Source organism: Pan troglodytes, chromosome X (assembly GCF_028858775.2).
Source record: "Pan troglodytes isolate AG18354 chromosome X, NHGRI_mPanTro3-v2.0_pri, whole genome shotgun sequence".
Taxonomy (NCBI): domain Eukaryota; kingdom Metazoa; phylum Chordata; class Mammalia; order Primates; family Hominidae; genus Pan; species Pan troglodytes.
Genome location: NC_072421.2, coordinates 71,731,756 through 71,875,934, shown reverse-complemented (window position 1 = coordinate 71,875,934; position 144,179 = coordinate 71,731,756). Strand labels below are relative to the sequence as shown.

At 39.6% G+C, this 144,179-nt stretch overlaps 1 long non-coding RNA gene across 2 annotated transcripts; it reads right to left on the bottom strand.

Moving 5' to 3' along the window:
* Window positions 1–60,693: 60,693 nt before the first annotated feature.
* LOC107971130 (uncharacterized) lies at window positions 60,694–123,240 on the bottom strand. Of its 2 annotated transcripts, XR_010154813.1 has the most exons (5): window positions 123,108–123,233; window positions 120,184–120,560; window positions 104,721–104,791; window positions 70,265–70,386; window positions 60,694–60,971 (listed from the first exon to the last, which is right to left on the bottom strand). It is a non-coding gene; the product is annotated as an uncharacterized LOC107971130 (long non-coding RNA). The 2 variants fall into 2 exon arrangements; XR_008542101.2 differs by lacking the exons at window positions 60,694–60,971; window positions 70,265–70,386; window positions 104,721–104,791 and having other exon boundaries at window positions 123,108–123,240.
* Window positions 123,241–144,179: the final 20,939 nt, after the last annotated feature.

The following is a 144,179-nucleotide window of genomic DNA, read 5'->3' as shown; positions in this document are numbered from 1 at the left end:
CAGTGGTACATGCCTATAGTCCCAGCTACTCAAAAGGCTGAAGCAGGAGGATAAAGTCCAGAGGTTCAAGGCTGTAGTGAGTTATAATCATGCCTGTGAATAGCCACTACACACTAGCCTGAGCAACATACTGAAACTCTGTCTCCAAAAAAGAGTCCAAATGTTGAAGTCCTAACCCTCAAAACCTGAATGTGACAATAATTAAAGTTAGGATTTTTGAAAAGGTAATTAAAATAAAATGAGAAGCATGTTAGTAGAAGCCTTGATTCCTTTGAAGTGACTATTGGTAGAAATATGAACATTAAAATGATTTTGGTGAAGGCTCAGAAAGAAAAGAGAAGAGCTGTAAAGACAGAAAGCTTCTGTCGTCTTATGGAATATATATATCATCATGAACATCATATGGTAAAAATATGAATGTTTAAGGTTCTTCTGGTGCGGTCTCAAACAGAAATGAGGAACATGTTATTGGAAACGGGAGGAAAGGTTATTCCTGTTATAAAGTAGCAAAGAACTTGGACAAATTGTGTTCTAGTGTTTGGTGGAAAGTAGAATTTGTAAGTGATGAATGGATATTTAGCTGAGGAGATTTCTAAGCCAAGTGTCAAAGACCTGACCTGGCTTCTTTTTGCTGCTTTATAGTAAAATGTGAGAGAAGAGAATTAATTTGAGGAATGAATTGTTAAGTAAAAAGGAACCAGACTTGAAGATTTGGGAGATTCTCATCCTATTCATATTGCAAAACTTAGAAAATGTGTTCTGGAGAGAACATCAAGGGTGTGGCTGGAAAACAATTTACTAAAGATATTACATGTGCAATTCATAGATCCAATGAACAGCTCAGCAGAATCCAGGAATAGACAGGCAGTTGTCTAGGAAATATATGTCAACGACTCTCATCTGATTTTGTACCCCCTTTGAATTGCACAGGAGGCCCAAAAGGGTTTTGAGAATTTTGTACCAGCAGAAATGCTGCTAGCTTGGACTGAAGGGGACAGAGATGGGATAAAATGAAGGAAGGCTGTTGGACTTCTGGAATTCTACAGAATGGGCCAATAGCGCTATCCAGCTGTAAACATGTCTTATCCTTCAAGAAAAGAGAAGAATAACCCAAAGGTAGATCAGAGGTCAGCAGGGCTGTTACTTCTCCCTTGGGCCCAGAGGCATAGGCCTAGGGAATGTGGCTGTATCCTCCAGATTTCATCTAGCCAGGCATCTGCCTGTGAGTGCCAGAGGGTGTGGGTCTGTTTTCTAGGGCTGAGGTGAGTAGGGCTGCTTTCCAGAGCTGAGAAGGCTTGGCCACCACCTGGGTGGGCTCAGAGGACAGAACACTGAGCCAAAGAAATTTATTCTTGAGCCTTAAAATCTAATGGAATTTTCCCTGTTCTGATTTGAATTTGCTTGCAATCCATGATCCTTTTTTTTCTCATTTTTTCTCCTTGAAATAGGAATTTCTATCCTAGGTCTGTTCTACTATTGTATTTTTAAAGCAGATAACCTGTCTGGTTTTACAGGTTTTCAGATGGAGAGGAATTTTGCCTCAGGTTGAATCATACCTCAAGTCACTCATATCTGATTTAGATGACATTTATATAAGATTTTGGTGCTGAAATGTGGGGTGCTGCTTTAAAAATATAGAAGTGCCTTTTGAATTGAGTAATATGTAGGTGCTGGTAGAGTTTTGAGGAACAGAGTGAAGACAGTGTGAAGGCACAGGGTGAAGATGGGCATCTCTAAACCTGAAAATTCTTCCCTGGTGGCCCCTCAGGAGGAACTAACTCTGCTGACAACTTGACTTCAGCCTTCTAGCCTCCATAACTGTGAGAAAATAAATTTCTGTTGTTCAAAGCTACCCAGTCTGTGGTACTTTGTTATGACAGCCCTCGCAAATTAATAAATGTCCTTTGGAAGATGATAGAGAACAATTGTTTGGAAAGCTGATTTTCAAAAAGGTAAAGAGAGAAGCATTTATTTTGACCTCCTATACAAACTGTACCTCAAGTTAAACAAAGCATCTGTACTTTTAAATTTTTTTTATGGATGGGGTCTCAGTGTGTTTCCCAGGCTGGAGCACAGTGACTGTTCACAGGTGTGATCATAGCATACTGCAGCCTTGAACTCCTGGTCTAAAGAAATTTTTTTGCCTTTGCATCCTGAGTAGCTTGGACTACAGGTGTCTGTCACCCTGCCTAGCTTATATTTTGTAAGAAACATAGAGCCAGGGGAACATGTTAAATGACATCATTGAAACTCAATCAGCAAAATCCAGACTCTGGAAAAGTCTAAACAATAATTGACTATATTTCTTCAACAAATAATTTGCAAAGAATAAAAAAAAATAAGAGAACGAGGGGGAACTTAGAGAGTTAAAGAGGCTTAAGAGATATATTAACAAAATGCAAAACAAGTACCTGTAAGGTGCTTTGGGTACAGCTTGTGTGCATGTCAAATCATGTCTTCTCTTAATCGAGTCACTGCTGTGGTGACCAGTTCTATGCAAGCATAATCTGACAAGGCCTTGCACTGGCCCAATGCAGTGTATATCTTGCTTCTTGCACAGGGGCTTCTCTGATGCCAAATCACTGGGCAAATTACAGACCAGTGGGCAGTCAGACATGTGCAAATAGGATGTGTGGCAGAATTAGGTTACATGGGATTATCTTGACTAATAAGGGAATGGGAGGTGTTGGCTAAATCCTTCCCTCTTATGTCCTTCAACTAGACAGTTCTGAGATATATTTCATAATGCAACTCAGAAGGTCCCCAAGATCATATACCTGTTATCAGTTGCATGGTAACTAAAATTTGGAATTATTCCTTGTACTGGCTTTCCTTCCTTTTTAAAATACTCCTATATACTTCATTTCTACTCTTGGGATCAGTTCCCAAATAAACTACCCCACAGAGCTTTTGTCTGTTTGGGGTAGTGTTTTAAAATATGGCTTTTATTATTATTTAAGTAGGTAAGACCAACAAATCAGGAAATCCCTGCCATTGAAAAGACTGTTATACTCACAGATCACAAGAAGAGGCATGCCACACCGTCAGGGTTCACCCAGGAAAGCACCAGTGTCAGTCAGGAGGCAGAGGGTGAGGGAAGAATGTGGGCGAGAGCCTTTATTGTGGTTTCTGAGGGAAGGAATAGGCAAGTTAAAGTAAGCAGGTTTAGAATTAGCTAGTTTGAATAATTTTAGCAGGCTCTACAGCTTAGGGGCTTTTCCTAGTTGTCTGATACCCGACCCGGGAGTGATTTGGGCAGGTAAATAGTGGTCCTGTGCCTGAGAAGCCAATAAAGGAGGTGATGGAGGATATGGACTCTGGAGTGGTTGGTTTGCATATGAAAGACACTTTCATAATCCAGTTGTTTACTGTCTCTAGAAATTGGCTAATCCTGGGAGGAGCAATCCCTCCAAGGTCAGCACTGCCTCAAGATGTCAAAGCATCAGAATATAGAAAATTAAAGACATGGTTAATACAATTGAATACAATTGGCCCTGTGATACTTTGATATCATATTAAAAACATATTGGGATGATGATAGAGACTATACATTAGGACATATGTTTTCCCAAACGGCATAGAAAACATTTTATAATGGGAATCAAAAGAAAGGAATGCAAGTAGAAGTATTAAATATAAGAGTCTTTATAGGCTGGACCATGATTAAGTTTCTCATTTATATGGCATTAACCAAAAAAAGTAGATCTGAAATTTCTGAGATCTCTAACAATATCTTGTTGGAGTTGTAAAGTGTGTTAAAGTTTATATATATGTATGATATATATATATATTTATATATACATACGTATGTGGATATATATCACATATACACATATAAATGTGTGTATGACAGATATAGATACACACACACATATATACGTATATATAAACAGTAATATCTTGGTGTATTTCTTGGGTCAAAGTGAAGAGTCAAACAGTTATGTTGCTGCAGGCAGGTTACGAACTGATAAGTTAGTAAAGTATATGTAGATATTAGTGGTATTTTTGTGTGACCAAGGGGAAAGGGTGATTGCTGTGGTAGTGATTGGAGAAGAAGGGCAGGATGTAAAGCTGGAGGTGGAGAAGGAGAGGGCACAGTAGAGTGAGTGGTCCCCTCTCTAGGGAGTCAAGGAGTTGACTGATACGTGACAGGTCCTTCTGGGGAAAATAATGATCTCCATTAATTTTTAGAGAGGTACAGATAGTAGTAACCTCTCCTAGATTTCGTATATATGTAACCTCCATGTACTTAAAAACACATTATATATGAGACTGCTATAGTTCGGAAGTTTGTCCCATCCTAATCGCATGGTGAAATTTGATCCTCAATGTTAGAGGTGAGGCTTAGTGGGTGGTGTGTGGGTTATCTCCCTTGGGTGTGAGTAAGTTCTTGTTCGATTATTTCCCACCAGAGCTCGTTGTTAAAAAGAGCCTGGTACCTTCCTTCTTGAGACAGGCAGGCTGGTTGGTTTCCTGTTTTAATATGGTCTGGAGAAAAAGGATAAAAACCTCTCACTCAAGATCTAGCTTATGTGACCCTCAACCAGTCAGTAACAAAAGACCCAAGAAATAATTATCGCAAGTTTCTGTTTCAGGGGGCTAGAGACTTCCCTGGAGTACCTGCATGTGCAGATATACTTAAATTCCAACCTATAGTTAACTCTTCCTCATTTTTAATGCTAAAAATCATGCCCAAGGGTGATTTAAAATGCTAATGCTACATACAATGTATGAAGAAGCATGTTGAGCCACTGCACAAACACTAGAAAAACCTCTCCTATACATGCCCTGATGTAACCCTTCCCTGTAGAAAGATCCTACAAAACTAACTCAGACACTTCCCTTGTGGAGCAGCCTATTTCTATTTGTAAATGAGGAATGCGTTGCGATCAGAACTCAAAAAGGATTAAAAGATGTTGGACTTGTAGATTCTAAATGAATGTATCAAATGAATCTCCTTGGAGGATGATGTTATACCTGTGATCCTGGTAAAAGGTGAAAGTAGTTAGGCTCTCATCTGCAAAGATTGTGTGCAATGGCAAAGCTGTTTAGGTACCCCATGGGTAGCCTGAAGAAGAGTATTGTGTTCCTTTGGAGATGAAGGCAAACTGTGGTGAGATGCTGTTGAAATAGGCACTGAACAGAACATATTAGCCAAATACGTAATAGCAAAATATTTATCAGTTGTTGATTGGATAGAGTCAGTAATTTTCGTAATACTGGGTATTTGGTATGGGGGCCTTAATGGATGAGACCACAGGTTGTAATAATCCATCCTGAGATGCCATCAGGTGTATTTTTGTATCTATGTATCTATGCCAAATAAATATATTTTTAATTTTCTTGTTAAGAACAAGAAAATTTGGCTATCAAATCAAGAAGCAGTGGAGATAATCACCTCTTTATTAATTAGGTTTTTTAAATTGTGGTAAAATATACATAATATAAAACTTACTATCTTAAAACCATTTTTAAGTTTCCAGTTCAGTAGTTGTAAGTACATTTTCATTGTGGTACAACCAATCTTTTGCAAAATTGAAACACTATACCCATTAAACAAGACTCCCATTTCTCCCTCCTTTCAGCCTCTAGAAACCACCCCTCTACTTTTTGTTTCTATGAATTTACTCTAGGTACCTCATATAACTGTATACAGTATTTATCTTTTTATTATTGATATATTTCACTTAGCCTAATGTCCTCAAGTTTCATCCATGTGTCAAAATTTTCTCCCTCTTTAAGGCTGAATAATATTCCATTGTATTTATATACAACATCTTGTTTATTTATTAATCAATTAATGTACACTGGGTTGCCACCATCTTTTGTGTATTGTGAATAATGCTGCTATGAACATGGGTGTGCAAATATCTGCTTGAGTCCCTGCCTTCACTTCCTTGGAATATATACTGAGAAGTGGAATTACTGGATCATATAGTAATTCTGTTTTTAATTTTTTTTTTTTTTTTGAGACAGAGTCTCCCTCTGTTGCCCAGGCTGGAGTACAATGGCATGATCATAGCTCACTGTAACCTCGAACTCCTGGGCTCAAGTGATCTCTGTCTCAGTCTCCTGAGTAGCTAGGACTACTGGTATGCGGCACCATGCCTGGCTAATTTTTTTTATTTTTATTATTTTTGTAGAGACAGGGTCTCACTATGTTGCCCAGACTTCTCTTGAATTCTTGGCCTCAAGTGATCCTTTCACCTCTGTCCCCCAAAGCACTTGGATTACAGGTGTGAGCTATTCCTGGTCAGGACCATTTGTTGATCAGGGCATCCAATGCTAAGATGACTGCCTGAGGTTTGGCTAAGTGTGTTGTTTCTTGGGCCCTATCCTAAGATGGGCTCCACCCAAGTTTGGCTCCACCCTGTTTTAACGAGGTCTTCCTTCATAGCCAGGCTGAGCTTGTGGGGTGCTGCTTCCATGACCCAAAGCATAATGAGCAGCTGGGTATGGAGGGTCACAGGCTCAAGGTCTATGAGATCTTCTATTTCCAAATGTGCCCAGTATGTAGGCAGGTATTTGTTGTTTTAATGGTGCATAGCACAAGGCCAAGAGGGGCAATATGTTGCATTAGAAGCCCTGGAGCAACTAATGGCCATCAGGAGTGATCCACAGACTCCAGAAGGCGTGAAAAAGTTGTCGTGAATGAGGTTTTTTGAAAGCACTAATAGGAGTGATGGTCAATTTTAATTTATAAGTAAAAAACATACTGGACTTATATGTACTTAGTGAGTGTGTCAGATGAATCTCCTTGAAAGAGGATGTCATTCATGTAATATCAGACCTTTATTCCTGGAGAAAGATACATGCCATCAGGGTCTTATCTCCAAAGATTGCATGTGATAAAAAAGCTATTATGGGCTGGGCGCGGTGGCTCACGCCTGTAATCCCAGCATTTTGGGAGGCCAAGACGGGTGGCTCATCTGAGGTCAGGGGTTCGAGACCAGCCTGGCCAACATGGTGAAGCCCCATCTCTACTAAAAATACAAAAATTAGCTGGGTGTGGTGGCACACACCTGTAATCCCGGCTACTCAGAGGCTGAGACATGAGAATCGCTTCAACGCAGGAAGCGGAGGTTGCAGTGAGCTGAGATCGCACCATCACATTCCAGCCTGGGCAACAGAGTGAGACCCTGTCTCAAAAAAAAAAAAAAAAAAAAAGCTATTGTGGTACCCCATCAGTAACCTAGAAAAGGTGTATTGTGTCCCTTTCGGAGGTGGAAGCAAACTGCAGCTGAGAGACTGTTGAAACAGGCATTAAACAGAACATATTAGCCAATCTATAAGAACAAAATATTTACTGATTGTTGACAGAATAGAATCATTAATATTAATAATTTCACATATTGGGCAGGGAGCCTTGATGATTGGGACCACATCATTAAGGTGGTAGTAAGCCATCTTGAGAACCCCTTTTTAAATTTATTTATTTCAGATTTAAGAGCAATCAAATGTCAAAATGGTCTGCTAAATGGAGAAGCATTGAGAATAATCACTTCTTTATTAGTTGGGTTTCATGTAATAAGTTTTAAGCTTTGCAGCCCTCATTTTAGCTTACATTGGGCCATATGAAGTCTTTTAACTGGGTGTTCATGGAATCCCATTCCATCAAGCCAGTTTTTAACAGCCAAAGATTTGCTTTGACTTTAATTCATTATTTGTTGTGTCAGAGCATTTAATTCCAATATGGTATATGTTACAGCATTGGGTACTATGACTATGAGAAATTTAGGCAAGGCAACAAATTAAGGCATATCTATTTTTCTCTATTATATTTAGTTACCATTTTAAGAATATAGGGGGCACAATGTTTAAATTTATTGAGGTGCCCAGGTATAATTTGAGCCCCAGTATTGATTAAATCCATAGATTTTTTTCAATTTTGGTGCATTCTACCAGTTGTTAAAGTTAAGTTATAATCTATGTTGTAGAGGCACAAAAACCAATCAGCACCCTTTTTAAACATTTTTTTTTAGACAGGGTCTCACTCTGTTACACAGGCTGGAGTGCAGTGGCATGATCCTAACTCACTGCAGCCTCAGACTCCTGGACTCAAGCAATCCTCCCGTGTCAGCCTCCCAAATAGCTGGGACTACAGGCACGGGCCACCACTCCCAGCTAATTTTTAAATTTTTTGTAGAGATGAGATCTTGCTTATGTTGCTCAGGCTGGCTTCAATCCTCCCACCTTGGCCTCCCAATGTGCCGGGATTATAGGTGTAAGCCACCATGCCTTGCCTAAACCTTTTTGTTATATAAATTTTGAATTTTTAATTGAATCAAGGTGTGGAATTTTGCTTTTAGTTACATATCATATATACACATATACACAATTTATCATACATTGATATCACAATATATGTATATATAATTTATTATGTATCTTTTATCCCCTTTTATTAGAGGTTTATTTATAAATCGATAAGTAATCTAGGGCTAGTATTTTGCTTGCTAGAGCTGATTTTCCTCAATTCTTAAAGTTGAAGTTCCTCTTTGTTTTTTTCCTTCAACTTGAAGCCACTGAAAGCAGCAGTATTTTTTCCTTATTGTGTTTTGTTTTGTTTTAGGTTTTTAGCCTCCTGACACTGTGGTTCATAGTTTCTGTATCTGGTTTATTAGAGGAATACAGGGAGGAGGAAGGGACCTGGTGTCTCCAGGTCCCTTTCCCTGGGACAACCTCCCACAACAGGACAATGAGCCTCCACCATTCTTTTAAGTAAAATCTTTAGAATGGCTTGTATTTCTAGGTGACTAAAAACATTCTCTTTTCTCTCTCTTTTTGGATGTTTGCCTAACAAGCTCCTGGTGGTTCCAAGTGGCTCCTGTTGTGACCAGTGGCCTCCATTTGTGGTTTTCATTGGTCCTGTTGTAGGTAGCTGCCTTGCTCTCCAAGGCATCCCAATCAACATCATCTGGATTTGGATCAGCCTCCACTAGTGCAACAGTGGCAGGATCACTTGGCAAGGCCCCAAGCCCTATTTCTTTAGTAGTTTGCTAACCTCCTCAGAGATCATGGGAGAGTTGGCAAAGAAATGTGCTGGCCTTTTAATTTGAATCATTAAGTTCTTTGTCATCACACACAATGGGGTTAAACCAATAGGGTAACACATAGGGTAAGGGGATCAAGAGTGACAGAAGGAAGAGAAGACAGAAACATATCGATTGTAGATCACAGTGCCACTGCTGCCAGTGAGATGCTGTCATCTCCCCAGTGAAGTAGGCACCCCTCTTGTCATACTGGAAAGTCTAGCCCCAGATACTGCCTCACCAATTCAGTGGGTAGTCAGAGTACATCTTCCTCTTGCCATCTGCTAAGGCTTACACTGGCCCAGTATCTTCCTGACAGCCCCTTAGCACAGGTTACTCCCTTTAACCTCTCAGTAATAAGCCATTCGAATCTGGGCAAGGCCTTCAGAATACAGTCAACTTAACTGTGACTAGTAGTTCCCATTCAGGAGAGTGATAGCGATCATGGTTGCCTCTCTTGCTGTACTAAGGCAGGTGATTGTTGGTTCTTGGGGAGAACTCCAACTTTCTAGGACGCACTCAATTTAGGGAGGGGAGTTTTGGTGGTACTTAATAAAGACAATAAGCAGTAGGATGCAGCAGCACAGACACACATCAGCAAGCCATGGAGCCTTCTCAAATGGTGTTAGCCAGGTGAGAGGGCCAGCTAACAGGCCAAAAGCAGTCTAAAGGCATTTTGTTGTATCCCTCATGGTCATGACCACTCTGCTTGATGCATCAATTGCTATATATACACACATATATATATATATATATATATATACACGTATATATATATACACGTATATATATATATATATACACGTATACATATATATATATATATACACACACACACACATATATATATATAAAATTTGGTCTTGGTGTCTCTCTCTGGAGAGTGGCCACAAATCCTTGCCCTGCGCTGACAAGACTCCAGGGGAGGTTGTCCTGGATGTTTACAATGTACCTTTTATGGGATACCTCTTTATCCTGGAGGACAGCCTAATGCCTAAGTGTCCAACCCACTTGACCATGATCAGGTGTCCTTCTGATAAGAAACATGTTTATACTGGAAGATGCCCTTGTGGCTCTTCTCTGATCTGTGTCCAGTTTATTCCTACCAAGATAGCCACTCTCTAGGAAAGCTCTAACTAGGAGGAGAATTAGATTCAGGTGTGATGGTCAGGTGAGACACAGAAGAGGCAGCACAAAAAAAAAGGATATATGAAATAAGAAGCAGTTTTTATTACTTACAGATATTTGAGAGAAGAGGGCAGCATGCCTCAGAGGGCCATTGGGAAATGGGGAGTTCTTCAAGATATGTATGTTCCAACAGTGGGTGAGGAGCAAGAGCAACTCAAGAGTAGATTTGATTTGCCAGAAGAAAGAATCAGTGAACTTGGAAATAGATTAATAGAGATTATGCAATCTGCAGAGCAGAGTGAAAAACATAAACAAAAATGAAAAGAAACTCAAAGAAAGATGGGCCACCATTAAGTGCACTAACGTATACATAATGGAACTACCAGAAAGAAGAAAATGAGCAGACAAACTATTTAATTTAAATAATGGCTGAAATCCTCCCAAATTTGATGAAAACATTCATCTACATATATCTAATAGGATCAACGAACCGCAAGGAAGATAAACACAGAGATCGACACCCATACAAATCAGAGTAGAATTGGTTTTGCTAGTTGAGCTCATTTTTGGTTCCAAATGAATTTTAGAATGCATTTTTATAATTCTTTGATAAATATCATTGGTAGTTTGATATGAATAGTATTGAATCTGTAAATTGCTTTATGCAGTATGAACATTTTAACAACATTGATTTTTTCCTATCTGTGAGCATGGAATGTTTTTCCATGTTTTTGTGTCTTTGATTTCCTTCAGTACTGTTTGGTAATTCTTGCAGAGATTTTTTGCCTCCCTTTTTAGCTGTCTTCCTAGGTATTTTATTTTTGTGGAGATTGTGAGCAGGATTGCATTCTAGATTTGGCTCTCAGCTTAGACATTATGGGTGTCTAAAGCACTACTGATTTTTGTACATTGATTTTGTATCCTGAAACTTTGCTGAAATTGCTTATCAGATCTGGGAGGCTTTGGGCAGAGACTATGGGGTTTTGCAGGTATGGTATCATATCATCTGTGAAGGGAGATAGTTTTACTTTCTCACTTCCCATTTGGATGCCTTTTATTTCTTTCTTTTGCCTGATCGCTCTGGCTAGGACTTCCAGTACTATGTTAAATAGGAGTGGTGAGAGTGGGCATCCTTATCTTGTTCTGGTTCTCAATGGGAATGCTTCCAGCTTTTGCCCATTTAGTATGATGTTGGCTGTGGGTTTATCATAGAGATGGCTCTTATTATTTTGAGGTATGTACTTTTGATGCATAGTTTGTTGAAGGTTTTTAACATGAAGCGATGTTGAATTTTATCAAAACGCTTTTCTGCATCTTTTGAGATGATCATGTGGTTTTTGTTGTTAGTTGTTTATGTGACAAATCACAATTATTGACTTGCATATGTTGAACCAATCTTGCATTGCAGGAATAGATTTGACTTGAGCATAGTGGATTAGCTTTTTGATGTGCTGCTGGATTTGGTTTGTTTGCATTTTGTTAATAGATTTTGCATCTGTGTTCATCAGGGGTATTGGTATGAATTTTTTTTTCACTGTGTCTCTGCCAACTTTTGGTATCAGAATGATACTAGTCTCGTGGAATATGTTAAGGAGGAGTCCCTTCTCCTCAATTTTTTGAAATATTTTCAGTAAGATCAGCACCAGCTCTTATTTATACATCTGGAAGAATTCAGCTGTGAATCAGTCTGGTCTAGGGCATCTTCTGGTTGGTAGACTTTTTATTTCTGATTCAATTTCAGAACTCATTATTTGTCTGGTCATGATTTCAATTTCTTCCTCGTTCAATGTTGGGATGTTGTATGTGTCTGAGAATTTATCCATTTCTTCTAGGTTTTCTAGTTTATATGTGGAGAGGTGTTGTAATAATCTCTGAGGGATTTTTGTATTTCTGTGGAGTCAGTGGTAATGTCCCATTTTTCATTTATCTTTATCATCTTTTTTTCTTTATTAGTTTAGCTAGTAGTCTACCAATCTTATTTAGTCTTTTAAAGAACCAAGGTTTAGTTCATTGATTTTTTGTGTGTGTGGTTTTTCTCATCTCTATTTCATTCAGCTCAGCTCTGATTTTGGTTATTCCATGTCTTCTTCTAGCTTTGGGATTGGTTTGTTTTTATTTTCCTAGTTCCTCTAGGTGTGATGTTAGGTTGTTATTTTGAGATCTTTCTAACCTTTTGATGTGGGTGTTTAGCACTATAAACTTTCCTCTTAACACTGCTTTAGCTGGGTCCCAGAGATTATGGTATGTTGTATCTTTGTTGTCATTAGCTTCAAAAATGTCTTGATTCCTGCCTTCATTTCATTGTTTACCCAAAAGTCATTCAGGAGCATACTGCTTAATTTCCATGTAATTGTATGGTTTGAAAGAACTTCTTGGTTTTGATTTCTATTTTTATTGCACTGTGGTCTAACAGTATGGTTGATATGATTTCGGCTTTTTAAAAAAATTTCTTAGCAATTGCCTTATGGCTGAGCAAGTGGTCAATTTTAGAGTATGTGCCATGTACAGATGAAAAGAATGTATATTCTAATTTTGTTGGGTGCAGTGTTCTGTAGATGTCTGTTAGGTCCATTTGATCAAGCATCAAATTTAGGTCTGGAATATCCTTGTTAGTATTGTCCCTTGATGATCTGTCCACTATTGTCAATGGGGTGTTGAAGTATCCCACTATTATTAAGTGGTTATCTAAGTCTCTTTGTAAGTCTCTAAGAACTTGTTTAATCAATCTGGATGCTGCAGTGTTGGGTGCATATATATTTAGTTACATCTTCTTGTTGAATTGAACTTTTTATAATTATGTAATGCCCTTCTTTGTCCTTTTTGATCATTGTTCATTTAATGTCAGTTTTGCCTGATATAAGAACAGCAACCTCTGCCCTTTTTTGTTTTCCATTTGCCTGATAGACCTTTCTCATCCCCTTACTTTCAGCCTATAAATATCCTTTTGTGTAAGATGGGTATCTTGAATACAGCATACAGTTGGGTCTTGCTTCTTTATCTAACTTTCCACTCTGTGCCTTTTAAGTGCGGATGTTTAACCCATTTATGTTCAAGGTCAATATTGATAATGTGTAGATTTGATCCTGTCGTTATGTTGTTAGCTGGCTGTTAGGTAGACTTGATTGTGTATTTGGTTTATAGTGTTGATGGTCTATGCACTTGAGTGTGTTTTGGTGGTGGTTAGTAATGGTCTTTTCTTTCTATGTTTAGCACTACATTAAGGACCTTTTGTAAGGCAGGCCTGTTGATCACAAATTCCCTTAGCGTTTGCTTGGCTGGGAAGGATTTTATTTCTCCTTTGCTTAAAAAGCTTAGTTTGGCTGGATATGAAATTCTTAGTTGGATTTCTTTTCTTTTCTTTTCTTTTTTTTTTTTTTTTTTGAGACGGAGTCTTGCTCTGTCGCCCAGGCTGGAGTGCAGTGGCCTGATCTTGGCTCACTGTAACCTCTGCCTCCTGGGTTCACGCCATTCTCCTGCCTCAGCCTCCCGAGTAGCTGGGACTACAGGCGCCTGCCACCACGCCCAGCTAATTTTTTTGTATTTTTTTAGTAGAGACGGGGTTTCACTGTGTTAGCCAGGCTGGTCTCGATCTCCTGACCTCATGATCTGCCCACCTCGGCCTCCCAAAGTGCTGGGATTACAGGCTTGAGCCACCACGCCCGGCCCAGATTTCTTTTCTTGAAGGATGCTCAATATAGGTCCCCAATCTCTTCTAGAATGTAGGATTTCTGCTGAAATGTTCACTGTTAGCCTGATGAGGTTCCCTTTTTAGGTGACCTGCCCCTTCTCTCTAGTTGCCTTTAATATTTATTCTTTGGCATTGACCTTGGTGAGTTTGATCACTATGTGTCTTGGGGATGGTTGTCTTGTATAGTATATTGCAGAGGCCACCTGAATTTCTTGAATTTGAATGTTGACCTCTCTAGCAAGGTTGGGAAACTTTTCATGGATGATATCCTCAAATATGTTTTCCCATTTGCTTGCTCTCTCTCCCTCTCTTTAAGAGATGCCAAAGAGTCATAGGTTTGGTCTCTATACATAATTCCATATTTCTTGGAGATTTTGTTCATTTTTTAAGTTTTTTTTTCTTATTTTTGCCTGACTCAGTTAATTTGAAGAACCGGTCTTTGAGCTCTGAGAGTCCTCAGCTTGATCTATTCTGCAGTTAATTCTCCCCATTGTGTCATGAAATTTTTGTAGTAAGTTTTTCAGCTCTATCAGGTCAGTACGGTTCATTTCATAAAATGTCTATTTTGTCTTTCATGTATTGAATTATTTTACTGTATTCCTTAGATTCCTTAGAATGGGTTTCAACTTTCTCCAAATTTTGATGGTCTTTATTGCCATCCAGATTCTGAATTTTATGTCTGTCATTTCAGCCATTTAAGCCTAGTTACGTACTATTGCTGGGAAACTAGTGCAGTCATTTGGTGGTAAGGAGACACTCTGGCTTTTAGAGTTTCAAAGGTTCTTGGGCTGGTTCTTCCTCATCTGTGAGGGCTTACGCTTCTATAAATGTGGGATAACTTGGGTATAGTCAGTTGACGACATTTTTATATGTTTTCAGAGAGTCAAGGCTTTGTTCAGGGTCTTTATTTGTGACTGAATTTTTCACCTTGATTTTGCAGGGCGGATATATTAGGAAAGAATTTTTGGTGTTGAAGTTTGGGCTGCGACCTTGTAGATGGTGCTTAAGTGTGATGGGTAGTAGGTAGGCTCTTGCTCAGCCACACAGCTCCCCTGTATTCCTTCACAGTTGCAGCCATGCTTCTTCTAAGTGCTCTGAGAGTGTTGGCTCCTATCCCACTTCATTGCTGGCTTCAGATCTCACCTTGGCACCATCAGGCTGCACACCACAGCCACGGGGCATGCTCAGGCTTTCTGTTTCCTTTCCATTTGGGAGCAGCAGTGGTGGGGCCTTGACAATGACAATGGCAGAAAAATGTTCACTTGTTTCTTGAGGTGCCAACCCAGAGAAATGCAGACTCACTGCTGACTGGATCAATCAGCCAGGTGTGGGGCAGCTGTGTTGCAGGTCCAAGCCAGGGGGCCATGCCTGGTGATGAACACAGTGGGTGTGTGGCTTGAGTGGAAGACAGACTGGCTTCTTCTTCATAGGGCAGCTATATTGTGGTGTAGGTATGAGTAGAACCCTCAGGGTCTTGACACCTTACCCAATCCAAGGGCAGCAAGGGCAGTACCACTGCTGTGGCAGTAGCAGAGGGGCTTTCAGTTGCCTCTGGGAGTTGCACCCCAGAGAAATGCAGAGCCACTGCCAATGGAAATGTTCAGCCAAGGGTGGAGTGGTTGCATTGCAGTCCCTTGCTGGGGGACCCTCCTGGTGAAAAGTAGGTGGTGGGGGCTCACAGGGAAGAGAAATTTGACCCCTCGCCATATGGCAGCTGCAGCATACTGGAGGTGCCAGTGAAGTGAACAGGTCCTTTGTTTCTTTCCCAGCTTGAGGACAGGAAGGGCGGTACTGCTGTAGCTGCAATGGCAGAAGGGCTGTGGGTTGACTCTGGGATTTTCTCCTCAAAGAAACAGACAGCCACCACCAGCAAGTGTTCAGGCAGGGGCAGGGCAGCTTTACTGGGGGCCCAGGTCAAGACACCCTGACCAGTGAGGAATGGCAGGGGCAGGGACTCATATGGAAAGCAGCCTGATTACCTTTCCACAAGGCAATTGTGCTGTGCTGGAGGCCCATGATCATTCTTAAGCTCTTTACTTCCTGTTGTGCCTGAGGGCAGTAGGGGTAAGAGCTGCAAAGCAGCAAAAATGGCAGGCCTGTCCTTTACCTCTAGGAGCTCAATCCCAGGGAAATGCTGGGATAGAGTTCAGGTGGGGCCAGGGTGGCTGTGCTGGGGTCCCAGATTGGGAGATCCTGACCAGTGACAAGTAGCAGAGGCAGGGGCCCATGTGGAAAACCATATGGCTTCTTTTCTGTAAGGAAGCTATGTTGTGCTGGAGGCCTGCAATAGTCTTTAAGCATTTTGCTCTCTGCCAAGCCTAAGGGCAGTAGGGGTGGGAGCTGCAATGTGGCAAAAATGAGGGGCCTGTCTTTTACCTCTGGGAGCTCTGTCCCAGGGAAATGCAGAGCTGCTACTAGCCCAAGAGCTCAGGCAGGGATGGGGTGGCTGGGCTGGCTTCCCATGCCAGCAAGCGTTGTTCTGATGAGATGTAGTGGAGGTAAACCTGTGGTCTGTTTGCTCTTCAGAACCTTGGATGTGGCACGTATCATTAGATTTTGTGAGAGAGCCTGGCCTCCTTTACAACTAATATTTGTACATTGGCCTTTAATCCTGCAATCTTGCTAAATTCATTAATTTTAATAGAAATTTTTGTATATTCTTTGGGAATATTTTACATAAATAGTCATGTCATCTGTGAATAGAGACAGTATTTTTCCTTCCTTTCCAATCTGTATGGTTTTTTTCACTGTAAGTCTTGCTTATTTTATGTATTTATTTATTTATTTTTGAGACAGAGTCTTTTCTTTTCTTTTCTTTTCTTTTTTTTTTGAGACAGAGTCTCGCTCTGTCATCCAGGCTGGAGTGCAGTGGCACCATCTCGACTCACTGCAAGCTCCACCTCCCAGGTTCATGCCATTCTCCTGCCTCAGCCTCCCAAGTATGAAAGCTACAGCCAAAGCTTTCTTTACTTGGTAGAGCCCTGGAGGCCATAATTACCCCACAGAGCTTCAGACTGCTGTTTTACTATGGACAGATTTTCTCCATTTATGAGGTTTTTAGGTGACTGAAATTTTCTCTGATTGGCACAAAAGTATACTTTTTTAGTCAGAAAGGGCTGTCTAGGAAAGACATAGCATATATATATATATATATTTTTTTTCCTCTGTATGTGTTTCTACCTATTGTGTGTGAATATGTATCTAATGTGCTTATGTGTGTGTATTTAGAATATAGTGTGTATGGCTATGACAGAAAAATTTTTAACTAAGTTGCATTTAGTGTTGCTTTCCTGGGACTCTGGGAGTGATGTCAATAATTTTTTCTAGGAAGTGATTAAATAGGCCTCAAGAATTATTTTTCTCAAATTTTCTTTTTATTTTTGGTTTGAGACAGAGTCTTACTCTGTCACCCAGGTTGGAGTGCAGTGGCGCAATCATGGCTCGCTGTCGCCTTGACATCTAGGCTCAGGTGATCCTCTCATCTCAGCCCCCCAAGTAGCTGGGACTACAGGTGTGTGCTACCACACTTGGCTAACTTTTGTATTTTTTTTTTTTTTGAGATGGGGTCTAGCTCTGTCACCCAGGCTGGAGTGCAGTGGCGCAATCTCGGCTCACTGCAACCTCTGCCTCCCAGGTTCAAGTGATTCTCCTGCCTCAGCCTCCTGAGTAGCTAGGATTACAGGTGCCCGCCACCACGCCTGGCTAAGTTTTGTATTTTTAGTAGAGACGGGGTTTCACCATGTTAGTCAGGATGGTCTTGATCTCCTGACCCCGTGATCCTCCCGCCTTGGCCTCCCAAAGTGCTGGGATTACAGGCGTGAGCCACTGCACCTGGCCCAAGACAGAGTCTTGCTCTGTGGCCAGGCTGTGGTGCAGTGGCGTGATCTCAGCTCACTGCAGCCCCCGGCTCCCCGGTTCAAGTGATTCTCCTGCCACAGCCTCCCAAGTAGCTGGGATTACAGGCAGGTGCCACCACGCCCAGCTAATTTTTGTATTTTTAGTAGAGACAGGGTTTCACCATGTTGGGGAGGGTGGTCGCGATCTCCTGACCTTGTGATCCGCCCACCTCAGCCTCCCAAAGTGCTGGGATTACAGGCATGAGCCACCGCGCCCGGCCTGGCCCTTGGCATTTTTACTTACAACTGTTCCCATTCACCACCCCATCCCCCAACACTCAGTATCACAGCATGGTAAACTGGCAGTTTTGCTGTCCCCAGAGTCACCTGACTTAATTTGGATCTCTACAAAAATGCTTCTCACCTAACTAATTGTCAAAAACAATTAGTTGGTGGCAAACAATTAGGTAAATTCAACATTGTGGCTCTTTATTGCTGCAAGAAACAAGATAAAAAATTCAGCGGACAACCTGAGAAATGGGAAAATAATAAAAAGCTTAAGGGGGTGGCAGGCAAGATGGCTGAATAATGACAGCTGTGGTCTGAAGATCCCAGCGAGCTCATCACAGAAGGAAGGTGATTTCTGCATTTCCAACTGAGGTACCCAGCTTATCTCATCGGGATTGGTTAGACAGTGGGTGCAGCTCACGAAGGGCCAGCTGAGCAGGGTGGAGTGTTGCCTCACCCAGGAAACGCAAAGGGTCAAGGAACTCCCTTCCCTAGCCAAGGGAAGCTGTGAGGGACTGTGCCATGAAAAATGGTGCAGTCCAGCCCAGATACTATGCTATTCCCACGCTCTTTGCAACCCACAGATCAGGAGATTCCCTCAGGTGCCTATGCTACCAGGGCCCTGGGCTTCAAGCACAAAATTTGGTGGCTGTTTGGGCAGACACCGAGATAGCTGCAGTTTCTTTTCATACCCCAGTGGCGCCTGGAACACCAGCGAGACAGAACTGTTGACTCCCCCTAGAAAGGGGGCTGAAGCCAGGGAGCCAAGTGATGTAGCTCAGTGGATCCCACCCCAGCTTCGTGGGGGTAGAGGCGTCTGCTGATACTGAGGCTTGGTTAGGCAGTTTTCTGCTGTCAGTGTAAACAAAGCTGCCAGGAAGTTTGAACTGGGCAGAGCCCACCACAGCTCGGCAAAAACTGTAGCCAGACTGCCTCTCTAGATTCCTCCTCTCTGAGCAGGGCATCTCTGAAAGAAAGGCAGCAGCCCCAGTCAGGGGTTTATAGAAAAAACTCCCAGCTCCCTGGGACAGAGCACCAGGGGAAAGGGGCATCTGTGGGTGCAGCTTCAGCAGACTTAAACGTTCCCACCTACCAGCTCTGAAAATAGCAGAAAATCTCCCAGCACAGTGCTCGAGCTCTGCTAAGGGAAAGATGGCCTCCTCAAGTGGGTCCCTGACCCCTGTGCCTCCTGACTAGGAGACACCTCCCAGCAGGGGTTAACAGACACCTCATACAAGAGAGCTCCAGCTGGCATCTGGCAGGTGCCCCTCTGGGATGAAGCTTCCAAAGGAAGAAACAGGCAGCAATCTTTGTGGTTCTGCAGCTTCCACTGGTGATACCCAGGCAAATAGGGTCTGGAGTGGACCTCCAGCAAACTGCAGCAGACCTGCCGCTGAGTGGCATGACTGTTAGAAGGAAAACTAACAAACAGAAAGGAATAGCATCAACATCAACAAAAAGGACTTCCATACAAAAACCCCATCCGAAGGTCACCAACATCAAAGACCAAAGGTAGATAAATCCATGATGATGAGGAAAAACCAGTGCAAAAGGCTGAAAATTCCAAAAACCAGAACACCTCTTCTCCTCCAAAGGATCACAACTCCTCGCCAGCAAGGGAACAAAACTGGATGGAGAATGAGTTTAACAAACTGACAGAAGTAGGCTTCAGAACGTGGGTAATAAACTCCTCTAAGCTAAAGGAGCATGTCCTAACACAATGCAATTAAACTAAGAACCTTGAGAAAAGGTTAGAGGAATTGCTAACTAGAATAACCAGTTTAGAGAAGAACATAAATGACCTGATGGAGCTAAAAAAACACAGCACGAAAACTTCATGAAGCATACACAGGTGTCAATAGATGAATTGATTGTAGAGTTTCTGCAGACAGATTCTGCTTCAAGCAGTAGAAAGGATATCAGAGATTGAAGGTCAACTTAGTGAAATAAAGTGAGAAGACAAGATTAGAGAAAAAAAGAATGAAAAGGCACGAACAAAGCCTCCAAGAAATATGGGACTATGTGAAAAGCCCAAATCTATGATTGATTGGGGTCCCTAAAAGTGACGTGGAGAATGGAACCAATTTGGAAAACACTCTTCAGGATATTATCCAGGAGAATTCCCCCAACCTAGCAAGACAGACCAACATTCAAATTGGGGAAATACACAGGACACCACAAAGATACTCTTCGAGAAGGGCAACTCCAAGACACATAATTGTCAGATTCAGCAAGGTTGAAATGAAGGAAAAAATGTTAAGGGCAGCCAGAGAGAAAGTTTGACTTACCCACAAAGGGAAGCCCATCAGAGTAACAGCAAATCTCTCTGCAGAAACTCTACAAGCTAGGAGAGAGTGGGGGCCAATATTCAACATTCTGTAAAAAAAGAATTTTCAACTCAGAATTTCATATCCAGCCAAACTAAGCTTCATAAGTGAAGAAATAAAATCATTTAGAGAAGCAAATTCTGAGATTTTGTCACCACCAGGACTGCCTTACAAGAACTCCTGAAAAAAGCACTACACATAAAAAGGAACAACAGGTACCAGCCACTGCAAAAACATACCAAATTCTAAAGGCCATCGACACTATGAAGAAACTGCGTCAACTAATGTGCAAAATAACCAGCTAGCATCATAATGAGAGGATCAAATTCACACACAATAATAACCTTAAATATAAACGGGCTAAATACCCCAATTAAAAGACACAGACTGGCAAATTGGATAAACAGTCAAGACCCATCGGTGTGCTGTATTCAGGAGACCCATTTCGTGCAAAGATGCACATAGGCTCAAAATAAAGGGATGGAGGAATATTTACCAAGCAAATGGAAAGCAAAAAAAAAAAAAAAAAAAAAAAGGCAGGGGTTGCAATCCCAGTCCCTGATAAAAAAGACTTTAAGCCAACAAAGATCAAAAGAGACAAAAAAGGGCATTACATAATGGTAAAGGGATCAATGCAGCAGGAAGAGGTAACTCCTAAATATATATGCACTCAATACAGGAGCACCCAGATTCATAAAGCAAATTCCTAGAGACCTACAAAGAGACTTAGATTCCCACACAATAGTGAGAGACTTTCACACCCCACTGTCAATATTAGACAGATCAACGAGACAGAAAATTAACAAGAATATTCAGGACTTGAACTCAGCTCTGGACCAAGCAGAACTGATAGACATCTACAGAACCCTCAACCAAAAATCAACAGAATATACATTTTTCTCAGCACCACATGGCACTTATTCTAAAATTGACCACATAACTGGAAGTAAAACACTCCTCAGCAAATACAAAAGAATGCAAATCATAAAAGTCTGTCAGACCACAGTGCAATCAAATTAGAACTCAGGATTAAGAAACTCACTCAAAACCACAAAACTACATGGAAACTGAACAAACTGCTCCTGAATGACTACTGGGTGAGTAATGAAATTAAGGCAGAAAAATAAAGATATTCTTTGAAACCAATGAGAACAAAGACACAACGTACCAGAATCTCTGGGACACAGCTAAAGCAGTGTTAAGAGGGAAATTTATAGCGATAAATGCCAACAAGAGAAAGCAGGAAAGATCTAAAATTGACACCCTAAAATTACAATTTAAAAAACTGGGGAAGCAAGAGCAAACAAATTCAACAGCTACCAGAAGACAAGAAATAACTAAAATCAGAGCAGAACTGAAGGAGATAGAGACAGGAAAAAACTTCAAAAAAATCAGTGAATCTAGGAGCTGGTGTTTTGAAAAGATCAACAAAATAAATAGACTGCTAGCCAAACTAATAAACAAGATAAGAGAGAAGAATCAAATAGATGCAATAAAAAGTGATAAAATGATATCACTGCTGATCCCACAGGAATACAAGTTACTATCAGATAATACTATAAACACCTCTATGCAAATAAACTAGAAAATCCAGTAGAAATGGATAAATTCCTGGACACATGCACCCTCCCAAGTCTAAACCAGGAAGAAGTCGAATCCTTGAATAGACCAATAACAAGTTTTGAAATTCAGGCAGTAATAGCCTACCAACCATAAAAAGTCCAGGAACAGACGGATTCACAGCCGAATTCTACCAGAGGTACAAAGAGAAGCTGGTGCCATTCCTTCTGAAACTATTCCAAACAATAGAAAAAGAGAGACTCCTCCCTAACTCATTTTATGAGGCCAGCATCTTCCCGATACCAAAACCTGGCAGAGACACAACAAAAAAAGAAAATTTCAGGCCAATATCCCTGATGAACATCAATGCGAAAATCCTCAATAAAATACTGGCAAACCGAATACAGCAGCACATCAAAAAGCTTATCTACCATGATCAAGTCAGCTTTATCCCTGGGATGCAAGTCTGGTTCAACATAGGCAAATCAATAAGCATAATGCATCACATAAACAGAAGCAATGACAAAGACCACATGATTACCTCAATAGATGCAGAAAAGGCCTTCAACAAAATTCAACACCCCTTCATGCTAAAAACTCTCAATAAATTAGGTATTGGTGGACCCTATCTCAAAATAATAAGAGCTATTTATGACAAACCAACAGCCAATATCTTACTGAATGAGCAAAAACTGGAAGCATACCCTTTGAAAACCAGCACAAGAAAAGGATGCCCTCTCTCACAACTCCAATTCAACATAGTACTGGAAGTTCTGGCCAGGGAAATAAGGCAAGAGAAAGAAATAAATGATATTCAAATAGGAAGAAAGGACGTCACATTGTCTCTGCAGATGACATGACTGTATATTTAGAAAACCCCATTGTATCAGCCCGAAATCTCCTTAAGCTGATAAGCAACTTCAGCGAAGTCTCAGGATACATAATCAATGTGCAAAAATCACAATCATTCCTACAAACCAATAACAGACAAGCAGAGAGCCAAATCATGAGTGAACTCCCATTCACAGTTGCTACAAAAAGAATAACATACCTAGGAATACAACTTACCAGGGAGGTGAAGGACATCTTCAAAGAGAACTACAAACCACTGCTCAAGGAAATAAGAGAGGACACAAATAAATGGAAAAACATTCCATGCTCCTGGATAAGAAGAATCAATATTGTGAAAATGGCCATACTGACCAAAGTAATTTATAGATTCAATGTTATCCCCATCAAGCTACCATGTACTTTCTTCACAGAATTAGAAAAAATTACTTTAAATTTCATATGGCAGCAGAAAAGAGCCCATATAGCCAAGACAATCCTAAAAAAAAAGAATAAAGCTGGAGACATCACACTTCCTGACTTTAAACTATACTGCAAGTCTACAGTAACCAAAACAGCGTGGTACTGGTACCAAAACAGAGATATAGACCAATGGAACAGAAAAGAGGCCTCAGAAATAACCACACATCTACAACCATCTGATCTTTGACAAACTTGACAAAAACAAGCAATGGGGAAAGGATTCCATATTTCATAAATGGTGTTGGGAAAGCTGGCTAGCCATATGCAGAAAACTGAAACTGGACCCTTTCCTTACACCTTATACAAAAATTAACTCAATATGGATTAAAGACTGAAACGGAAGACCTAAAACCCTAAAATCCCTAGAAGAAAACCTAGGCAATACCATTCAGGACATAGGCATGGGCAAAGACTTCAGGACTAAAGCAACAAAAGCCAAAATTGACAAATAGGATCTAATTAAACTAAAGAGCTTCTGCACAGCAAAAGAAACTATCATCAGAGTGAACAGGCAACCCACAGAATGGGAGAAAATTTTTGCAATCTATCCATCTGACAAAGGGCTAATATCCAGGATCTACAAAGAACTTAAACAAATTTACAAGAAAAAAAGGAACAAGCCCATCAAAAAGTGGGCAAAGGATATGAACAGGCACTTCTCAAAAGAAGACATTTACACAGCCAACAAACATGAAAAAAAGCTCATCATCACTTGTCATTAGGGAAATGCAAATCAAAACCACAATGAGATACCTTCTCACGCCAGTTAGAATGGCGATCATTAAAAAGTCAGGAAACAACAGATGCTGGAGAGGCTGTGGAGAAATAGGAACACTTTTACACTGTTGGTGGGAGTGTAAATTAGTTCAACCATTATGGAAGATAGTGTGGTGATTCCTCAAGGATCTAGAATTAGAAATACCATTTGACCAAGCAATCCCATTACTGAGTATATACCCAAAGGATTGTAAGTCATTCTACTGTAAAGACACATGCACACATATGTTCATTGTGGCACTATTCACAATAGCAAAGACTTGGAGCCAACCCAAATGCCCATCAATGATAGACTGGATAAAAAAATTGTTGCACATATCCACCATGGAATACTATGCAGCCATAAAAAAGGATGAATTCATGTCCTTTGCAGGGACATGGATGAGGCTAGAAACCATCATTCTTAGCAAACTAACAAGAACAGAAAACCAAACACTGCATGTTCTCACTCATAAATGGGAGTTGAACAATGAGAACACATGGACACAGGGAGTGGAACATCACACACTGGGGCCTGTTGGGGAGGTGGGGCACTAGAGGTGGGATAGCATTAAGAGAAATACCTAATGTAGATGACAAGTTGATAAGTGCAGCAAACCACCATGGCACATGTATACCTATGTAACAAACCTGCACATTCTGCACATGCACCCCAGAACTTACAGTATTAAAAAAAAGAAGAAGAACAGAAACCAAAATAGATCCATCCTTGTATGGTTAATTAACATACAGACAAAGGTGCCAAAGCAATCCAATGGGAAAAGAAAGTCTTTTTAACAAATGGTGTTGAACAACTAGACATCAGTATGGAAAATAACAATGTTGTCTCCTACCTTATACCATAGACAGAAGTTAATTTGAGATGGCGATGTGGTTTGGATTTGTGTCTCCACCCAAATATCATGTCAAATTGTAATCCCCAATGTTGCGGGAGGGGCCTGCTGGGAGGTAATTGGATCATGGAAGCACATTTCCCACTAGCTGTTCTCATGATAGTGAGTTCTCACGAGATCTGATTGTTTAAAAGTGGGTAGCACCTCCCACTTCACTCTCTTCCTCGTGCTCCAGCCATGTAAGATGTGCTTGCTTCCCCTTCTACCATGACTGAAAATTTCCTGAGGCATGCCCAGGGATGCTTCCTGTATAGCCTGTGGAACCATGAACCAATTAAAAATAAAAAAAAAAAACCCAAAAAAACAAACAAACAAAAAAAGAAGATGGCCGAATAGGAACAGCTCCAGTCTACAGCTCCCAGCATGAGCGATGCAGAAGATGGGTGATTTCTGCATTTCCAACTAAGGTACCAGGTTCATCTCACTGTGGCTTGTCAGACACTGGGTGCAGGAAAGTGGGTGCAGTGCCCCGAGCATGAGCCGAAGCAGGGCGAGGCATTGCCTCACCCACGAAGTGCAAGGGGTCAGGGAATTCCCTTTCCTAGCCAAGCAAAGCTGTGACAGACAGCACCTGGAAAATCGGGTCACTCCCACCCTAATACAGTGCTTTTCCAATGGTCTTAGGAAACGGAACACCAGGAGATTATATCCTACACCTGGCTCAGAGGGTCCCATGCCCACAGAGCCTCGCTCATTCCTAGCACAGCAGTCTGAGATCGAACTGCAAGGCAGCAGTGAGGCTGGGGGAGGGGCACCCACCATTGCTGAGGCTTGAGTAGGTAAACAAAGTGGCTGGGAAGCTCGAACTGGGTGGAGCCCACCACAGCTCAAGGAGGCCTGCCTGCCTCTGTAGACTCCACCTCTGGGGGCAGGGCATAGCTGAACAAAAGGCAGCAGAAACGTCTGAAGACTTAAAATGTCCCTGTCTGACAGCTATGAAGAGAGTGGTGGTTCTCCCAGCACAGAGTTTGAAATCTGAAAATGGACAGACTGCCTCCTCACGTAGGTCCCTGAGCCCGGAGTAGCCTAACTGGGAGGCACCCCCCCAGTAGGGGCAGACTGACACCTCACAAGGCCAGGTACCCCTCTGAGATGAAACTTCCAGAGGAATGATCAGGCAGCAACATTTCCTGTTCAGCAATATTTGCTGTTCTGCATCCTCTGCTGCTGATATCCAGGCAAACAGGGTCTGGAGTGGACCTCCAGCAAACTCCAACAGACCTGCAGCTGAGTGTCCTGACTGTTAGAAGGAAAACTAACAAACAGAAAGGACATGCACACCAAAACCCCATCTGTACGTCACCATCATCAAAGACCAAAGGTAGATAAAACCACAAAGATGGGGAAAAAACAGAGCAGAAAAACTGAAAATTCTAAAAATCAGAGCACCTCTCCTCCTCGAAAGGAATGCACCTCCTCACCAGCAGTGGAACAAAGCTGGAGGGAGAATGACCTTGACGAATAGAGAGAAGAAGGCTTCAGAAAATCAAACTTCTCTGAGATACAGGAGGAGGTTCGAACCCATCGCGAAGATAAAAACCTTGAAAAAAGATTAGATGAATGGCTAACTAGAATAACCAGTGTAGAGAAGTCCTTAAAGGACCTGATGGAGCTGAAAACCATGGCACGAGAACTACGTGACGAATGCACAAGCTTCAGTAACCGATTTCATCAACTGGAAGAAAGGGTATCAGGGATTGAAGATCAAATGAATGAAATGAAATGAGAAATTTACAGAAAAAAGAATAAAAAGAAATGAAGAAAGCCTCCAAGAAATATAGGACTATGTGAAAAGACCAAATCTACGTCTGATTGGTGTACCTGAAAGTGACGGGGACAATGGAACCAAGTTGGAAAACACTCTGCAGGATATTATCCAGGAGAACTTCCCCAGCCTAAGAAGGCAGGCCAACATTCAAATTCAGGAAATAGAGAGAATGCCACAAAGATACTCCTCAAGAAGAGCAACTCCAAGACACATAATTCTCAGACTCACCAAAGTTGAAATGAAGGAAAAAGTCTTAGGGCAACCAGAGAGAACGGTCGGGTTACCCACAAAGGGAAGCCCATCAGACTAACAGTGGATCTCTCGGCAGAAACTCTACAAGCCAGAGGAGAGTGGAGGTCAATATTCAACATTCTTAAAGAAAAGAATTTTCAACCCAAATTTCACGTCCAGCCAAACTAAGCTTCATAAGTGAAGGAGAAATAAAATCCTTTACAGACAAGCAAATGCTGAGAGATTTTGTCACCACCAGGCCAGCCCTAAAAGAGCTCCTGAAGGAAGCACTAAACATGGAAAGGAACAACCGGTACCAGCCACTGCAAAAACAAGCCAAATTGTAAAGACCATCGAGGCTAGGAAGAAACTGCATCAACTAACGAGCAAAATAACCAGTTAACATCATAATGACAGTATCCAATTCACACATAATAATATTAACCTTAAATGAAAATGGGCTAAATGCTCCCAATTAAAAGGCACAGACTGGCAAATTGGATAAACAGTCAAGACCCATCAGTGTGCTGTATTCAGAAAACCCATCTCAAGTGCAGAGACACACATAGGCTCAAAATAAAGGGATGGAGGAAAATCTACCAAGCAAATGGAAAACAAAAAAAGGCAGGGGTTGCAATCCTAGTCTCTGATAAAACAGACTTTAAATCAACAAAGATCAAAAGAGACAAAGAAGGCCATTACATAATGGTAAAGGGATCAATTCAACAAGAAGAGCTAACTATCCTAAATATATATGCACCCAATACCGGAGCACCCAGATTCATGAAGCAAGTCCTTAGAGACCTACAAAGAGACTTAGACTCCCACACAATAATAATGGGAAACTTTAACAGCCCACTGTCAACATTAGACAGATCAACGAGACAGAAAGTTAAAAAGGATATCCAGGAATTGAACTCAGCTCTGCACCAAGCGGACCTAATAGATATCTACAGAACTCTCCACCCCAAATCAACAGAATATACATTCTTCTCAGCACCACATCACACATTCCTAAATCGACCAAATAATTGGAAGTAAAGCACTCCTCAGCAAATGTAAAACAACAGAAATTATAACAAACTGTCTCTCAGACCACAGTGCAATCAAATTAGAACTCAGGATTAAGAAACTTACTCAAACCCGTTCAACTACATGGAAACTGAACAACCTGCTCCTGAATGACTACTGGGTACACAACTAAATGAAGGCAGAAATAAAGATGTTCTTTGAAGCCAAGGAGAACAAAGACACAACATACCAGAATCTCTGGGACACATTGAAAGCAGTGTGTAGAGGGAAATTTATAGCACTAAATGCCCACGAGAGAAGGCAGGAAAGATCTAAAATTGACACCCTAACATCACAATTAAAAGAACTAGAGAAGCAAGAGCAAACACATTCAAAAGCTAGCAGAAGGCAAGAAATAACTAAGATCAGAGCAGAACTGAAGGAGATAGAGACACAAAAAACCCTTCAAAAAATCAATGAATCCAGGACCTGGTTTTTTGAAAAGATCAACAAAATGGATAGACCACTAGTAAAAGTAATAAAGAAGAAAAGAAAAGAGAGAAGAATCAAATAGATGCAATAAAAAATGATAAAGGGGATATCACCACCGATCCCACAGAAATACAAACTGCCATCAGAGAATACTATAAACACCTCTACACAAATAAACTAGAAAATCTAGAAGAAATGGATAAATTCCTCAACACATATACCCTCCCAAGACTAAACCAGGAAGAAGTTGAATCTCTGAATACACCAATAACAGGCTCTGAAATTGAGGCAATAATTAATAGCTTACCAACCAAAAAAAGTCCAGGACCAGATGGATTCACAGCCGAATTCTACCAGAGGTACAAGGCGGAGCTTGTACCATTCCCTCTGAAATTATTCCAATCAATAGAAAAAGAGGGAATCCTCCTTAACTCATTTTATGAGGCCAGCATCATCCTGATGCCAAAGCCTGGCAGAGACACAACAAAAAAAGAGAATTTTAGACCAATATCCCTGATGAACATCGATGCAAAAATCCTCAATAAAATATTGGCAAACCGAATCCAGCAGCACATCAAAAAGCTTATCCACCATAATCAAGTGGGCTTCATCCCTGGGATGCAAGGCTGGTTCAACATACACAAATCAGTAAACGTAATCCAGCATATAAACAGAACCAACGACAAAAACCGTATGATTATCTCAATAGATGCAGAAAAGGCCTTTGACAAAATTCAACAACGCTTCATGCTAAAAACTCTCAATAAATTAGGTATTGATGGGATGTATCTCAAAATAATAAGAGCTATTTATGACAAACCCACAGGAAATATCATACTGAATGGGCAAAAACTGGAAGCATTCCCTTTGAAAACTGGCACAAGATAGGGATGCCCTCTCTCACCACTCCTATTCAACATAGTGTTGGAAGTTCTGGCCAGGGCAATCAGGCAGGAGAAAGAAATAAAGGGTATTCTATTAGGAAAAGAGGAAGTCAAATTGTTCCTGTTTGCAGATGACATGATTGTATATCTAGAAAACCCCATTGTCTCAGCCCAAAATCTCCTCAAGCTGATAAGCATCTTCAGCAAAGTCTCAGGATACAAAATCAATGTGCAAAAATCACAAGCATTCTTGTACACCAATAACAGAGACAGAGCCAAATCATGAGTGAACTCCCATTCACAATTGCTTCAAAGAGAATAAAATACCTAGGAATCCAACTTACAAGGGATGTGAAGGACCTCTTCAAGGAGAACTACAAACCACTGCTCAGCAAAAGAAAAGAGGATACAAACAAATGGAAGAACATTTCATGCAAATGGATGGGAAGAATCAATATCCTGAAAATGGCCATACTGCCCAAGGTAATTTATAGATTCAATGCCATCCCCATCAAGCTACCAATTACTTTCTTCACAGAATTGGAAAAAACTACTTTAAAGTTCATATGGAACCAAAAAAGGGCCCACATTGCCAAGTCAATCCTAAGCCAAAAGAACAAAGCTGGAGGCATCACGCTACCTGACTTCAAACTATACTACAAGGCCACAGTAACCAAAACAGCATGGTACTGGTACCAAAACAGAGATATAGACCAATGGAACAGAATGGAGCCCTCAGAAATAATACCACACATCTACAACCATCTGATCTTTGATAAACCTGACAAAAAACAAGCAATGGGGAAAGGATTCCCTATTTAATAAATGGTGCTGGGAAAACTGGCTAGCCATATGTAGAAAGCTGAAACTGTATCCCTTCCTTACACCTTATACAAAAATTAATTCAAGATGGATTAAAGACTTAAATGTTAGACCTAAAGCCATAAAAACCCTAGAAGAAATCCTAGGAAATACCATTCAGGACATAGGCATGGGCAATGACTTCATGTCTAAAACACCAGAAGCAATGGCAACAAAAGCCAAAATTGACAGATGGGATCTAATTAAACTAAAGAGCTTCTGCACAGCAAAAGAAACTACCATCAGAGTGAACAGGCAACCTACAGAATGGGAGAAAATTTTTGCAATCTACTCATCTGACAAAGGGCTAATATCCAGAATCTACAAAGAACTCAAACCAATTTACAAGAAAAAAACAACCCCATCAAAAAGTGGCAAAGGATATGAACAGACACTTCTCTAAAGAAGACTTTTATGCAGCCAACAGACATATGAAAAAATGCTCATCATCACTGGCCATCAGAGAAATGCAAATCAAAACCACAATGGGATACCATCTCACACCAGTTAGAATGGCAATCATTAAAAAGTCAGGAAACAACAGGTGCTGGAGAGGATGTGGAGAAATAGGAACACTTTTACACTGTTGGTGGGACTGTAAACTAGTTCAACCATTGTGGAAGACAGTGTGGCGATTCCTCAGGGATCTAGAACTAGAAATACCATTTGACCCAGCAATCCCATTACTGGGTATGTACCCAAAGGATTATAAATCATGCTGCTATAAAGGCACATGCACACGTATGTTTATTGTGGCACTATTCACAATAGCAAAGACTTGGAACCAACCCAAATGTCCATCAGTGATAGACTGGATTAAGAAAATGTGGCATATATACACCATGGAATACTATGCAGCCATAAAAAAGGATGAGTTCATGTCCTTTGTAGGGACATGGATGAAGCTGGAAACCATTACTCTCAGCAAACTATCACAAGGACAAAAAAACAAACACCGCATGTTCTCACTCATAGGTGGGAATTGAACAATGAGAACATGGACACAGGAAGGGGAACATCACACACTGGGGCCTGTTGTGGGGTGGGGGGAGGGGGAGAGATAGCATTAGGAGATATACCTAATGTAAATGACGAGTTAATGGGTGCAGCACACCAACATGGCACATGTATACATATGTAACAAACCTGCATGTTGTGCACATGTACCCTAGAACTTAAAGTATAACAATAAAGAAAAAAAACCCACCGGCACTCCATTTCCAGATAATTGAAAAGACATAGGGCCTTGCTCTGGATTAGGCGTTGGCTTGATGGTATGTTATAACTTGTTTGATATTCTATATGATCACTAAAATGTTCTCCATATCAGCAATAAGGCTGTTTGGCTTTCTCAATATATATGTGTTTAGTGAAGTAACACTTTTAATTTTTTTCAAGAACTTTTCCTTTGCTTCCACAACTTTGCTATTTGGTGCAAGAGGCCTAGACTTCAGCCACTCAGCCTGCCATGTGCCTTCCTCACTAAGTTTAATCATTTTGAGGTTTTGATATAAGGTGAAGAAAGTGCAAGTCTTCCTACCACTTAAACAACTAGAGGCCATTTCAGGATTACTGTGTCTCCTATATTCAGTATGTTTCTGTCTCAGGCCATAGGGAGGCCCTAGGTGGAGAAAGAAGATGAGGTAACAACTCATCAGAAAAGCAGTCAGAACAAACACATTTGCTGATTAAGTTCATGATTTTACCCAAGTGAGATTCATAGTTCAATATCATAATAAAAATGGTAATAAGAATTCTGAAGAACGTTCACTTACTGTACCTAACAATGATAAAGAAAAGTGGAAAATTAACAAAATGTGGTATAGAGACACAAAGTCAACACAATGCTGCTGGAAAAAAATGGCACCAACTGACTTGCTGGATGGAGGGTTGCCACATGGGTGGGTTTAAAAAAAAAAACCCACCATGATATCTGAGAAACATAATAAAGCCACATGCAATAAAAGTAAAAATTTTTAATATTTGGTGTGTAGGCATTAAAATTCCTTGGGTAATTTAATTCTAAATATTTTATTTTTTGTTAGATATTGTAAATGGGATTGTTTTCTTGATTTGTGTCAGATAGCTTGCTGTTTCATTATAGAAATATTACTAATTTGTTTTTGTTGCATTTGTCTCCTCCAGTGATATTTAATTCCTTTTGTAGACTTGTTTTTGGTGAAATTCTTAAGAGTTTTCTGTACATATGATCATGTCATGTGTAAAAAAATAAATAAATAAATAAATAATAACTCTTTCCAAGTTAAATGCTTTTTATTTCCTTGCCTTATTGCTGTGGTGAAAACTTCCAGTACTATGTTGAATGCAAGTGATGAGATTGGGCATTTGTGATGTGTTTTTTATTTGAGGAAAAGCTTTTATGTTTTCCCCTCTGAATAACATGTTAGCTCTAGGTTTTAAAATCATGGGATTTATTGCACTAGTGGCCTAGATTTCAGCCACTCAGCCTTCAACATTCCTTCCTCACTAAGTTCAATCATTGTTAGAGGCCATTTCAGGGTTACTGTTTGTCCTATTTTCAGTGTCCTATTTTCAGGGAATAGGGAGACCCAATTCTTTGCCTAAATGTTTGAGTTGTTACCATGAAAAAATTATAAATATTCTCAAATGCTTTTATGATATTGACTGAGATGATCATATAGTTTTAATCTTTTGTTCTCTTAGTGTAATGCATAACATTAATTTCCATATATACAATCATTTTTGCATCACTGGGATGAATACCGCTTGATTGTGAAAAATAAAATGTTTAATGCAGTGTTGAATTCAGGTTGCTAGTTTGTTGTAGAGCATTTGTGTGTCTATGTTCATCATAGATATTGGCCTCTGCTTGTCATAATTTTTTAATTTTTCTTTTTCATTAATTATCTCAAAATTATAATTGCATATATTTATTGAATTTAGTGTGATGTTTTCGTATGTATTTAGGTTGCATATTAATCCAATCACATGCAGTTATCATTTCTTAGTGGTGAAAACATTGAAAAGTGTCTATTCTAACTCTTTTGAAATATACAGTATTTTACATTTAACCATAGTCATGATAGTGTGTGAAAGAACAGAATAATTTACTAGTCTTCTCTTATTGTCACTTTGTACCTAATGGCCAAATCAAAGGCCCCTCCCCTGTCTATTGTAACCACATTTCTACTCTCTGACCTTAGGATATCAAATTTTTATTTTCTTAGTATCCATATGAGTAAGATAATACAGCATTAGTCATTCAGTATCTAGCTTATTACAGTTAAAATGCTGTCTTCAAAATTTATTCATGTTATTGCAAATTACAGGATTCCTCCTTGGTCACTTTTCAGCAGCAGCCTGCTCTTCTTTTTCAATCTCTTCAGGATCTCTGTAGAAGTAGAGATCAGGCATGACCTCCCACGGGTGTTCACGGGAAATGGTGCCATGCATGCACAGAACTTCCCGAGCCAGCATCCACCACATCAAACCCACTGAGTGAGCTCCCTTGTTGTTGCATGGGATGGCAATGTCCACGTATCGCAGAGGAGAATCTGTGTTACACAGAGCAATGGTAAGTAGGTTAACATAAGATGCCTCCGTGAGAGGCTGGTGGTCAGCCCTGGGGTCAGTAACCACAAGCCATGGCTCCCGGAAGGCTGCCTGGATCTGGTTAGTGAAGGTTCCAGGAGTGAAGCAGCCAGCAATTTTTGCCAATTTTTTAAAATTCATATTACTTTTTTCTTGCTATTGAATTACATTGGTTATATCTTCTTAACTCTTTGTCACATATACTGTTTGCAAATATTTTCTCCAATACTGTAAATTGACTCCTCACTCTTTTATTTTATTTTATTTTATTTTATTTATTATTATTATTATACTTTAAGTTTTAGGGTACATGTGCACAATGTGCAGGTTAGTTACATATGTATACCTGTGCCATGCTGGTGTGCTGCGCCCATTAACTCGTCATTTAGCATTAGGTATATCTCCCAATGCTATCCCTCCCCCCTCCCCCCACCCCACAACAGTCCCCAGAGTGTGATGTTCCCCTTCCTATGTCCATGTGTTCTCATTGTTCAATTCCCACCTATGAGTGAGAACATGCGGTGTTTGGTTTTTTGTCCTTGCGATAGTTTACTGAGAATGATGATTTCCAATTTCATCCATGTCCCTACAAAGGACATGAACTCATCCTTTTTTATGGCTGCATAGTATTCCATGGTGTATATATGCCACATTTTCTTAATCCAGTCTATCATTGTTGGACATTTGGGTTGGTTCCAAGTCTTTGCTATTGTGAATAGTGCCGCAATAAACATACATGTGCATGTATCTTTATAGCAGCATGATTTATAGTCCTTTGGGTATATACCCAGTAATGGGATGGCTGGGTCAAATGGTATTTCTAGTTCTAGATCCCTGAGGAATTGCCACACTGACTTCCACAAAGGCCGAGAAGCGATGACTCCTCACTCTTTTAATACTCTTTCACTGTACAAAAGCTTTAAACTTTGATATACTCTCATTTGGTTATTTTTCCTTTTATTCCCTGAAAAGTTCAGGTCTCATTTCTAAATCCTTGCCCAGCAAAATATCATGAATCATTTCCCCCATTTTCTTCAAGAAGTTTCATAGTTTCCAATTTTACATTTAATTCTTTATTCAATTGGGAGTTAGTTTTTGTGTATTTTTAGATGTAGACTTCTAATCTAATTCTTTTGCATGTAATTATCAAATTTTCCCAGTACCATTTACACGGTAAATGTTTTATTTTCCCTGAAGTGTGCTCCTGGCAACTTTGTGAAGAATCAGTTATGTTTAGGAGCTTTAGTTTATTTCCTTTCTACTCTGTTCCAGTTGTGTCTGTGTCTGTCTTATGCCAGACAATGCTGTTCTGGTTACTATAATTTTGTAGTCTATATTAAAGCCAGATACTTCAATTACCCTGGATCTCCTCATTTTCTTTAATATTTTTTCATTTAAGATTTTTGTTGCTCCATACAATTTCAGAATTATTTTCTTCTGTTTATAGACAAAACTAACATAACATCAGAAATTTAATAGGGATGCACAGATCAATAGATTGCTTTGAGTAGTATATATATTTTAAGATATAAATTATTCTAACACATAAATATAAAATATATTTCTACTCATTTGTGTCGTCAATTTCTTCATTCAATGCTTTTATTACAAAATGAATTATTTTTTAAAGAGTTTTCATTACAGAAATCTTTGGCTTGTTCAGATCTCTTCCTTGGTACTTTTGTAAGCTATTGTCAATGAGACTCATTTCTTGTTCTCTTTTTGAAATTACCCACTGGTGGGATATAGAAATGCTACAGGTTTTTGTATGGCTGTTGTGTATTATGCAATTTTACTGAATTTCTTTATCACTTCCAAAAGGTTTTAAGGGGAGAGTGTATTTTCTTTCTTTCTTTCTTTTTTTTTTTTTTTTTTGAGACAGAGTCTTGCTCTGTCGCCCAGGCTGGAGTGCAGTGGCACGATCTCGGCTCACTGCAAGCTCCGCCTCCCAGGTTCATGCCATTCTCCTGCCTCAGCCTCCTGAGTAGCTGGGACTACAGGCGCCCGCCACCACCCCCAGCTAATTTATTTTTTTGTTTTTCTTTTAGTAGAGACGGGGTTTCACCGTGCTAGCCAGGATGGTCTCGATCTCCTGACCTCATGATCCACCCGCCTTGGCCTCCCAAAGTGCTGGGATTACAGGCGTGAACCACCGCGCCCAGCCAGGAGAGTGTATTTTCTACACATAAGTTCAGGTCATCTCCACACAGGCCCAGTTTGCCTCCCTCTTTTCCGATCTGAATGCCTTTAATTTCCTTCTCTTGCCTAACTGTACTGGCTAGAACATCCCGAACTAGGTTGAATGAGGTGCTGAGAGTGGGCATAATTGGCTTCTTTACCTCCGAAGAAAATATTTCATGTTTTCTTCATTGATTATGATGTTAGTTGTGGGTATTTCATTTACTGCCTATATGGTATAAAGATACATTCCTTCTATGCCTAATTGGTTGACAGCTTTTATTATATCAAATTCTATAAAACCGTTTTATTTTTAAATCTATTGAGATGATCAAATGGCGGTGTCCCTCCTCCTTTATAAGACTATTTAAAACATCCTTGCCTCAGAGGGACAAATCCCATTTGAACATGGCAAATAATCCTCTTAATATAAAGTGGAATTAGGTTTGACAGAAATTACCAGTGAAGCACTGTGGGCATATATTTGATAGGAGATTTTTATTATGGATACAATTTACTTGTTATTGGTCTCTTCAGATATTCTTTCTCATGACTGGATTTGCGTACGTTGTATGAGTACAAATTTTTTCATTTATTCTACGCTGCTCTTTATTATATGCTTCCTTCTGTAAAATTTGGACTGTTTGTTCTTCCCATTATATTAATAGTTGCTTCAGGTGTAACATAAGGTTATTTTTTAATTACTTTTCTGGTATCACAAATATTGGTGTTTTGTGTTTCATTTTTCATTTGTCAAAATATTTTTTAACTTCCATTTGGATTTAATGATTCACCCATTCATTATTCAAAAGCATATTGTTTAATTTCTATGTGTTTGTGAACATTCTAATGTTCATTCTACTGATAGTTCCTAGGTTCATGCAATGTGCTTAAAAATGTGGTATAATTTCTGTATTATTAAATTTAAAACTAGTCTTGATTCGTAACATAAGGCCTACGCAAAGATCCATCTTCTGCAGAGAAGAATGTAGATTGTGCCGCTGTTAGACGAAGTATTCTGTATACGTCAGTTTGCTTTATTTGGCATAAAGTGTAGTGTAAGCCAGATGTAGTGTAAGTCAGATCCAGATGATCTGCCCATTGCTGAAACTTCAGTACTTAAGTCCCCTATTATTATTGTATGGCAATCTATCTGTCCACTCAGAAGTTATTACATTTGTTTTATATGATTGGGCACTTCTGTTTTGGGTATATATGTATTTACAATTACTATAACCTCTTGCTGAATTAACCCCTTTTACCATTATGTAATAAACTTATTTCCCAAATTTTATGGTTTCTGGCTTCATGTATAGTTTGATGGAATAAGTTTAGCTACTGATACTCGTTTGCTTTCGATTTCTATACAATAGTTTTTCATCCCATTACTTTCAGTCCATGTGTCCTTACAAGTGAAGTGAGTGTCTTATAGGCAGTATTTTATAATATCCATTCTGCTACTCTATTTTTAATGAAGAATTTATTCCATTTAGATTCAAAATATTGTTAATATTTAAAGAAATGTTTGTAAATTGCTTTCTTGTTTATTACTAGATCCTTCCTTCATTTTTTTATTCTCCCACTATCTTGTAATTATTTTTTAATCTTGTGGTGTTGTAAAATGTCTTACTTTTTATTTTTTGTGTATCTACTATAGATATTTGGTGGTTCCATGAGACAACAAAAACACCTGATAAGCTATTTTAATAACAATTTTGATGGAAAAATAAGCGGTAACATTTTCACACTAATCTCTGAATTTTGAATATTCACCTGGATACATAAAAGTTGTACATTTTAGAGGGTACATGTGGTATTTTGATACATGAATACAGTCAGTAGTAATTGAACTAGGGTAGTTGAAACATGCACCACCCCAAACATTAGTCTCTTTTTATGTTAGGAACATTATAATTCCTCTATTATTTCAGCAACCTTAAACAATAACATGAAATACTGTTTACTGTTGTCACCTTACTGTACTATCAAATATTAGGACTTATTTATTCTACTTGTTTTTGTACTCATTAGTCAAAATTGTTGTCTTCCCCCCTTGAATAGAAGATCATTCAGTAACCAGCAATCAACTCTGCGCACCAAGCAGATCAACTATTTTATATTTTAACATATACATGAGAACACGCAGTGTTTTTTTTTTGTGCTTGGCTTCTTTCACTTACCATAATGACCGCCAATTCCAGTCATATTACTGAAAGTGATATGATTTTGTTCCTTTTAATTAACAATTTTCAATAGTGCATATATATAATATTGCCATTTTCCATGCATCCCTTGATGAACTTTCAGGTTAATTCAAAAGCTATTGTGAATAGAGCTGCAATAAGGAGATGGATGAAAATATCCCCCTAATATACTGATACCTTTCATTGTGATAAATACTGAGTAGTGGAATTGACACAGTATAGTGGTTACATCATTTGTTTTATAAGACAACACAATACTGTTTTCAAGAATGGCTATACAAATTTACATTCTCAGAAACAGTACATGAGCATAACCAATTGTATGCATGCTCAACACCATCTGTTGTCTTTTAGATATTTGTTTTAATTGCACAACATTCCATTGTGGCTTGAAATTGCACTTCCATGATGATTAGTGACAATGAAAAATTTTACATATACCTGTTGGCAACTTATGCCTTCTTTTAATCTATCCTTTAAAATCGGATTATTTGCTTGCCTTCTGATGATATGAATATATATTCTCATCGCTGTAAAAAACATAGTTATCAGGTTTTTTTCCCATTATAATTTTGGTTTCACTATTTTGTTACCTCTATTGTGCAAAAGCATTTTAGCTAGATGTATGAACTTATGTCTGTTTTTGCTTTTGTTGCCTCTGCTTTTCAGAGCTTACCAAAATATCTTTGCCTAGACAAATATCCAGAAGCATTTATACAAAGATTTTATCTACCACTTTTTACAGTTTCAGACATAAGCACTTAACCCATATTAATTTTATTTTTACATATGGTAAGATTCATTCTTCTGCATATGATTACCAAGTTTTCCTGGCAACTTTCATTGAAAGCACTATCCTTTCCACAACGTATATTTATGGTGATTTTTAAAAATGAATTTTTTGTAAATGTCTGTATTTATCACTGGGTTCTTGATTTCATCCCACTGATCTACGTGTATATCATGCCAATATCATCACATTGTGTTTACAATGACATTGTAGTATCTTTTGAAGTAGTATGATGTCTTCATCTTTGCTTTTTCCTCAGGATTACTTTTGATACTCAGTATCTCCTGTGGTCTCATGAATTTTATGAATTCTTTTTCTATTTCTATGAGGAATATCATTGATTTTTGATACAAGATGAATGAATCTGCAGACTGCTTTAGGCAGTAATGATATTTTAATTATGAATAATTTCCCATTTCATTGTGTCCTATTCAGTTTCCATTATCAATGTTTTCCTTTTTGTTGCGGGAAGTCAGGGACCCCAAATGGAGGGACCTGCTGAAGCCATGGCAGAAGAACATAAATTGTAAAGATTTCATGGACATTTGTTTGTTCCCAAATTAATACTTTTATAATTTCTTACGCCTGTCTTTACTGCAATCTCTAAATATAAATTGTGAAGATTTCATGGACATTTATCACTTCCCCAATCAATACTCTTATAATTTCCTATGCCTGTCTTTAATCTCTTAATCCTGTTGTCTTCGTAAGCTGAGGATGTATGTTGCCTCAGGACCCTGTGATGATTGCGTTAACTGCACACATTGTTTGTAAAGCACGTGTGTTTGAACAACATGAAATCTGGGCACCTTGAAAAAAAGGACAGGATAACAGCGATGTTCGGGGAACAAGGGAGATAACCATTAGGTTTGACTGCCTGGGAGCCAGGTGGGACAGAGTCATATTTCTCTTATTGCTGAAAATGGGTAAGAGAAATATCGCTGAATTCTCTCCCCAGTAAGGAATATTAATAATTAACAGCCCTGGGAAAAGAATGCATTCCCAGGGGGAGGCCTCTAAAATGGCCGCTCTGGGGGTGTCTGCCTTATGCAGTTGTAGATGGGGATGAAACACGCCCTGGTCTCCTGCAGCACCCCCAGGCTTGCTAGGATTAGGAAATTCCAGCCTGGCGAATTCTAGTCAGACTGGTTCTCTGCTCTTGAACTCTGTTTCCTGTTAAGATGTTTATCAATGACAATGCATGCACAGTGGGACATGAAACTTCATCAGCAATTCTAGTTTCACCCTGGCCTTGTGACCTTGCCCTGCCCATTTGCCTTGTGATATTTTATTGCCTTTGAAGCATGTGATCTCTGTGATCCACACCCTATTCGTACACTCTCTCCCCTTTGAAAATCGCTAATGAAAACTTGGCTGGTTTTGTGGCTCGGGGCATCACAGAACCTGCTGACATGTGATGTCTTCCCCAGACACCCAGCTTTAAAATTTCTCTCTTTTGTACTCTTACCCTTTATTTCTCAGACCGGCCAACACTTAGGAAAAATAGAAAAGAACCTACATTGAAATATTGGGGGCCGGTTCCCTCGATACCTTGTAGGGATGTTTCATGACTTCAAAAGTTTGACTATTTGATTTTTTTGTAGAGATTCCAAATGAGATTGCTTTCTTGAGTTCTTTTTCAGATTTTTCACTGTTGGCAAATGTAAATGCTAAAAATTTCTGTATTGCTCCTTAGAATCCTGCAGCAATATTATTTAACTTCTCTTCATTTGGATGCCCATTATTTCTTTCACTTGCCTAATAGCTCTGGATAGAATGTTATATGGAATAAAAGTGGTGAAAGTGGGCATCCTATCCTGTTCCAGATATTAGAGGAAGGAATTTCAATTGTTCATTATATTAGCTGTAGACTTGTTATATATAGATTTATGCTTGTTTTTATTTTAGATTTATCTACCCCTAACTAGTTCACTTGTTTATAAAAATCACATATGCTTAAATATTATTGGGACATGATAGTTGTATATATGTATATATATATGAGACACATGATATTGCAATACAAATGTGTCATGTGCAACAATCAAAACAAGGTAATGGAGATATACATTCCCTCGAGCATTTATCATTTCTCTGTGTTAGGAACAATCAACTTCTACTCTTGTAATTACTTTCAAATATACAATAATTATTTACTATAGCTGTCCTATTGTTCTCCTGCAAAACAGATCTTATTCCTACTTTCAAACGGCATTTTGTACTCCTTAACCATACCCTCCTTATTTCCTTTTCCTAACACATCAACCCATTACTGATAACCGTCATTCCACCCTCTAAATCCATAGGCTCTTTGTACCTACCACAAATGGTGAGAATACACAGTCTTTCCATGCCTGGCTTATTTTACTTATTATGTCCTACTGTTCCATACATGTAGTTGCAAGTGACAGGATGTCATTCTTAAGTATGACTGAATATTCATTCTATTGTGTATACATACCACACTTTCTTTATCCATTCATCAACTGATGGACACACAGGGTGATTCTATATCCTAGTGATTGTAAATACTGCCATAAACATATCAGTGCAGCTATCTCTTCAATATATTTACATCCCTTCTTTTGGATGTAGCCCATGGAAGAAATGCTGAATAGTATGGTAGTTTTATCAACTAATTGTTTTAGAAAACCGTGAATATTGGCTGGGCGTGGTGGCTCACACCTGTAATCCCGGCACTTTGGGAGGCCAAGGCGGGTGGATCACCTGAGGTCAGGAGTTGGAGACCAGCCTGGCCAACATGGTGAAACTCTGCCTCTACTAAAAATACAAAAATTAGCTAGGTGTGGTGGCATATGCCTGTAATCCCAGCTACTTGGGAGGCTGGGGCAGGAAAATTGCTTGAATCTGGAAGGCAAAAGTTGCAGTGAACCGAGATCATGCCACTGCACTCCAGCCTGGAATACAGAGCAAGACTCCCCCAACAGTGTTATCAGAGATCCCTTTTGCCTTCTTGCTTGACAGCATTATTTGTCCTTTTGATAACAGCTATTTGAACTGCAGTGAGAGAATCTCACATTGTGGTTTTGACTTGTGGTTTTTTTTCAGTTACTTCTTGGTCATGTTTGTGTATTCTTTGGAGAAATGGTTACTCTATTTGCCCATTTACAAAATCATATGGTTCCTTTTCTTCTGATGATTTGACATTGCTGCCACGTATTTTCAAAGTAGTTCAACCATGTTGGTGCAAAGGACATAATTTCATTCTTTTTTATGATGTTGCAGTGTACCATGGTGTACATGTATGTTTTCTTCATACGGTCAGCCATCAGTGGGTGTTAAGCTTCACTTCATATCTTCACTATTATGAAGAGTGCTCCAATTGACATGCACATTCATGTGTCTTTATGGTCCTAAAATCTATACTCCTTTTGGTATAAAACCAATAATGGGATTCCTGCATCAAATGGTATTTCTGTTTGATGTTCTTGTTCTTGTTATTGGCAAAATCACCAAGCTGCTATCCACAATGGATGAAATAATTTACAATTCAACGAGCAATCCATAAGCATTCCCTTTTATCTGTAGATTCGACAACGTACTATTTTTGACTTTTTAGTAACAGCCATTCTGGTTGGTGTAAGACAGAATTGCATTGTGGTTTTAATTAGCATTTCTCTATAGATTAGTGATGTTCAGCATTTTGTCATATGACTCCTAGCTGTATGCATGTCTTCCTTTGAAAAAATGTCTATGTACTTTTTCATATTTTCAATGTGGTTTTCTCCCCATGAATTTAAGTAGCTTATAAATTCTGGATATTAGAACTTTGTCAGATGCATAATTTGCAGATATTTCTCCCATTCTGTACATTGTGTTCACCATTGATAGATTCTCTTGCTGTGCAGAATCTCTATAGTTTAACTAGGTTCTATTTGTCAATTTTTGTTTTTGCTGTAATTGCATTTGGAGTCTTCGTCATAAATATTTTTCAGAACCTATGTTCAGCATGGTATTTCCTAAGTTATATTTTAGCATTTTTATGGTATTATATTTTACATTTAAGCCCTTAATCTATATTGAGTCATTATATGTAATGTAAGGAAGCGGTCCAGTGTCAACCTTGAATATATACCTAGTCAGTTATGCCAGCACCATTTATTGAACAGGAAGTCCTGTCTTCATTGCTTGTTTTGTCAACTTTGTTGAGAAGCAGATGACTGTTGTTGTACAGCTTTGTGTTCTATATTCTGCTCCATTGGCCTCCATGTCTACTTTTATACCGGTACCATGCTGTTATGGTTACTGTAATCTTGTAGAATACTTTCAAATTCAGGTAATGTTATGCTTCCAAGTTTGTTTTTTGTCTAGAATTGCCTTGGCTATTAGGACTTTTTCACTCCATATGAATTTTTAAAGGTTGTATTAATTCTGCAAAGAATGTCATTGGTAGTTTGAATAGCAATTAATGTATAAATTGCTTTGGGGATTATGGCCATTTTAACAATGTCATTTCTTCCTATTTGTGTCATCTATGATTTCCTTCAGTAGTGTTTTATAATTCTCCTTATAGTGATCTTTCACCTTCCTGGTTAAATGTGTTCCTGGGTGATTTATGCTTTTTGTGGCTATTGTGAATGGGTTTGCCTTCCTGATTCAATTCTGAGCTTTGATGTTGGTGCTGTATAGAAATGCTAAGTTACAGACTGACTTTTTATACTGAAACTTTGTTGAAGTTTTGTATCTAATCTAGGAGCTTTGGGGCTTTGAGGTTTTCTATGTATAAAATCATGTTGTCTGCAGAGATAGTTTTACTTCTTTTCCTATTTGGATGCCTTTTCTATTAACTGATTGCTCTAGCTAGAACTTCCAGTAGTATGTTGAATAGGTGTGGTGACACTGAGCATCCTTGACTTGCTCTGGTCATAAAAGGAATGCTTCCAACTTTTGCCAGTTGATTATGAGGTTGGCTGTGAGTTTGTAACAGATGGGTCATTATTTTGAGATATGTTTCTTCAATGCCTAATTTGTTGAGGGTTCATAACATGAAGTAATGTTAAATAAATAGTTTCTGCATCTATAGAGATGAACATGGTTTTAGCTCTGCTTATGTGATAAATCACATTTTTTTCGTAAGTTCTGTATGTTGTACCAACCTTGCATCCCACAAATATAGCCTCCTTAATCATGGGGAATTTGCTTTCTGATATGCAAGTGGATTAGGTTTGCTGGTATTTTCTTGAGAATTTTTCCTTTTAAGTTCATCAAGGATATTTGTCTCAAGTTTGTGTTGTGTCTCTGCCAAGTTTTGGTATCAGGATCATGCTGGCTTCATAAAATGATTAAGGGAGGAGTCCTTCCTCCTTGATATTTTGGAATAGCTTAACTAGGAATTTCACCAGCTCTTTCTTACATATCTGGTTGTATTCAGCCATAAATCCATCAGGTCCAGGTAGGGTTGGTAGGGTTTTTATTACTGATTCAATTTCAAAACTGGTTAGTTATTTCTTGTCTGCTGCTAGCTTTGGAATTAGTTTACTCGTTTTCTAATTCCTCTGTTTGTTATATTAGCTTGTTAAATTGAGATATTGAACTTGTCCATTTCTGCTTTAACTTCATTATTTATGCCAACATAATTAGGGATCAAGTTGCTTAATTTCCATGTAATTGTATAGTGTTGAGTAATCTTCGTGTTGATTTCTATTTTTATTGTGCTCTGGTCCAAAGATCTGTTTAGTATGATTTTGCTGTTATTTGAATTTGGTGAGGATTGTTTTATGGCCCACTGTGTAGTCAACTATAGAGTATGTGCCGTGTGCAGATGAGAAGAATGTGTACTTGGTGGTTTTGGGTGGACATTAATATGGATGTCTGATAGGTCCATTTGGTCAAGTGTCAAGTACAGGACTAAAATATCTCTTAGCTTTCAGCCTCAGTGATCTAATAGTGTCAATGGGGTAGTGAAGTTTCCCACTCTTATTGTCTGCTTATCTAAGTCTCTTCATAGGTCTGTAGGAACTTCTTTTATGAACGCGCATGATCCTGTGTTCAGTGCATATATAGTTAGCTCTTGTTGAGTTGAACTCTTCATGATTATATCTTTCTCTGTCCTTATTGACAATTGCTGTTTTAAAGTCTATTTTCTATGAAGTTAGAATAGCAATCTGTCCCTCCTCCTTTTTTCTGTTTGCTTGGTAGAATTTTCTCCATCCCTTTACCTTGAGTCAATGGGTGCCATTACTTCTGAAATGGGTTTCAGGAAGACAGCATACAGTTCGGTCTTTTTTATCCAACTTGCCTCTTTTTATCATTTATTAGGACAGTAGTCTATTTAATTTCAAACTTAACACTGATATGTTTATATTTGATTCTGTATTACTATTAGCTGGTTGCTGGTTAATTGTGCATTTGGTTTATAGTGTCAGTGGTCTGTGTACTTAAATGTGTTTTTTTGGTGGCCAATAATGGTCATTCCTTTCCATATTGAGCACTCAGTTAAGGACCTCTGATAAGGCAGGTCTGGTGGTAATGAAATGCCTTGGCACTTCCTTGCCTGTAAAGGATCTTATTTCTCCTTCACCTATAAAGCTTAATTTGGCTGAATATGAAATTACTGGTTGGAATCACTTCATATTAAAAATGCCGAATATAGGTATCCATATCTTCTGGCTTCTAGGGATTCTGCTGAAAGGTATGCCGTTAGCCTGATGGGCTTCCCTTTGTAGTTTACCCGGCCCTTCTCTATAGTTGTTTTGGACATTTTCTTTCATTTCAATCTGATAACTGTCTGGGGGACAGTATTTTGCAGTGTTCTCAGAATTTCCTGAATTTGAATTTTGGCCTCTCTAGCAAGGTTGCAGAAAAACTGATGGACAATAAACTAAAAAGTTGCTTGCTTTCTTTGCCTCTTTCAGGAATGTCAGTGACTCATAGGTTTGAATGCCATATTTCATAGAGATTTTGTTTAGTTTTTAAATTTTTTAAAATATTTGTCTGACAGCTAATTCAACTAAATAGTCTTAGAGCTGAGATTCTCCTTAGCTTCATCTATGCTGTTAATACTCCCAATTACATTATGTAATTATGTAGTGTGCTTTTCAGCTCTACCAGATTTTAAAATGGCCATTTCAGTTTTCAACATCTGTATTGTTTTATTGTGTTCCTTAAATTCCTTAGATTAGGTTTCAACTTTCTCCTGAATCTCAATGATCTTCATTCATACCCATATTCTTTACCCTGTGTCATTTAACCCATCTCAGCCTGGTTAAGAACCTCTCCCAGAAAGCTAGTGTGGCCCTTTGGAAGTTAGAAGACACTATGGCTTTTCAAACTGCCAGAGTTCTTGCAATACTTCTTTCTCATGTATGTGGACTAATATTCTTTCCATCTTTGAAGATGCTGTGCTTTGTATGACGTTTTTCTTTAATCTTCTTCAATGCCCTTGGGTTTTGATTGAGGTGTTAAGTGGGTTCAGTTGACTGGCTTCATTTCTGGAAGATTTTAGGGGGCCAAGGCTCACCTCAGGATTCCTGGGCTGCATGCTCTAACTCTGGGGAAGCAGGGTCAAGAAAGGACACTGTGTTCTCTGGTCCCTCAAGGTTAGAAACATGCCGAACTGGAGGGGCTGATGTGTTCCTGTTACGCTGCCCACAGTATTCAAATAGGGGGTGGCAGCCATACTATTTCATTGGGTTGGTGGCAGTGGGATCCAGGCTCACTTGCTCGTGCCAATAGCCTCAACAGCATGGAAGAGTGTACATGTGTCAGATGGGGAGGGACACTGGAAGAGTAGGGTTTAACATCGTCCATGCTAGAACTCATGCCACTGGCTGCAAATATGAGGCCCTAGAGGAGGCTAGTTGCTGCCACCCATGTGCACATTTGCACTTGGGGCAGAATGGTAGGTGTGGAGTTGCTGGTGCCCATTCGCACCAGTAACAACAAACAAGGGGTGAGGTTACCGTTGTTCATGCACACGATTGCACGAGTGATGGCCCAGCAGGAGCGGGATTACAAACACCTATAAATACATTTGTGCTGGCAGCACTCACTCAACCTGTGGAGCCTGGTCTGTTGGAGCTCTCTGATAGGCCAAGTTTAGTTTCAATACATGGATTTCTGGTTTGTAGATGTTACATTGGTGTATGTATATGTATGCAAGTCACATTCGGTTTTGGTTAGTGTTACGTTGTCATATAATTTTAAGTCAGGTAATGTGATGACTCCAGCTTTGTTCTTTTGGCTCAGGATTACTGTGTCTATTCTTTGTCTTGTTCCTATTTCTGTGAAAAAATAACACTGGCATTTTGAAACTATAGATTGCTATATGTAGTATGGGTTTTTAACAATATAACTTCTCCCACTAAATGAACATGCAGTATCTTTTCATTTACTAGTGTCCTCTTCAATTTCTATCAATGACTCATAGTTTTCCTTGTAGATACATTTTACTTGATTGGTTAAGTTTCTTCCTATGTATTTTATTTGTATCTATTGGGATATTTATAATTCTCCCTTTCTAATATGAATGCCCTTATTTGTTTCTCTTTTATACTTGCCCTGACTAGAACTCCCAGTAACATGGTGAACTAAAGTGCTGAACATGGGCATTTTTAATGTCTTCCAAATCTAGCAGTATGCTTGTCAGTTTTCCTTGCTCACAAGGACAGTGTAAGTTCAACTGCCAGTCTGTTGAGATATCTTAACTCTATACCCAATTTTGAGATAATTTTTAATAAAATATTTAATTTATAAAATACTTTTTGGACATCCATTACAACATTATGGTTGTTGACTTTGTTATACGACATAAAACTAATTGATTTGCATAGCTTGAACAATCCATGCATTCCTAAGATTAATCCACCTTGATAAGTATGAATTATATTTTTAGTGTGTTGTTGAATACAGTTTACTAGCATTTTCTTCTGGATTGTTCCATCTGTGTGAATCAGACATATTTGCCTTCTGGGGTTTATTGTTGTTTGGGGGTTTTTAGACCTTTTCCTTTAGTTATCGGGGAAACACTGGCCTTGTAGAATGAAACTGAAAGTGTTTGCTCCTTTTCCATTCTTTCAAATTTTGCTTAGTTGGTCCTCTCTTCCATTCTTCTTTCCTCCCTGTATTCCATTAATTAATTTTTTTCTGATAGTATATTTTAATTCCTTGCTTTTATTTTCTGAGATTTTTGCATGGTTGTTGTCATGCGGCTTGCAAAAAACATCATATAACCAATAATTTTAAATTAATGACAAGGTATCTGTAGTCACAAGGAATGACAAGCAAAGAGAAAACCAAAGAACTCCACACTTAATCTCCACCCTACATGCTATGATCTTATCTTTGTTATATTTATCTATCTCTAATATTTTTGTAGTTATAATTTTAATAGAATTACCTTTTAGTCTTCCTGCTAAAAATATGTTTATATACCACAATCACAGTATTATTCTATATTTATGTACCTCCTTTTTCTATGAGTTGTAAACATTCAGATGTTTTCTTTTTGCTCATTAATGTCCTTTCAGACTGAATTACTCTTTCTAGCATTTCATTTAAGACAAGTCTGATGTTGACAAAAATTCCTCAGCTGTTGTGTGTCTGGTAAAGTATTTATTTTTCAAGTTTGAAGAATATTTTGCTGAATTTGATATTCTGATTTGGCAGGTTATTTCCTTCAGCACTAAATATGTCATCATACTCCCTCCTAGCCTGTAAACTCTTCACTACCGGATGTATCAGAGCTCATTTATACATTATTTGCTTGTTTTCTTGCAGCTTTTAGGACCATTTAAATTTTTCTCTACCTCTGAACATTTGATTGTTACATTCCTTGGCAAAGCCTTATTTTGGTTGAATCTGCTTGTTTTTGTTTTTTACTGTCTTCTACCTGGGTAATCACATCTGGATATACACATACATAGCTCACTGCAACCTCTGCCTCCCTGGTTCAAGCAATTTTCGTGCCTCAGCCTCCCAAGTAGCTGGGACTACAGGCGTGAGCTACCACGCCCAGCTAACTTTTGTATTTTTAGTAGAGACGTGGGTTTCACCATGTTGGGCAGGCTCGTCTCGAACTCCCGACCTCAGGTGATCCACCCACCTCGGCCTCCCAAAGCGCTGGGATTACAGGCGTGAGCCACCATGCCCGGCCTACTTCTCTAAACTTTCAACTCCAAACTCTCCCTCTTTAAGAATGGTAACTCTGAGGTTTGTGCTTTCAAGATTATTTTCTTCACCTTGTAGGCATGCTTCATACTTTTTTGTTCTTTTTGCTTCTTTCTGCACTCACTGTGCATTTTCATATAGCCTGTCTTTAATAATACTGATTCTTGTTCTGCTGGATCAGTGCTGCTGTTGAGACCTTCTGGTGCATTTGTCCATTCAGTCATTATTTCTCAGTTCCAGTATTTCAGTTTGGTTATCTATTGTTTCAGTATTTGTTACATTTCTTTAATAAATTACTGAATTGCTTTCCTGCATTATCATGGTGTTTGCTATTTTCCCAAAACGTTTCTCCTGAATTCTTACCCTGACATCACACACATCACCATCTCATTAGGGTCGGTCAGTGGCTACTTGCTTTGTATATTTTATATCATAGTTCCTAGCTATTTTGAGTTTCCTGTATGAGAGGCAACATAACTACATCGCTCCAAAACTAGATCCCATAGTCCTTTTGGAGATGTCATGTCTCCTGGATGGTCTTATGCTTGTGGAAGTTCTCCAGTGTCCAGGCATTTAAGAGTTAGGTATTTATTCCAATCTTTGTAGTCTGCTACTTCGTAGCTGCCCTTCTTCACAGGGCGTCCCAAAAATTAAATGTGATTGTGTTGTTTTATCTAAGAATGTGGTCACTGCAACCATTTCATCACTAGAGGGCGCCCAAGGACCAGGAACACAGCCAGGCTTAAAGCCTGGCACACACACAGCACTGGTGGACTTGGGGAATACCAGGGTAGAACTGCCTGGGTTACTAGGCAAATTATCCCACTGTCTTCTATTTCGTTCCCCCAGTTGGAATAAGCCTCTGTGTACTCAGGTGACAAGAGTTGAGGAAGGGTTACTAAAGTCCCCTACTATTACTGTATTGCAGTTTCTCTCGCTTTAGGTCGCTTACAGTTTGCTTTATATATTTTGGTGTTCTGCTGCAGGATGCATACATATTTACGATTTTTATACCCTCTTCCTGAATTGACCCTTCATAAGTATTTACTACATAATACTTTTTTGTCTCTATTCACACCTTTTCACCTAATAAATATTAAGTGAAAATTTTGTTATCTGATACAAATACAGCTGCTATTTATTGGTTTCCATTTGAAAACTTTTTGCATCCCTTCACTTTTAGTCAATGTGTATATGTAAGTTAATTTTTTACATGCAGCATATAGTTGGGACTGACTATTGTTATTATTTTGAGACAGAATTTCGCTCGTTGCCCAGGCTGAAGTGCAATGGCGTGATCTTGGCTCACTGCAACCTCCGCCTCCCGGGTTCAAGCGGTTCTCCTGTCTCAGCCTCCCGAGTAGCTGAGATTACATGCGCATGCCACCAAGCCCGGCTAATTTTTTTGTATTATTTTTAGTAGAGACGCGGTTTCATCATATTGGTCAGGCTAGTCTCCTGACCTCAGGTGATCCGCCCGCCTAGGCCTCCCAAAGTGCTGGGATTACAGGCGTAAGCCACCGCACCCAGCCGATTTTTTAAAATATCCACTGAGCCACTCTCTGTTCTTTTTAGGGGGATCCTAGATAATACCTATCAATATTATTATTGATAGGTAAGAAATCACTATTGACATTTTGATTGGTACTTTTTTGTCGTTTTCCAAATTATTTCTTCCTTCTCCCATTGTGGTTAAGTGACTTTCTTTGGTAGTATCTCATAGATAAAAGTATTTTTAAACCGATAATAATTTTCATCATAAGGAATATAAACAGCCAATCAATTTTATGCTTTAATTCAATTCCCCCACATTTTGACTTTCTCATGTCTATTTTTATATTGGCTATATTTTATGATGCTGCTATAGTTACTTTTCATAGACTTTCATCTTACTCCTCGTATTATGGATATAAGAGGCTTACACAAAACAAGCGTATTAATTTATTCTGCATTTGCCTATGTATTTGCATTGGCCACTGAGTTTTGTAATGTCAAACTTTTTCTCTTTGGACGTTAGCATAATTTTCTTCAGGATAAAGAACTTAGCATTTCTTGAATGACGAGTCTAGTGATGAATTCTCACCATGTTTCCTTTTCTTTTTGTAAACGATGTTATCTCTCAATCTTTCAAGGAAATCTTTTGTGGGTACAGTATTGTTGGTTAACTTTTTTCCTTTAGCACTTTATGTCACTTCACTCCCTCCTGGTATGTACAATTTCTGATCAGAAGTCTGTTAACAAACAAATTGGAAGTATATAATGTTATTTGCTTTTCTCTTGCTGTTTTCAGTGTCCTTTCTCTTTGTAGTATGTTTTTGAGATGATTATATATATATATATATATATACACACACACACACACACACACACCTTGGGGTATTCTTAATTAAACTGAATCTATTTGGTCTTTAACGTTGTTGTACCTGAAAAGTACTTTCCTCTACATTTGGAATGTATTGTTATTTCATTGAATAAGCTTTACTGCCCTTGCTATTCCAAAACTACCACTTGAACACCAATGATTATTTAATTTGCTGTTTGGACGTTATTCTCTATATCCTGTAGATATTCTCTAGGCCTTTTCTATTTCTTTAATCTCTACAGATTCTCCAATACCCTATCTTTAAGATCACTATTTTTTTATGCTTGATTCATTCTGCTGACATCCTCTAATAATTATTTCAGTTGAAACAATTATTTCTCATTTGCAATATTTGTTTGGTGTATTATTTCAATCTCTTCAAGTTTCTAATACATTCTTGGATTCCTTTTCTGCATTATCTTGGGTTTTGCTACATTTCCTTAAAATTGCATTTATGAATTCTTGATTCTAGAGTTCAAACATTACCATCTCATTAGGGTTGGCAACTGGCTCCATGCTTTCTCTGTTCAGGGTAGTCATGGTTATTGGCTTGCTGCTGTTTCTTGTAGACGTATGCCTACAGTTTCACATTGAACAATTATATATTTATTCCAGTCTCAGCTGTCTAGCTTCTTTTGGTCTTCCTAGAGTATATTTTCTTAGATATTATTTGTAGTTCCCTGTCAAGACTACTTAATCTGTGAGTGCTGCCTGTTTTAGATTTGACTCAGCTCTCACAAACATTTGGAGCATTGCCCATCCCATATAGGGGTCCCAAAGTCAATCCTCTGGCTGTGCAGGAAGGTTGGATAGGCATTTGTGCAAAGAACTATGAACTCTGCCTATGACATTATAGTGCTGCTGAACAGCCACTCTGACTTGGCATCTATGTTGTCTGACGTAAAGAAAATTTTCAGGCTGGAGTTGTGAATCTCAACTGGCCCAATTGTCTTTCACTGCCATCATGGGATTTTCTTTCTACAAGCACACACAATACTTCCCATGTTTTAAGCTATTAACAGCTTTTCAACAAGAGAAGCCAAGATGGTGAATAAGCTGTGTGCCAAAATCTCACATTTATCCCATGTTGAACTGGTGAATGTCGATAAAATTTTCCACACATGATGGCAGGCACATAGGAGTCTCATAAATACAGAAGAAGCCTTTAATCATCTGCTCCAAGTTTTTCACTTCTCTGTAGTCTGAGGAAATGTCTCAGCCTCAGATTTCAGTTCTGGGATATAACTTGTGATAATATTCGTGCTGGATATATTACTGAGGTTCTATGGGGGTGAGTAAAACCAGAGTGTTTTTACTCTGAGATTTTGGTGACCCATTATGTTCCTGATGTCACACCTTACATATATTTATATCACATATGGCTAAACAAATTGTTGTAATTATTAATAGTTTTGTAGATGGACATCATGGCAGGTGCCCATAATACCGTCTAATCAGAAGGCTGAGGAGGGAAAATTGCTTGAGCCCAGAAGTTTCAGACCAGCCTGAGCAACATAGCAACAGCCATCTCATTAAAAAAGTTTTGTGTATTAACCTTAACAATAAAGATATACATTATTTGTACACCACCATTACAGTATACCAGTACTGTGAATTTGAGTTACTTACCTTTTACCAGTTTTATACATTCATGTTTTTGTGTTATGCATGAGCTGCTTCTTTCAATTTGAAGAATTCCCTATAACATTTCACTTGTTTTAATGAATAATGAGAGAAAAAAGGTTAAGTCTTCAATATCTGTGGATCCGTTAATATTTTCAGTTTATTTTCCAGATATATTAAAATTCTGTATAGTTCCATCCAAATATTGGAATTTAGGAATCATCCCAGATAATTTTCCCTGTCCTTTATTTCTCTGTTCCACCCTTCCTTTGGTAAGTGTTCACATTATTTATCATTTTTCTTTCTCTTGCTTATAAGCTGTTACTCTCCTGTATTAAAACCATTCTTCTAGTTGCTTTACATATTTACATATTATGTTAAAATAAAGACTCACAAAATGCTGCAAATATAGTACCGTTTACACATACCACTCAATTTTCCCCAGTGGTGATATTTTCCATTAACATTGTACAATATCACAACCAGCACATTGTCATTGGTGAAATGTGCACATTTACATGACATTTTATCACATGTATACATTTTTGTAACCACTGCATGAATCAGAATGCAGAACTCATCCATCATTAAAAACGTATCCCTTCCACCAGTCTTATAATCACATACAACCCTAACTTCTACCATCCCTAACAAACAGATGAATACGAACAATGTTCTCTAAACTATTTAACTTCATCACATTAAGATACTAAAAATAAGCATTATGTTACAACTTGAAATGGGTTTTTCCTTCAGAATTGAGAATCATCTAAGGCTTATTTGTATAGTAGTAGTTTATTCCTTTTAATTTTTGAGTTGTATTACACAATACGGAAATAACAGACTTATTTAACTGTTTACCTGGTGAATAACATGTGAGTTGTTTCCAGGTTCTGACTATTACAAATAAAATTTCTGTGAACAGTCAAGTGCAGGTTTGGTCTACACATAAATTTTCATTTCTATGAAATAGGCCATGACAGCAATTGCTAAGCCTAACTAACTGTATGTGTGTGTTTAGCTTTAAAAGAAATTGCCAAATTATTTTCCAATGTGGTATACAGTTTTATATTCCCATCAGCAATAAAGATTCAATTTTTTCTGCATGCTTCTCAGCCTTTGGAATCATTATGTTTTAACTATTTCAGCTACTGAAATAAATCTGCTGTAGGCCGGGTGTGGTGGCTCACACCTCTTAATTCCAGCACTTTGGGAGGCTGAGGCAGGTGGGTCACCTGAGGTGAGGAGTTTAAGCCCAGCTTGGCCAACATGGAGAAACCCCGTCTCTACTAAAAATCCAAAAAAAAAAAAAAAAAATTAGCTGGGCGTGGTGGCAGGGGCCTGTAATCCCAGCTACTTGGGAGGCTGAGGCAGGAGAATCGCTGGAACCCGGGAGGTGGAGGTTGCAGTGAGCTGAGATCGTGCCACTGCACTCGAGCCTCGGTGACAGAGGCAGACTCCGCCTCAAAGAAAAATAAATCTTCTGTAATATCTCATCATAGTATTAATTTCCATCATGTCCTTATTGACATTTCCCTATCCTCAGGGGAATGTTCTTTCATGACTTTTGCCCATTTTCTAATTTAAAGCTTTGGATTTTTAATACTATCTTTTGAGAATTATGTAAATATTCTAGCCATAAGTCCAATGTTGGATATGAGATTTGAAAACAAAGGGCCGGGCATGGTGGCTCACACCTATAATCCCAGTATTTTGGGAGGCAGAGGCAAGCAGATTACCTGAGGTCGGGAATTCGAGACCAGCCTGACCAACATGGAGAAACCTCATCTCTACTAGAAATAACAAAAAAATTAGGCGGGCGTAGTGGCACATGCCTGTAATCCCATCTATTTGGGAGGTTGAGGCAGGAGAATCGCTTGAACCCGGGAGGCAGAGGTTGTGGTGAGCTGAGATCGTGCCATTGCACTCCAGCCTGGGAAACAAGAGCAAAATTCTGTCTCAAAAAAAATAAAACAAACATTTTCCATGAATATAGTTTGTATTTTCATACTATTTATGGTTATTATGAAAAAGTAAAAGCATTAAACTTTGATGTCCTTCCCTTTTTCAATTTATTATTTCCATTAATGAACTATCCTTTTGATGCTTTTTTTTTTTTTTTTTTTTGTGAGAGGGAGCCTAGCTCTGTTGCCCAGGCTGGAGTGCAGTGGCCCGATCTTGGCTCACTGCAACCTCCGCCTCCCGGGATCAAGAGATTGTCCTGCCTCAGCCTAGAGGGATTGGGATTACAGGCATGCGCACCACACCCGCCTAATTTTTTTGTATTTTTAATAGAGATGGGGTTTCACCATATTGGCCAGGCTGGTCTCGAACTCCCGACCTTGTGATCCGCCCACCTCAGCCTACCAAAGTGCTGGGATTACAGGCGTGAGCCACCGCACCTGGCGATGCTTAAATCTTCTAATCCACAAATATGAGATGTCTTTCCACATATTTAGATATTCCTCAACTCCTCTGACAAATATTTTGTGTTATTCACAGTTCATGCTGAATTTCACTTTATCCCACAGTATTTTGCCTTAATAATATTGTAAATAAAAATGTTTCGATGATGTCACTTTTGACTTCTTTAATAATATATAGAAATGCAACTGATTTTTGGATTGTAATCTTAAATCACAAAAACTTGCTGAGATGATCTTGTTATTGGAATCCAAATTTATTGGATCCACTGGGGTTGTGTATGTATAAAACCATGTCATCTGCAAAAGGTTTTGCTGCTTCGTATTTAAAAAATTTTATTTCCTTCCATATGCAATGCAATTAATGTCACAGATACTTCCAGTACACTGTTGAACAGAACTGGCAAGAATGTTTTATCCTGTCCTTGCTCCTCATCTTACAGAGAAAGCATTCTTTAAATACTAAGCGTAACATTAGTTTTGAGGGTTTTGGGTTTTTTGTTTTGTTTTGTTTTGCTTTTTAGAGACAGGGTCTCACTCTGTTGTTCAGTCAGGAGTACAGTGGCATCATCATAGCTCATTGTAAACATGAACCTCAGCTTCCCAAGTAGCTAGGCGTACAGGCATGTGTCATCACATCTGGATTTTTTTTTTTTTTTTAAGATACAGAGTATCCTTATATTGCCTAGGCTGATCTCAGACTTCTGGCCTCAAGTAATCCTGCTTTGGCTTCCCCAAATGCTGGGATTACAGCCACGGCACCAGGTTCTAGTTGTGAATTCTTAAAATATGCCCTTTACTAGGTTGTGGTTTACTTCTTAGTTTACCAAATACTTTTTCCACCTTCCATTTTTTTTTTTTCTCTCTTTTTTTTTTTAAACATAGTCTTGCTGTGTCAGCCAGGTCCAAGTGCAGTGGCACAATCTCCGCTCACTGCAACCTCCACCTCCTGGGTTCAAGTGATTCTACTGCCTCAGACTCCAGAGTAGCTGGGATTACAGGCACCTGACACCATGCACAGGTAATTTTAGTATTTTTAGTAGAGATGGGGTTTCACCATGTTGGCCAGGCTGGTCTCGAACTCCTGACCTCAAGTGATCCGCCCACCTCAGCCTCCCCCAGTGCTAGGATTACATGCGTGAGTCACTGAGCCCAGCCCATGGCTATTACAAAGTCAAAAACAAACAAACAAACAAAAAAACAGATTCTGGTGAGGTTACAGAGAAAAAGGAATGCTTATACACTGTTGGTAGGAGTATTAGGATTACAGGCGTGAGCCTCCACTTCCAGCCGTCCACAATCTATTGAGATGACCATGTTGTTTTCTTCCTTCAGTCTGTTGCACTAATCATTTCCAGCTGATGAAATAACGTTGCATTCCAGGGATACACTGTACTAAGTACTGGTGTACATTCCTATTTATATGTTACTGTATTTGGTTTGCCAAAATTTACTAGGAAATTTCGCAGATCCACTCATAAGCGATATTATCAGAGTTTTCCCTGTGTATGATGTTTCACTTTGGTATCTAGATAACAATAGCATCATAGAACCAGTAAAAAATATTACATGCTCTTCCAAGTTTTTAAGACATTTTTATCGAATTGGTAATTTTCATGTGTTTGGTATAATATACAAAAGAATACATTTGAACTGGGGATTTACATGTGTGTCAGGGGCAGGAGTGAGAGTTTTTAAATTACCAATTTATTGTCTTCACTTTGTTCTTGAATGAGTTGTGGTAGTCAGTGTCTTTCTAGGAATTTGTCTACTTCCACAAAGATATTTGTCAAAATATTAATCCCTTGTATGGAATAAGGTCATTAGGAACATCACGTTTTACATTTCTCATTTTAGTAAAGAAGCTTTATTTTATGAATAAGTCAACGAAGTGCTGTGTTTCTCAATTATTTTTAATTCTCTATTTCCACACTAAACTTTATATCCTTTCTGCTTTGATTTTAATTTGTTCTTTTTTTACTGTATTTTCTAAAGTTGGAAAGTTAGGTTAGTAATTTGAAGTACTTCTCATTTCATTACAATGTTCATAGCTATTAATTTCACTGTAAGCATTGCTTTCACACATCTCACAGAATTTGATATGTTGTTTCTGTATTTTCATTCACCTCAAAGTATTTTCTGATTTCCTTATAAATTCTCCTTTGACTTGTTGGTTACGTAACTTTTTTTTTTTTTTTTTTTTTTGACAGTCTTTGTCGCCCAGGCTGCAGTGCAGTGGTGTGATCTCGGCTCACTGCCACCTCTGCCTCCTAGGCTCTTGTGCCTCAGCCACCCGAGTAGCTGGGACTACAGGCGCACACCACCACATCTGGCTAATTTTCTGTATTTTTAGTAGAGACAGGGTTTCACCATGTTGGCCAGGCTGGTCTCCAACTCCTGACTTCAAGTGATCCACCCTCCCCGGCCTCCCAAAGTGCTGGGATTACAGGTGTGAGCCACCACACTCAGCATAACTTTTTAAATTTGCACAAATATGTATAGTTCCTATCTGTTATTTCTAATTTCATTAAATTTTAGTCATAGAACATATTTTGTATAATTTCAATATTTTTAACCTTCATTTGGTTTGTTTTGTATGATGTTAGTGCAGACATTCCAGTTTTTTTGTGGTTGCTACTTGGATATTTCTATTTCCATCCTATTTCTTTCAACACTTTTGTATTTTATAAACTGCCTACAACAGACACCTTATAGTTTGATTGTTTTTTAAATATCCACTTGGTCAATCAGACTGGTTTGGATTGCTTGATCCATCAGTACAGCTGGATTTAAATTTTCCATTATACATTTTAAAATTCTATGTCTATCTTCTTTTACAGAATTCCTCCTATACTACTTTTTATAAGTTAATATTTTCTAAAATAATGTATTATCTTTAATGATTTTTCCCTCTATTATATGAAAATCCTTTTTAGTGGTTGCAGTAGGGCTTTTTTTTATAATTGACAAGTAATAATTGTATATAATTCCAGGGAACTATGATGTTTTTGTATGTATACATAGTGTAATAACTAAATCAAGCACATTAACATATCCATAACTTCACCTACTTTTGTTGTGACAACTTTAATATCTACTTGTAACAATTTTAAAATATACATTCAGTGACAATGGTCACCATGCTGTGAAATATGTCTAAAACTTATTCCTCCTAACAGAAAATTGGTACTCTTTGACCAACATCTTGCCTTTGCCCATCTCTCCAACACCCACATCCTGGAAACCATAACATCCAACTTTCTACTTGTATGAGTTAGCCTTTCTTAGATTCCACATACAAATATAATGTAGTATTTGCCTCTCTGTGCCTGTCTTACAACACTTAGCATAGTATACTACAGATTCATCCATGTTGTCACAAATGACAATTTTCCTTCTTTTCCAAGGATAAAAAATATTCCAATATGTATATACAACACATCTATGTCCATTCATCTGTTATGAAAACTTAAGTCTTTTCCATTTATTAGCTTTGTAAATAATTTCAAAATAAGGGAGTGCAAGATCTCTTCAACATACTGCTTCAATTCCTTTGGATATATACCTAAGTAGAGATTGCTAGATCATATAGTAATTGTACTTTTAGTTTCTTAAGGAACCACCATATAGTTTCCTAAATTGGCTATACTAATTTATATTCCCACTAACAGAATGTTGGGGCTTCCTTTTATCCACATCCTTGCCAGCACCTGTCTTTCATCCTTTTAATAATAGCCATTCTAAAAGGTGTAAGGTAATATCTTGCAGTTTTGATTTGCAACTCACTAATGATTAGAGATGTTGAGCATTTTTTTCATGTATCAATCAATTGGCCACTCATGTCTTCCTCTGAAAAATTTAAGTTGAGGTCCTTTTCCCCCTTTTAAAGACAGTTGTTTTCTTGCTATTGGGCTTGGGTTTCTTAATACATTTTGGATATTAGCCCCTTATCAGATATATGATTTGAAAATGGTTTCTCAAAACCCGTGTCTTCACTCTGTTAACCGTACCCTTTGCAGTGCAGATGCTTTTTAGTTTGATGCAACTCAAGTTGTCTGTTGCGGGAAGTCAGGGACCCCAAACGGAGGGACTGGCTGAAGCCATGGCGGAAGAACGTGGATCGTGAAGATTTCATGGACATTTATTAGTTCCCCAAATTAATACTTTTATAATTTCTTATGCCTGTCTTTACTGCAATCTCTAAACATAAATTGTGAAGATTTCATGGACACTTATCACTTCCCCAATCAATACCCTTGTGATTTCCTATGCCTGTCTTTAATCTCTTAATCCTGTCATCTCATAAGCCGAGGAGGACGTATGTCGCCTCAGGACCCTGTGATAATTGTGTTAAGTGCACAAATTGTAGAGCATGTGTGTTTAAACAATATGAAATCTGGGCACCTTGAAAAAAGAACAGGATAACAGCAATGTTCAGGGAATAAGAGAGATAACCTTAAACTCTGACCGCCAGTGAGCCAGGCAGAACAGAGCCATATTTCTCTTCTTTCAAAAGCAAATGGGAGAAATATCGCTGAATTCTTTTTCTCAGCAAGGAACATCCCTGAGAAAGAGAATGTGCCCCTGAGGGTGGGCCTCTAAAATGGCCCCCTTGGGTGTAGCTGTCTTCTATGGTCGAGACTGTAGGGATGAAATAAGCCCCAGTCTCCCATAGCGCTCCCAGGCTTATTAGGATGAGGAAATTCCCGCCTAATAAATTTTGGTCAGACAGGTTGCTCTCAAACCCTGTCTCCTGATAAGATGTTATCAATGACGATGGTGCCCAAAACTTCATTAGCAATTTTAATTTCAACCCAGTCCTGTGGTCCTGTGATCTCGCCCTGCCTCCATTTGCCTTGTGATATTCTATTACCTTGTGAAGCACGTGATCTCTGTGACCCACATCCTATTCGTATACTCCCTCCCCTTTGAAAATCCCTAATAAAAACTTACTGGTTTTACGGCTCAGGGGGCATCACAGAACCTACCGACATGTGATGTCTCCCCAGGACGCCCAGCTTTAAAATTTCTCTCTTTTGTACTCTGTCCCTTTATTTCTCAACCCGGCCAATGCTTAGGGAAAACAGAAAAGAACCTATGTGACTATCAGGGCAGGTTCCCTGATAGTTGTCTGGCTGTTTTTGCTGCCCATGCTTTTAAGGATGTATCCAAGAAATCATTGCCCAGAACAACATCATAGAGCTTTTCCCCTATATTTTCTACTAGTAGTTTTACAGTTTCAAAGGCAACATTTCAGGCTTTAATCCATTTTGAGTTGATTTTTCTATATGCTATGAGAAAATGGTTCAATTTCACATATAGATATACAGATATCTCAAAACAATTTATTTATTTATCCTCTCCCCATTCTGTGTGCCACTTTTGTCAAAAATCAATTGGATGGAAATGTATGAGTTATGTCTGGGCTTTCCTGTTCCACTGGTCAGTGAATCTGCTTTTATGCTGGTACCACAGTTTTTTGATAATGGATTACAAAATCAGGTAGAGTGATGCCTCCAGCTGTGTCCTTGTTGCTCAAGATTACTTTGATTATTTAATGTCTTTTGTAGTTCCATACAAGTTTTAGAATTTTTTTTGTATTTCTGTAAAAAAAATAAAAATAAAAAGGACATTGAAATATTGATTACACAGAATCTGTATGTTTCTTTTGGCAGTATAAAAATTATAACAATATAAATTTCCCAATCCATGTACAAAGAAAAATTTCTATTTTTGTAATCTTCAATTTGTTTCATCAATGTTTTCACTATACAGATCTTTAACCTACTTGGTTAAATTCATTCATAAGTTTGTTTACTTAGTAAATAGTGTAAATGTGATTAGTTTCCTGATTACTTTTTTGGATAGATTGTTGTTTGTTAGTGTATAGAAATGCTACAGACTTAATTGTCAATTTTGTACGTAGCACTTTATGGAATTCATTTTATTAGTTCTATAGTTTTTTTTTTTTTTTTAATGGAGTCTTTAAGGTTTTCTAGCTATAAGATAAGATAATCAGGAGAGACAAGTTTTTTCTTCTTTTCCTACTTAGATGTCTTTTATTTCTCTTGCCTAAATGCTCTTGCTATGACTTCCAGTACAACACTGAACAGAAGGAAAAAAAATGGCATCCATGTCTTGTTCCTGATCTTAGAGAAAAAGCCTTCAACTCTTCGGTGTTAAGATTTCAGCTCTGGGCCGGTCATATAGGGCCTTTAATGTGTTGAGACATCTTCCTTTTATACCTAACTTGTTCAGGTTTTTATCATGCAAAGATGTTAAGTATTGGGCCGGGGACTGTGGCTCATGCCTGTAATCCCAGCACTTTGGGAGGTCGAGGAGGGTGGATCACCTGAGGTTAGGGGTTCAAGACCAACCTAGCCAACATGGTGAAACCCTGTCTCAACTAAAAATACAAAAGTTAGCTAGGCATGGTGGCAGGTGCCTGTAATCCCAGCTGCTCGGGAGGCTGAGGCAGGAGAACCTGGGAGGCAGAGGTTGCAGTGAGCCAAGATACCAAGATAGTGCCACCGCACTCCAACCTGGGTGACAGAGCAAGACTCTGTCTCCAAAAAAAAAAAAAAAAAAAAAAGGTTGTTAAATATTGTCAATTCTTTTTCTGGAAGTATTGAGACATGTAGTTTTTGATGTTCACTTTAATGTGATCTATCAAATTTATTGATTTATGTATGTTTAACCATCCTTAAATGCAAAAGGTTATCTCCCCATGTGATCATGGGAAAATGATCTTTTAAATTTGTTGTTGAATTCAGTTTGCTGGTATTTTGTTGGGGGTTTCTGCATCTATGTTCATCAGGGATATTGGCCTGTAATTTTGTATTCTTTTAGTGTCTTCATCTGACTTTGCTATCAGGTTAACGTTGGCCTCATAAAGTGTGATTGGAACTTATTCCCTCCTCTTCAACTTTTATAAAGAGTATGAAAAGGATTGATATTAGCTTTTCTTTAACTCTTTTCCCATTTAGGAAAAAAAAAGGGCAGCTCGCTGCCAGGACTTAAATATTTTACATAAACATGCGCTTTGAGGCTGACACAAATCTGACTGATTTTCAATGTGAAAATAAAATACAAAAACTGTTCTTGGAGTTATTTCTAAACAGAACATCACAATCATCGGAATTGTCTATTTCTGAAGAAAATCAATGCATCTTTGGACAATAACTGTTCAAGAATATTAACATCATACACAGGAATACTATGTTTTCTAGAATTTGACATTTTCAGTGATTGAGAGTTACTATACTTTGTAAATGGAAATACCACTACTAAAGACAGAATGCTATAAATAGAAAAATGTGTTTTGCTTCCAAAGTCAATATACTAGAGCAATATGAAAATAATGAAAGCAAGATATTTTGTAGCAAAGTTATCTCAGGGTAAATGCTACAGCCACAAGGGCCACCAGCGAGTTTGGGGCAAACAGGAAAAGGGTTAAACATCTGGTAGAATTCAGAAGGGAATCTGTAAGTTCCTGGTTTTATGAGAAACTTTTAATTATTGATTCAGCCTTCTTACTCACTATTGGACTGTCTTTTTACTTATTTTATTGTTCATTGCTTAATTTTTTTAGTTTATCAAAATATCCCCTCAGTTTTGTTGGTATTTTCTATTATTTTTCTAGTCTCATTTATACTATAATCTTTGTTACGTTCTTCTTTTAGTTCTCTTAGGTATACCATTAAATTGTTTGAGCTATTTCTTCTTTGTACTTCTAGACATTTATTGCTAAAATTTCCCTCTAGGAATTGCTTTTCTTGCATATTATAAGTTTTGGTATTTTGTGTTTCCATTTTTGTTTTTCTGAAAATAACTTTTAATTTCTTCCTTGAACCACTGATTGATATATTATTTAATTTCCATGTGCTTGTGAATATTCTAAAATTCTTCCTATAACTGATTTCTAGTTTCATACCATTATGGTCAGAAAAGATATTCAATATTACTTCAATCTTTTAAAATTTCTTAAGACTTCTTTTGTGACCTAACATATGACTCTGGAGAATATTCTGTGTGCACTTTTGAAAAACGTGTATTCCACTGGTGTTGAACAGAAGACTGCATCAATGTCTTTTAGGTCCATATGGGCAACTTTGGTTTTCAATTGTGGTTTAAGTCTGATGTCTCATTGATGTTCTGTCTGAATGATCTCACCATTGCTTAAAGAGGTGTGCTGAAGTCCCCTCAATTATTGTATTACATTTTATATTTTCCTTCAAAGCTTTTAATATTGGCTTTATATATTTAGGTGCTGTAATGTTGAGTGCATATACATTTATGACTTTTATACCCCATGGATGAACAGACCACTTTATCATTATATAATGACCCTGTCTCTGCTTAAAAATTTTTACTTTAATTCTATTTCATCTGATGTAAATATTAAAAGATCTGCCTCTGCTCTCTGTTAGTTTCCATTTACATGGCATATCTGTCCATCCTTTCACTTTCAATTTATATGTATCCTTAAAAATGAACTGTCTTGTAGGCAACATATAGATGAGACTTTTCAAAATCCATTCATCCACTTTATGTACTTTGATTAGAGAATTTAATCTATTTACATTCAAAGCACTTATTGACAGGTAAAGAATTTCTGCTGTCATTTTGCAATTTGTTTTCTGGTTGATTACAAATTCTTAGCTTTTCTCTTCCTTTCTTGCTTTTTTTTATGTGATTCAATGTTTTCCTTTTTATATTTTGCATATCTACTTTCTTTTTATATTTTGCATATCTACTAAGGGTTTTTTGCAAACGTTGTGGTTACCATGAACCTTACAGTCTCTTACACTTATGAGACTATTTTAAATTAATACAACTAAAATTAGATCAATTACTCAAATGCTATGCTTTTACTTTCAACCCCACATTGTGTTCCTGATGACACAATTTATATCATTTTATAATTTGTATAATTTAAATTATTGTTGCTACAAGTTGTTTTGTCTTAACTTTTATGATAAATACATAATTTGTTTTCACACCACCGTTACAGTATTAGCATATTCTCAGTTTGACTGTGTACTTTTTCTGTTTTGAGATGGAGTCTTGCTCTGTCACCCAGGCTGGAGTGCAGTGGTGCCATCTCGGCTCAGTGCAACCTCCACCTCCCAGGTTCAAGCGATTCTCCTGCCTCAGCCTCCAGAGTAGCTGGCATTACAGGCACATACCAACACGCCTGGCTAATTTTTGTATTTTTAGTAAAGACGATGTTGTGCCATGTTGGCCAGGCTGGTCTCGAACTCCTGACCTCAGGTGATGTGCCTGCCTCGGCCTCCCAAACTGCTAGGATTACAGGCGTGAGCCACCGCACCCAGCCAACTATGTACTTACTTTTATCAGCGAGTTTTATACTCACGTTTTCATGTTTCTAATTAGCACTCTTTTACTACAGCTTGAAGGACTCCCTTTAGCAATTCTTCCCGTGCAGGTCTAGTGGTGGTAAACTCCCACATCTTTTGTTTGAGAACTTTATATTTCTCCTTAATTTTTGAAACACAGGATAGTTGGAGATAGTATTCCTGGATGGCAGTGTTTTCCTTTCAGCTTTTTGTATATATCACGACTGCCTTCTGGCGTGAAAGTTTTCTGGTGAAGTCTGCTGACAGTCTTCCGTGGATCATTTTGTATGTAAGAAGAGACTATTCCCTTGCTGCTCTGAAGATTGTCTTTTACCTTTATTTAATTACAATATGGTTTGGTGTGAGTCTCCTTGGATTCATCATACCTGATGTTCGAGATTCTTAGATCTAAATTTCTATTTCCTTGCCAGAATTATGAGGTTTTCTGACATTATTTCTTCAAATATGTTTTCTGTCCTTTTCCCTCTATCTTCTCCATCTGGTAATGTATAAATTATTCCCCTTTGAGGATGTCTCAAAAGTCTCTTAAACTATCTTCAATCTTTTTTTCTCCTCACATTACATGATTTCCAATGGCCTATCTACAAGTTTGATAGTCCTTTCTTCTGCTTCATCGATTCTTCTGTTGGACACATTAAATTTTTGAGTCCAGTTATTGTGTTCAACTTTATACTTTTTGTTATCTTTTATTTCTTTATGAAAATTCTCAGTTTGTTCATGCATTGCTCCCATGACCTCAGTGAGACTCTTTATGGTTGCTCTTTTTAATTTCCTGTCAGGTTAATCACATATCTTCATTTCATTAGGGTTGGTTTCTGAAGACTTATCTTCTTTTATTTAGAGTGTTTCTGTGTTTCATTTTTCTTGACTCAATGTGTTGATTTCTGTGAATTAGATAAGATAACCTCCTCTACCAGTCTTGTTAAACTGGCCTTCGGTAGGAGATGTTTCTCTCCAAATAACCCAGTGAAAGATCTAGATGCCTCTTTGTTCTTCTATAACCCACTTTTACTGGCCTCCAGAGGTGAGGATGAACTAAGTCATAATTTTGCCTTGAGACAGGTACTGGTCCCTCATAATGCAGCTGGAAGGGTTAGTGTTATATGTGTGTTCCAGTTCCTTCTTTCCTTTGAAGAAACTGAGAGACAAAGTTTACATCATACTGATTTTGCACCACACCAAGTAGAGAATTTGTGGTAGATGCCTGTAATCTCTTTGAGACTACTCAATCTGAAACTGAGGAGATAACTTCTGAATGTTTCCAAGTTTGAAAATCACCTATTCTTGCTGGACGTGGTGGCTCATGCCTGTAATCCCAGCACTTTGGGAGGCTGAGGCGGGCGGATCACCTGAGGTCGGGAGTTCGAGACCAGCCTGACCAACATGGAGAAACCCCATCTCTAGTGAAAATACAAAATTAGACGGGCATGGTGGTGCATGCTTGTAATCTCAGGTATTCAGGAGGCTGAGGCAGGAGAATCACTTGAACGCAGGAGGTGAAGGTTGCAGAGAGCCGAGATTGCGCCACTGCACTCCAGCCTGGGCAACAGTAGTGAAACTCCATCAAAAAAAGAAAAGAAAAGAAAAAAAGAAAAGAAAAGGGGGGGAGGGGAGGGGAGAGGAGAGGAGAGAAAACTACCTATTCTCAGTGGTACAGGAGACTCAGGAATGAAGAGCTCTTTCAACTCCAGAGCTGGGTGATACAGGAGCCAGTACCTTGAATGAGGGATGTAAAATATGGGGCAGTCAGTATGTGTACAAATTACTCCCAGGGAAAGTCTGCAGAAACGAATTCATCACCAGAGCAGGCCAAGTAGGAAAGCATGGGAAGTACCCAATCTCACAATAAAGCACAGTGAAGTCACACAACCTCCTGCCAGTAAGGATTTGGAAGCCTGGACTTATTGCTGGAGCAATCTGAAGAAGAAATTGCAAAGAACATTCATCTCCCTTTAAGGCTTCCTGAAGTCTCACAAACTCACTTCACACAGAATCTCCAGGCCAATATGTTGTTGGAACAAGACTGGTACATAGGAAGGCAGGTGAAGTACAGTTCCTCGCATATAGCATAAGAGAGGTCTGTCTCCCAGTCTCCTTCCAGGGAGAGATTACAAGGTTATACATATCTGGAGAAAGCTGGGAAAAGGCATGGTGGGTTTTGACCCTTCCATTTTTGCTCACTGAGGCCTCAAATCTCTTTCAAGGGAAACTATAGACCTGGATTAATCACTAGAGCAATCCAGGGAAGATGTAGGGAGTGCCATCCCTCCCATTAACACTTGAGGAGGTTTATGCTTCATTTGCTACACGGGCTCCTAGGTGCAGGCATGATAGAAGACACAAACACAAGAAGCTGCTAGAAATGTGCAGCCAAACTGTTTCCAGTGAGAAGCTAGAGGGTATACTGATCCCAGGAGATACAGCTGTTGGAAGTGCTCCTGCAGTTCAACCCCCCACCCATTCTACTGTTCTTCAAGGAAATACTCTAGTGCCAAGTCCTTGTGCTCCTCATATAATGGGATTTAAGGGCCAAGCCTTCTGGTAGAGAATGTAAGAACTGGGACACTATATGTGTGCTATCAACCCGTCACCCCTCAGGAAGAGGGTGGGAGTTAAGGATTCTTTCCAAATTATACCAGCCTGTGCTCAAGGTGAGGTTTAACCATCAGTATACCTCAGTTTATCCTTCCCATTTTGTTGTAGATATTTTCTCAGTCATCCAGTGTGTGAGCATCCTTCAACTACATTTTGGCTTTCTCTTGGATAGAATTGATCCACATGCATGTACTTACTTGGTGTATCCATGAAAGGAGGGACAAAACAGGTACCTCCAATTCTTTTTTTTTTTAATTATACTTTAAGTTCTAGGATACATGTGCACAATGTGCAGGTTTGTTACATATGTATACATGTGCCATGTTGGTGTGCTGCACCCACTAACTCGTCATTTACATTAGGTATACCTCTTAATGCTATCCCTCGCCTAGCCCCCCACCCCACGACAGACCCGTGTGTGATGTTCCCCACCCTGTGTCCAAGTGTTCTCATTGTTCAATTCCCACCTATGAGTGAGAACATGCGGTGTTTGATTTTTTTGTCCTTGCAATAGTTTGCTGAGAATGATGGTTTCCGGCTTCATCCATGTCCCTACAAAGGACATGAACTCACCCTTTTTTATGGCCGCATAGTATTCCATGGTGTATATGAGGCAGCTCCAATTCTGTCACTGACATCTCTCTAGGACTTTTCTTACACATCCTAAAGGACTCGACTTCATATTTACACTAACATGAGTATAATATAGAAATATTACCTCTATATGGGCTGGGCGCAGTGGCTCACGCCTGTAATCCCAGCACTTTGGGAGGCCAAGGCGGGTGGATTGCTTGAGGTCAGAAGTTCGAGATCAGCCTGGCCAAAAGGTGAAACCCCATTTCTACTAAAAATACAAAAATTAGCTGGGCCTGGTGGTGCGTGCCTGTAATTTCAGCTACTCAGGAGGCTGAGACAGGAGAATCGCTTGAACCCAGGAGGTGGAGATTGCAGTGAGCTGAGATCACACCACTGCTCCCCAGCCTGGGCAACAGAGCAAGACTCCCTCTCAAAAAAAAAAAAAAAAAAAGAAAGGAAAAATCATTATACCTCTATATATATCTATAACTTCTCCTCCCTTTTCAGCCATTATTATAATACAATAAAATCCTCAAAATTATATAGTTATATAATTTTATATAATCAGGTCAGAGAAGAATGGTAAGAAAATTTTTTTTTAGCATTTTATTATCCTTCTTATTATTTCTGGTTCTTTTATATTACCCCTGTGGATCTGAGTTACCATCAAGAATTATTTCCTGGCCAGGTGTGGTGGCTCACGCCTGTAATCCCAGCACTTTGGGAGGCCCAGGCAGGCAGATCACCTGAGGTTGGGAGTTTGAGACCAGCCTGACCAACATGGAGAAAACCTGTCTCTACTAAAAATACAAAAAATTCGCCGGGTGTGGTGGCTCATGCCTGTAATCCCAGCTACTTGGGTGGCTGAGGCAGGAGAATCGCTTGAACCTGAGAGGTGGAGGTTGTGGTGAGCCGAGATTGTGCCATTGCACTCCAGCCTGGGCAATAAGAGCGAAACTCTGTCTCCAAAAAAAAAAGATTCATTTCCTTATTACAACAGTTTTGTTCTCAACCACATACTTTGTGATATTATTAAATAGATCTCATTTCTATATGTTGTAAGCTCACAAATACAAATATGGAAATACTGCACACAATACACATATATGAATATTTATAAGTATACAGTGTATAGGCATATATGCCAGCTAATACATAAAAAATATGCATTTATACTAGCCTCTATAATTATTACATAATTATGACTGGTACTCTGATTTTTCATAGGAATTTCAATTACAGTTTGGGGTCAGTATTCTTCATTCTCAAAAACTAGCTTTTCTTACAAGGTGGGTCTGCTAAGAACACATTCCCAGTTTTTGTTTATCTAGCAATGTCTTTACTTTGATTTAAGAATGTCAGTCGTGCTTCAGGTAAAATTTTGAATTTACTTCTTCTACACTATTAATATGTCATACACCTCCACTGTGGCCTTAATTATTACTGTATTATTAGAGTTTCCTTGTATATCAGCCATTATTCTCTTCATGCTTTCAAGATGTTTTTTTACTTTCATAATTTTACTTTGATGTGTCTAAGGGGGAATATATTTGCAATTATTATACTTCAAATTCTTTACACTTCTTGGATTTTTTTTTCATAATATAGAAAATTTTCAGGTATTATTTCTTTAAATATTTTTTCTTTCAGCTTGTTGTCCTTATGTTCTGGCACTACCACTGCACATATGTTGGTATTCTCAATGGCTTCTGGCATTTCTCTGAAACTGCATTTTACTTACTTCTTTATTCTGTATTTTTTAAACTGGGTGATTTCTATCATCTATCTTCAAATTCAATGATTGTTTATTCTACCAGTTAAAATCTAGTATTAAACCTCTCTAATGAATTGTAATTTTTGTTATTATACTTTACAACTCCAGATTTCCATATGGTTCTTTTCTATAATTCTTACCTATTTATTTATATTCTCTAGTTGCAAAATTATTGTAATTATATCATTGCCTCCTGAGGTATGGTGTCCTCTAGTTCTTTTAAGATATTTATAATGGCCAATTTGAAATATTTGTCTGCTTAGTAACACATCTTAGGCCTTCAAAGTTGAGATGTTTTGCCAGTCTTCTTCCCCATAAGGTCACGTTTTCTTACTTCTCTTTATCTCTCAATTATTTTTGTTGTTGAAAATTAAACATTGTCAGTAATATATGGTACCAATACTGGCTACCATCACTCCAGGACAAGGTGTTACTATTTACTGTCTTATTTTTACTAATTGGCTGTAATATTTTAGTGAAGTCTATTTCTCCTACAAGACCAGTCTGACCAACATGGAGAAACCCTGTCTCTACTAAAAATACAAAATTAGCCAGGCGTGGTAGCGCATACCTATAATCCCAGCTACTCGGGAGGCTGAGGCAGGAGAATCACTTGAACTGGGGAGGCAGAGGTTGCAGTGAGCCAAGGTCATGCCATTGCATTCCAGCCTGGGCAACAAGAGCGAACTCCATCTCAAAAAAAAAAGGGTAGGAATATGAGTCCCTCATGGTACTAAACAAATAAGGGAGAAGGGAGGTCTTGTGCTTACAGTATTTTGCTAAGGCCTGACTAGTAAATCTAGCAGGGGTACTAGAGTTGCAAAGTAACCAAGGTAAAGAATGAGCAAGGAAAAGGGTAATCAATGAATGCCAAATCCACGGGGAATATATCTTAAAATGTCTCACTACCTTATCATGAAACCATTCTGTATCTAGACTGTAACAGTGTGAATAGTCTGGTTGGGATAGTGTACTACAGTTTTACAAGGCTGTGGAAACACCATAGATGACAGAAGGCTAAAAATACATGACAACCAAATGTAATACCTGCTTCTAGACTGGATCCAGTATTGAAGAGGTTAAAAATGCTATTAAGAAAACATTTTTATAAAACATGGAAGGTAGTTTAGACAAAAGTATGATATCAGTGTAAATTTATGAGGTTGACAAATGTACTGTGGTTATAAGGTTATAAGTAAGGGTGCTTAGGAAGCACCCACAGAAAGTATATTTCAAAATAGCTAAAAGATGTAGAATGTTACCAATACAAAGAAATGATAAATGTTTGAGGTGACAGATAAACCAATTACATATGGTATGTATGTATCAAAATATCACATGTGCCCCATAAATATGGGTAAGTATTATGTATCAATTTAAAAAACTGTCTCTAAACATCTTGCCAAAAGCCCTCTAGGGGGCCAAAACCACCCCTGGTTGAGGACAACTGGACTAAATGCATCAGACATTCAATCCTACCTGAGTTCTATGAGGGTAAAGAAAAGGGATGACATGAAGAAAACCTTGAATTTTGCTGAATTTGCTAGAAAACAAATAAAAGCATCTGAATGATTGAAACAGGAAAAAAAAAACACAAATCTCATAAAATCACTATACCCTTCTACCTATTCCCTAGAGATGAAAGGAAGAATACTGACAAGACTATCTGTTTCTTATAATATAAATAACTAGTATATACATGCTAAGCAGAATATTCTCTACAATATAGGAATAAAAGTAATAGATCTGGAGTTAGGAGGCATGAGTTCTCACTAAATAGCTTCATTTCATTGGGCTTCAGCTTAATGATCTGTAAAATGGAGGTGTCATGGGAAGGCAGTAGAGAGGGCTGTAAATAGATTTCTGAATTTTTTTAATTCAACAAATGTCAATGACTTATATTCTAGGTACAATAGTCATTATTATATAAATGATGAAAAGACAGATCTCCTCCTGCAAGGAGATTACAGTCTATTAAAATGACAGACAAAATTAAAAAACAACTACAATAATATATATAAGCATTATAATAGAAGCATGTACAAAGAGCAGCAGAACCCTAGAAACGTAACCCAAATCTGCTTAAGGAAATCAGGAAAACCTTTACAAGGAAGTGGCATTTGAGCTAGAACTTGAAAGATGAATAAGAATTTTGTGAGAACACAAGAAGGGGGAAGATATTCCAGTTAGAAAGGCAACTGCACAGAGATTTGCTGCTTTTTCAAAAAGAATAGCATATTTAAGGAACTACAAGCACTGCAGTGGTGCTAGAAGATAAATGGAAAAGAGGTGAAAAGAGATCAAGCGGAATATCTAGACTAAATTATTGAAGCTTGTATGCCATGAAAACTGTTTTACTACTATAGATGATAATTCAAAATATATGTGGTAGACAGATCACCCTTGCAGTAGTGTAGAGAACAAGATTGGAGGGGAACAAGCCAAGAGACCAATCAAGTGACTATTGCTATAGTCCACATTAAGGTAGTGAAGGCCTACAAAAGGACAATGGTTATATGGACAGGAATAAAGAATACTGAGGAAAGAGAATAGGCAGAACTTAAGTCTGAATGTTGGAGGGATTATAACCAATGTTTACTGAGAATTTTGCTAAGTACCTTTTTGTTGGTAATACTTCATTTAATCCTTATAATACTCCTAATAGGGATGGAAAGCAGTCCAACATGCTAAAAGCTAATTTGCCAAAGAATAAGTTTGCCACATTTACCAAATATTTGTTTTTGGGAATATTTATCCTGGATATATTTAATAAATGTATCCTGGTTAACTCAAAAAAGAAAGAAGAAAGGACACTGGCTGTAAATAACTACTGTGGTTACACCAGTCCAAACTTCCGGACTATCCCATAAGTCAAAAATAATAATAAGTGAGAAAAACAAGTTGCAGAATAAGTAAAATATAGATAGCATTTTTAAGAAACTTTAATAACATGGAGAATGCCACCTTTTTATTAGTATATAGCTATACAGTAAAAGTATTTTAAAAATGCATGGTAAGGATATATGACTTCAGAATAGAACTTCATGGTGGTATGAGATGGAAAGGTACAAAGCTTCAATTGTATCTATGATGTATTAATTTCTTAAAATCTGAAACAAATATAGTAAGGTATAAGATTTGTTAAAGCAGGGTAGCGGTAATAAGTGTTCAGTATGTCATTCTATGTATTTTCTGTTTGAAATATTTCATTTAAAAAACTCCTTTAAAAACTTTAGATGCTAAGCTTGCTATTTTACACAGAATAAAGTCCAAGTTATCAAGGAAGGTACTCTAGGTTCTGTACACTCTAGACTCAAACTGCTTTTCCTATTGCATCACCTACTGCTCTCCACCTAACATAACCCATATGTCACAGATAAAGTCAATATACCATTCTAGGCCGGGTGCTGTGGGGTCGCGCCAGTAATCCTAGCACTTTGGGGGGCCAAGGCGTGTGGATCACTTGAGACTTGGAGTTCGAGACCAGCCTGGCCAACATGAAGAAATCCATCTCTACTAAAAATTTAAAAATTAGCTGGGGCTGGTGGTGGCACATGCCTGTAACCCCAGCTACTTGGGAGGCTCAGGCACCAGAACTGCTTGAACCAGTAGGCAGAGGTTACAGTGAGCCGAGATTGCACCGATGGACTCCAGCAAGACTCTGTCTCAAAAAAATAAAAATACGGTTCTAAATATGCCAAAAGCCTGAAAAATAAAATTATTTTGCTCTTATTTCCTCTCAGAATATTCTTTTTCCCAATCTGTATCAGGAAAAACTTACACTAATTCTTGAAAGCCACACACAAATTTGACCACCTCTCTGAAACCACCTTTGAAAACCAAATTCAGATCAGCCTTTCTCTGTGTTCCACACTATGTACTTTATTCCTTTACTATTACAACATGTCGCACTGTCAATTTCTTGTTCACTGAAGATAAGGGTTTATTACTGTTGTTGATCTTACCAAAGAACCAGATTTTGGCTTTTTAAAGTTTCTCTATTATCTGTTTTCCACATCATTGATTCCTATTCTATTGTTTCCTTACTTGTACTTACTCTAGGTTTACTTTGCTGTTCTTGTTCTAGCTTCCTAAGGTAGAAACTTGGGTTACTTTTAGACTTTTCTTCCTTTATAATAAAAGCATTTAAACTATAATTTGCCCTCCAAGCACTGCTTTAGCTACATTCCATGAATTTTGACGTTATATTATCATTACCATTCGATTAAAAATGTCTTCTAATTGTGATTTCCCTTTGACTCATGATCATTTAAACTTGTGTTGTCTAATTTCCAAATATTTGGATCATTCCTAGATATTTTAATAATTTCTATTTTAATTTTACTTCCATTGTGGTGACAGAACATATATAAATTTCAATCATTTTAAATTTACCAGCTGGGCATGGTGGCTCACATCTGTAATCCCAGCACTTTGGGAGGCTCAAGTGGGAGGATCACCTGAGGTCTGGAGTTTGAGACCAGCCTGGCCAACATGGTGAAACCCTGTCTCTACTAAAAATACAAAAATTAGCCAGGCGTGGTAGCATGCACCTGTAATACCAGCTACTCGGGAGACTGAGGCATGCAGAATAGCTTGAACCCAGGAAGCGGAGGTTGCAGTAAGCCAAGATCGCGCCATTGCACTCCAGCCTGGGTGACAGAGCAAGTGAGACTGTCTCAAGAAATAAATAAATTTATCAAGACACACACAAAAAATTTATCAAGGCATATTTCATGGTCCACCATTTGGTCTATGTTGAATATATGATGTACAATTGATAAGAATATCTTCTTCACAATTCGGGGAAGTAGTGTTCAATACTTATCAATTATATTGAGGTGGTTTGTAGTATTCCTCAGATCATCTATGTCTTTACTAATTTTGTTTTTTTGCTAGAAATTCTATCAATTGGTCAGAGTAGGGTGGTAAAAATCTTCAGCACTAATTGTAAAAGTATCTTTTACCTCTTAATTTTGTCGATTTTTGCTATATATACTTTTTTTTTTTTTTTTTTTGAGATAGAGTTTCACCATTTTGCCCAGGCTGAAGTGAAGTGGGGCAATCTCAGCTCACTGCAACCTCCGTCCCCCAGGTTCAGGCGATTCTCCTGCCTCGGCCTCCCAAGTAGCTAGGATTATAGGCGCCCACCACCACACTCAGCTAACTTTTGTATTTTTAGTAGAGACCGGGTTTCGCCATGTTGGCCAGGCTGGTCTCGAACTCCTGACCTCAGGTGATCCACCCCCACCCCTCAGCCTCCCAAAGTGCTGGGATTTCAGGCGTGAGACACCGCGCCCAGCCACTTTATATATTTTTAATAAAAATATAAATTTTTATAATCATATATAAATTTATGATTGCTACCGCTTTCTGATGAATTGATACTTTTAACATTATGAAAAATCCCTCTTTATTTCTGATAATACTCTGTCTTATGGTCTATTTTGTATGTATTAATAGCACTACCCCACCCCCAGGTTATCTGTACCTTCAAGGGTTTCTTTTTTTTTTTTTTTTTTTTTGGGACGGATTTTCACTCTTTTGCCAAGGCTGGAGTAAAGTGGCGCAATCTTGGCTCACTGCAGCCTCTGCCCCTCGGGTTCAAGCAATTCTCCTGCTTCAGCCTCCCAATTAGCTAGGATTACAGGCACCCGCCACCATGCCTGGCGATTTTTTCTATTTTTAGTAGAGATGGGGTTTTGCCATGTTGGCAAGGCTGGTCTCTAACTCCTGACCTCAGGTGATCCACCCACCTCAGCCTCCCAAAGTGCTAGCATTTCAGGCGTGAGCTACCGTGCCCAGCCTGTACTTTTATATTTTAAGTAAATTTCATGTTGATAGCATATAAATGGGTCTTGCTTTTTAATCCATTCTGATAATCTCTGACTTTTAATTGAAGTGTTTAGCCCATTAACAATATAGTTGCTTAAGACTCCCATTTACTTATTTTCTATTTGCTTTCTCTGTTTTTTTGAACCTCTGTTCCCCTTCTTCATATCACACTGCAAACAGGGATGTGTTATTCAAATAACAATTTCAGTGCCTACCCACATTAGGGTTTTTACTGAGGCTACACTCAGTAAAAATGCAGAATAAATTAATTAGTAAAACCAGATAAATATAAGATGTAAATGAAAACTTAAGGGGCAATTTCATTCAACATATACTGACAACACTATATATTAACTTGAAAAATAGAATAATTTATATTCAGCTCTGGAATACACTTAAATGTTATGATTGGTGGTGCCAGAAATTTACAATATTTCATATATAATAACAAACAGAAAGGTACCAACTCCATATAACTACAAAGCTCTTTTTCTCTTTTATTTTTTTCAATTTTCCTTACTCTATTTCAGGGATTAGTATCATCAGCTCTCAAAATTATGACAAGCACTAATCTAAGAAACACTTCATACCCTTTTTCTCTTTGAACCTGCTCTTTTCTGGTTCATACCTTTCCTAGGATGGAAGACAGTTTTGCTTTGAAGCATTTGCCTTTTTAAAAAATATTCTTTTCTTATTTAATTAATGATCAGGTTTTGATTTTTTTAACCTAAGACTTACTACCTAAAATAAAAAATCAAATAATACAAAAAAGGCCAGGCATGATGGCTCACACCTGTAATCCCAGCACTTTGGCAGGCTAAAGCTGGCAGATTGCTTCAGCCCAGGAGTCCCTGAGACCAGCCTGGGAAACATGGCAAAACCCTGTCTCTACAAAAAAAAAAAACACAAAATTAGCCAGATGTGGTAGCAAGTGCCGGTAATCTCAGCTACTTGGGAGGCTGAGGTGGTAAGATTTCTTGAGCCTGGGAGGTCGAGGCTGCAGTGAGCTGATTATGCCACTGCACTCCAACCTGCGTGACAGAGCAAGACCTTGTCTCAAAAAAAAAAAAAAACAAAACACAATACAGAAAAGTATAAATAAAAAAGCAATGAATTACCCAAACTGCCATCATCCTAAAAAGCTTAACATTTATTGGACATTTTTTGGCATATAATTTAGCAAGAAAAATGTGAATGTATTAAAAACACAGTTAGAAATAATTTCATTAACCTGGGAACCTGGGATTATACCACAAAGTGGCTACTGGGAAGAGGAGAACTGACTGGAAAGGAGCACAAGGAAATTTTCAGGAGTAAAGAAAATGTGACCTATTTTGTCAAATGGAACACCTATGATGCATTTTAATGTATGTAAATTATACCTCAATATTTTAAAATGGGGTTATTTTAATGCCATTTATTATATAATTTATTTCAAATTACTCCATTTAATTTTACTTGCTATAAAGACAGGAAAATGAGAGCAAAATGACAGTGAAGGAGTTACTAATGTTCAGATAAATGTTATTTCACAAGAAATATAACTACCTAAAAAAGAACCACTGAAAAAACTTTTTAATAAAAAATAGGGTAAAACATTTTGTATTTATTTATGTATATAAATGAATATATATTTACATATAAAAAAATTAATAAAATAAAAATAATTGAATAAAATATAAATATATTTATATGCATAAATTATATATATTATACACATATAATATATATATAAAATGTTTTACCACATAGTAACTTTAGAGTAAGTATTGGCACCATACCATGATAAGATTAGCGCTCAATAATTATTCCTACACCTTTCAGAAAAACATTTTATTATGCAATCTTAACTCCCTCAGTTGCTCTTCTAGTTCAATACTTACATGGATTCAATGAATAGCACCAGCCCACTGTCACATTTCTTCTATTCCAGTGTTATTTTTGTTTACTTCTTGGTTAACTATAATTGATTGTTAAATACCTTGATCAAGAAGGGTTTATAGATGTTAATCCCAATAGTTATTTTATATTTGATAACATCTGCCAGTCTCCTTAATATTTGCAGGACAACTTGTCTGGTTATAAAAAAAATTGTGATGTGCTCCAGTCGTCATGGTGAACTTAAGTGCTATAGAAAACCTCACCCAAAGCAACAGAAAGTAGAAATGCTGAATAAAACAAAACAAAACAATAAAAATACATAAGAAATACCAAAAGGATGAGAAGAAATTCCTCAGGTACCAGAAACAGGGCAGAACTCAAAGCCACTGTTGTAAAGTCTGAGTAACAAATGTGGCCTCAAAGCATGAAGAGGTGCTTAAAGCAGGAGCTCCCTGATGAGGCCAAAGCACTACCTATCCAAAAAAGAAAGTGAGAATTCACAGTTCCCACAAGCAATATATAAAAGTAACCTTTCCCCATCACTGCCAACAGTAGTTGTATCCAGTTAATTTTATCCCAATAAAGTAGATGAGAAAGGATCTTGTACTAACACTACAAATTTGCATTTACTTCAGTATCATTTTTATGTCTTTTATTGATTGGATAAGCACTGCCATTGAATTAACTATTCATTTATTTTACCCATTAATCTACGATTTTTCTTACTAATTCCTTGAAATGGCATAAATAGCAAGCCTTTATCTTTTTTTGGAACAGGGTTTTACTCTGTCACCCAGGCTGGAAATGGCGTGATCTCAGCTCACAGCAACCTCCACCTCCTGGGCTCAAGGGATCCTCCTGCCTCAGCCTCCTGAGTAGCTGGGACTACAGACGCACACTACCATGCCCAGCTAATTTTTGTATTTTTGGTCGAGATTGGGTTTCGCCATGTTACCCAGGCTAGTCTCAAACTCCTAAGCTCAAGTGATTGTCTCAGCCTCCTGTGAGCCACCATGCCCAGCCAAGCCTTTATTTACCTTTTATACACAAAGCAAGTTAGGTATCTTTCGAATTGTTTGTGGCATATTTTATCATAAAACTTTTTATCTTTAAACTTTATATATTTAAGTCTAATTTTGTTTTTAAAAATTCAGTATTTTATTTAGAAGCTGTAATTTTCAAAACTGAAAAAAGTTAATTTTCAGAAATATTAAAATGTTCTAAGTCTTCACAGTTTTAGCACTCGCCCACATCATCTATTACTAAAAAATTGATGCAATGGCCGGGAACGGTGGCTCCCACCTGTAATCCCAGCACTTTGGGAGGCCGAGGTGGGTGGATCACCTGAGGTCGGAAGTTTGAGACCAGCCTGACCAACATGGAGAAACCTCGTCTCTACTAAAAATACAAAATTAGCCAGGTGTGGTGGCACATGCCTGTAATCCCTGCTACTCAGGAGGCTGAGGCAGGAGAATCACTTGAGCCCAGGAGGCGGAGGCTGCAGTGAGCCGAGATGCGCCATTGCACTCCAGCCTGGGCAGTAAGAGCGAAACTCTGTCTCAAAAAAAAAAAAAAAAAAAAAAAGATGCAAGTCTTAACACAGCCTGAACAAATTTATTATCAGCAATCCCTTGGAATCAATAATTTAAAAATGATTTATGTTTAAAAAACAATCATTTTTTAAATTATTTTTCCAAGTTTTCTTTCCTACATGGGTTAATTTCCTACAGACCAAAGACCTCTTGGGCAGACAAAGCAGATTTCTGAACAAAGAATACTACCATGGATGAAGACCATTTCATAATGACAAAGAAGTTAAGATAGACTTAACAGTGTTAAAAGTCTATGCAGAGCTTCAAAATAAATTAAGCAAGAATTAATAGAATTTCAAGGAAAAACAGACTAATTCACAATTAGATTGAAAGACTTCAATATATGGATAGAAAAATCACTAAGGATATAAAAGACTTGAAAACTCAAATGACTTACTTGACCTAGCTGATATTTTATAACTCTTCAGTCAACAATGGCAGAACACACATTTTTTAAAGAACACACTGAACATTTACCAAGACATACCACATTCTGGGTCATAAAACAATCTTGAACCAATTTTTTAAAAATGTAATTCATACAAAGTATATTCTTTGACCATATGAGAATTAAAATAGGTAACAGTCACAGAAACATCTCTGAAATATCCGTAAATATACATAAACTAAATAGCACATTCCAGGACCAAAAAGAAATCAAGAGGGAAATCAGAAAGTATATTGAACAGAATCAAAATGAAAATGTCAGAATATGTGGGGTGACACCAAAAAACGTATGTAGAAAAAAAACAGCACAAAATGCCAATTTGAAAAAGAAAAACCTCAATTCAGTGACTTGGAGTTAAGAAACTAGAAAAAGAACAAATTAAACAAAAAGCAAGCAGAAAATAAGAAAATAATAAACACCAAACCAAAAATCGATGAAATAACTTCCTTAGTAATCTTTTCTTATCCACCTTTCATCTTTTAATTCCTTAAGATACAAACTACCAAAGAATATAGAGGCCGGGTGCGGTGGCTCACACCTGTAATCCCAGCACTTTGGGAGGCCGAGGCAGGTAGATCATTTGAGGTCAGGAGTTCAAGACCAGCCTGGTCAACATAGCAAAACTCTGTCTCTACTAAAAATACAAAAATTAGCTGGGTGGTAATGGTGCGCACTTGTAATCCCAGGTACTCGGGAGGCTGAGGTAGGAGAATCATTTGAGCCTGGGAGGTGGAGGGTGCCAGTAAGCCGAGATCGCTCCAGGTGGAGGGTGCTGGTGAGCCGAGATCGTGCCACTGCACTCCAGTCTGAGCGAGAGAGTGAGATCCTGTCTCCAAAAAAAAAAAAAAAAAAAGATACAAACTACCAAAGCTCGTTCAAAAAATATATAACCTGGCTGGGCGCAGTGGCTCAGACCTATAATCCCAACACTTTGGGAAGCTGAGGCAGGCTGATCACCTGAAGTTAGGAGTTTAAGACCAGCCTGGCCAACATGGTGAAACACTGTGGCTACTAAAAATACAAAAATTAGCCGGGTGTGCTGGTGCGCACCTATAGTCCCAGGTACTTTGGGAGGCTGAGACTCAAGAATCACTTGAACCCCGGAGGTGGAGGTTGCAGTTAGCCGCGATCACACCATTGCACAGTGCACTCCAGCCTGGGCAACAGAGTGAGACTGTCTCAAAAAAAAAAAAAAAAAAAATCGGGCATGGTGGCAGGCACCTGCAATCCCAGCTACTTGGGAGGCTGAGGCAGGAGAATCGCTTGAACCCAGGAGGCGGAAGTTGCAGTGAGCCGAGATGGCGCCATTGCACTCCAGCCTGGGGGACAAGAACGAGACTTCATCTCAAAAAACAAAACAAAACAACACAACAACAACAACAAATATATCTACATATAACCTGAATATTCATATATCCATTAATGACATAGAATTAGTAATTTTAAAACTTCCATAAGGAAAACAACAGACCAAGCTGTTTCACTGATATATTCACAAGTGAATTCTACCAAAACATTCAAGGATTAAAAAATATGGATTCTAGGCCGGATGCAGTGGCTCACACCTGTAATCCCAGCACTTTGGGAGGTCGAGGTGGGCGGATGATCTGAGGTCAGGAGTTCCAGACCAGCCTGGCCAACATGGTGAAACCCCATCTCTACTAAACATACAAAAAAAATTAGCTGGATGTGGTGGCACACACCAGCAATCCCAGCTACTTGGGAGACTGAGGCAGGGAGAATCACTTGAAACGAGGCGGCAGAGGTTGCGTGAGCCGAGATCACGCCACTGCACTCCAGCTTGGGCAACAAAGCAAGACTCCGTCTCAAAAAAATAAAATAAAATAAAATATGGATTCTAAAAAAATCATTACAGAAAACTGAAGAGGTATTACTTACTGTCCTACTCATTTTAATGTGGCCATAAACACCGTGATACTAAAACCTCATAAAGACATTATAAGAAAAGGAAATCACATTCCAATCTTCCTCATGAAGATAAATGCAACAATCCATGGGTGGTTTTTTTTTTTTTTTCAACTTTTATTTTGGTTTCAAGGTATACATGTGCAGTTTTGTTACATGGGTAAATTCTGTGTCACTGGGGTTTGGTGTACAAATTATTTAACCACCCAGGTAGTGAGCATAGTACCCAATAGGTAGTTTTTTGATCTTCACCCTCCATCCACCACCCTCTCTTGAGTAGGCCCTGGTGTCTATTGTTCACATTAGACATTTATGTGAACATGTGTACTCATGTTTAGTTCTCATGAATAAGGGAGAACATGGGGTATTTGCTTTTCCGTTCCTGCATTAATATGCTTAGGATAAAGGTCTCCAGCTATATCCATGTTGCTGCAAAGGACATGGTTTCATTTTTTATGGCTGTATAGTATTCCATGATATAAATATACCACATTTTATCTAGCCAACCATTTGGGTACCTAAGTTGACTCAAATGCAACAATTCTTAACAAAATATTAGGAAATCTAATCCAACAATATGCAAATTGGGTAAATTATATCATGAGAAAGTAGGGTTTATCATAAAACGTAGGCCTGTTTCATAACTCAAAATTCAATCAATGCAGTTCAATATATTACATTTAAAATATATATATTATCACCTCGATGGACATAAAAATAGCATCTGACTAAACTGAAAACCCATTCAAGGCTTTAAAACTCTCCTAAAAGTAAGAATGAAAAAGAACTTACTTAATCTAACAAAAGAAACCTATAAGACAACAATAACAAAAACCTATAACTAACGTCATTCTTAATGGAGAAAGACTTAATGCTTTACTTTCTCCAGAAGATGGGAATAAGACATAGATTCCCATTCTCACCACTCCTTTTGTGTGTGTGGGGGGGGGGAGTTGTTTGTTTTTCTTTGAGACGGGGTCTCTGTTGCCCAGGCTGGAGTGCAGTGGCACAATCATGGCTCACTGCAGCCTTGACTTCCCAGACTCAAGTAATCCTCCCACCTCAGCCTCCCTGGCAGCTGGGACTACAGGCGCATGCCACCATGCCTGGCTACTATATATTTTTTTTTTGTAGAGACAGGGTTTCGCCATGTTGCCCAGGGTAGTCTTGAACTCCTGGACTCAAGCGATCCACCCGCCCTGGCCTCCCAAAGCGCTGGGATTACTTGCATGAGCCACTGTGCCAGCTTTCTCACCACTTCTAGTCAATGCTGTACTAGGAGTTCTAGGCAGTAAATAAGGAAAAAAAAATTAAAGACAATGAGATTGGAGAAGAAATAAAATTGTCCTTATTTGCATATGAAATGATCCTATTTGTAGTTCTATTATGGAATCCTTATTCTTAACCTAAGAATTTCACAGTAAAACTACTATAACAAAGTTTAAGGAAGTAATCGGATACAAGATTAAAATCAACTATATATCTATATACTAGCAATAAACTGAAATTAAGAGAACTCTATTCTGAATAGCATCAAAAAGTAAAATACTTAAGAATAAATTTAACAAAAGAAGAGAAAGATTTATACATTAAAAACTGCAAAATATTGCATGGAGAAATTGAAGTAGATATATAAATGGATGAAAATATATGAAAATCCTTGTTCATGGATTTGACAATGCAATATATAATTATGAAGGCACGTCTCATCATGTTGATCTATAAATTCAATACAATCCCTATCAAAATCCCAGAAGGCTTTTTTGTAGAAAATTGCAAGCTCATTTTAAATGCAAAGAATGTGGATCACCTGAAATAATTTTGAAAAACAACAAAGTAGGAGATCTGTCACTACCCAACTTTAAAACTTACTTTAAAACTAATCAACAGAGTATAAAACTTATGAAAAATGAGACACAGAAAATAACTGATGTAATGGACTTCACGAAAATTAAAAATTTTAGCACTTCAAATGACACCATTAAGAAAATAAAAAGACAAGCTACAGACTGAGAAAAAATATGTAAATCATATTTCTGATAAAACACTTGAGTACAAAATACATATAAAGAACTCTTACAATGCAATAAGAAAATAACTTTAAATGGAGAAAAGATTTAAATGGATATTTCATCAAAGACATACAAATGACCAATAAGCAAATGAAAAGATGCTCAATCTCATACAGTTTAAGAAAATGCAAAACAAAATCATAATGAGATACTACTTCACACCAATTAGAATGGCTATAATCAGGTAATAACAAGTGATGATGTGGAGAAATGTTAACTCATACATTGCTGGTGAAAATGTAAAATAGTATATCCACATTGGAAATCAGTTTGGTAGTTTCTTTAAAAGCTGAATAAATACTTGCTGTACAACCCAGCTATTCTATTCCAAAGAATCTACAGAATAGAAAAGAAAATATACTGGGACATTTACATTAATGTTCACAGCAATGTTTATTCATCATAATAGCCCCCCCCCCCCACCAAAAAAAGGAAACAATCCAACTTTCAGTCAAGTGCTGCATGGAGAAACAAAATGTGACATTAGTAAAACTGAACAACATTCAGCTCTAAAAAGGAATGAAATACTTATTAATGCTACCACATGACTAAATCTCAGAAACATTTTAATAAATGAAGGAGGTCAGATTCAACGGAATAAATATCGTACGATTTCATTTACATGAAACGTCTAGAAAGGGTAAACTTACAGACAGAGGATATCACGGTAGCCTGGGATGGGAGCAGAAGTGACTTGAGGAAACTTTTGGAAATAATGAAATGTTCTAAAACTGGATTATGATGACAACTTCAAGCTATAAGTTTACTAAAACTAGGTGAATTGTATACTTACAATAGATAATTTTATGGTATGATATTATACCTTAATAACACTTAAAGGAAGAACCAAATTGATTTTTAATGAAAACATACAACATTCACAATAAAAAATATCCACTGAAGATCTCAATAACAGAATGCACCCAGGAACATGAAACAGAATTTGAAGACAGATCAACAGAAATTACCCAATCTGAAAAATAGAATTAAAAAATAGATTGAGCCGGGCGCGGTGGCTCAAGCCTGTAATCCCAGCACTTTGGGAGGCTGAGGCGGGCGGATCACGAGGTCAGGAGATCAAGACCATCCTGGCTAACATGGTGAAACCCCATCTCTACTAAAAATACAAAAAAATTAGCTGGGCGTGGTGGCAGGCGCCTGTACTCCCAGCTACTTGGGAGGCTGAGGCAGGAGAATGGCGTGAACCTGAGAGGCGGAGCTTGCAGTAAGCCGAGATCACGCCACTGCACTCCAGCCTGGGCGACAGAGCAAGACTCCGTCTCAAAAAAAAAAATAATAAAATAAATAAATAAAAAAAAATAGATTGAAACAGAACAAACAGCACCTCAGGACCTATGGAACAATATCACAATATCTAATATACATGTCATCATAGTCTCAGAATGAGAAAAAAAAATCATGCAGAAAAAAAGTTTGTAGAACAGCCAAAAACTTCCCAATCTGATAAAAGATAAATCTACATATTAAACAACTTCAGCAAAACCAAACAATATAAACTGAAAAGACACACCCAGAAATACTATAAACTGTTGAAAATCAAAGACAAAGGAAAAAATTTGAAAGCAGCTATTAAAAAAACAGCACATTACATATGAGGAAGCAATGATTCAAACGACGGCAAATTTTTTATCAGAAACCATGAAGGACAGTAGCAGAAAAATAACTTTAAAGAGCAACAAGAAAAAAATCCCATCAATTAACAATTCTATATCCAGTGATTGAAAATGTCTTTCAGGAATGAAGGTGAAATGAACACATTCCTAGATGAAGGGAAATTAAGACAATTCACCTCAAGCAGAGTGCTGATTAAATGATAAAGGGAGTTCTTTAGTCTGAAGGGAAATGATACCCAGGGAAAGCTTAGATCTTTAAAAATGAGAGAACAAAGAACTGGTTTAAAAAAAAAAAAAGACTTTTCCAGGAAAGCCAGGCATTCAGTGTGGCCCAAGTACAATTTACCTACCAGTTCTTTCAAAAAACAATGCTAAGGGAGACATAAAATGGTGCAGCTCCCAAGACTGTGTGGTAGATAGAGCTCCCTCTCCCCTCTCCCCTCTCCCCTCCCCCCTCCCCCCTCTCCCCTCTCCCCTCTCCCCTCTTTCCACGGTCTCCCTCTGATGCCGAGCCGAAGCTGGACGGTACTGCTGCCATCTCAGCTCACTGCAACCTCCCTGCCCGATTCTCCTGCCTCAGCCTGCCGAGTGCCTGCGATTGCAGGCGCGCGCCGCCACGCCTGACTGGTTTTCGTATTTTTTTGGTGGAGACGGGGTTTCGATGTGTCGGCTGGGCTGGTCTCCAGCTCCTAACCGCCAGTGATCCGCCAGCCTCGGCCTCCCGAGGTGCCGGGATTGCAGACGGAGTCTCGTTAACTCAGTGCTCAATGGCGCCCAGGCTGGAGTGCAGTGGCGTGATCTCGGCTCGCTACAACCACCTCCCAGCCGCCTGCCTTGGCCTCCCTAAGTGCCGAGATTGCAGCCTCTGCCTGGCAGCCACCCCGTCTGGGAAGTGAGGAGCGTCTCCGCCTGACCGCCCATCGTCTGGGATGTGAGGAGCCCCTCTGCCTGGCTGCCCAGTCTGGAAAGTGAGGAGCGTCTCTGCCCGGCCGCCATCCCATCTAGGAAGTGAGGAGCACCTCTTCCCGGCCGCCATCACATCTGGGAAGTGAGGAGCGTCTCTGCCCGGCCGCCCATCGTCTGAGATGTGGGGAGCACCTCTGCCCTGCCGCCCCGTCCGGGATGTGAGGAGCGTCTCTGCCCGGCCGCCCTGACTGAGAAGTGAGGAGACCCTCTGCCTGGCAACCGCCCCGTCTGAGAAGTGAGGAGCCCCTCCGCCCGGCAGCCACCCCGTCTGAGAAGTGAGGAGCGTCCTCCCTCCTCGTCCGGGAGGGAGGTGGGGGGGTCAGCCCCCCGCCCAGCCAGCCGCCCCGTCCGGGAGGCGAGGGGTGCCTCTGCCTGGCTGCCCCTACTGGGAAGTGAGGAGCCCCTCTGCCCGGCCAGCCGCCCCGTCCGGGAGGGAGGTGGGGGGGTCAGCCCCCCGCCTGGCCAGCCGCCCCATCCGGGAGGGAGGTGGGGGGGTCAGCCCCCCGCCCGGCCAGCCGCCCCGTCCGGGAGGGAGGTGGGGGGATCAGCCCCCCGCCCGGCCAGCTGCCCTGTCCAGGAGGTGGGGGGCGCCTCTGCCCGGCTGCCCCTACTGGGAAGTGAGGAGCCCCTCTGCCCGGCCAGCCGCTCTGTCTGGGAGGGAGGTGGGGGGGGTCAGCCCCCCGCCCGGCCAGCCGCCCCATCCGGGAGGGAGGTGGGGGGGTTAGCCCCCCGCCTGGCCAGCCGCCCCGTCCAGGAGGTGAGGGGCGCCTCTGCCTGGCCGCCCCTACTGGGAAGTGAGGAGCCCCTCTGCCCGGCCAGCCGCTCTGTCCGGGAGGGAGGTGGGGGGATCAGCCCCCCACCTGGCCAGCCGCCCCATCCGGGAGGGAGGTGGGGGGATCAGCCCCCCGCCCGGCCAGCCGCCCTGTCCGGGAGGTGAGGGGCACCTCTGCCTGGCCGCCCCTACCGGGAAGTGAGGAGCCCCTCTGCCCGGCCAGCCGCCCCGTCCGGGAGGGAGGTGGGGGGGTCAGCCCCCCGCCGGGCCAGCCGCCCCGTCGGGGAAGTGAGGGGCGCCTCTGCCCGGCCGCCCCTACTGGGAAGTGAGGAGCCCCTCTGCCCGGCCAGCCGCCCTGTCTGGGAGGGAGGTGGGGGGTCAGCCCCCCGCCCGGCCAGCCGCCCCATCCGGGAGGGAGGGGGGGGGGTCAGCCCCCCGCCCGGCCAGCCGCCCCGTCCGGGAGGTGAGGGGCGCTTCTGCCTGGCCGCCCCTACTGGGAAGTGAGGAGCTCCTCTGCCTGGCCACCACCCCATCTGGGAGGTGTACTCAACAGCTCATTGAGAACGGGCCATGAAGACAATGGCGGTTTTGTGGAATAGAAAGGGGGGAAAGGTGGGGAAAAGATTGAGAAATCGGATGGTTGCCGTGTCTGTGTAGAAAGAGGTAGACATGGGAGACTTTTCATTTTGTTCTGTACTAAGAAAAATTCTTCTGCCTTGGGATCCTGTTGATCTGTGACCTTACCCCCAACCCTGTGCTCTCTGAAACATGTGCTGTATCCACTCAGGGTTGAATGGATTAAGGGCGGTGCAAGATGTGCTTTGTTAAACAGATGCTTGAAGGCAGCATGTTCGTTAAGAGTCATCACCACTCCCTAATCTCAAGTACCCAGGGACACAAACACTGCGGAAGGCCGCAGGGTCCTCTGCCTAGGAAAACCAGAGAACTTTGTTCACTTGTTTATCTGCTGACCTTCCCTCCACTATTGTCCTGTGACCCTGCCAAATCCCCCTCTGCGAGAAACACCCAAGAATGATCAATAAAAAAGAAAATAAAAAATAAAAAAAAATAAAAAAAAAGAAGTGGTAAATTACTGAGTAAATATAAGACTATTTTTCTCCTCTTAAGTTCTTTAAAATATGTATGACTCCTGAAAGCAGAAACACAATGCAAATGTAAAACACATGGCAACTACTTAAAGAATCAGTGAGGGAGTATAAAGAGCTTTATATGGATGTAAGGCTTCTATGTTTTACCTGAAGTGGTAAAACACTGAATCTACATAAACTGTTAGATGATTGTTAGATATGTATTTATGAGACAATTAGAATGTATAAAAGATAATTAAGACCGGGCACGGTGGCTCATGCCTATAATCCCAGCACTTTGGGAGGCCGAGGCAGGCAGATTACCTGAGGTCAGGAGTTCGAGACTACCCTGGCCAACATAGCAAAACCCTGCCTCTACTGAAAATACAAAAATTAGCTGGGCGTGGTGGCATGCACCTGTAGTTAGTCTCAGCTACTCATGAGCCTGAGGCAGAAGAAGTGCTTGAACCCAGGAGGCGGGGGTTGCAGTGAGCTGAGATCGTGCCATTTGCACTCCAGCCTGAGCAACAGAGAGAGACTCTGTCTCAAAATAAATAAATAAATAAATAAAGATAATTAAAATGGAATATTAAAGCCTGGGCGCGGTGGCTCACGCCTGTAATCCCAGCACTTCGGGAGGCCAAGGCAGGTGGATCACCTGAGGTCAGGAGTTCAATACAAGCCTGACCAACATGGTGAAACCCCGTCTCTACTGAAAATAAAAATAATGAGCCAGGCATAGTGGCGGGCACCTGTAACCCCAGCTACTTGGGAGTCTGAGGCAGGAGAATCGCTTGAACCCGGGAGGCGGAGGTTGCAGTGAGCTGGGATCACACCACTGCATTCCAGCCTGGGCGACAAGAGTGAAACTCCATCTCAAAAAAATAATAATAAATAAAATAAAATACTAAAAAAATGTTCAAATGATACAGAAGAAAAAATAAGAAACAGAAATAAACAAAAATAACAAAGACAACAAATCTCAAATATATAGGGCACTAGAAACAACATCACTACCTCACTTAGAAAAGGCTTGACAAAAGCAAAGTTATGATTTTCTTGACCCTATCAGAGAACTGAAGTTACCGGAAAAAAAAATACAGAAATCTAAAAAAATGGTAGGTGCCTGCAGGGGAAAACAGAATCTGAGCATTTGATTACTGGGACAAATGCCATGAAAATCAATATAAAAGCAGGTAGAAAGATTTAACTAGAAATTACAATAAATTGCTAAAGGCCAAGTGTGGGCTGGCCTGAGAATAGGAATCCCCTCAGGTTTCAAATATGGGGGTGGGGTTGCAGCCACCTGCAGCTGTTATCAATAGGTAGCCACAGGAAAGATCAGAGATCACAGAGAAAGACCCCTTTGGTACTATCTGGGGGAAAGGAGTAGCAGCTATGGCTGAAAATCTGCCCCAATCTACCTTTCTTAAAAAAAAAAAAAAGTTTCACTCTTGTTGCCCAGGCTGGAGTGCAATGGCGCGATCTCGGCTCACTGCAACCTCCACCTCCCGGGTTCAAGTGATTCTCCTGCCTCAGCCTTCTGAGTAGCTGGGATTACAGGCATGCACCACCACACCCAGCTAATTTTGTATTTTAAGTAGAGACAGGGTTTCTCCATGTTGGTCAGGCTGGTCTCAAACTCCTGACCTCAGGTGATCCGCCCGCCTCGGCCTCCCAAAGTGATGGGATTACAGGCGTGAACCACCACGCCCCACCAAAAAAAGTTCTTCATTTACAGAAAAGATCATGAAGCATTGGAAGGGAATATAAAGCAGACCAAAATTCCCCAGAGGCCCGTCTCCTATCTCGCCTAAGAAGCAAAAACCTTAGAGCAATTTGCAGGGACACCCTGGAGTGGAAGCAACAGGGGCTGGGTAAGGAAGTAAGGAACACATAAAGCTTTAGCCATAGGGGAGGAATGGGAACAAATACTAGGCATTGACTCTGGAAAAGAAAGACTTATGACAGCCACACCCACGAGACCCAGATTCACAGTGCCTACTTAAGACTGAGTTTAAATTAGAACATTAGAGAACATGCCTCTTTTTCGCCCCAACCACAGACTAAACATCAAATAAAATTAAAGTAATGCACAGGGGAAAGCTGAAAACCACAGGCCTTCTCTAGAGAAGAGTGAAAAGGTGAAAACCCACGCCAAACAAGGACACAAAAACAAGGTATCATTATAGGGTTTGAAGTTTCTGATACACAGAGAGTAACCATGGTAACAACAAAACTTCAATCCCAGACCAACTCCTGACTAATTTCACAAAAACCTCCACGCTAATAGCCTAGATGAAGGAAAGGTGTGCTTATCGCAAAGAAAATACATATATATACCTCAGTATCTACTACTTTATATGTTTGACTCTCAACATTATAATGTATACAAAAACAAAGAAAAAAATACCATCTGAAAAGAATGCAATCTTGAAAACCAGACTCAAATATGAGATGCCAAAACTAACAGAAAATGAAAAGTAACTGTAATACCTTGTGTCCTTCTTACTCCCATTTGTTAGTTCTAGGTTTCTGGAGATGCTCTAAAAACGTCTATGTAGACAATCTTATAATCTACAAATAAAGATTTATTTTTTCCCTTCCAGTCTATATTTCCTTTTCTTGTATTAGGAGTGGTGAGAGAGGACATCTTTGCATTGTTCCCGATCTGAGCAGTATGTCCAGTCTCTCACCATTAATAAGTGGAGTCTGTAAGACTAAATGCAAAAGAAGCTATACATAAGCATTATACTCCAGTTGATAGAGTTGTTTCCAGTAAGGGTAAAAATCAACAATTCTGAAACAGTTATACCTGTATAATGGGATAGTACAATTATGTAAATGAATGGTAAATGTTAGGAGCCAGGCTCTTTCCTATTGGAGTGAGAGAGTGAGGACAGACAAACAAGGAGATATGACTAGAATTAACCATGTGGTAATGGATTAGTTAGAAATACCAGTATGAACTCACATTTAACTTAAAAAAATCGATAGTTACATATAAAAATGTGTATAAATATGTAGCTATATATGGGTTAGTATACATATCTATCTATACTTCCTCTGAGAAGAGTTGGCTGTAGAATACAAACCTATAGGCTGGGTGCGGTGGCTCACACCTGTAATCCCAGCACTTTGGAAGGCTGAGGTGGGTGGATCACCTCAGGTCAGCAGTTCAAGACCAGCCTGGCCAACATGATGAAACCCCATCTCTACTAAAAATACAAAAAAATTAGCCAGGCGTGGTGGTGGGCGCCTGTAATACTTAGCTACTCAGAAGGCAGGAGAATTGCTTGAATCCAGAAGACAGAGGTTGCAGTGAGCCGATATCCACCACTGCACTCCAGCCTGGGCAACAAGAGCAAAAACTCCATCTAAAAAAAAAAAAAAAAAAACCTACATAATAAATTGTTCTGTTTTCATACTAGCAATGAATGATCCAAAAATGAAATTAAGAAATCAATTCCATACAAAATAGCACCAAAAAGACTAAATCTTTAGGAATAATTCAACAAAACACCTGCAAGATTTGTATAAAGAAAGCTACACAATGTTGTTGAAGAAAATTTTAAAAGACCAAAATAAATGGGGAGATATTTCATGTTTAAGATGCGTTATTGGCTGGGCGCAGTGGCTCACGTCTGTAATCCCAGCACTTTGGGAGGCCGAGGCGGGTGGATCATGAGGTCAGGAGTTCAAGACCAGCCTGGCCAACATGGTAAAACCCTGTCTCCACTAAACGTACAAAAAAATGAGCTGGGTGCAGTGATGGGCACCAGTAATCCCAGCTACTCGGGAGGCTGAAGCAGGAGAATTGCTTGAATCCGGGAGGTGGGATTTGCAGTGAGTCAAGATCGTGCCACTGTACTCCAGCCTGGGTAACAGAGCAAGAATCCATCTCAGAAGAAAAAAAAAAAAAAAAAAAAAAAAGATGCGTTATTATAGCTAAGAGGGTAATTCTCCCAAAACTAATCTATATAGATTCATTACATTCCCTATCAAAATAACAGCAGGCTTTTTTCAGAAATTAACAAGTTTATTCTAAAATTCACATAAAAATGCAAAAGACCCTGAACAGACAAAAGTACAAATTTGGACAACTTCTATTGCCAGATTTAAAAATTATGCAAAAGATTTAAATACACATTTCACCAAAGAAGAATGGCTAATAAGAACATGAAATATTTCCTACTCCATTAGTCATTAAGGAAATGCAATAAAACCACAATGAGATAATTTTACTTTCACAAAAATGGTTTTAATAAAAGAAAGACAGTAATAAATGTAGACAAATATGTAGAAAATCACTAACCCTCATATATTGCTGATAGGAATGTAATGTAGTACAGTCACTTTGGAAAAGAGTTTGCCAGATTCTTAAAAAGTCAAATTACCATATTATCCAAAAAATCCTACATAAGAGAAATGAAAGCATGTCCGCTTAAATATTTCCACATGAATGTCAACAGACGCATAATTGATAATTGCCAAAACACAGAAACTACTTAAATTCCCATCAAGTGTTTAATGGAGAAAGAAAATGAGACATATTGACACAATTGAATATTATTTACAAATAAACTAAATGAAAGGCTGATACATATAATAATATAGACAAACCTCAAAATAATTAACCCATGTAAAAGAACTGAGACATAAAATACTATATGTTATATGATTCTAATTGTATGGAAGGTCCAGAAAGGGCAAATCAACATAGATGAAAGTAGATTAGTGTTTGCCTGGGGGTGAGGATGGGAACAAAGGTTAACTGTAAAGTGGTATGAAAAATGTTACTGGGGTGGTAAAAACATTACAAAACTGGAATAATGGTGTTAGTTGCAGAACTCACTAAATTTACTAAAAATAATTTAATTGTACCCTTAAAATGAGTAAATTATATAAGTTTTGCCCAAATAAAGTTTTTTTTTTAAATTGTAATGGTCTAAACACCACCAGTAAAAGGATGAACACTGTCACATGGAATAAAACACAAGCCAACCCACCTATCTATTTAGCCTACTTACCAACCTAAAAACCCAACCACCCACCTACTTACTGTGAAATACATACATACACAAACTATAAAGGCATACAATGATTAAAAGCACAAGGGTGGAGAAAGATACAGCATAAAACACTAACCAAAGAAATAGGTTGAAAATATTTATTAATATGAAACAAAATAGACATCAGAACAGGAAGGATTATCAAAGGATAAAGAGAAACCTCATGAAAAGACAGTTATTTCCCCAAGAACACATAATAATCTTACAGGTATACGCACCTAATCAAAGGTTTTCAAAATGAATAAGACAATAAATGAGATATGAAAAAACAAGTAGGCATATCTAAAATTAGTTTGAGATTTGAACACTGCTCTGTAAGAAATTAATAAAACAAGTAAAAAATCAGAAATGATATGGAAGGCCTGAACATTACTATCAAACAACTTCATATAATGATAGAACACTTTAAGCAACAACAGAATACATATTCTTCTCAATTATATGTAGCATTCACAAAGACAGATCATGTTTTGGCTTATTAAATAAACCTCAATTAATTATTTAAACATAGAAAAAAATACAAGGTGCATCCTGAGATCATACAAATTAGAAATGAAAAAAAAAATCTGGAAAATTCCCTCAAACAATTGGATATGAAACAAGAAACTTTCAAATAACACATAGGTAACAAACAAAGTCTCATGAGAAATTAAAACATGGATTGAACTAAAGAACAATATAAATACAATATATCAAAACATAGAGGATGCAGACAAAGCAGTGTTAACAGGGAAGTTTATAGCATTCAATATATACATTAAAAAATAATATCTAAAGTCAGTAACCAAAGTTTGTGTCAAAGGAACCAGAGAAAGAAGAGCAAAGTAAATATAAAGCAAGATGAAGAAAGGGAATAATAAACATTGAGAGCAGGAATCCAAAACAAAAAACGAAAAAACAGAAACATACAAAAGAAAGAAATCAATAAAACCAAAAGCTGAGGCTGGGTACGGTGGCTCATGCCTGTAATCCCAGCACTTTGGGAGGCCAAGGCAGGTGGATCACCTGAGGTCAGGAGTTCGAGACCAGCCTGGCCAACATGGCGAAACCCCATCTCTACTAAAAATACAAAAATTAGCCGGGTGTGGTGGCGGGCTCCTGTAATCCCAGCTACTCCGGAGGCTGAGGCAGAAGAATCGCTTGAACCCAGGAGGTGGAGGTTGCAGTGAGCCGAGATCATGCCATCGCACTCCAGCCTGGGCGACAAGAGCAAGGCTCTGTCTCAAAAAAAAAAAAAAAAAAAAAGCTGATTATTTGACAACACTGACAAAACTGAACAACCTCTAGCCAGGCTCACAGAAATAGAGAAGATATAAATCATAAGTACCATAAAATGATGCCAAAGACATTAAGAGGATAATGAAGGAATACAATTCTATGCCTATGAATTTGCTAAGTTACATGAAATGGAATGATTATGCGAAAGACACAGACTACCAAAATTTGCCAAGAAAACCTGAATAGCTCTATTTCTAGTAAATAAGTTAAATTGAAAGTTATAAACCTCCTAAAGATAAAAACTGTAGGCCTACATGGTTTCAATGGTGGATTCTACCAAACAATCAAGGAAGAAACAATATCAATTCTACACAATTAGTTCATTAAATAGAAGGGGAGAAAACATATTCCAATTACGAGGCTAGCATTACCCTCATCACAAAAGCAGAGAAAAACATTACAACAAATGAGAATTACAAATAAACCCAGACATTTACGTTAAAGTGGCTTTTGACAAAGGTACCAAGAACGTACAATGGAGAAAGGACAGCCTCTTCAGTAAATGGTGTTGGGAAAGTTGTATATCCACATATAGAAGAATCAAATCAGACCTTTGTCTCATACCATATACAGAAAAGAACTCAAAATGAATTAAAGACATTAGACCAGAAACTGTAAAACTACTAGAATAAAACATAGGGAAAATGCTCCACAACATTGGTCTGTGCAAAGATTTCATAAATATGACCTCCAAAAGCACAGACAACTAAAACAAAAATTTTAATTTAAAATGGGATTGCATCAAACTAAAAAGTTAACTACACAGCAAAGGAAACAATTAATTGAGTAAAGCAACAACCCACAAACTGGGATAAAATATTTGCAAATCACATATGAAATAATGAGCTAATATTCAAAATATATGGAACTCCAACAATTCAATAGCAAGAAAACCAAGAACCCAATTTAAAAATGGGCAAGGGACCTAAACAAACATTTCTCAAAAGAAAACATACAAATGGTCAATGGACATATGAAAAACTGTTCATTATCACTTGCAAATTAAAACCACAATGAAGTATCACCTCATACCTGTTAGCATGGCTATTACCAAAAACAAAAAAGATGTTAAGTGTTGGTGAGGTTGTGTACAAAAGGGAATCCTTGTGCAGTTGGTGAAGAATGTCAATTAATATAGCCATTATGGAAAACAGTACAGGTTCCTCAAAAAACTAAAAATAAATTTACAGATAATTCAGCAATCTCCCTTTTGGGTACATATCCAAAGGAATTGAAATCAGTATGTCAAAGAGATATCTGCACTCTTGTGTTCATTACACCATTATTTGCAATAGCTAAGATATAGGAGCAACTTACATGTCCATCATCAGATAAATGAATAAAGAAAATATGATATACGTACATAACAGAATACTATTCAGCCTTAAAAAAGAAGGAAATCCTGTTATTTGTGACAACATGGATAAACCTGGAGGACATCATGTGAGTGAAAAAAGCCAGGCACCAAAAGACAAATACCACAAGATCTCACTTATATGTAGAATCTAAGAAAGTCAAACTCATAGACATAGAGTAGAATAGTGGTTACCAGTGACTGGAAAAGTGAGGTGGACGGGGAAAGGGGAGATGTTGATCTACTGCACACAATGGTGAGTATAATAAATAATAATGTACTGCATTTTTCATAATTGCTAATAGATTAGATTTTAATTGTTTTCACCATTAAAAAACTGGTAAGTATGTGAGGTAATGGATTTAATTAGGCTGATTCAATCATTCCATAATATAAACATATATCAAAATATCACACTGTGCCCCAAATATATAATATACACAGTGTTTAAAAAAATTTAAATAGGAAACTACAAGTCAATCTAATGGGCATAAATAGAAACTTGTCAACAAAATATTTACAAATCAAATCCAGCAATATAAAAAAATGATAGGCCGGGCATGGTGGCTCATGCCTGTAATCCCAGCACTTTGGGAGGCCAAGGCGGGTGGATCACGAGGTCAGGAGATCGAGACCATCCTGGCTGACACGGTGAAACCCCATCTCACTAAAAATACAAAAAATAATTAGCCGGGCATGGTGGCGGGCACCTGTAGTCCCAGCTACTCGGGAGGCTGAGGCAGGAGAATGGCGTGAACCCAGGAGGCGGAGCTTGCAGTGAGCGAGATAGTGCCACTGCACTCCAGCCTGGGTGACAGAGCAAGATTCCGTCTCAAAAAAAAAAAAAAAAAAAAGATAATACATCACAATCAGCTGGGTTTCATACAAGGAATGCAAAGTTGGTTCAACATTTAAAAAAAATCAATAAATAAAATTCAGTATCAATAATTTAATGAAGACCGCACAATCATGTCAATACAGGAAAACGCATTTGGCAAATTCAACATATTTTCAAAATAAAAACTCCCAGAAAACTAAAAATAGAATGGAGGTGCTTAACCTAATAAAGGGCATCTATGAAAGACCTACAGGTAACATGCAGAGTGGAAAACTACTAGTAAAGTATGCCCTCCCACTCTGCCCTATTCAACATTGCATTAGAAGGCCTATAAAGCCAGAAAAACAATTATAGGGCACATACATTGCAAAGGAAGAAATAAAAAAAGACTCTTACTTGCAGAAAACAATTGTGTGTCTGGAAAATATCAAATAATCTATATTTTAAAAAACCTTTTAGGCTGGGCACGGTGGTTCACGCCTGTAATCCAGCACTTTGGGAGGCCGGGGGGGGGGGGGGGGGGGCGGATCACAAGGTCAGGAGTTCAAGACCAGCCTGGCCAACATAGTGAGACTCCGTCTCTACTAAAAATACAAAAAAATAGCTGGGCGTGGTGGCGGGTGCCTGTACTCCCAGCTACTTGGGAGGCTGAGGCCGGAGAATCGCTTGAACTTGGGAGGCGGAGGATGCAGTGAGCAGAGATCGTGCCACTGCACTCCAGCCTGGGCGACAGCGCGAGACTCCATCTCAAAAAACAAAAACAAAAAAAAACAAAAAACCTTTTAGAACAAAAATGGTGAGTTGAACAAGGTTGCAGAACACAAGGCCAATAAACAAAAATCAATCATGTTCACATAACAGCAGCTATAAATAACTGGAATTTGAAATGAAAAAAATACAAACAACACAATTTTAATCACAGCACCCCCAAAATGAAGTTCTTACATCATTTGTTAAATCTAACAAAATATGTCAGGATTTATAGGCTGAAAACTACAAAACATTGATGAAATAAATGAAAAAAGATCTGGATAAATAGGAAATACTAGGTTCATGAATCAGGAGACTCAGTGAGGTACAAATGCTCTCCAATTTCATCTAATAGATTCAATAACATATCAACCAAAATTTCAGCAACGTCTTCTTGTAGCTATTGCCAAATTTATTCAAAAATTTAAGTTAAAAAGCAAAGAAATTAGCGAAAACAATCATGAAAAAAAGGTTGAAAGTTCATACTACCTCATTTATAGACTTAAAATAAATACTTAGTAATACCATGTGGTATTGGAGAAACAATAAATACAAATATCAATGGAAAAGAATAAGCAGTCCAGAAAAATACCATGCAAATCTAGTTATTTTCAACACAAATGCAAAAACCATACAATATAGGAAAGATAAGCTCTTTTTGAGACCAAGTCTCGCTCTGTCGCCCAGGCTGGAGTGCAGTGGCACCATCTCGACTTACTTCAACCTCCGCTTCCCGAGTTCAAGCGATTCTCCTGCCTCAGACTCCCGAGTAGCTGGGACTACAGGCGCCTGCCACCACACTTGGCTGATTTTTGTATTTTTAGTAGAGACGGGGTTTCACCATATTGGCCAAGCTGGTCTCGAACTCCTGACTTTGTGATCCGCCGGCCTCGGCCTCCCAAAGTGCTGGGATTGCAGGCGTGAGCTACTGTGCATGGCCTGCAATCTCTTTAACAAAAGGTGCTGAAACAACTAGAGGACCACATACCAAAAAAAGTGACAACATATTACCTCGCTCATTCAAATATTAATTAAAATGGATCATGGACCTAAAGGTAAAAAGATAAACTATATGACATCTACAAGGAATAATGTGAAAACACTTGAGCATTTTTAGAAACTGTAATAAAGGTACAATATTAATGCTAACTGATAAACTTTTTACAGGAACTTAGGCAGTTATAAAACCACTTTAAATGTATAGTAAAGTAGAACAAACAAGTAAATATAGATAACAGGACTCAGTTTTCTTACTATTAGAGAAAGAAGTTTTGTTGTTGTTGTTGTTGTTGTTTTGAGACTAAGTCTTGCTCTGTCACCCAGGCTGGAGTGCAATGGTGCGATCTCTGCTCACTGCAACCTCCGCCTCCTGGGTACAAGCGATTCTCCTGCCTCAGCCTCTCAAGTAGCTGGGATTACAGGTGCGCACCACTATGCCTGGCTAATTTTTTGTATTTTTAGTAGAGACGAGGTTTCACCACGTTGGCCAGGCTGGTCTCGATCTCCTGACCTCATGATCTGCCCACCTCGGCCTCCCAAAGCGCTGGGATTACAGGTGTGAGCCACAGCACCCAGACTGTTTTGTTTTTTTTTTTTTTTGGAGACAGAGTCTTGCTCAGTTGCCCAGGCTGGAGTGCAGTGGTGCAATCTTGGCTCACTGCAACTTCCACCTCCTGTGTTCAAGTGATTTTCTTGCGTCGTGGCGCATGCCTGTAATCCCAGCTACTCGGGACACTGAAGCAGGAGAATCGCTTGAACCCAGGAGGCAGAGGTTGCAGTGAGCCGAGATTGCACCACTGCACTCCAGCCTGGGCAACGGAGCAAGATTCTGTCTCAAAAAAAAAAAAAACAAAAAAAATTAGCTGGGTGTGGTGATGGGCACCTGTAATCCCAGCTACTTGGGAGGCTGAGGCAGAAGAGTCACTTGAACCCGGGAGGTGGAGGTTGCAGTGAGCCGAGAACATGCCACTGCACTCCAGCCTGGGCAACAGAGCAAGACTTGGTCTCAAAAAATAAATATATAAATAAAATAAGCAAGTATGAGAGCTAATCTCAGATAAGAGTCAGATATCACTGTACATTCATGTTTACTTTAATGGACACATAGCTACATACATGTGTATGTAAAAATAATTAAATAGATCCAAACATTACTATGCATACATACATTTTCTAGCTTTCTGTTTAGGAGGTACAGAATCAGTGCTACCTCAGTAACTAAAAGGGCACTCAGTGCTCAGACCATGGTTTCTAAATGTATTTTTCAATAAAAAGTACCCGGGCTCCTTATTAAAATGGCTAAAAGTAAGGCTGGTGCAAGGAGAATACAAGATAAGCCTATACTACCTTGTACCAGAAAGTAAGCAATAGCTCCAAAAAAAAGATGTGGGATTATGTATAATTAACAAATTAATAATTATTCACGAATCCAGAATGATAGAAACAGATGACCAAATAAATAAGGGAGAGAAAAAAAATCTTCCTTAGAGAAAATTTCCCAAAAATAAATACATATATACAGGTAGATACCCCTCCAGATATGGAGGTTAATTCTGCTTCCCTTAAATGTGGACTAAATTTAGTAACTCACTTCCAAAGCATAGAGGATGGAAACAGAAAAACAGTAACTTTACAGTGGAGAAACCGGGCAACCTGAACTAAGTGATTAACAGTAACATCCTCAGTAATAAGTAATGCTAAAATCGTGTATATATATATATGTATGTATACATATATATGTGTGCATGTATGCGTATATGCATACATGTGTGCATGCATGCATATATGTATACATGTGTGCGTGTATGTGTACATGTGTGCATGCATGCATACATGTGTGCATGCATACATGTGTGTATGTATGCATATATGTATACATGTATGTATATATGTGTGTGTATGTATGTATACATATATATCCTGATATGAAGCTATGAGAATGGTATATCTGTGTGGTATTCTTCCCCAAAATTCATAATATCATTTAATCATGAGACTATATCAGACAAATCCAAATTGAGAAATATTCTACCAAATACCTAACCAGTACACTTTTTAAATCTGTCAAGGTCATGAGAAACAGGGAAAGACTAAGAAACCATGGGGACTATGATACTTTGGATTGCATTATGAAAAAACCATTCCAAACCAAATCATTTTTTAAAATTAGAGATATAAATCCAACAATATGAAGAAAATCACAATAAATATAATGGGGCTTCACAGTAAGTGAAAGACAGTACCAGACTAGACTAGAAAACATCATCTGGTTCTGGTAGGTAGAGAGCTAGAGAGAGCATCACTTTCACCCTTACAAATAAAGAGGGTAGGAGAATAGGAAAGAAGTTCACAACTTTCCTTGAATCCCCCAGAGACAGGAGTCTTACTGGGGCCAACCAAAATCTAAGTTGCGGTGTCCCAAAGGAATGATGAGACACACCCCCTGGCTTACCTGTGAAAGTAGATGCAACCAGACATCAGTAAGAGATCAACTAAAATGGTTGGTCAATTGGCAAAGGGTAAGTGTTAACTGGCAAGTGAGTATGAAGCCCAGGGCGGGGCAGCACAGAATTGAGAGGTCTGCAGACTATTCAGATATTTTCTCCACTAACCCATTCCAGAGATCACACAAAAGATTGATGACAGTCTTGAGAAATTACCCTCAAGGTACACACCGGGGAGAGGGGAACAAAATCTGTTTTGGGAAGGTCAAAGAAATCTGTTCAGATCCTACTCCATCTACAAAACAAAGTCCTTACTCAGTGGGAGGAAGGGCAACAAACACTGTGGCCATTAGGATAGTTGTAAAAACTCTGACCCTGGGAGAATGAAATAGAGAGAAAAAAAAAATTAGCTATGAAGAAAGAGCAGAAATACACAATGGGTCCAAAATTACAGCAGGAGGAAGAGGCAGGAGTACTGAGTATAACACAACCACGAGACCCCAGGACACTGGTGCCTAAAACTAAGCCTTAATTAATAAAACAACAGATAGGGCACACTCCTGCCAACCAGTGACCAGGCTAAAAATGTCATATAGCAACACCAAGAGGACCACTACTGAGAAAGAAACAATAATGTGGAAACATTCTCTGAGACATAGCACAAAGGGAAGACTTAACCTTAGGGTGACATTTAGGAAAACCAGAGGCCATCTTCCCCTGCCAAACACCTTGCTTGCGTCACAGGGAAAACTGAGACAGTTTCCTTGCCCTCAGCTCCAGAGCAGCAATGCAGAGGTTTTGCCCGAAGGGAAAGGCAGGCTGCAATAACAGAGTTCTGAAGGTATCCCCAAAATAAATGACTTAATTTGGAACACAATGGGGAGAAAAAAAAGCCTAAGGATGTTCCCAATAACAATAGAGGTTTGGGTGGTAAGCTATTAAGAGAAGATTAGTAACTACTTGAGAGCAACAAGCTATAGAAACACCAGCTAGAAGACAGCCAGAGAGACCCAGAGAAAAAGACAAATAAGAGCCTACCTGGGATCTGAGCCAACCTCAAAGGTTGGTCTCAAATACTATCTCTATAAAAGGGCCCAAATTTGGATCACATAGTTCGGCAATTTATGCCCCTGGACATGGTCAAAACCAACAGAGTAATCAGTCTGAAATTAGTGCAAACTAATGATTAGGTGAGATAACAGAGGCTGACAGATTAACAGAGAAATTAGAAAAAGACACTGAAAGACAGCCCTGCTAAAACCAGTCATTCCATAGTGACTATGCTTATTCCCAAAGCTGTCCCACTAAAGAGGGACACCAAAGGATGTACACTGTAGGTTAAAAAAACACATCACAGCCAGGCGCGGTGGCTCACACCTGTAATCCTAGCACTTTGGGAGACTGAGGCGGGTGGATCACCTGAGGTCAAGAGTTCGAGTCCAACCTGGCCAACACGGTGAAACCTCCTCTCTACTAAAAATACAGAAATTAGCCAGGCATGGTGGCGGGCACCTCTAATCCCAGCTACTCTGGAGGATGAGGCAGGAGAATCGCTTGAACCCAGGAGGCGGAGGTTGCTGTGAGCCGAGATCGTGCCATTGCACTCCAGCCTGGGCAACAGAGCAAAAACTCCGTCTCAAAAAAAAAAAACAAAAAAACAACAACAACAACAAAAAAACACTATAAGTTCTAGCAAATAACTAAACAAAGAAGTAAACAATACCAACGAGCCCCACAGTAGAGGAGGGGGTAGCAGTATCCAGAAATCACTGCAATATATTATCTAAAATTTGTAGGTTTCAGCAAAAAGTATGAGGTATTTTTTTTTAAAAAGTGAGATTCATATAAGAAACCAAAAAGCAAGTAACAGAAAAATGCCTTGAGAAGGTGATATAGAGTTTACATTTGAGGCCCAAGACTGTTATACTTAAAAAGGCCTGCCTTCAAGGATGGCCCTTAGCTGGCATCTGAGAACCTGGATTTCAAGAGAGTTGCCACTATTCCCTGATAAGAATGGCTCACTGTGGCTAAACTGTATAAACAATGGGGTTTGTGCTGAACACCTGCTTTCCTTCCGCAAGCCTGGAATTTTGCTATGTGCTAGGCAAAGGGTGCCTGCATGACCAGCCCCCAATAAAAGCTATGGTCACTGAGCCTCTAATGAGCTTCCCTAGTAGACAACACTTCATATGTGTTCTCAGAATGCATTCCTGGAGAAATGAGGTATGTCCTGTGTGACCATACTTGGAAGAGAACACTTGGAGGCTTGCACCTGGCTCTAACAAACTTTAGCCCCAGACATCTTTTCCCTTCGCTGATTTTGCTTTGTATCCTTTCACAGGAATAACTCATATCCATGAGTACAATTATATGCCAGTCCTGTGGGTCCTTGCAAATCACTGAAACTACCCTTGTGCTGGGGCTCGCCAACGCAAAAGCACAGATCTCAAACACAGCAGACAAAGACATCAAGGAAGCTAATACAAACATGTTCAGAGAACTAAAGAAAACCACACTTGAAGTAATGTGCCAGGCGCAATGGCTCACGCCTGTAATCTCAGCACTTTGGGAGGCCGAGGCGGGTGGAACACCTGAGGTCAGGAGTTCAAGACCAGCCTGGCCAACATGGTGAAACCCTGACTCTACTAAAAATACACACAAAAAAGAAAAAATATTAGCCAGGCCTAGTGGCAGGTGCCTGTAATTCCAGCTACTCAAGAGGCTGAGACAGGAGAATCGCTTGAACTGGGGAGGTGGAGGTTGTGGTGAGCCGAGATCGCACCACTGCACTCCAGCCTGGATGACAGAGCAAGGCTCCATCTCAATCAAACAAAAAAACCCCAAGACCCTAGCAGGCAGAGACACAAGCAGCTGGACGTTGAAAGGAACACAGCAGCAACAGAAGACACAAGCGGCTGGACGTCAAGAGGACGTCAAGGGGAGGATGCCAGTGGAAGAGCACACCAACAGATGCTGGCAGGCCATCAAATGACCGGTTGAATGACGTGGAGTTTGGCCTGGGCAGTCGGAGGAGAGCCTGGGCAACCAAGCAGCCTAACGCCAGGGGAAAACCCTATCTCTTCTGGCAACCCCATCTGTTGGAGCTACTTCCACTCAATAAAACCTTGCACTCAAGCCCACGTGTGATCCAATTCTTCCAGTACAACAAGGCAAGAACCCCAGGATACAGAAAGTTCTCTGTCCTTGCCATAAGGCAAGGGGTTTAATTGAGCTGACTAACACAAGCCACCTATGGACGGCTAAACTAAAAGAGCACCCTGTAACAAATGCCCACTGGGGCTTCAGCTGTAAACATTCACTCCTAGAGGGCCGGGTGCAGTGGCTCCTGCCTGTAATCCCAGCACTTTGGGAGGCTGGGGCAGGTGGATCACGAGGTCAGGAGTTCAAGGCCAGCCTGACCAACATGGTGAAATCCTGTCTCTACTAAAAATACAAAAATTAGCCAGGCGTGGTGGCACACGCCTGTAATCCCAGCTATTTGGGAGGCTGAGCAGGAGAATCACCTGAACCTGGGAGGCGGGGGTTGCAATGATCCGAGATCGCACCACTACACTCCAGCCTGGGCAACAGAGTGAGTCTCCATCTCAAAAAACAAAAACAAAATTCAACCCTAGACACTGCCGTGGGGTCAGAGCCCCGCAGCCTGCCTGACTGCATGCTCCACCTAGAGGTTTGAGCCAGCAGGCACTGAAGAAGCAATCCACACCCTCATCGCGTGCCCTGCGAGGGGAACAAGGGAACTTTTCCTGTCTCACTTCCAGCAGGGGAAGAACATACAACCATTTTGAAATACATAACAGCATTCTGTTCATATCAAGGCCTCCACTCAAGACAAACTACTTAATTAGAGCCTAACTGACCTAGAGAAAGGGAAATACCCATTACCTGCCCCTCTAGCCTTTCTCTTGGGGTAAAGGAACTACCCAACTCAGCCCCCTCTAGCCATCATATCCCATATAAGTGGAGGATAGAGAAGACTGAGAAGCAGTTGCAAAGTTCGCAGCCCAGGAGCACAGGCTAAGAATTAATCATAGGTATACAGAACATTTCCACTTACCATACATCTTACCACCACATCACTAAAGGCCTGTGTACCGAAGTTCCTTTTACTCAATACATCATGTCTGGCTTTCAAAAAAAAAAAAAAAAAATTACAAGGCATTTTAAAAAGTAAAAAACATTGCTTGAAGAGAAATAGCAAGCATCAGTACCAGACAGATATGTCATGGGTGTTGAAATTATCACACTGGAAATTTAAAATAACTCCGATTTGATTAACATACTAAGGGCTCTAAGGAAAAAAGTAGACAATATGCAAAAATACATGTGTAATGTAAGCAGAGATGCAGAAAGAATCAAAAACAAATGCTAAAGATCTAAAACACTACAACAGCAATGAAGAATGACTTTGATAGACTCTGTACACTGGACACAGCTGAGGAAAAGAATCTCTGAACTTGAGGATATGTCAATAAAAACTCTCAAAACTAAAAATCAAAAAGAAATGACTAAAAAAAAAAAAGAACAACAACAACAACAACCGGCCAGGCGCGGTGGCTCACGCCTGTAATCCCACCACTTTGGGAGGTTGTGGCAGGTGGATCACGAGGTCAGGAGTTCAAGACCAGCCTGACCAAGATGGTAAAACCTCGTCTCTACTAAAAATACACAAATTAGCTGGGTGTGGTGGCAGGCGCCTGTAATCCCAGCTACTCAGGAGGCTGAGGCAGAGAATTGCTTGAACCTGGGAGGCAGAGGTTGCAGTGAACTGAGATCGTGCCACTGTACTCCAGCCTGGGCAACAGAGTGAGACCCCGTCTCAAAAAAAAAAAAAAAAAAAGAACAGAATATTGAAGAACCGTGCAACAACCATAAAAGGTGTAACATGCATGTAACTGGAATAACAGAGGAGAAAAAATGGAAAAGAAGTAGTATTTGAAGCAATAATGATGGAGAATTTTCCCCAAATTAATGTCAGACACCAAACTACAAATTCAGGAAGCTAAGAGAACACCAAACAATATAAATGCCAAAACAAACAAACAAAACTACACCTAGGCATATCCTACTCAGCCTGCAGAAAATCAAAGATATAGGAAAAAATCTTCAAAGAAACCGCCCAGTGGAGAAAAAAACACCTTACCATAGAGGAGTAAAGATAATTATATCTGACATCTCAGAAAACATGCAAGCAAGAAGACTGAAATACTTAAGAGTTTTTAGAGAGAGAGGAAAAAAAAAAAACCTAGAATTCTGTACCTGCAAAATCATCCTTCAAAACTAAAGGAGAAATACTCTTTCTCAGACAAAAACAAATTGAAGGAATTTGTTGTAAGTAGATCTAGCTTGTCAGAAACATTTTTCAAAAAAAGTTCTTCAGGGAAAAGGAAAACTATATAGCTCAGAAACTCAGATCTACATAAAGAAAGGAAGAAGAATTTCTTCTTGATCAGAAAAGGAATAAGTGAAGCTATTATAAAAACTTTAATTATTTTATTCTTAATTAATCAGTTAAGTTTGTTCAAAATAAGAAGACTAACAATATATTCAATGATTATAGTTTATGTATATATGAAATGAATGATAGCAAAGACACAAGGGAGAAAAAAGAGGAATTAGAACTATTTTGTTATTAAAAAGTACTTGCACTATCAATGCAGTAATGCAGTGTTACTTCAAAATGGACTTGTAAATATATATTGCAAGCTCTAGGGCAACCACTAAAAAAGGTAAAATAGACCAAATAGACCAATACCTTGAAAGAAACAAGGTGCCAAAACTCACAGAGAAGGAGAAAATAATATACACTATGAACACGTGGGGTTTATATCAGGTATACAAGACTGGTTCAACATTTGAAAATCTACTAATGCAATCCATAATATCAGCAGGCTAAAGAAGAAAAACCACATGATCATTTAAATGGATGGAGAAAAAGCATTTCACAAAACCCAACTCCCATTCATAGTAAAAAACAACTCAGCAAACTTGGAATAGAGGGGAACTTCCTTAACTTTATAAAGAACTTAACAACTAACAACATACTTAAAGGTAAGAAACTGGCTGGGCACAGTGGCTCACGCCTGTAATCCCAGCACTTTGGGACGCAGAGGCAGGCGGATCACCTGAGGTCAGGAGTTCGAGACAAGTCTGGCCAACATAGTGAAACCCTGTCTCTATTAAAAATTTAAAAATGAGCTGGGTGTGGTGGCAGGCACCTGTAATCCCAGCTACTAGGGAGGCTGAGGCAAGAGAATCGCTTGAACCCAGGAGGCAGAGGTTGCAGTGAGCCAAGATCGTGCCATTGCACTCCAGCCTGGATAACAAGAGTGAGACTCCATCTCAAAAAAAAGAAAAAAAAAAAAAGGTAAGAAACTGAACACCTTTCCATTAAGATCAAGAACAAGGCAAGCATGTCTCCTCTCACCGCTCCTTTCCAATATTGTACTGGAAGTCCTACCTAATGAAATAGGACAAAAAAAAAAGGAAATAAAAGGTACACACATTGGGAGGGAAGAACTCACACTGTCTTTGTTCACAGATAACATGATCATCTATGTAGACATTCCAAAACAATCAACCAAAAAAAACCAAGGTTCATATTTAGTAGCAAGGCCGGGCGCGGTGGCTCATGCCTGTAATCCCAGCACTTTGGGAGGCCGAGGTGGGGGGATCACCTGAGGTCGGGAGGTCGAGACCAGCCTGACCAACATGGAGAAACCCTGTCTCTACTAAAAATACAAAATTAGCCAGGCGTGGTGGCACATGCCTGTAATCCCAGCTACTAGGGAGGCTGAGGCAGGAGAATCACTTGAACCTGGGAGGCGGAGGTTGTGGGGCGCCGAGATCGCGCCATTGCACTCCAGCCTGGGCAATAAGAGTGAAACTCCGTCTCAAAATATATACACACACACACACACACACATACAGTAGCGAATTGCTTCCCAATATACCAGCAATGAACAGGTGGAATTAAAAACAAAATAGCATATACACTAGCAGCCCCAAAAATGAAATATTTAGGTATAAATCTACCAAAATACATACAAGATCTATATGAAAAAAAAAAAACTACAAAAGTCTAATGAAAGAAAAAAAAATTACACAAATGGAGAGATATTCTATGTTTGTGGATACAAAGACAATACTGTCAAGATGTCACTTCTTCCCAACTTCATCTACAGATTTCATGCAATTCCAAACTCCCAGCATATTTGTGGATATCAGCAAACTGATTGTGAATTTTATATGGAGAGCCAAAAGACTCAAAATACCCATCACAATATTGAAGGGGAAATAATAAAGTCACTGCACCAGGCACAGTGGCTCACGCCTGTAATCCCAGCACTTTGGGAGGCCAAGACGGGCAGATCACTTGAGGTCAGGAGTTCGAGGCCAGCCTGGCCAACATGGTAAAAGCCCGTCTCTACTAAAAATACAAAAATTAGTTGGGCGTGGTGGTGTGTGCCTGTAATCCCAGCTACTTGGGAGGCTGAGGCAGGAGAATCGCCTGAATCCAGGAGGCAGAAGTTGCGGTGAGCCAGGATTGTGCCACTGCACTTCAGCCTGGGCAACAGAGCGAGACTCAGTCTCAAAAAAAAAAAAAAAAGAATAGTCACTGCTTGACTTCAAGACTTAATAAAAAGCTATGGTAATCCAGACAGTGTGAAATTGGTGAAGGAATGGATAAATGGATCAATGGAACAGAATAAAGAGCCCAGATAGAGACATAAATATAGTCAACTAATCGTTGAGAAAGAAGCAAAGGCAATACAACGGAGCAACAAATAGTGTTGGAATAGCTGAATATCCAAATGCCAAAAAATGAATCTAATACAAACTTTACACCCTTCACAAATATTAATTCAAAAGGGATGCCAGACCTAAATGTAAAATGCAAAACTGTAAATAGAACTCCAACATTTGAGAAAATCTAGACATCACTGGGTATGGCAATTACTTTCTAGATACAATACCAAAAGCATAATCCATAAAAGAAATCATTGACAAGCTAAATGTTATTAAAATTAAAAAAAAATTACTCCACAAAAGACACCATTAAAATATGAAACAATAAGTCAAAAAAAATCTGCAAAACACACAACTGATAAAGGACTGTTACCTAAAACATACAGACAGCACTTAAAACTCAATAAATAACCCAATTTTTAAAATGGACAAAAGATCTCAACAGAAATCTCGACAGAGAACATATACAGATGGTAAATAAGAACATGAAAACATGCTCAACTTTGTATGTCATTAGGGAGTTGCAAATTAAACAGTCCCATTGCACACCTATTAGAATGGTGAAAATCCAAAACACTGGTAACACCAAATGCTGTTGAGATTGTGGAGCAACAGGAACTCTCATTCATGGCTGGTGGGAATGCATCAACAGTACAGCAATTTTGGAAGACAGTTTCGTGGTTTCTCACAAAACTAAATATACTCTTACCATATGAACCGGCAGTCATACTCCTTGGTTTTTTGTTTTGTTTTGTGTTTTTTTTCTTTTTGAGATGGAGTCTCACCCTGTCACCCAGGCTGGAGTGCAGTGGCGTGATCTCGGCTCACTGCAACCTCCACCTCCCGGGTTCAAGCAATTCTCCTGCCTCAGCCTCCCGAGTAGCTGGGATTATAGGTGCCTGCCACCACGCCTGGCTAATTGTTTGTATTTTTAGTAGAGTCAGGGTTTCACCATGTTGGCCAGGCTGGTCTCAAACTCCTGACCTCAGGTGATTCACCTGCCTCAGCCTCCCAAAGTGCTGGGATTACAGGTGTGAGCCACCATGCCCAGCCATGCATGATTTTTAACATCCTAAATGGATCATTTACAAAATACTGTTTCACTGAGCAATGCAGATGTTTCAAATGTTGACATATTTCATTAAGCAATATTTAAAAACCACTTTCTTTAAAATCTCATGTTAACAGAAAAGTCTTTAAGTACTGGGAAGCTATCAAGTTCACAGAAGTAGATACAAGTATACAGAAATTCTAAATTTTGTTTGAAAGCTAATTTAAAATAGGCAACAAGTACTATCAGTTGTTTTCCTTGAAAGGATAAGCCCATTTTATTTAGAAAAACATATCTGGTCAATACCTAAGTGTAAAAAACTGTAGCTTATCTATTAGTTATTCTTCTAAGTATAATGTTGTAAATTTTAAAAAGTGAGCAGTACAGCTTGCTGACAATGTTACAGGTGATTTTCCTCAAGATAATTTAAAATTCAGTTTGCAGAACTGCTTCACGCATACTTCCCTTTTCATCACACCATATTAAGAAGACACGTACTCAAGGGTCCATATTTAATGAAACTAGTAACTTTACTGCTCATCAAAGACATTTTTTGAGAGTCTTACTCTGTCACCTAGGCTGGAGTGCAGTGGCATGACCACAGGTCACTCTTAGCCTTGAACTCCTGGGCTCAAGGAATCCTCCCGCCTCAGACTCCCACCTCAGCCTACGAAGCAGCGAGGACTACAGGCATAAGCCACGGTGCCCCACCCTCATCAAAGACATTCTTAAAAGAAACTGACTTTTTAAAAAAAAAAAACTACAGGTGTGGGGTGAAGAATACAATGACTACTGATACAATTTGGTGCCACTACCTTGATTTGTATTCAGGTAAAATGTTTATTTTCCACTGCTTCAACACCATCAGTAAAGATGTCAATACGGTAAAAACAACTTAGTATTAAGAAAAACAGCTTTCACTTTACAGATCCCTTGAAAGGTCCACATATTGAGAACTGTTGGCCGGGGGTGGTGGTTTACGCTTGTCCCAGCACTTTGGGAGGCCAAGGCGGGTGGATCACGAGGTCAGGAGTTCAAGACCAGCCTCGCCAACAGTGAAACCTCATCTCTACTAAAAATACACAAATTAGCCGGGCATGGTGGCGGGCACCTGTAATCCCAGCTACCCGGGAAGCTGAGGCAGGAGAATCGCTTGAACCCGGGAGGTGGAGGTTGCAGAGAGCCGAGATCGTGCCACTGCACTCCAGCTTGGGCTGAGTGAGTGAGACTTCTTCTCAAAAAAAAGAAAAAAAAGAAAACTATTGGCCACCACCTCAGCTAGATGTTCCCCTAGATCTGCCCCCACCTTATGGCTTATTGCCCTATCCCAAAAACATTATCTGATGTCTACTCAGTGACAACTTCCCTATCAGTTAACCTAACATTCTTGTAGAAAACAAGGTATCAGGCTGGGCACGGTGGCTCACGCCTGTAATCCTAGCACTTTGGGAGGCCAAGGTGGGCAGATCAGGAAGTCAGGAGTTCAAGACCAGCCTGGCCAACATAGTAAAACCCTATCTCTACTAAAAATACAAAAATTAAACGGGCATGGTGGCACGCGCCTGTAGTCCCAGCTACTCGGGAGGCTGAGGCAGGAGAATCACTAAAACAAAAATTAGCCAAGCATGGTGGCCGGCGCCTGTAAACCCAGCTACTCTGGAGGCTGAGGCAGAGAATCGCTTGTACCCAGGAGGTGGAGGATGCAGTGAGCCGAGATCGTGCCACTGCACTCCGGCCTTGGTGACAGAGTGAGACTCCATCTCAAAAAAAAAAAGAAAAAAAAAGAATATTATGTAAATAGTATAATATAGTATGTAACTATATGTCAGAGATTGGCTTTTTTCATTCAGCATAATTCTCTGGGAATTCATCCAGGTTGTTTTGTGCATCAGCTTTGTTTTTCATTCCTGTGTGGTATTATGTTATGAATGCACCACCATTTGTTTAGCCATTCACCCATTAAAGGACATCTGGGCACTTCTGTGTTGTTACTATCATGAACAAAGATGCCATGAACATTCATACACAAATTTTTGCAAGAACGTTAAGTTTTCATTTCTCTGGGATAAACACTCAAGAATGAAAATGCTGGGTCATATGGTAGTTGCAGGTTTGTGGTTTTTTGTTTCGGTTTTTGTTTTTTTGAGACGGAGTTTCGCTCGTTGCCCAGGCTGGAGTGCAATGGCACAATCTCGGCTCACCGCAACATCCGCTTCCCAGGTTCAAGCAATTCTCCTGCCTCAGCCTCCCGAGTAGCTGAGATTACAGGCATGCACCACCACACCCAGTTAATTTTTGCTTTGTTTTGTTTTGTTTTGAGACGGAGTCTTGCTCTGTCGCCCAGGCTGGAGTGCAGTGGCGCGATCTCTGCTCACCACAAATTCTGCCTCCCGGGTTCACGCCATTCTCCTGCCTCAGCCTCCCGAGTAGCTGGGACTACAGGCACCCGCCACCACGCCCGGCTTATTTTTTGTATTTTTAGTAAAGATGGGGTTTCATCATCTTAGCTAGGATGGTCTTGATCTCCTGACCTCATGATCCGCCCACCTCGGCCTCCCAAAGTGCTGGGATTACAGGCGTGAGCCACCACGCCCAGCCAATTTTTGTATTCTCAGTAGAGACGGGGTTTCTTCACGTTGGTCAGGCTGGTCTCAAACTCCTGACCTCCAGGTGATCAGCCCACCTCTGCCTCCCAAAGTGCTGGGATTACAGGAGTGAGCCACCCCACCTGGCCTGCAGGTTTATTTTAATAAGAAACTACCAAACAGTTTCCCAGAGGGGCTATGCCATTTTACATTCCAATCAGCAGTGGATAAGTAATCCATATTCTCTTCATCCTAACCAATACTTGGTGTTATGACTATTTGATAAGTGTACAGTGATTTCTGTTGTGATTTTAATGTGCATTTCCAAAATGGTTAATAATGTTAAACATCCTTTTATTTGCCATCTGTGTATCTTCTTCCATGAAATAATCTCTTCATGTCTTTTGCTCATGTTCTAATTGGACTGGTTGCTTTTTTACTGAGTTTCCAGAGTTTATGTATTCTAAATACAATTAATTTGCAAGATATGTGGTTTACAAATAAATTATCCTACTCTGTAGCTTCTCTTCATTCTCTTAACAGAGTCTTTAGCAGAACAAGAGTTTCTAACTTCAATAAAATTTAATTCATCAATTTTTCCTTTTACAGATCATCCTTTTAAGCATATTAAGAGTAAGAACTCCTTGCCTAGCACAAACTGAAGATTTCCTCCTATGTTTTCTTCTAAAAGTTTTATAGTTTTAAGTTTTACATTTAAGTCTCTAATTCATTTTGAGTACATTTTTGTATTAGATATGAGACTCAGGTTCATCTTTTTGCCTACAGATGGACAATTGGTCAAGCACCATTGTTAAAAAGGCTTTCTTTCATTACTGAACTGCTATTCCACGTTTGACAAAATTCAGTCGGGCCTAATTGTATATGTCTATTTCTCAGTTCTCAATTATGTTACACTGATTTATGTGTCTATCCTCCACCAATACAACACTGTCTTAATATAGGAATATAGTAGGCATTAATGTCAAGTTAATGATTCTACCAATGTACTATTTTTCAAGATGGTTTTAGCTATTTTAAGGCCTGTGCCTTTCCACATACATTTTAAAATAAGCTTTTCTATATCTACAAAAACATACTAGGATTTAAATGGAAATTCCATTAAACCTATCAATTTGTGGAGAATTGACATCATTACTATGTTGAGTTTCCCAAGTCATGAACATGATAAGTCTTTTCAATTATATAGGACTTCCTGAGTTTCTTTCACCAGCATTTTGTAATTTACAAAATACAAGTCCTGTACATGTTTACTTATGTCTAAATGTTGTGTTTCTTTGCAGTGCTTGTAAATGGTACTTTGTATATAATTTCCGTTTCCACATATTAAATTGCTAGTATATAGAAATGTGATTCATTCCGGGCGCAGTGGCTCATACCTGTAATCCCAGCACTTTGGGAGGCTAAGGCGGGCAGATCATGAGGTCAGGAGATCGAGACCAGCCTGGCCAACATGGTGAAACCCCATCTTTACTAAAACACAAAAAATTAGCCGGGCATGGTGGTGCATGCCTGTATTCCCAGCTACTCAGGAGGCTGAGGCAGGGGAATCACTTGAACCCGGGAGGCAGAAATTGCAGTGAGCCGAGATTGCAGTGAGCCGAGATCAGGCCACTGCACTCCAGCCTGGCAACAGAACGAGACTCCATCTCAAAAAAAAAAAAAAAAAAGAAACGTGATTCATTCATTTTTGTGTGTAGATCTTTTAGCCTGTGGTGTTACTAACTCATTAGTTCTAGAAATTTGGGGGTTGTTTTTTAGATTCCTTGAGATTTTCTACATAGACAATCATGCCATCTGCATATAGGGACAAATGTGTTTCTTTCCAATTGGGATATCTTTTATTTCTTGTTCTTACCTCACTACAGTGGCTTGAATTTCTATTACTATGTTGAACAAGGAAGATAAGAACGGACATCCTTTGCTTTTTCCTGATCTTAGGGGTAAGAGTCAGTTTTTCACCATTATGTATAATATCAGCTACAGGTTTTTTATAGATACTTATTCCTCATTTTCTGAAAATCATTATCAAGAATAGGTATTTGACTCTGTCATATGTTTTTTTCTGCATCAATATAATCAATTATGATTGTTTTTCAGACTGCTGATATAGTACATTATATTGACTGATTTTCAAATGCTGAACCAATCTTACATATCCATAAGATTGATTTTCAATTGCTGAACCAATCTTATATAACTATAAAAATTCCAACTTGGTCATGGTCTATCAATTTCTTTTCATATATTCCTGGAATCAATGTGTTAATACTTTGTTAAAAGTATTTGGGGTCAGCCAGGCACGTTGGCTCACGCCTGTAATCCCAGCACTTTGGGATGCTGAGGCGGGAGGATCACCCAAGGTCAGGAGTTCGAGACCAGCCTGGACAACATGGTGAAACCCCGTCTCTACTAAAAATACAAAAATTAGCCAGGCGTGGTAGCGGGCACCTGTAATCCCAGCTCCTTGGGAGGCTGAGGCAGGAGAATCGCTTGAACCCAGGAGGCAGAGGTTGCAGTGAGCCGAGATCGCGCCACTGCACTCTAGCCTGGGTGACAAGAGCGAGACTCTGTCTCAAAATATATATATATATATAAATATATAATATATATATATAAAATATATAACATATAATATACTCAAAATGTAATAATTCTACAGTTGTTGAGCATTCTATAAATGGCAATTAGATCTTGTTGGTTTATTATGTTGTTGAACTGTGTACTTGCTGATTTTCTAATTGTTCTGCCAGTAGTTGTGAGAAGGCTGCTGAACTCTCCAACTATAATTATGGACCTGTCTATTTCTACTTTCAGTTCTAGCAGTTTTTGCTTCACATATTTTGTAGCTCTATTGTTTGATACAGGTGCTTTAGAACTGCCATGTCTTCTTGGTGAATTTCATTATAAAACATCCCTCTTTTGTCTATAGTAATTTGTCTGAAGCCTACTTTATCTAACATAGCCAGTACTGCTTTCATTTGATTAAAGTTTGCATGGTATATCTTTGCCCATCCTTTTACTTTCAATCTGCTTATACAGTCATATTTGGGGGGGGGGTTTGTTTGCTTTTTGAGATGGAGTCTCACTCTCTCTCCCAGGCTGCAGTGCAGTGGCACGATCTCGGCTCCCTGCAACCTCCGCCTCCCGGGTTCAAGTGATTCTCCTACCTCAGCCTCTCGAGTATCTGGGACTACAGGTGTGTGCCACCACGCCTGGCTAATTTTTTGTATTTTTAGTAGAAATGGGGTTTTGCCATGTTGGCCATGCTGGTCTTGAACTCCTGACCTCAGGTGATCCACCCACCTCGGCCTCCCAAAGTGCCAGGATTACAGGCGTGAGCTACCATGCCCAGCCTATATAGTCATATTTGAAGTCTCATATTAACACATACAGTTACGTCATTGCCACTCTGAAAATCTCTTATCTTTTAAATGGTACATTTAAACGATTTAAATCTAATGTAATTGTTCATATGTTAGGGTTTAAGTCTGCGATTTATTTTTCCTTTGTTCTTAGTTTTCTATTTGTCTGTTTTTATCTGCCTTTCTGTGAGTTAGCTGAACATTTTATAAAATTCTGATTCCTCTCTAGAGTTTTTGCATATATGCATGGCATTTTCAGTGGTTGCTTCACATTATATATATACATTACTTATTACATTCTATGGCTGTCAACATTAATTCAAGTCCAGTGTAGAAACTAACTTTTCTTTATGTCCCTTCACCATCCCCAATTTATACCATATTGTCTTACTTTTTTCTTTTTTTGAGACAGACCCTCACCCAGTTGCCCAGGCTGGAGTGCAGTGGCGTGATTTCAGTTCACTGCAACCTCTACCTCCCAGGCTCAAGCGATCCTCCCACTTCAGCCTCCCAAGTAGCTGGGACTACAGGTGCAGGCCATTATACCCAGCTAATTTTTGTATTTTTTGGAGAGATGGGGTTTCATCATGCTGCCCAGGTTAGTCTCGAACTACTGGGCTTAACCGTTCTGCCGGCCTCGGCCTCCTACACTGCTGGAAGTATAGGTGTGAGCCACCATGCCCAGCCCCATATTTTCTTTAAATACATTTTCTTGGCTGGGTGCGGTGGCTAACGACTATAATCCCAGCACTTTGCGAGGCTGAGGAGGGCGGATCACGAGGTCAGGAGTTCCAGACCAGCCTGACCAACATGGTAAAACCCCGTCTCTACTAAAAATACAAAAAAAATTAGCCGGGCATGGTGGCGTGTGCCTGTAATCCCAGCTACTCGGGAGGCTGAGGCAGAAGAATCGCTTGAACCTGGGAGGTGGAGGTCGCAGTGAGCCGAGATCGCGCCACTGCACTCCAGCCTGGGCGAGAATCCGTCTCAAAAAAAAAAACCCAAAAAAAATTTTATTTAAATGCATGTAAATACATTCATCAACTGATGAACAAAAGGTGGTACATTCATATATAGATTATTCAATCATAAAAAGGAATTAAGTACAAATTATATGCTACAGTATGGATGAATGTTGAAGATGTTATGCTAAATGAAAGAAGTCAGACACAAGAGATCACATATTACAGTTGACCCCTGAACATGGGTTTGAACTGCGTGGGTCCACTTTTATGTATTTTTTTTCAGTAAAAGTTACACCAGGTATGTCTGCCTCTCCTGCCTCCTCCATCTTTTCCACCTCTACCACTCCCTAGACAGCAAGACCAACCCCTCCTCTTCCTCAGCCTACTCAACATGAAGACAAAAAGGATGAAGACCTTCATGATGATCCACTTACATTTAATGAATCGTAAATATACTCTCTCTTCCTTCTGATTTTTAATAACATTTTCTTCTCTAGCTAATTGCAAGAATATAGTAGATAATAAATTACCATAGAAAGTATGTGTTAATTGACTATGTTATTGGTAAGGCTTCCAGTCAACAGTAGGCTATTAGTTAAGTTTTGGTGGAACTAAAAATTTTATGCAGATTTGACTGTATGAGGGGTTGGTGACCCTAACCCCCTCATTCCTCAAGGGTCTACTATATATGATCCCACTTGTATACAATATTCAGAACAGGCAAATCCATAAACAGAAAGCAAATTAGTAGCCATGGGATAGAGGGCAAAGGGAATGAATACAGGGTTTCTTTTAGAAGTGATTAAAATCTGTTGGAACTAGACAGCAGTGATGGATGCACAACACTGTGAATGTATGAAATGCCACTAAATTGTATACTTTAAAATGGCTAAAACACTAATGTGTATTGTGCCACAATTAAGTAAAAAAATACTATAAAGTGAAAAGAAAAGTAGCTAACTGAAAAAAATATCTGCAGGCCGGGTGCAGTGGCTCATGCCTGTAATCCCACCACTTTCGGAGGCCAAGGCGGGCGGATCAAAAGGCCAAGAGATCGAGACCATCCTGGCCAACATGGTAAAACCCCATCTCTACTAAAAATACAAAAATTAGCTGGGCATGGTGCCACACGCCTGTAGTCCCAGCTACGCGGGAGGCTGAGGCAGGAGAATCGCTTGAACCTGGGAGGCGGAGGTTGCAGTGAGCCAAGATCGTGCCACTGCACTCCAGCCTGGCGACAGAGCAAGACTCCATCTCAAAAAAAAAAAGTCTGCAATATTATAACAAAAAAAGGCGAATTTCCTTAATTTATGAAGAGTGTCTACAATAAGAAAAAGTCCAAACACCAATTTTTTTTTTACAGGACCAAGAATATTAACAAATAGTTCACCCAAAAAAAATACCTTTCAAATGGATAAAAAAAAAAAAGTTCAAATATCTTTAACACTGACATTCTCCGTTTCCCCTTCAATTTTCTCACAACTGGCATTCTTATCTCTTTCACTGGATAGGGGAGAGTTCTTAATGCTCAGTTTTACATCCCCTGGTTTGCTTTCCTGATACTGGAAATGCTGCCATGGTATAGCTGGCAGAGTGAATGGACCAACATTCACAAATTATTTTCCCTATATGTAAACTAATCACTAACAGTACAGTTGGCATGACCCCAACTCGTGTTTTGTGAAGTTCAACAAGCCAATTTCATAAAACAAACAAAAGAAGGGGTTATAGAGAACTGCTCTAAATTTTAAAAGGCTCAAAAGACATAAAAATCAAATGCAATGTGTGGTCTCTGAATAGATCCTGGTTTGAAGAAAGCAGCTATAAAAGACATCCTGCGGACAACTGGGAAAATCTGAACATGCACTGGGTGTTAAACATTAAGGAATGGCCAGGCGCGGTGGCTCACGCCTGTAATCCCAGCACTTTGGGAGGCCGAGGCAGACGGATCACCTGAGATTAGGAGTTCCAGACCAGCCTGGCTAATATGGTGAAACCCCATCTCTACCAAAAATACAAAAATTAGCCGGGCATGGTGGCAGGCCCCTGTAATCCCAGCTACTCGGGAGGCTGAGGCAGGAGAATCACTTGAACCCGGGAGGTCGAGGTTGCAGTGAGCCGAGATCACACCATTGCACTCCAGCCTGGGTGACAAGAGCAAGACTTCGTCTCCCAAAAAAAAAAAAAAATTACGGAATTACTGTTAATCCTACTATGTATAGTGATGGCATTGTGACTATATAGAAAAAGGTCCTTGTTTATTATATGTTTATATTGACTTATTTAGAAGAAAATGTCATGATGACTGTAATTTACTTTACAGTATTTTGGGGGAAAAGGCAAGTAAGGCAAAATCATAACGGTTGCTAAATCTAAGTGATCCATATATGGAAACTCATTTATGTTATTCTCTCTACTTTCATGTGAATGTCTAAAATTTTTCATAACAGATAATAAATCACTAACCTATTAATTCATTTCTCACCAACTAAACATGCACCCCATTAAGCAATTATTCTAGAAAGAACATTTGTGAATATACAATATAGAAATTAATATTATTCATTATTTTGAAACATCCTTTAAGGAGCTTTTATACTTTTTTTTTTTTTTGAGACGAAGTCTTGCTCTTGTCACCAGGATTGTAGGCACAAGGCAGCATTTATACTTTCTTAGGTTATGTTTCAGAAAACATGCTTCCCGGCCGGGCGCGGTGGCTCAAGCCTGTAATCCCAGCACTTTGGGAGGCCGAGGCGGGCAGATCACGAGGTCAGGAGGTCGAGACCATCCTGGCTAACACGGTAAAACCCCGTCTCTACTAAAAATACAAAAAAATTAGCTGGGCATGGTGGCAGGCGCCTGTAGTCCCAGCTACTTGGGAGGCTGAAGCAGGAGAATGGCGTGAACCTGGGAGGCGGAGCTTACAGTGAACCAAGATCGTGCCACTGCACTCCAGCCTGGGCGACAGAGCGAGACTCCATCTCAAAAAAAAAAAAAAGAAAAGAAAAGAAAATACGCTTCCCGATTATCTTTGAGTTATGCATTTCGACTAGTATGCTACTTCACATAATTATTTACTTATTAGTACCCTTTAAATGTCCACTCTGTTCTGGTTCTGCTGCTTCACTTTCCCTAACCCCCAATCAGCCCATATCAATCTCTTCATTGCTAAAACAGTACAACATCAACAGCACTGGAACACAGTATCTAGCTACGTAAGAAAACTTACATTTACCCTGCTGCAAAATAAGGAGAGGAATCCATAAGAGCTAAGTTTCTTTTCTGTCCAGTGTGTATGGCATTAACTAATCACCATTTTCCTTTTCTCTTTTAAGTTAATGTGTCAAACATAGAAATAACCTGAAGTACTATGAATTATTTTTAAAAAGTTATGTTGATAATTATTTTACCTGGAAAGTATCAGTTTGCTTTTAAATGTCATTCAAAGATATACTCCACAAGTATAATTTTATTATACCTCAAGAATATTTTATAAGAACTCATCCTCTTAATTTTATAATTATTAACCTCTTAAATCTGTGTAAGACATTCTATTTAATGTAACTCCTTATAAAAATCACATCCCACAAATTATCTTTAACGACAAAAATCTAAGTCTAGCTTGTCAAGTTTTTCTCTGTAACATATTCTCTTAACAATTTGTATCCTTGATTACTAATAGTCAGTTCCTGCAAATGAACCAATCAATAATCAATTAAAAAAACCTAAAAAAAATTAAATGATGTCCAACATTGTTCTCATAAAAATATATACAAAATTAACATACCAGTCGTCAATGCAATTTCAAACAAACAATGCAAAATTGGTAAAATGTTTTAAGTCTTTATGTAGATTTCATCAAGTGTTTTGCCTTCTCCCAAGGGTTAGGAAGTTTAAAACTAATGTTCTGGCCGGGCGCGGTGGCTCACGCCTGTAATCCCAGCACTTTGGGAGGCTGAGGTGGGCGGATCACCTGAGGTCAGGAGTTCAAGACCAGCCTGACCAACATGGAGAAACCCCATCTCTACTAAAAAATACAAAATTAGCTGGGTGCGGTGGCACATGCCTGTAATCCCAGCTACTCGGCAGGCTGAGGCAGGAGAATAGCTTGAATCCAGGAGGTGGAGGTTGCAGTCAGCCGAGATCGCGCCATTGCACTCCAACCTGGGCAACAAGAGCAAAAATCCGTCTCAAAAAATAAATAAAACATAAATAAAATAAAATTATTAATGTTCTAACCACTGTTTACAGGGTTGTTGCACTAATAAATTCCACGTCCTGGACCTAAATGATTGCTAAAATGTTTTGCACACAGCAGCTAAATGTAATCACACTAACATGATGCCAGAAACAACTGATTCATCTACATGCAACCTCATTTCCCTCAGACGCCTCCAAGGCAACTGAAGTTCATAGATTTTGTCTAATTACAAGTGCAGGCTCAAATCACCTTGGATTTGAGTTAGGATCCACGGATTGTTTTTTGTTTGGTTAGTTGGTTTTGTTCTGTTTTTCAATTCAGGCATCTTGTTCATGGAACATTCATTATTTGCTTGAGATTGCTTTCACTGCCAGCTGCTTACTTTCTTTACCACTATAGTATAATCTACACCCTTTGACTCAACTGCTTGCTAGATTCTCCCCTCAATTAAGAAATTTCTAGGCTCAAGGAAAAAAAAAAAGAAAAGAAGGAATTTTTATTGGCCACTGTTACAGTAATAGTCAGATAAGGCTGGGCACCGTGGCTCACGCCTGTAATCCCAATACTTTGGGAGGCCGAGGCAGGCAGATTACCTGAGGTCAGGGGTTGAAGACCAGCCTGGCCAATATAGGGAAACTCGTCTCTACTAAAAATACAAAAATTAGCCAGGCGTGGCAAGGTGTGCCTGTAATCTCGGCTACTCTGGATGCTGAGGCATGAGAATCGCTTGAACCCAGGAGGCGGAAGTTACAGTGAACCGAGATCGAGCCACTACACTCCTGCCTGGGTGACAGAGCGAGACTCCATGTCTGTCTGTCTCTCTCCCTCTCTCTCTCTATATATATAAAATAAATTAAAATTAAATTAAAATTAGCCAGGCACAGTGGCAGGCGCCTGCAATCCCAGCTACTCGGGAGGCTGAGGCAGGAGAATCGCTTGAACTGGGGTGGTGAAGGTTGCAGTGAGCCAAGATTGCGCCACTAAGCTCTAGCCGGGGCAACAAGCAAGACTTCATCTCAAAAAAAAAAAAAAAAAAAAAAGTCAGATAGACACTTGCTTTCTTCTTTCATTGACTTTTTTTAAAAATTCATCTTCAATATTTACAAAAAATAATCCATGCTAGAAGTTGCTATGTCACAGAAGTTTAAGAAATGCATGGTAAAAATCACTAAGTTTAAAATAATGGTTACCTCTGGGGATGAGAGAAGAGAGAGATGCAATCAGGGATGGGTACACAAAGAACTTCAACTGTCACGTTAATGTTTGATTTTTTTTACGTTGGGTGGTGAGAAGAGAGGTTCATTGTATTATTCCTTGTATATTTGTATATGTCTTAAGTATTTCATAATATATTTAACGTCTCCTCCAAAAGATAAAGAAGTTAATCTTGCATTCCTTCATCACCCCATCAAAAAAAAAAAAAAGGACTCATACTAGACTATTCTGCAACTTTTCTCACATAACCATCCATCATAAGATTCTCTAGGTCAAAAGTCAAAATATTTCATAATATTTATGTACCAAAATTTACTCAAACATTCTCCTATTGATGGATACACAGGTTGTTTCCAGTTGTCACAAGAACAAAATAGTACAAAAGTATCCTTGTTCATGCGTCATTATATACTGGTACTTTTATTTCTGTAGGATAGATTCTTAAAAGTCAGACTTTTGAATTCCAGTTTTTGTTCAAGTGCTATCTGTATTTTTTATTTCCCTAAATATTGCCAGATTCTTTTCTAAAAGGTTGCAGCAATTCATACTCCGCGGTAATGCATGAAATTTACTTTAACCACATAAGCATTTAACAACATATTAGATGTCACTCTTAACTGTCTTCCCCATATATATAGTAAACATGCTATGCTTAACATAAATTTAATTTCGCCAACAGATTTGAAAACAGGAAATCTAGCTCTTTTCTTAGTGAGTAATCAACCTGGCAATGTAAGTCCCCCAAAGATTACACACACACACACACACACACACACACACACACACACCTCTGAGATGCTTCAAGAACAAATGTTAAGTTTTTGCCCAAAACTCCACATTTGGGGTATAGTAGGCACAGAAAAAAATTGTTTAATCTAGTGCATAATGAATACGTTACAAACAAATTAATTAAAACTAAGAAGTTTGGACATGAAAGGCAGAACAAAAAAAAAATAAAGTTAGGCCCAAGAGGTTAGGCTGTTCCTAGGAAAGCTCTGAGGAGATGGAATCCATTTTGGCGCGACATGGTGTCAATAAAAACCCATTTAAATAAGGAAAAAGGAAAGAACGACCCATATATCCCTCCTAGGAGCTAGCTTCTGCAACTTCCTAGCTTCGTCAGTAGAAGTTAGGCGATCAGCGAGAAAGAAATTATTCTCCGATATTTTGAAGAGACTGGAGAGAGAAAAAATGGAATACAGGCCGGTTACTCCCCCGACTCAGGCCACGCGATCCCAAAGTGTGTAGCCTCGTTAACGGCCACTTCTCTAGCCAACGTGAGGCTCATCACTCACCACAATACTATTAACTGGCGAGTTTCTGGCCTTTTGTTACTGGACTCATACTTCGGACGCCTTGCAACCCCCGTAAGGACGCAGTGATTGCACTCCGTGCAAACGCCGCCATCTTAAGTCTTCCACTAGCCCTAGGGCATAGGCGGATGAAAGCCGGGGCTGGGCGTCACAGCCAAACAGGCCCGGCGCCCAGCCGCCGTGCACTACCTAAATGCCTCCGCCGGCAACATGCACCAGCCGTTGCCGTGCCCAAGCCGTTGCCGTGCCCCAGCCGTTGCCGTGCCGCAGCCGTTGCCGTGGGCCCTCCCCCAGTTTCCTGACCTGTTGCACTTCCTCTCACAGCCTTTATCTCTTTTGAAATTCCCTTTTGCTTTTTCTTTCTCTTCATTTCTTTTTTCCTTTCCCAACCCAAATTTCTCTTAGCTTTGCCTCGACTCCTTTCTTTCTTCCCTATTTCCAGATCTCTCACTCTCATTAACTTTACCTCACAAGTATGATAGACAAAGCTGCCATTCACTTCTGTTATCTCACTAAGTCATTGCAACATCAGGTAAGCTGAGGACTGATTTTTTCCTGTTTTATAGATGACGAAATTAAGGCCCAAAGAGGTGACCCAATTTTCCAAAAGTGCTAGAATGAGCTAGAACCTACTTTTTTTCACTTTACTAAAGCCCCGTGTTCCGATAGATGAGGGTGTATGTACTTCAACCAACTAATGGGAAAACTGAAGCCAGAGGGTTTTGGCCTAGTCATACAGTGAGTCCGTCAATGGCAAAACTGGATTCAGAACAAGGTGCTTCCTTTAATTCTGTAAACAAAAGAGTCTTCATAAAAGAGTTGGTAGCCAGGTGTGGTGGCGCTTGCCTGTAATCTCAGTGTAATCCCAGCTACTTGGGAGGCTGAGGTGGGAGAATCGCTTGAACCCGGGAGGCGGAGGTTGCAGTGAGCTGAGATGGTGCCGCTGCATTCCAGCCTGGGCGACCGTGCCAGACTCCGTCTCAAAAAAAAAAAAAAAAAAAAAAAAAGAGTTGAGATGCTGCTCTTGAGCCTAAAAGTCCTTCCATCTTCCCTCTTCTTTTATTTATTTTTATTTTATTTTTTTGAGACGGAGTCTTGCTCTGTCGCCCAGGCTGGAGTGCAGTGGCGCGATCTCGGCTCGGTGCAACCTCCGCCTCCTGGGTTCAAGCGATTCTCCAGCCTCAGCCTCCTAAGTAGCTGGGATTACAGGCATCTGCCACCATGTCCAGCTAATTTTTACTAGAGACGGGGGTCTCACCATCATGGCCAGGCTGGTCTTGCACTCCTGACCTCAAGTGATCCACCCGCCTCAGCCTCCCAAAGTGCTGGTATTATAGGCGTGAGCCACCGCACCCAGCCTCCCTCTTCTTTTAGATTCAGCTCTTTTAGATTCAGTCCTGACACTTCTAAGAGGCCTCTATATTTATCAAAACCTTTATCTCTGTTGTTCCCGCTCCATGAGGGAAAATACACTAGCTGGATACCAGCCCCAAAAGTATGAAAAAAACCGAGGCCAAAACTTGTTTGTGAAGCATTATGTGTGAGTGGTGTAGGTTTCTGGGGGAAGTCTTGTGCTTCACCGGTAAGGAAAAGACACTTTAGAGGTCCTAATCCCTTTCCAAAGCTATAGTTTCTCTCTATGCACTAATGTTGTCTCTGGTTTTCTACGAGACCCCCACATAGAACACCTCTTATTCTATTCATTTGCATCATTACTTTTCTGTCTTTATTTTGATATCGTCACCCTCAAAAGGAAGGTAATGATACACAGTTGTATAAAACATCTGGGCATTGACATATGGACATTTTGGAGTAAAACACCACATAAAACCAGTTACGTGTTCAAAGGTCAGTAATAGAGGTGGAGAGGTCTCTAAGCTTAAACTGTGTCATCTCCTAGGGTTTAGGCATATTTGAGCACATCTTGGAAATTTGTAGGACAGGCACCAAAAACCAATTGCAAAAGGAACTGTTGAGCTCCTAAGAAAGAACTAGTACTAAAAGAGTAGGGAATCAGATAGACAATGTAGGGTAAAAGAAAGATCAAGTCTGAATGTTGCAGAGGAGGCAAATGTGACTGTAAATTCTGTCATATTTTCTTTTGGCAGTAGCACACCATGCATTTATTTTGGGGCAGGTACAAAACATCCCTCTGTAGTAATTTAATGGTAAGTAGAAAGGGGGATAAAAATGAGTGAAACCTGCCGGGCACGGTGGCTCATGCCTGTAATCCCAGCACTTTGGGAGGCCGAGGTGGGCGGATCACCTGAGATCAGGAGTTTGAGACCAGACTGGCCAACAATTACAGCAATACAAAAATTAGCTGGATGTGGCGGTGGGCACCTGCAATCCCAGCTACTCGAGAGGCTGAGGCGAGATAATCACTTGAATCCAGGAGGCGGAGGTTGCAGTGAGCCGAGATAGCGCCACTGCACTCCAGCCTGGGCGACAGAGCAAGACTCCGTCTCAAAAAAAAAAAAAAAAAATGAAATCTATTGCAGTTTTGTTCTGATGACTCTTGGGACTTTGTCTGTTTGGGAGGAAAATGACTTTTTATTTATTTATTTATTTATTTTTTTGAGACAGAGTCTCACTCTGTCACCCAGGCTGGAGTGCAGTGGCGCAAACTCGGCTCACTGCAACCTCTGCCTCTCCTCTCTCGGGTTCAAGCGATTCTCCTGTCTCAGCCTCCCATGTAGCTGGGACTACAGGCGCAGGCCCCCACACCTGGCTAATTTTTGTATTTTTAGTAGAGACGAGGTTTCACCGTATTGGTCAGGATGGTCTCGAACTCCTGACCTCAGGTGATCCACCCGCCTTGGCCTCCCAAAGTGCTGGGATTACAGGCATGAGCCACCGTGCCTGGCTGAATTTTTTAAATACACATATAAAGAAATAAGCAGCAGGAAGCATTATTCAAGAAATAGGCTTGTAAAGCTGCCAGTCAATTTTTTTTTTTTAACAAATTGATGCACTGGTTTTATTTGGTAATGTTTCGAATTGAAAAGTGCTAGACCCAGAGACCCAGGGACAGAGAAGCTATATTAATTCACAGCCACGGTGCAAGCTTCATGCCCCTGCCTCCACTCACTCACATTTCCCCTAGTCTACCTGCCTCAATTCCAACTTAAGAAAAATGCCTCCAGAAAACACCAGAGACAGAGTTTGGTTGCCAGGTTACAATTATTTCCTCTTGAAGACTGATCTTTGTAGCTTCCTGGACTACTGAACTAGCTAGTACCTATTTCATTCTCTGTGGAAACCCACTTTTCCTCTTACATAAGTAATTGTTCCAAAGGTAAGAAAGCTGCCTCCTGAAAGAATATAAAATCCAAATAGGTGAAAGGAGAGTTGGGATTTTACCATCATCCAGCCATATTTGGCAGGCACTTGCTTAGAAAGGGCTCTTATTTGGAAATTTTACAAACAAATTTACAAAGGCAATGACCCCTGGGACAATAGTTCATGTTATCTTTGCATTCACAATTTAAGACAAATAAATGAGTAACAGTCTTAACAGCTAAAATGATAGATGCTGAGTTACACTAGAACAAATTCATTTGAAACATGAGTTGGAACAAGAGCGAAACCATCTCAAAAATAAAATAAAATAAAATAAAAAAGTACAATTTGCGGTGGCATGTGGGAGAACAGATATAACAGAATTTATTCATTCTTTAAGAACTTACAGGTAAAGAATAAGACTACACAAGTGGGTGATGAATGCAATCCAGTATTAATCTTCAAGGAGATTACATTCAAATTGGAGAGGGGAAAAAGAAAAAGAATCGTAAGAAGCGTCTTTATCCAAGGCACTGTGCTAGGTACAAGGTAGAAATAGAAGTGAGAGTTGGGGCCGGGCACGCTGGCTCGCGCCCATAATCCCAGCACTTTGGGAGGCTGAGGGGGGCAGATCACTTGAGGTTAGGAGTTCGAGATCAGCCTGGCCAAGTGGTGAAACCCCGTCTCTACTAAAAATACGAAAATTAGCCAGGTGTGGTGGTGTGCGCCTGTAATTCCAGCTACTCAGAAGGCTGAGGCAAGAGAATTGCTCGAACCCAGGAGACAGAGGTTGCAGTGAGCCAAGATTGTGCCATTGCACTCCAGTCTGGGTGACAAAGCGAGACTCTGTGCCAAAATAAATTAATAAATAATAAATAAATAAATAAGGTAGAGTTGGGTATGGAGATGAATCTACCATAAATCTTAGCATTAGGGAATTTATTTTCTAGTAGGGAGAAATAAAATGTGAAGGTTGGGTAATTTTTTTTTTATTAGGGGCTCAAGGGGATGAAAAAGTATTTCATACATACATTTCAACACCCAAAATAATTTATAAAGTTATACATTTTGCAAAGCACTGTACCAAGTGATGTAGGGAATGGGAAAAACAACAAGAAGGGAATTTATAAATGTAATGTGAGCCAATGAAGGCAATATATTAGAAAGAAGGATGTATCATGAGATGTAAAATCACGCCACTTAAACTATATATAAAGTTGACCAATCCTAAAGCTCCTTTTTAAGCTGAGCTATAATTCACATACCATAAAATTCACCCTAAGAGTACAAGTCAGTGGTTGTTGATATATTCACAGACTTGTGTAACTGTCACTACTATCTAATTTCAGAACATTTCCATTACAATAAGAAACCCCATACCCGGCCGAGTGTGTTGGCTCACACCTGTAATCCCAGCACTTTGGGAGGCCGAGGCGGGTGGATCACCTGAGGTCAGGAGTTCGAGACCAGCCTGACCAATATGGTGAAACCCCGTCTCTAGTAAAAATACAAAAATTAGCTGGGCGTGGTGATGGGTGCCTGTAATCCCAGCTACTTGGGAGGTTGAGGCAGGAGAATCGCTTGAACCCGGGAGGCAGAGGTTGTAGTGAGCCGAGATCTTGCCACTGCACTCCAGCCTGAGCAACAGAGCAAGACTGCATTTCAAAAAAAAAAAAAAAAAAAAAGAAACCCCATACCCATTAGCAGTTACTACTCATTACCTCTTCACCCAATCAGCCCCTAGCAAACACCATTTTTTTGTCTCTATGGATTCGCTTCTTCTGAACATTTCATTTAAATGAAATCAACAGGTGACCTTTTGTGCCTGACTTCTTAGCACAATATTTTCAAGGTTCATGCATGTCGTAGCATATATCAGTGCATTTCTTTTTACGACTAAATAATATTCCATTGTATAAATATACAACATATTGCTTATCCATTCATCAAATGATATATGTTTGGGTTGTTTCCATCTTTTGGCTATAATGAATAATGCTACTATGAACATTTATGCACAAGTTTTTGTGTCAACCCACGTTTGCAGATATCTTGGGTATATACCTAGGCGGGCAACTGCTGGGCAACACGGTAACTCTATGATGAACTCTTTGAGGAATTGTCAAAGGGTCTTCCGAGGCACTGCATCATTTTACATTTCTACCAGCAATATATGAGTGTTACAATTTCTCCACATTGTTGCCATACTTGTCATTTTAACTATAGCCAGCCTAATGGGTGTGAAGTAGTATCTCAAATGCTTTTGATGAGCATTTTCCCAGTAGCTAATGATGTAGAGCATCTTTTTATGTGCATATTGGCCTTTTATATATCCTCTTTGGATAAATATCTATTCAAATACTTGGCCTATTTTTCAATCAGGTTATTGGTCATTTATTGAGTTGTAGGAGTTTTACATTATCAGATATATGATTTGCAAATATTTTCTCCTATTTCGTAAGTTTTTTTGTTTCTTGATGCGTTCTTAAAGCACAAAAGTTTTTTATTTTCACTAAGTACAACTTACTTTTTCTTTTGTACCTTGTGTTTTTAATGTCATAACTAAAAAAAAAAAAGCCACATTGTCTAACCTAAGGGCATGAAGATTTTCTTATATGAGTTTTATAGTTTAAGCATTTACATTTAGGTCTTTGATACATTTTGAGTTTTTTTTTTTTTTTGGTTGTTTTTGTTTGGTTTTTATTATTTATTTATTTGTTTTATTTGTATTTTTATTTATTTATTTATTTTGAGACAGGGTCTCGCTGTGTCACCCAGGCTGAAGTGCAGTGGCAAGATCTCGGCTCACTGCAGCCTCCGCCTCCCGGGTTCAAGTGATTCTCCTGCCTCAGCCTCCCGAGTACCTGGGACTACAGGTGCGTGCCACCACGCCCGTCTAATTTTTGTATTTTTAGTAGAGGCGGGGTTTCACCACGTTCTCCAGGCTGATCTCAAACTCCTGACCTCAGGTGATCTGCCCGCCTCGGCCTCCCAAAATGCTGGGATTACAGGCATGAGCCACCGCGCCCGGCCTTTTTTCTTTCTTTCTTTCTTTTTTTTTTTTTTTTTGAGACAGGCTTTCACCCTCATCACTGCTAGGGTGCAATGGCGCAATCTTGACTCACTGCAATCTCTGCCTCCCAGGGTTACGCAATTCTCCGACCTTCGCCTCCCAAGTATCTGGAACTACAGGCACAGCGCCACTACGTCTGGCTAATTTTTTTTTTGTATTTTTTTGTAGAGATGGGGTTTCACCATGTTACCCAGGCTGGTCTCAACTCCTGGACTCAAGCGATCTGCCCACCTCAGCCTCCCAAAGTGCTAGGATTATAGGCATGGGCCACCGCGCCTGGGAGTTAATTTTTGTATGTGATGAGCAATAGTAATCTAACTTCTTTCTTTTGCATATAGATACCCAGTTTTCCCAGCACCATGTGTTTAAAAGAGTATTGCTTCTTTGTTTATAATTGACCATAAATGTAAGGGTTTATTTCTAAACTCCCAACTCTGTTCCTTTGATTTATATATATTTATAAATGTAACTTTATACCAATCCCACAGTCTTGATTACTGTAGCTTTGAAGTAAATTTTAAGAAAAAAACCATGAGTATCTGACCCCACTGGAAACGAAAAAGAGAAAAAAAAAGAAACATGAATGCTTCAACCTCCAACTTTATTCTGGATGATTTTCACTATTCTGGACCCTTGCAGTCTCATATGAGTTTTAGCATCAGCTTGTCGATGTCTGTAGTAATCAAGCTGGGATTTTGATAGGGATTGTGTTGAGTCTATAAATAAATTTGGAAACCTTTGACATTATAACAATATTAAGTCTTTAAATTCATGAACATGCGATGGAGGTCTTCCAATATACGTAGATCTTCTTAAACTTTTTTCAATAATGTTTTGTGTACAAATTTCAATAATGTTCTGTGTACAAGTTTTGAACTTCTTTTGTTAATTTATTCCTAAGTACAAGTATTTTTATGCTATTTTAAATGGAATTTTTTGCTTAATTTTATTCAGATTTGTTTATTGCAAGTCTATAAAATACAACTCTTTGTTGTATATTAGTTTTGTATTGTACAATGTTGGTAAAGTGTCTTGTTAGTTCTAGTTCTAGTTCTAGTATAGTTGTCCCTCAATATCCAAGGGGATTTGATTCCAGGACCCCTCACAGATATCAAAATTCTCAGATGCTTAATTTTCTTACGTAAAATGGGGTTATATAATCTATGTACATCCTTCTGAATGCTTCAAACCATCTCTGAATTACTTACAATACTTGATACAATGTAAATGCTATGTAAATAGTTGTTATATGGTATTTGTTTCATTTATATTATTTTTATTGTTGTTTTTTTAATATTGCTTTATTTTTGATCTGCAATTTGTTGAATTTGTGGATGTGAAACCCATAGATATGGGGGGCTACTGTAGTTTTTTGTGGATTCCTTAGGATTTTCTATATGCAAGGTTATATCTTGTAAAAGTAGATATAGTTTTACTTCTTCCTTAAAATTCTAAATGTCTTTTATTTCTTTTTCTTGCCTAATTGCCCTGGACAGAACCCCTAGCACAAACGTGAATAGAAATGATCAGAGCAAAACATTCTTGCCTTTTTTTTTTTTTTTTTTGAGACGGAGTTTCACTCTTGTTGCCCAGGCTGGAGTGCAGTGGCACGATCTTGGCTCACTGCAACTTCTGCCTCCCGGGTTCCAGTGATTCTCCTGCTTCAGCCTCCTGAGTAGCTGGGGTTACAGGCACCCACCACCACGCCCGGCTAATTGTTTGTATTTTTAGTAGATACGGGGTTTCACCATGTTGGTCAGGCTGGTCTTGAACTCCTGACCTCAGGTGATCTGCCCGCCTCGGCCTCCCAAAGTGCTGGTATTACAAGTGTGAGCCACCGCAGCTGGCCAGCTTTTGTTTTGAGCACTATGAATGGTGTCATCCTCCACTTTTCTAGCCTCCATGACCTCCTTGTGGCCTTCATGATGAGAAATCACTTTTGTCTTCCAGAAGATACCTTAGACATAAATAACCTCCCTCTTGCTGCTTTCCTGATTTTTAATGGAAGCAAATTCATCGATAATAATTTCAAAAGTTACGTCTTTCCTTATCTTGTTTTCAAGTAAGAGAAATCGATGTTTGGCAATTTCTCTTGACCAACTGAACAATCTTAAATTAATTTTTAATTAATTTTAGCATATGGAAACTGCTTTCACAGGATATCATTTTAAAAATATATTAAGTCTACTTCCAAATTTGAATAAGATTACACTAAAGCAACTTTATGAACCAGCTTTAGAATACTCAAACTCAATGCTGATTTTATATCACACATTACTGATTTTGCAGGATACTTAAAATTATTTTGCATGAAATTCTGGGGCCAGGTGCAGTGGCTCATGCCTGTAATCTCAACACTTTCAAAGGCTGAGGCGGGCGGATGACTTGAGCTCAGGAGTTTGAGACCAGCCTGGCCAACACGGTGAAAGCCCATCTCTACTATAAATACAAAAATTAGCCAGGCATGTTGGCAGGTGCCTATAATCCAGCTACTTGGGAGGCTGGGGCAGGAGAATCACTTGAACCTAGGAGGCGGAGGTTGCGGTGAGCTGAGATTATTGTGCCACTGCACTCCAGCCTGGGTGAGGCAGAACAAGACTCCATCTCAAAAAAAACCTATTTTGGGCCAGGTGCGGTGGCTCACACCTGTAATCCCAGCACTTTGGGAGGCCGAGGCAGGCAGATCACCTGAGGTTGGGAGGTCAAGACCAGCCTGACCAACATGGAGAAACCCCGTCTCTACTAAAAATACAAAATTAGCCCGGCGTGGTGGTGCATGCCTGTAATCCCAGCTACTTGGGAGGCTGAGGCAGGAGAATTGCTTGAATCTGGGAGGTGGAGGTTGCAGTGAGCTGAGATCGTGCCGTTGCACTCCAGCCTGGGCAAAAAGAAAAAACTATTTTGGATGAAATTTTTACAGGATTTTAGTCATTAGAATATTTTTGAGCCAAGTCGTTGACTGCTTTTCGTTATTTTGTTGTTGTTGTTGTTTGTTGCTGTTTTTAAGTATTAAGAGATTTATCACAAGGAATTGGCTTACATGATTTATTGCAAGGAAATGGCTATGCAAGTCCAAAATCCATAGGGCAGGCTGGAACTGTTGGGCATGAGCTAAAGTTCTATCCTCAGCGAAAATGTATTCTTCAAGTAAGCCTCAGCTCTGCTCTTAAGGCCTCCAGTTTATTGAATCAGCCTACCTAGATTATCTAGAATAATCTACCTTAAAGTCAACTGATTGATTATAACCTTTAGTCACATCAACAAACCACCTTCACAACCAGACCTAGATTAGAGTTTCATTGAATAACTGTAGAATGTAGCCTAGCCAAGTTGACATAAAACTGACCATGACACACGTGTTACATTCATCATGCTATGTCCTTAACACTGAAGACAGCCTGTAGTGCATTTCTATATCTCCTTCCCCAGGTCCCAGATACAGATAAACACACATAAGTTAAATGAGCAAGTCTACAGGCAAATATGCTTATCCTTTCATCATTCTACTTTTCATCACTCTCTTCTGCTGTGCCATACAACCCCACTGGTTCCTTTTTTAATTTTAATTTTAGATTCAGAGGGTACATGTGCCAGTTTGTTACAAGTGTGTATATTGCATGATGCTGAGATGTGGGCTTCTATTGACCCCATCACCAGATAGTGAACATAGTACCTAATAGAAAGTTTTTGAGCTCTTGCCTCTTCTTTCTTCCCTACCATTTGGAGTCCTCAGTGTATATTGTTCCCATCTTTATGTCTGTATGTATCCAGGGTTTAGCTCCCACCTATAAGTGAGAACATGCAGTATTTGATTTTCTCTTTTGGCATTAATTTGCTTAGGATAATGGCCTCCAGCTGCATCTATGTTGCTGCAAAGAACAGGATTTCATTCATTTTTATGGTTGCATAGTATTCCATGGTATATATTTACCACATTCTCTTTTTTTTTTTTTTTTTTGTCTTTCTTTTTTTTTTTTTTCACCGAGACGGAGTCTTGCTCCGTAGCCCAGGCTGGAGTGCAGTGGCGCAATCTTGGCTCACTGCAACCTCCGCCTTCCGGGTTCAAACGATTCTCCTGCCTCAGCCTCCTGAGTAGCTGGGACTACAGGTGCACGCCACCATGCCTGGCTAATTTTTGTATTTTTAGTAGAGATGGGGTTTCACCTTGTTGGCCAGGATGGTCTCCATCTCCTGACCTCGTGATCCTCCTGCTTCACCCTCCCAAAGTGCTGGGATTACAGGCGTGAGCCACTGAGCCCGGCCTATATGTACCACATTTTCTTTATTTAATCCACTGTTGATGGGCACCTAGGTTGTTTCCATGTATTTGCTATTGATTGGCTACTCTTTGGAAATCAGAAGTATTTAGAGAAAATAACTTTTTACTGGCTAAAAATGAAAATTCTAATGGTATTTTATTTTATTTGTCATAGTTCCACTTCAAACATGAAATTGGGACTTGTATAATCTTCTAACTTTCTGTTGTTTTTATTTTTGTTGTTTTGAGCCAGTGTCTCACTCTGTCTCCCAGGGTGGAGTACAATAGCATGATCTGGCTCACTGCAGCCTCGACCTTCCAGGCCCAGGTGATCCTCCCACCTCAACCTCCCGAGTAACTGGGACTACAGGTGCATGACACCATGCTCGGCTAATTTATTGTATTTCTTGTGGAGATAGTGTTTTGCCATGTTGTCCAGGCTGGTTTTGAATTCCTGGGCCCAAGCGACCCACCCACTTTGGCCTTCCAAAGTGCTGAGATTACAGGTGTGAGCCACCATGCCCGGCCTACTATTCTTACTTTCTATTTGATATCTGCTTGTTCCTTAATAATTAATGCTCTCATCTGGTGATTTGTACATTTCTAATTTTAATTTCCTTTTTTATTTCTGTTCATATTCAGGAGGAATAGTAACATGTCTTGATAAAGTTTTATATTAAAAACATACTTTCAAAGTTAGTCTCTTTCATTACCATTCAGAATAAATAGAAATGTACATAAGGACACACATTTTTCTTTTTGCTTCAGGCCCCAATGTGGCTAAGCACAGCACTGCTAGATCCTGTATTTATTTAAAATTTTGATATTTTGTTAATGGACTTTTTGAATTGATTTTAAATTTTTAAAAATATTGCATTTATCACTTCATGTCCATTAGAAGGTCTATAATTAAAAAGGCAGACAAATAAGTGTTGGCAAAATGTGGGGAATTTAAGACCCTCATACACTGCTGGTGGGAACATAAATAAGGAACAGTTACGCAGTTTCTCGAAAAGTTAAACATAGAGTTATCATATGACTCAGCAGTTTTAGTTATAGGAATATGCCCAAGAGAAATTAAAACATAGGTCCACACAGAAACTTGTTCATAACAGCATTATTTATAATAGCCATCAAGTAGAAACAACTCTAATGTCCATCAGCTGATGAATGGATAAACAAAATGTAGTATATCCACACAATGGAATATTATTTTATTTTATTTATTTAATTTTTTTGGAGACAGAGTCTCACTCTATTGCCCAGGCTGGAGTGCAGTAGTGTGATCTCAGCTCACTGCAGCCTCTGTTTCCCAGGTTCAAGTGATTCTTGTGCCTCAGCCTCCCAATTAGCTGGAATTACAGGTGTGTGCCACCACACCCAGCTAATTTTTGTATTTTTAATAGAGACAGAGTTTCACCATATTGGCCAGGCTGGTCTCGAACTCCTGACCTCAGGTGATCTGCTCACCTTGGCCTCCAAAGTGCTGGGATTACAGGCGTGAACCACTGCGCCCAGCCTCAATGCTGCCTTTTAAATATGATTTTACATCTCTTTTTCTTTTTCTTTTTCTTTTTCTTTTTCTTTTTTTTGTGACAAGGTCTGGCTCTATTGCCCAGGCATGATCTTGGCTCACTGCAACCTCCACCTCCCACACTCAAACTATCCTCCCACCTCAGCCTCCCGAGTAGCTGGGACTACAGGTACACACCACCACACTCAGCTAATTTTTGTAATTTTTTGTAGAGATAGGGTTTTGCCATGTTGCCCAGGCTGGTCTCAAACTCGTGAGCTCAAGCGATCTGCCCGCCTCAGCCTCCCAAAGTGCTGGGATTATAGGCGTGTACCATCGTGCTCAGCCTAAATATGAATTTCTTATGATCGATATATCTAACATTTACTGAATGCTTACTCTGTGTCTGGCTCTAGGGTATATAGAGGGGTATAGCAATAAAAAGAACAGGCCCCTGGCGCAGTGGCTCACGCCTGTAATCCCAGCACTTTGGGAGGCCGAGGTGGGTGGATCACCTGAGGTCAGGAGTTCAAGACCAGCCTGGCCAACATGGAAAACTCTCTCTCTACTAAAAATACAAAAATTAGCCAGGTGTGGTGGTATGTGCCTGTCATCCCAGCTACTTGGGAGGCTGAGGCAGGAGAATCACTTGAACCTGGGAGGTGGAGGTTGCAGTGGGCCGAGATTACACCACTGCACTCCAGCCTGGGCAACAGAGTGATACTCCATCTCAAAAAAATAAAAATACAAATAAAAAGGACAGGCGTATTTCCTGGTTCTAATGAATTCACAGTCTGTCAGGCAAGATAAACTAGTAATGACCTGATTTTGTATAGTATAAGTATTATGATAAAGGGCATGAGATGAAGGCATTTTTTAAAAGTACAGTCACCTTTTTTTTTTTTTTGCGGCAGAGTCTCACTCTGTCACCCAGGCTGGAGTGCAGTGGCATGATCTCGGCTCACTGCAACCTCCGCTTCCCGGGTTCAAGCAATTCTCCCTGCCTCAGCCTCCCGAGTAGCTGGGATTACAGGTGTCCACTACCATACCTGGCTAATTTTTCTATTTTTTAGTAGAGATGGGGTTTTGCCATGTTGGCCAGGCTGGTCTTGAACTCCTGACCTCAGGTGATCCGCCCGCCTTGGCCTCCCAAATTGCTGGGATTATAGGAGTGAGCCACTACACCTAGCCCACAGTCACTATTTTGGGAAGGTATTTTACTGTTTAGAAATTTCCATCAAAACTATCATTAAGTATCTCTGTCAGAAGATGACTATGACAATTTTTTTTTCTTTTTTTGAGACAGAGTCTCTCTCTGTCTCCCAGGCTGGAGTGCAGTGGCGCGATCTCAGCTCACTGCAACCTCCGCCTCCTGGGCTCAAGCGATTCTCCTGCCTCAGCCTCCCAAGTAGCTGGGATTACAGGTGCACACTACCACACCTGGCTAATTTTTGTATTTTTAGTAGAGAGAGGGTTTCACCATTTTAGCCAGGCTGGTCTTGAGCTCCTGACCTCAGGTGATCTGCCAGCCTCGGCCTCCCGAATTGCTGGGATTACAGGTGCCAGCGAACTATGACAATGTAGATTGAAAAACAGCCCCAGGCAGGACTAAACCTGCTTTTCCCACAAACTCTACAAATCATAACAAAAACAACCAACCCAGTCTCGAAATGCAGGGTAATGGAATACCCAAGGTACCACCCAGCATGAGCTTTCCTGGGATTACTCATATTTTGATCCAGATGGATGACAGAAAACTTCACAAGTGTAAATGCAAAGTGCACAATGTGAGATGACATCACCACGATGACAGAGCAGGAAATAGTGGCTTTCATCCCCTTATACACACACAAATAACAAAGATAGCCAGCTATCCCCATGAAAAAGAATGAAAAAAAGCTTACAGGATTTATGATACAACCAAAAGAGCAAATATTCAAATTATAGGAATTAAGAAGGAGAAGGAAAGACAAAGAGGCCAAAATATTATTTAAAGAAACAATAGGTCAGTCTCGGTGGCTCACACCTGTAATCCCAGCACTTTGGGAGGCCAAGGCAGATGGATCACCTGAGGTCAGGAGTTCCAGACCAGCCTGGCCAACATGGTGAAACCCCGTCTCTACTAAAAATACAAAAATTAACCAGGCGTGGTGGTGGGCACCTGTAATCCCAGCTACTCGGGAGGTTGAGGCAGGAGAACCGCTTGAACCCTGGAGGCGGAGGTTGCAGCGAGCCGAGATCATGCCACTGCACTCCAGCCTGGGTGACAGAGCGAGATTCCATCTAAAAAACAAAAAGAAACAATAACAGAAAACTTGGGAAAGATATAAATATCGAAGTACAAGCAGGTCAAAAGTCCCCAGTTAGATTCAATCCAAACAAGACTATACCAAGACACATTGTAATTAAATTGTCAAAAATGTAGGACAAAAGAGGATCCTGAAAGCAACAAGAGAAAAGAAGCATATAAAACATAAGGGATATGGCCAGGCCCGGTGGCTCACGCCTATAATCCAAACACTTTGGGAGGCTAAGGTGGGCGGATCACCTGAAGCCGGGAGTTTGAGACCAGCCTGACCACATGGAGAAACCCCGTCTCTACTAAAAATACAAAACTAGCCGGGAGTGGTGGCACATGGCACATGCCTGTAATCCCAGCTACCTGGGAGGCTGAGGCAGGAGAATCACTTGAACCTGGGAGGCAGAGATTGCGGTGAGCCGAGATTGTGCCATTGTACTGCAGCCTGGGCAACAAGAGCAAAACTCCGTCTCAAAACAAACCGACCAACAAAACAAAACATAAGGGAGTTCTATTAAAGCTAGCAACAGACTTTTCTTTTTTTTTTTCTTTTTTTTTTGAGAAGGAGTTTCGTTCTTGTTTCCCGGGATGAGTGTGATGGCACTATCACGGCTCACTGCAACCTCTACCTCCCCAGTTCAGGTGATTCTCCTGCCTCAGCCTCCCAAGTAGCTGGGATTACAGGCATGCACCACCACACCTGACTAATTTTGTATTTTTAGTAGAGACAGGGTTTCTCCATGTTGGTCAGGCTGGTCTCAAACTCCCAACCTCAGGTGATCCGCCCGCCTTGGTCTCCCAAAGTGCTGGGATTACAGGCAGGAGCCACCGCGCCCAGTGCTGCAACAGACTTTTGAGCAGAAACCTTAGAGGCCAGGAGAGAGTAGGATGATATATTCAAAGTACTGAAAAAGAAATACTGCCAATCAAGAATACTTTACTCAGTAAAGCTGTCCTTTAAAAAACTAGGAGAGGTAAAGACTTTACCATACAAAAGCTGAGGAAGTTCATCAGCACCAGACCTGTCTTAGAAGAAATGCTAAAAGAAGTTCTTTGGCTGGGCACGGTGGCTCACACCTGTAATCCCAGCACTTTGGGAGGCTGAGGCGGGTGGATCACTTGAGTTCATGAGTTCGAGACCAGCCTGGCCAGCATGGTGAAACCGCATCTGTACTAAAAATACAAAAATTAGCCAGACATGGTGGTGTGTGCCTGTAATCCCAGCTACTCGGGAGGCTGTGGCAGGAGAATCGCTTGAACCTGGGAGGCGGAGGTTTCAGTGAGCCTAGATCGTGCCACTGCACTCTAGCATGAATGACAGAGCTAGACTCTGTCTAAAAAAAAAAAAAAAAAAATTCTTCAAGCTGAAAGAAAAGGATGCTAATTAGTAATATAAAACACCTGGGCCAGGCAAGGTGGCTCACGCCTGTAATCCCAGCATTTTGGGAGGCCAAAGTGGGCAGATCACCTGAGGTCGGGGGTTCGAGACCAGCCTAGTCAACATGGTGAAACCCTGTCTTTACTGAAAGTACAAAAATTAGCCAGGCATGGTGGGGTGCACCTGTAATCAGAGGTACTCAGAAGGCTGAGGCAGGAGAATCCCTGGAACCTGGGAGGCGGATGTTGTAGTGAGCCGAGATCATGCCACTTCACTCCAGCTCGGGCAACAGAGCAAGACTCCATCTCAAAAAAACAAAAAACAAACAAAAAAACCCAAAAAAAACCCATGAAGGCATAAAACTAACTTTTAAAAGCAATTGCATAGTTAAATTCAGAATACTTCAATACTTTAATGTTGTGTTTAAATCACTTATATCTTTAGTATGAAGGTTATAAGACAAATCTATTAAAAACAATAATAGCTACAAAAATTTATTAATGTATACACAATAGAAAAATGTGTAAATGATAACATCGAAAGCATAAAATGTTAGGAGAGCACTAAAAGTGTTGATTTTTTTAATGTAATCAAACTTAAGTTTTTATCAATTTTATTTATTTATTTATTTATTTTTGAGACGGAGTTTTGCTCTTGTCGCCCAGGCTGAAGTGCAATGGCATGATCTTGGGTCACTGCAACCTCCGCCTCCCGGGTTCAAGCGATTCTCCTGCCTCAGCCTCCCGAGTAGCTGGGATTACAGTCACCTGCCACCACGCCTGGGTAATTTTTTGTATTTTTAGTAGAGACGGGGTTTCTCCATGTTGGTCAGGCTGGTCTTGAACTCCCAACCTCAGATGATCCACCCGCCTTGGCCTCCCAAAGTGCTGGGATTACAGGCATGAGCCACTGCGCCCAGCCATTTTTACCAAGTTTAAATAGCTTGTTATACCTGCAAGATGTGACACACTAAGCTACCAGAATAAAAGACAAAACCCATGTAATCATCTCAACAGATATTAATACAGAAAAAGCATTTGCCAAAATTCAACTTCCTTTTATCAAAAAAACTCTCAAAAAATTAGGTATAGGAAAAATGCACCTCAACACAATAAAGGCCATATTCAACAAGCCCACAGCTAACATAATAATAAATGGCGAAAAGTCGAAAGCTTTTCCTCTAAGATCAGAAACAGGCAAGGATTACCACTCTTGTTGCTTATATTTAACATAGTAGTAAAACTGTGCTAGAGCAATTAGGCAAGAGAAAGCAATAAAAGGCATCCAAATTGGAAAGTTAAATTGTCTCTGTTAGCAGAGGACATGATCCTACATATGAAAAACCGTAAAGATCTACCAAAGACCTGTTAGAGCTAATAAACAAATTCAGTAAAGTTACAGGATACAAAATTAAAATAACAAACATTAGTAGCATTTCTGTACACTAACAATGAACTACCCATAAAAGAAATCAAGAAAACAATCCTATTTACAATAGTTAAACAAAAAATAAATAATAGTAAGTTCAACCAAGGAAGTAAAACTTTTTATACTAAAAAGTATAAAACATTGATGAGGCCAGGCGCGGTGGCTCACGCCTGTAATCCCAGCACTTTGGGAGGCCTAGGCGGGTGGATCACCTGAGGTCAGGAGTTCAAGACCAGCCTGGCCAACATGGTGAAACCCCATCTTTACTAAAAATACAAAAATGTGCTGGGCGTGGTGGTGCACGCCTGTTATCCCAGCTACTCGGGAGGCCAAGGCAGGAGAATCGCTTGAACCATAGAGGCAGAGGTTGCAGTGAGTCGAGATCGTGCCACTGCACTCCAGCCTGGGTGACAGAGAGCAAGACTGTCTCAAAAAAAAAAAAAAAAAAAAAAAAAACACCTTGATGAGATAAATTGAAGGCACAATTAAATGGGAATAAATCTTGTGTTTCTGAATTGGATCGGTTAATATTCTTAATGTGTCCATACTACCTAAAACAATCTCAAGATTCAATGCAACTGCCATCAAAATTCCAATGACATTTTTCACAAAAATAGAAAAAAAATCCTCAAATGTGTATAGAACTATAAAAAATCACAGATAGACAAAGTAATCTTGAACTAAAAGAACAAAGCTGGGCCAGGCGCAGTGGCTCATACCTGTAATCCCAACACTTTGGGAGGCTGAGGTGGACGGATCACCTGAGGTCGGGAGTTTGAGTCCAGCCTGACCAACATGGAGAAACCCCGTCTCTACTAAAAATACAAAATTAGCCAGTCGTGGTGGCACATGCCTTTAATCCCAGCTACTCGGGAGGCTGAGGCAGGGAGAATCGCTTGAACCCAGGAGGTGGAGGTTGCAGTGAGCCGAGATCACGCCATTGTACTCCAGCCTGGGCAACAAGAGCAAAACTCCATCTTAAAAAAAAAAAGAGAACAAAGCTGAAGACATCACACTACCTTTCCTCAAAATTGACTGCAAAGCTATAGTAACCAAAAGAACATAGTACTGGCATAAAAACAGACATATTAACCAATGGAATAGAAGAAAGAGTCCAGGAATAAATTCATGCACTTAGAGTTTTTAATTTTTTTTTTTTTTTTCTGAGACGGAGTTTCGCTCTTGTTGCTCAGGCTGGAGTGCAATGGCGAAATCTTGGCTGACAGCAACCTCCACCTCCGGGGTTCAAGCGATTCTCCTGCCTCAGCCTCCCGAGTAGCTGGGATTACAGGCATGCCCCACCACACCCAGCTAATTTTGTATTTTTAGTAGAGACAAGGTTTCTCCATGTTGGTCAGGCTGGACTCTAACTCCCGACCTCAGGTGATCCGCCCACCTCGGCCTCCCAAAGTGCTGGGATTACAGGCATGAGCCACCATGCCCGGCCTATAGTTTTTAATTTTCAGCAAATATAACAAGAACACACAATGGGAAAAGACAGCGTCTTCAACAAATGATCCTTTGAAAACTGGTTATCCACATGCAGAAGAGTGCAATTAGACTTTTCATCTCACATCATATACAGAAACAAACTCAAAATGGGATTGAATTAAACATAAGACCTGAAACTGTAAAACTACCAGAAGAAAAAATAGGAGAAAAGTTCCATGAAATTGATCTGGGCAATTCTTTTTTGAGTATGAACCCAAAAGCACAGGCAACAAAAGCAAAACTACACAAGTGCTTTTGCACAGCAAAGGAACAAACCAACAGAATGAAGAGGCATCCTATGGAATGAGAGAAAATATTTGCTGACCATACATCTGATAAGGGATTTATTTTCAAAATATATAAGGAACTCAATTCAGTAATAAGAAAACAAATAACCTGATTAAAAAATTGGCAAGGGACATGCATAGGCCTTTCCCAAAAGAAGACATACAAATAGTCAGCAGATATATAAAAAAAAGCTCAAGGCCAGGTGCAGTGGCTAATGCCTGTAATACTAGCACATTGGGAGGCCGAGGCAGGCAGATCACTTGAGGTCAGGAGTTCGAGACCAGCCTGGTCAATATGGTGAAATGCCATTTCTACTAAAAAAAAAAAAAAAATTAGCTTGGCATGGTGGTGCATGCCTGTAATCTCAGCTACTCGGGAGGCAGGAGAATTGCTTGAACCTGGGAGGCAGAGGTTGCTGTAAGCCAAGATCACACCACTGCACTCCAGCCTAGGCGAAAGAGTGAGACTCCGTCTCAAAAAAAAAAAAAAAAAAAAAGCTCAAAACCACTAATGATCATGGAACTGCAAATTAAAACCACAATGAGATATTACCTCATTGCTGTTAGAATGGCTATTATCAAACAGATGAAAGAGAACAAGTGCTGTCAAGGATGCAGAGAAAAGGGGACCCTTGTACACTATTGGCGGAAATGTAAACTGGTGCGGCCATTATGGAAAACAGTATGGAGGTTCCTCAAAAATTAAATTAACGGCCGGGCGCGGTGGCTCATGTCTGTAATCCCAGCACTTTGGGAGGCCGAGGTGGGCGGATCACGAGGTCAGGAGACTGAGACCATCCTGGCTAACACGGTGAAACCCCGTCTCTACTAAAAAAAATACAAAAAAATTAGCTGGGTGTGGTGGCCGGCGCCTGTAGTCCCAGCTACTCGGGAGGCTGAGGCAGGAGAATGGCGTGAACCCAGGAGGTGGAGCTTGCAGTGAGCGGAGATCGAGCCACTGCACTCCAGCCTGGGCGACTGAGCAAGACTCTGTCTCAAAAAAAAAAAAAAAAATTAAATTAACTACCATATGATCCAGCAATCCCACTACTGAGTATATATCCAAAGGATATAAAGTCAGTATATTGAAGAGACATCTGCACTCCCATATTTATTGCAGCATTATTTACAATAGCCAAGATATGAAATCAACCTAAGTGCCCATCAGTGGATGAATGGATAAAGAAAATGTGGCATATATACCCAATAGTGTACTATTCAGCCTTAAAGAGAAGGAAATGCTGTCATTTGTCATAACATGGATGACCCTGGAAGGCATGTTAAGTGAAATAAGCCAAGCACAGAAAGACAAATAGTGCATGATATCGTTTATGTGAAATCTAAAAAGTCAAACTCATAGAAACAGATATAGTATAGCATGGTGGTGATAACTACCCAGAGGGTGGGTGGTGTGTATTAGGGAGATGTTAGTCAGAGGACACAAAATCTGAGTTATACAGAAGGAATAGTTTAAGAGATCTATTGTACATCATGGTAACTGTGGGTAATAACAATATATCGTTTACTTGAAAATTGCCAAGAAAGTCGATTTCAAGTGTTTGCATCTCAAATAATGATGTATGTGAGGTAATGTATATGTTAAATAGCTTGATTTAGTCATTCCATAATGTGTGTGTATATGTGTATGTACACACATACACACACATATCAAAACATCATGTTGTATACCATACATTTATATAATTTTTACTTGTCAATTAAAAAATACATTAAAAATCAGAGTGCACAAAGAAGGGAGGGTATTGGGATTGGCACAGCACTATACAATTTACAAAGCATCTTTTCACCCACGATTTCATTGGATTGTCACAACTCTAAGTTTGGCAGCACAGAAATTGGTATTGTCATTTTACACATGAGAAAACTGAGGCTCAAATAAATGGTAGTTATGACTAGAACCTAGATTTTATGATCTTTTTACTACATCCGGGAGCTCCTCACACAGAGGAGCCAGTCTACGCTCATTTGGCTTGTAGTGCTGGAGCTATAAGAGATGTGACTGGATGAATTTCATTTTATATTCT